We start from the raw sequence: 144,179 nt of genomic DNA, 5'->3' as shown, positions 1-144,179 counted from the left end.
CTATCATTTATAAATTGAGCATCCTTGTTTGCAAATAACCATATCCCCTGCCACATCTTTCTAAATACAATATTAAGTATATATAATCATACAAATGATGTATCATGAATTCCAGAGTCATTTATAATTTGAGCATCCTAGTTTGAAAATAACCAAGTCCCCTGCCACATCCTGCTTAGTACAAGATTATGCATATACAATCATACAAATCATATATCATCCATAAATAATAATTAACCATATGTTCCACATAACCATGATCATCCATGGATCTATGTGTCTCAATCATGGATCACCATCCATGTCATACACCTATGTCATGGATCTTGTAGTTCTTTTTCTGTCTGTAATCGTTGCCCTTTCACTTTGGCCTCGAGTTGTGCTTCAAGATCCTTTACCTGCATGACTAGTAATATTAGGCAAAATCTTACTTTAATACACTAAACCAAACAAATGAAATCTTTAGCACTTAAAAAGAAAGTTAAATAAAAAATGAAAATAAGCATTACCATCTCTTGAAGATTATATCCAGGGCTACTTACATTCTAAGAATATGCAAGTTAAAAGAAATAAAAGGGACAAGCCTGTGTCAGACCTTTTCTAAGAACATTTCAACCTTCATAACCTTTACTTGAAGTATTTCAGCCTCTTTGATCAGTTCTTGAGCATTATAATTTCAGCCCTTCAGTTTCACATCCAAGTTCTACATGTTCTCGTCCATCTTCTGCATCATGTCATCCTTTACCTTTCCTTCTTGTTTGGCCTTCTCAAACTACACAAAGGCATTCACACTTTCAGGAATAGCCTAACCAGCCTAACGTACAAGGAATGTTCTGAATTCAATAACAATACTAATTGAAAATATGTATGCAAAAACATTCTAATTGTATGCTAACTAGCAATGTAAAATCAATTTATTTGAAAGTACTATTATACTTCAAAAGCTCATCAGAATCAAATTGATTCCATGCTAGACCTAGCTCTATGCCCCTCACTATGGTGGAAAAGTTTAATGAACTTAAAGGAAAAATCACATGAAGAGAAAAGGTATTGGAATGGCACCTAATGAATCTTGGAGAAAATTTGTAAGCTTAGAATTCCTAAAATCACCAATAAAAATAGTCATGTCATTATTAAATCTGATTAAAAAAGAGATAGCATATGCAAAAGGAAGTGACAAATGAATAATAGTGAAACTCTTTTGAACCCTTCAGATAGTTGCAATGAAACAAACCTATAGGGTATGTGGTTGTTTTTGGTTTCTAACGCAGATATAACATCACCAAGAATAGAAAGAGATTTTTTGATAGATTGAGCTTCCATAAGGCATTCCCATTGAACATCTATTTTTGCTATTCTCTCACTTTTTTCCAGATCAATGAGCCAAAACTTGCTCCTGGTACATTCCCTCCTGATTAAGTTTTCTCCCTTTACCATCACAAAAAGTACATTGTGCATGGTAACATTGCAATCACAAACTTTCAATAACTCGTTACCAGAGAAAACAACACAAACAAATCAGAACTGCCTCACTGGTTGATATTGTCATATAAATCAAGTAATTCTCACATGCAAAAATAAAATACTATAATTTTCTTCGAGTGGGTCTTAAACTATTCAAATAAGTACTTTCTCTCACATAAACTATAAGATAAATTTTGATAATTGCTTCAAGCAAGTTATCAACTATTTTACAAATTGGTACTGTTCAACTCAATTTAGTCAATATTTTTTATTCAACAAAACTGCCCAATAAGATGTAGCATAGGGGCAAGTTTATTATATGTTCTTCACTGAATTTATCCTGATTTATCCATTTTATGTAGTAGTATGAAGTGAGCCATGATGAAATAATGCGCACCAGTGAGAACGACTACTATTTTCATTAGAATTGGTAGAGCCAATGGCCCTTGCACTGCTTCTAGTTTGGAAAACATCCCAAACCTCATTCATAGTGTGTACTAGTACTTCAACAAGGCCTGGAACATGATGGACACCTTTTGCTACCTTGCTTTACTTCAAGCCTAATGACAGACCACAGAGTCATTCTCAATTCAATATACTAAAACTGTTTCATAGAATAGAACAGTATATGTATCAAATCTATCTCATCTTTGTTCAGGAAACTAGAAATGAACTTAAACACCAAGAAAAACAAAAGTTAATTTTTAACATTATGCCATGGCTGAGTTGGGGATGCAAGTATATGATGAATCTGCTCCTCATTGTAAACTTCCAATACGCTTACTAAGATATCACATTTAAATAATTGATTTCTCTCATTAGCTACATGAAAGAGATCCTCCAATATTCGATAGTTTACTCCCCTATCATCACGTGTTCCCTCCATGGTAAATATCTTCCCAGTTCCAGTTTGCCCATATGCAAAGTTACATTATACCCATCCAAAATTGACATGAAACTGGTGCAGTATCGACAAAAACAACCACTGCCCATGGAAATAGCTCTAATCAATGAATTTGTGTACTTATTAATAATAAATTTCAGATCCAAAAGATATTATTCTGTACATCTTACCTTGATTTTCTTGATTAATAAATACTAAAAACATGATTAAATTTGAACACTTTCTTTGAAGAACCATTAATAGGATGCTCAGTTCATTGTTTCTATTTGTATCAAATTTTTCCACTACAGAAGTTGTCATTGATATTTCTCCATCACTCAATGAACAACATCTATAGAATGCTCTGATGTTTCCTTAAAAAGACCAGAAAATCATGTTATCTAACCTGTTAATCCTTGTGTAATGCATAAAAAGAATGCAATCAGCAAGTTGCCTGTAAGATTCAACACTTTATTTTAAAGGTTTTTCCTTTACATTTTCTCTTTGTTCAAATTATTCTTGAGGTCTTCAAATTATAGAACTTAACAACTTCATAAAAATTAATAAAACATTAGCAATGATTTTCTCAGAAACATAATATTTATCACTTACCTAGAGATTGCACAGCAGATGTCATCCCAGCAATGTCAGGGATAGCACTGGCACATTTATGTGCCTCTTCCAAAAGGTTATCATAATCTCACTTTAGTATTTTCTACCAAGTATTTGACAAGATTATTCATAGAATATCTGACGAGGTGCAGTACAGGAAGAAGACTCAACTTAAATTTGTATGCTAGTATTATTCAATACCAAAGTTATCTGAATTTTAGCCTTCAAGTCTTGAACTGATGAAGCCCAAAAAAAATTATGCCTTTGGTATGTGTCTTGAAGCTCCCTTGATTGAGAAGTTTGGCCTTCTATATCTTGATCTGTAACAAGGAAATTATTGCATCAGATAATTCCAATTTGTTGGCTTATCAGTAATAAGAAAAAAAAGATCAATTTGTTCCACCTAGACATTCAACATGAAATGACATGTTATCAAGTTCAGTCCTCAGGTTTTCATTTTGATGATTAGGGTCATTAAGGGACATGCAGGCCTCGTGGCATTCATTTTTCTTCAATTCATACTCCCTAGTAAGCTCTTCAATCTTCCTTTCATACTCTGCTATACATTTGGGAGTTTTCCTTCTAATCTACAAACTAATCAACAGAACTAATGTTAGTACATCTCAAGAGTATTTAAAAGAAGTACAAGGATGGCTCTGCCAACATATCTCAATACGACGTGTTCCCATTTTTTGTCAGTGATGCAAGAGCATTCAGCCCAAGAAAATCAATGTAATTTAGTAGACATAGGGGTCTTGTGTTTTAAGGGAGTTGGTTTGTTAAGTATTGAATTGATGTGAATATTTAGGCATTTTAGTGATTTTAATGAGAATAGGAGTTAATTAGATATTGTGAGACATATTTGTAAATGTTCTCAAATGTAGGAGAACATGAGAGGGTTAGGATTAGTTAGGAACTAGTTTGAAGAAATTGTTGAAAAGTAATTGAAGAACAGTTCCTCAACTGTAAAGAAACTGCTCATAATGTATTGAAAAGGAAAAAAGAGGGAAGTTGGATAGGTTAGACAGAAAAATAGATAGAGGAGTGCCATAGAAGCGTATAGGGAGAGTCTCCAAGAGGAGCATGAGGGCCAACTAAATGTAAATCAGGTCGAAGTCAATTGTATATGTACATTATTAAAATGAGTAGTTGAACTACTGTGACTGTGTATTTCCTTTTATGTGCTGAGTGATCCATAGAAGGACATTGTTGATGTTCTGCGCGAATCTAATAGATGTATGTGTAGGTTAAATAAGAGCGTAGAGAAAGCCAAAGAATATAGACGAGGAGACAACGTGAACGGAATAGAAGACACTGAGAGAGAATGCAGAAGACAATTGGTTCGTTATACCAGTGGAGAAATTCAGGATTGTTCTAGAGGAACAACGAGGTGAGTTGGGACAAGGAAGAGTCTAAGTGGGATACGCAGTGGAGATCTAAGGAGAAGGTGATGTAAGAATTTGCAGAAAATAAGCTCAGGAGAGAGTGTGCAATAGAAGAGCAGAAGAATGGAGCCTTGAAGAAAAAAAAAACCGCAGAAACATGGAGAAATGGTGTAAGATTGAAGTAAATAGGCGAACAGAGAAGTGAAGTGTTAGCGCTCAACAGCCGTGGGATCTTAATGATCAATGACCTAGATTAAATCGTGTTGGCAGAGTCCTTTTAAAAGTAATCAAAACCGAGCCTTAAGGAATAGTGATGAGCGAAGGCTGATTGATCATGGACGATTGGATCGAGACTAGATCAACGGTCCATATCTAATCACAAGTTGCAAGTCGGAGGCACCAAAGGATAGCGATGGTGATTTAGTGATGTTGCAATATCGCTGATAACAATAAATCGGCGATCGGAGCTCAAGCTTATCGGTGTACAGAAGAATGCAGCAGGCGATGAGTGGAATTGATATTACTATAGGCGGAACTGTATATGGTTTGAAATATGATATTGCGTTAATCGCATATCGGATGCGATAGAGGCCTTGGTTTACGAAACCGTGGAGGAGCGATTAGCGATAGCGACAAAGATAACCTTGATAACTGTGCAGAGGACATGTAGAGGCAGAAAAGGTATGTTTATTGGTTAATTCCTTTGTAATTGTGTTATCAGCAGAAATAACGCTGAGGGAAGGTTTCATGTGTTAAATTCCAAGGGTAACCAATGCTAGAAAATGGAAAGATTTTATATATATTCGGCTAAGGATTAATAAAGAGTTATGAAGGCTTAATGAAGATGTAGATGGGCAAATGGGTCTCGATAAGATGAAATATAATGAAGGACTTTAATAAAGTCGTATGTGAAGGTTTAGAAGGGTGATTAGAGTCCCGAAAGAGGGTTTAAGCGGGGTGATTGAGTTTCGTAATATAGGAAATGATAAATAGGGCGTTAAACAGTTTACGGTTGAAGATTTTGACTCTTGGTTAGTTAAAATACCTGGGACGAATGTGTTTATGCAACCATGTGCATACTATGGGTGTTAGCAGGGGTAACCCTACATTAATTCGTATCAGAGCAAGTTAAAAGCTCTTGCAGAAAACTTAGAACAGAGTTGTGTTTATGTTGGTTATGAAAGCAAGAAGAGATCACTTTTTAAACTGATAAATAGCAGGCACACAGGGATAAAAAGTGGGGTGGAACTTGCAGATTCGAGAAGACCAAGGACAATCAGGAGAATGGTGGAACAAGATCATGCAAAGATCTTGATGGTGAGATGACATGTTTTATGTCAAATTGAAATTGAAAATTCTAGTTGGAAATGAAGTATCTCAACAAAGGACAACGAGAGAAGCTGTGAGAGGAGAACCATATGTGTTCTTGAAGGAAAAGAAAGGAAAACACTCTGAAGGAGAAGTGGCAGTGAACTTGAAGAATCCAATTGAAGGTTGGACAGAGAGGATAAGAGTATTCTCAAAAGGGAACTGAGAAGCAAGCTTTTGAAATCTTGGGAATGGTCTTTATTTTAAATATCATTGATATGCAGGTAACAACAATTAGTGAAGCATCTCAGCAAGAAGGTCATAGCCTTAAGTGCAGTGGTGAAGGAAACCAGTAAGGGTTTGCGAGAGAGTGTGGTCAGAACCTAGTATTGTGATTGAAATACAAAAGGACAGTTGTGTTCTTGAGAAGGTGCAGGTGAGTTGAAGCCTAGAAGGAGCAGAGAAGTGCTCAAAGGAGGTTGCAGAGGTAGAGAACCATGTACTTGCCAAAAAACCAAGTATAGAGGAAAGCTTGGTGAGGTAAGTTGCAACAAGGAGGACTTGTTGTTGCAGAGGCTTTAGCACAACTCATAGTGAGTGTGAGGAACTCATACAATATAGAGAAGAATATGGCTACTGATAGTCATAGCAGAGGTTCTGAGGAAGACCACAGTAGAAGAAAGATGAAGAAAGAGGTTGCCAAGGAAAATGGCAAGAAGATGGGTCAAAAAGAGTTTGACAGAGAGAAAGCTGAGATAGGTTTCCAGATGGAAGTATTGATGGAGATGCTGCAGAGAAATGATGAAGGCCAGAATCATGGTTGGACCATGAGAAGAAGAGTGAAGTGGCAGAAGCTACAAGAGAAAAGAGATCAGCAGGTGAATTTAGAGCTGACAGAAGAGTTGAGAAATATTGAGTAGACAATTGTTTAATTGGAATTAGAAAACTCAGAGAGGCTGAGTTGGTAATGGAAGTGTCCATCTGTGAACCAGAAGAGGGTGAAATTCTGGGAGAAGGTGAATTCTGCACTAAAGAGATAGATGAAGAGTGGAGATCAAGTGAAGATCTCATGGAAATTTGTGATAGTTCCAAATAGCCTGAGGATTGTGACAGAAGATGATGTTGAACCTGAGAAACTGAATCATGTAGAAGATTCAGAGCAGTAAAGAAGTTTGGTAACTAGAGAAGCAAGAGAGACCACCAGGTCTTGTGAATTTTAAATTAATGATTTGTGGATGATTGCAGGTACATTATAGGAGGATGAACAAACTTTAGAGTTTGTCAGAGAGAAGGAGCAGAATCAGAAATCTATTCAGATCAAGACTGAGACGGCAAGATCTCAGAGTCTGAAGGAGATAAAAGAGTCACCTGAGAGTAGGCAGCAAAATGTTAAAGTTGTCATAGAGGAGGAAGAACATCTACTGAAGGATGTTAGAAGAGGCGGAACACATGAAGATGGACAATTTCCTGATATTGTCAAAAAGAAGGAAGAAGATAGGAAGAATCTAAATACTGTTCTAAAAGAAGAAGATGAGGAGGATTTGATGATTGAATCATCAAATGAGATCATGAAATCTCATGCATTTAGAATTAACAAATTGTGTGTGAATGCAGGTATTGCAGAAGACAAACCATCCTATGGAATTGTCTTGAATGAATCTGAAAGTTGTCAAGCCAAGCATGATGATGACTATCTTTCGAATGAAGAAATAGTGTCACCAGTAAGTTATGCTTGTGACAAAGAAGAAGATAGTGAGGATTGTACAGTACTTTTGGGAGAGCTTCCAAGTGAAATGATAATGTTGTGATGAGAGTTAAGTATTTTGGAGGAAAGGCTACAAAACTACGAAACAAGCATTCAGGTTGTAAAATCAGAACTAAATGAGGGTGGAGAAGTTTGCCATGATGGCCAAAGACAGAGATTTTTTGAAGATGAGAAAAAGGTTCCTAAAGAACAAGAGGGTCAGGATGAAAGGGAGGAAGTAAGAATCAAGCAATCTCAAATAAGAGTTAGTCAGAAACAAGCTAAGGATGAAGAATTTCACTACAGTGAACAAAGATAGGAAAACATCATTGGAGCAGATGATGTGGAAGAGAGACTAGGTCACAGTCTTATGAATTCTACTGATAATTCAAAATAGCATACTGATGTGCTGATAGACGGGGAGAGAACAGAGCAGCAAGCTGAATTGTTGCCAAGGAGAGAAGAGGCACCAAGGCCTTATGTTTTTTACTTTAATAATTCGTTTGTGAATGTAGATTTTGTTGCAGATGTTGAGGAAGATTTGATGCAAGAAGTAGAAACCACAGAAGAGAAAATCATGAAGACGTAGAAGTTGGAAGAAATCAACAATAATCTGAAGACTAGAGAAAGAGAAGATGTGTAACAGACCAAAGATGTGCTGGAATTAGAGATAGAAGAATTGTGGTAGTTAATGATGAAGTAGCTCAGATGGAGGAAGTTGATGAAAGAAGGAGTGCTAAATCAAAAGGTGAAGTTGATTGAGAAGGGAAGAAAGGAAAGGAGAATGAAACAGAAGATAGCAGACATGTGGCAACAACAAAGGATCAAAGCATTTGAACTTCTACAAACTAAAGTTTGGGACCGTCGAGGTTTCACATTACCATATGGGAACACATGATCAAGAGATCATGTTTTCGAGCTTGGGAGTCTGATGCAGTAGCATTCATCCCAAGAAAATCAATATAATTTAGTAGACCTAGGGGTCTTGTGTTTTAAGGGAGTTGGTTTCTTAAGCATTGAATTGATGTAAATATTTAGGCCTTTAAGTGATTTTAATGAGAACAGGAGTTAATTAGATATTGTGAGACATATTTGTAAATGTTCTCGAATGTAGGAGAACATGAGAGGGTTAGGATTAGTTAGGAACTAGTCTGAAGAAACTATTGAAAAGTAACTGAAGAACAGTTCCTCAACTGTAAAGAAACTGTTGATAATGTATTGAAAAGGAAGAAAGAGGAATGTTGGAGAGGTTAGAAAGATAGGGAGATAGAGGAGAGTTGCAGAGGCCTATAGGGAGAGTCTCCAAGAGGAGCATGAGGGCTAACTAAATGTAAATCAGGTCGAAGTCAATTGTAGTTGTACATTATTAAAATGAGTAGTTGAACTACTATTACTATGTATTTCCCTTTTTGTGCTGAGCGATCCATAGAAGGACATTGATGATGTTCTACGTGAATGTAACAGATGTATGTGCAGGTTAAATAAGAGCACAGACAAAGCTGAGGAATATAGAGGAGGAGATGGCATGAACATAGTAGAAGACTCTGAGAGAAAGAACGTAGAGGAGAACTGGTTCGTTATACCAGTGGAGAAATTGAGGATTGTTCTGGAGGAACAATGAGGTGAGTTGGGCCGAGGTAGAGTCTAAGCGGGATATGCAGTGGAGATATGAAGAGAAAGAGATGTAAGAATTCGCAAAAAACAAGCTTAGGAGAGAGCGCACAATAGAAGAGCAAGAGAATGGAACCCTAAATAAAAAAACTGGAAACATCAGAAACTTGGAGAAATAGCGTAAGACTGAAGTAAATAGAAGGATGAAGAAGTGAAGTGTTAGTGCTCAACAGCTATTGGATCTTAATGATCAATAGCATCGATTAAATCATGTCAGTGGAGTCCTTTTAAAAGTAATTAGAACTTAGCCTTAAGGAATAGCGGTGAGCGAACACCGATTGATAATGGACCGTTGGATCAAGGCCAGATCAACGGTCCAGGTCTAATCGCAAGTCACAAGTCAGAGGCACCAAGGGATAACGAGAGTGATTCAGTGACATTGTGATATCACTAATAGCGATAAATTGGCGATCGAAGCTCAAGCTTATCGGCATACATAGGAATGCGACAGGCGATGAGTGGAACTGATAATATTACTATAGGCAGAATTGTATATGGTTTGAAATCTGATATCGTGTTAATCGCATATCGGATGTGATAGAGGCCTTGGTTTATGAAACTGTGGAGGAACGATTAGCGATAGCGATAAAGATAACCTCGATAACTGTGCAAAGTTCATGTAGAGGCGGAAAAGGTATGTTTATTGGTTAATTCCTTTGTAATTGTGTTATGACAAGAAATAGCACTGAGGGAAGGTTTCATGTGTTAAATTCAAAGGGTAACCAATGTTAGAAAATGGAAAGATTATATATATATATATATATATATATATATATATATATATATATATATATATATATAGATATAGATATATGCAGCTAAGGATTAATAAAGTGTTATGAAGGCTTAATGAACATGTAGATGGGCAAATGAGTCCCGATAAGATGGAATATAATGAAGGACTTTAATAAAGTCTTATGTGAAGGTTTAGAAGGGTGATTAGGGTCCTAAAAGAGGGTTTAAGCGGTGTGATTGAGTTCCATAATATAGGAACTGATAAAGAGGTCCTCGAACGGTTTATAGTTGAAGATTTTGACACTTGGTTAGTTAAAATACTTGGGACGAATGTGTTTATGCAACCATGTGCATACTATGGGTGTTAGCAGGAGTAACCCTACATTAGTCAGTCCTAGCTATCTAGAATTGAGCATTCAAAAATCCTCCATTTGCATTTCCTGTAGCCACATGAAAGAGTACTTTTGAGATAGTCAGAACTTCCTACCATCTGTGATTTGATTTCTGGACCGCATCATCAAATTACAATAACTGAGCATATCAGATCAATTTACCCAAATGATAAAATCTATAATGGTAGTAAGGTTCAGTTGGATCTCCCCAAGAAAAGGAAATCATTGCACTGTTGTTTGAGCTTTTCAAGAACTGAGAAATAAAGTTATTTTAAAAAGTTCAAGCCAATTGGAGATATCTTATAAACAGATTTTGATTTCAATAGTGAAAATCTAGAATATAATGTGAACAGTTGCAATAAGGATGTTTTGGTTCCTATACCCCATCTTCTTCAGTTCCTAAAATAGACAAGATGTCAGTGAACTGGATACACAAGCTGCCTGCAATCCTTTTCTCTCTAAAAATATGCATCTACATGACCAGAACGTGAATCCTCCCAAGCAAGTGAATACAAAGCTAGAGGAAGATGCTCATTCCAACTAGGAGGAAGATGCTCATTCCACTTTTTCCTCAACTACAAGTTAAAACTCAATCAAAGATTCTAAGGGCAAGTCTGGCAGTGCTCCTTCTGGAGCCCTTTTCAGTTTTAGATGTAATGAGAGAGTTGAGAAGTGTAAAGTGTTTTTCACAAAATTAGAGGAAAAATTGAATGCAAAGGAAGCGAAGAAAAACCAATTGCAAGTTAAACCAAAGGAGTTGCAAGAAGTTGAGATAAAGATGCTTAGGAAAAGTTTGACATTTAAATCATCTCCCATGCCATCATTCTATCATGAAGCAGCTCCACCAAAGGTTGAGCTGAAGAAGATACCTCTTACCCACCCAAAATACCCCAAGTTAGGGCGGAGAAAGAGCTATGCTGGTGTAGAATCTGAAAGTGATCCAAATCAAGTTTGTAGAACATCTCACTTTAATTTGGACCAGAAAAAGAGAAATGGGTACGTGTAGACATGAAGGCAACTACAGATAAGGACATGGCTGGAAAGAGAACTGTCTGGATATCATTGAAAAAGGCATCTTCCGAAAAATATTTACCGTAAAAGTCTAGTGAAAGACCTTTTAGCCTCAAACAAGAAATTTCAAACAATCCAAAAGACTGACCTGTTGATGAATCTACCAAGGATGGTAATTAAATCACAAGCACTGATTCAAAAAATTCTTCTGGCAGAAGTGATATGAATGGATTAACTCTGCAGAAATTTGAAGTTGTTGAAGATCAAAAGGAAACCAAACCTTTAGATGGAAAGATTGGAATTGGAAACACCACCAATGATAGAGACAATGAAACTTTGTTGAATTCTGAAGTTGTTGAAGAACCAAATGGGGTTGAACCTGTAAGTAGGAAGAATGAGATTGAAAAGACTATTGAAGTGAGCCTAACTGTGCAAAAGTATGAAGTTGTTGAAGAACTGATTGAAGCTAAAATATTACAAGGGAAGGATGAGATGCCAGAAACAAAGGTTCAGGGTGACATATTGGAGGATTCAGGTTCTCTGATTGAAACTTCTAAAGGTGGCAACATCACATCAGGCTTTGTTGCAGGGGTGTTAGCTAAAAATGATCAAGTTACAGATGGCTTGCATCTGGAATGTGAATCACACTCCCATGTTAACCGACATAAGAGGCAGATGCAAGGTAACAAAACTGATATGGAACAAATGTGTTATGCTCTTAACCTGCAAGACGATTACGAGAATACCAAATATGTGAAGAAATGTACCCAGAACATAGAATAGTGAGAAGCAAGAGCAAGTATTTTATTATTAAGAAAGCAATGTTCACGTGCCTCTTCGAGGGGGCAACCTCCAATAGAGCAGAGCTCGATTAAAAAGTAAGTCATGATGCTCCTCGCAGGGAGTCTCTATCCTTTATATGTGACTCATACATGCAATACCATGGATCAATACCATAGTTCTTATTAATACCATCTATCTAATACCATGGCCCATTTGCAACTAACTGTGGTCCCATCATTAATTGTGGGTTAACCACTTACAATTATTAATATGGGCTTTATTGACTCCTTAGTTAACTATAACTATGACTTGATCCTACTACACAAATTAGGGGGTTAGGGTGGGACCCTAACAAAATGGACCTAAACTCTGTTCAATCATCTCAACATGGTTCAACTGAAGAAATGAATGGGAAGGGAATTCAGAATCCTAAAAAAAACAACTTAAAGCTATGATGCCCTACTTTAAGAATTCAAAGAGAGAGAATGGCAGAACTACCCCCTCAAAGAAAATAAACAAAGGAAATGATAATATGATTTGAACTATGTACAGTCATGATTTGAGTTCTCTCTTTCTCTTAAAAAATACCCTTCCTCTATTTTGGAGTGAGTGGAGGTTGTTCCCTAAATTTTGTTCTTACACTCCTTGTCAAGGAAATCTATGTTAAAATTGGCAACTAGGGCTGAATCCCACTTTGGATAGCTCCTTTGAGGAAGATAATTGTGTCATTTAATTCCTCTTTTCGGGAGGACCAAAATCGACCTAAATATCATCAAATTTGGTTCAGGAGAACTATGATTTTGAATTTATGTAAAATTAACAAGGTTGGCCTCCTATATGTCGGCTCAATAAACCACAAGAGTCGCATCTGTTCAACCACATCGAATTGTATATATAAAGGAGCCTTCTCCCTCATTTTGGACACAACAACATGCTAGAAAATATGTTTGTGGCAGCCGCAGGTCTGAAGAAGGATTATTTGTGGGTTATCTTCTGCTCTAGGGTTGAGTCTCTCCAGGTAGGATAACCGCAAGTCTGAGGAAGGTTTGTTTATGAGTTATTCTCTACATAAGGGCTGAGTTCCCTCAGATAATCAATCGCATGGTTTTGAGGACTATTTGTATGGGTATCTTTGTGTCTCCATCAAGGTCACTTTAGAGGAGCTTTGTTTAACATTTTGGGCTCATTATGTTTGGGTATCTCTATCCTTAAACAGGTCGCAGCCCTTGTTGTGTGCTCGAGGAGAGCCACAGGCCTTGTCAATCATAGACAGGGCTTTGGAAGGCCGATAGGAGGCTGCAGGACGTAACTTCTTCGACAGGGGAAAATATCATTGCCCATTCCAATGGCTACTAAGAGGAGAGGTGTCAGAAGGAAGGTCGATGTGTGAAGGAGGAACCCTCATCAGTTATCATTCCTACACCAGCCATTGAAGTTTATACATGTGTAGATCCGCCTGAGAAAGAAAGACCGCAGCTGAGGAAAGGATCCATGAGAAATGGAAGAAGGATGTGACCATTTTCCATCAAACCCTCTCCAGGACTCCAGAACATAGAAATTTCATCATCAATATTTGTCTTTCCAAAATTGCACCTTTCAGCACAGCTATGCATCTAAGTGTAGTATCATGAGATCTTCTCATTGGCAAGTCATTTTGACCTTAAAAGTATTATACTCTCCCTCTGCTGAACATTTGATATTAAGGGATTTTCCCATCTTGGGGTTTTTCCCTTGCTTGAGCCATATCTGTGTGTACTCTTGTCTTGTCTTGTCCTCTGCATCTATATTTTATATTTTTTCTTCAGTTACTGTCAATGTGATATTATGATATTATGATAAGAAATGAATTGATAATTGGGCTAATGTGGAAAATTGAAGTAATTGTCCCATGCAAAGAACATGTTAACCAAACTTAACATGGTATCAGAGCACAGGTAAGGACAAGCCCAAGCAAGGAAAAATCACTAAAAGAAGGTTTTTGACAAGTCTCCATGCATTCATTCCCTACAAATCTGAAGGTAAGGATTCAAGAAGATCTCTCAAATTAATTAGAAACAGAGTGAAGGATGAAATTTATGTACCTGTGGGAGAAATTGACGAAAATCCAATTAAATCTCTGTTAAGGCAACACTCGGGTTCCTTTAACTTTATTTTGTGTGAGGGATTTTCACTGGGCATTAATTCTTGTTGTGGGAGAAATTGATGAAAAGCCAATTAAATCTCTGTTAAGGCAATGGTCGGGTTTCTTTAACATTATTTTGTGTGAGGGATTTTTGCTGGGAATTAATTCTTGCTGGATGGTGTCTACATTCCTTTCTAAACAAGAAGTTGTTGCTAAACTTGGCTATTTTTGGAAGGACATTTCCAAGTTCCCAAGGAGGAATCTTAGTTCTCTGTTAAGGCAAAATTCTTCAACTTGGAAAGTTCCCTGCGATCATGAAGTAATTTACTATGGCAGCATGTGCTATTCTACTCTAGGTATTTTGGGCCTCCAAAGGATAGACCTCGGACCTACTCTTAGTTTCCTAAGTTTGGATTTGTCAGGAGTAGGTTTAAGAACAAAGATGGTGGTCGAAGATATCTATTCATCCCTCTAAGAAACCCTGTGCAAGACCAAGTTATATCCAGGGCTACTTACATTCTAAGAATATGCAAGTTAAAAGAAATAAAAGGGACAAGCCTATGTCAGACCTTTCTTGAAGTATTTCAGCCTCTTTGATTAGTTCTCGAGCATTATAATTTCAGCCCTTAAAGAAGAAAAATAGAGGCTCATTTATCATTTGTGGCATCTCTTAACATCTGCTGTCACATCAAGGCACTCTTGTATTTTATTTACAACACAATAATTATTTGAAGACTTTTTTTGAGGAAGCACCCAGATCAATTAGACCCTCATAATCCTCTAAGTTATTCAGTAGCAACGTTAGACCGTTGATATCTTGTGAAGATATAAATTTGTTCAATTGCCGAAATTAATCCTGTGACATTTTTTTCATTCAGACTCAAAGGGTCCCTTTCATGCTTAGAATCATTATTAAATGAAGATATAATAAGAGACTTAAACCTAAGAACTTAATGCCCAGCATTCTGTTAGATCATCAACCTTTGAAGAATTGAATGCATATAGTTCAGTATTGATTCTAAGAGACTAGTATGCGCAGAACTATGTGAAATGCATTTGGCAGAGATAGTATTTGCTTAATATTAACAAATACCTACAATATACAGGACCCATTTGTTAACAAATCTCATCATGGCCTTTGTTTGTGTTTTCCATGTGACTATCTTTTAATATAATAATGTGATAGAACACTTCAGGCTTCTAACTCCATTGTCTATCAACTGAAAGATCAGCTCCTTATATAGATAGTCTAGAAAGGCCTATCAATATACATATACCATTGTGAGGGAGCTTAAAGACTAGAAATTAGAAGTTGGACAAAAGGATGTCAATTGGAGACATATGAAGTTGGCGGCCATCCCATCAATATACATATACCATTGCGAGAGAGCTTAAAGACTATAAATTAGAAGCTAGATAGAAGGACGTCAATTGGGGCCCTATGAAGTTGGTGGCTAGCCTTCATCAGAAAATTTCTTCCACATTAAGGATCAACACCATGAAAGGTGGAATAAAACAAAAATAACTCGAGACATATGAGGATCATTATTTGAAGGAACTATTATCTACTAACATTGTGGGATCATTAGTTAAGGATCTAGTGATAAGTAAAAAATATATCTTCTAACCAATTATACAACTCTCCTTCACTTTCTTGTTATTTTCCATAATTTTTTGCACGGTGACACCAAGGAAATTCTTCATATTAATCACTAGCTATAGGTCTGGGAGGAAAATTTATCAAAATTTGAAAAAAGAATGGGCAGTGAAATTACCCACTATCCTTTGCAGAAAGGAATCTTTAATTTAGCAACTACTCAACTCAAATATAGTAAAGGCCATCAATTATACTCATAAAAGGATTATATTTCAGGGATGCTTATGGACAGTAATATAGAATGCCTACATACCCTTATGTGTGTTCTATTGTGAAGCAAAGATCTTACTAACAATGGATCCTATGATCAAGTGAAATAGTGCCAATTTGAATGATGAAGTGAGTGACCAAGTAAAGTATGAACTCTGATTGATCTTAGGTTATATGGCTGTGATCTTACTGACATCAACTTAGTACACCTAAAGCATGGTTGTCATAACATCTATGTAAAAATTTCAATAGAAAGAGAGCATAACAATTCAAGGTCAAAATTTAACATGAATCTCCTAAGGAGGAATAATCTTCTAGAAAGTATGAAGACCTAGCACTGTTAGTCCAAGATAGAACTGTGTAAAGATTATTGGTTACCTTCACTATGTGTGGATCTATCATGTATATGATATCAACATCATTTATTCTCTCCTTTCAGTTCAGTATTTTAAACAATTTCGTTACAATCTTGTAGCTATAGTTTTGTTCACAATCGAAGTTGTGAACAAGACCGCTTATCTTTTTGAAAGTTTCCTATTAAGAAGAAGCTTCAATGATTTTCCAGAAACAAATATTGTAGAAACTTAAATAAGAGGTATAGCTCCCCTGAAATCATAACCTCATGATAAGTCTCATCTCTCATTTGTGAAGATCATTAGAAGATCACCTTAAGAGTGAGTCGTAAAGTCCCTGAATTAATATCAGTTGGTGATATTCTCAATATTCAAAGGATCTATACAGCTATTGATGCTTCCCTCATTTATGAATTATATGCCTTGATTGAAAGACATTTGATGGACAACTACTCATTAAAATAAGATGATCCATAATTCATCATAGGAATTTGTTGGACTAATAATATGGGCACATCTAAGTGGTGTATCTCTTGAGGTCCTCCTTTATATTTACAAAGTAGATGGATCTCATGATGAGAAGGTTGTCAGATGGACACTTTGCACTTTGGAAAGAAAAGCTTAGGCTTGTGATCCCCCTGAGCAAGAAGGAGTAATCAATATGTTTATTAAAAGATATATGTTGTTGGGTAAAGCTATGAGGCTTCCATTGATGATCATGTCATCAATATCATCACCTAGATCTAGTCTTAATTTTTAGAAAGCAGCCTGGCTCTATCCCCTATATGAAGGGATCTTTAGATAAGATGGAACATTGAGCTTTGGGGGCTCCTGAAGACTTGGGGTACTTATTGAACTATGTGCGACCATAAGGTGAGTGGTTCACCTTCCCCTATAGGTGCACAGTGAACAGGATGAGTGGTTCACCTTCCCTTGTGACAAATGACATGTGTGTAGGGTGAGTGGTTCATCTTCCCCTACTATTGATGGCATATGCATAGGATGAGTGGTTCACCTTCTCCTATGGCATATGAGTAGGATGAGTAGTTCACCTTCCCCTATGGCATATGAGTAGGATGAGTGGTTCACCTTCTCCTACGGATACGCCAGTGAGAGATGCATATAGGCATCTATTCACGTGTCGGTGGGACATGGTTCATCCTTTCCCCACATGTAGGATGCTCATTCCCTATGATTGTTGGTTGACATGTCAGTGGGATGTGGTTCACCCTTTCCCCATGTGTAGGATCCTTCCTACCATTTTTGGTTTGCATGCATGTAGGACATGGTTCATCCTTTCCCTACTCTTGGTGTTTGGCATGAATGTAGGTTGTGGTTCGTCCTTTCCCTATGTATGATTGTGATGTTTGATTGTAGGATGTGGTTCATCCTTTTCCTACGTGTGGTTGTGAGCAATATGTGATATATTATTTCCTTGCTATTGATTCAGTATCATCCTAGCCATGTAGTCTGAGACACATGGAAAGTAGCTCTCATCTGGCATATGAGTTGGGAAAAGTGGTTAGGAACCATAGCACTACCGATGGATGCATCGGGTATTTTTGTACTCCCTATGACTAGGATTCTTGGTGTTCTTCAACTTCATTTGGAATCAAGTCTAATCGAGGCTTTACCTTTGGATTGACTTTTTCTTAGTGGAGAGTGGTAAGGTCATGTGACTCACTCTCGATCAATTCTTCTTTATTATTCATATCGGCGTTCAGCAGAGCAGTTCATAGTAAAGTCAATATACTCAGATGATTCATGATGGCATGATGATCAGTGACATAGTTACTAGTTTGACATGTGTGAATCTCCCTAGTTGAGAGGAGTACTAAAATTAGAAACTAGGGCAAAATCCCACTTTGGACAACTCCTTTGAGGAAGATAATTGTGGGATTGAATTCCTCTTTTTGAGAGGACCAAAATCGACCTAAAGATCATCAAATTTGGTTAAGGAGTACTGTGATTTTGAATTTATGTAAAATTAACAAGGTCAGCCTCCTATATGTCAGCTCAATAGACCCAAGAGTCACATCTCTTCAACCACATTGAATTGTATATATAAACGAGCATTCTCCCTCACTTAGGAAACAACAACTCGCTATAAAATATGTCTGAGAAAACTGTAGGTTTGAGGAAGGATTATGTGTGGGTTATCTTCTGCTCTAGGGCCGAGTCTCTCGAGGTAGGACAACCACAGGAATGAGGAAGGTTTGTTTCTAAGTTATTCTCTGCATAATGGTCAAGTTCCCTCAGATAATCAGCCACAGAGTTTTTAGGACTATTTGTATGGGTATCTTTGTGTCTCCATCAAGGTCAAATCACAACAGGGAGGAAGCTGCACTTTAGAGGAGCTTTGTTTAACGTTTTGGGCTCATTATGTTTTGGTATGTCTATCCTTCAACATGTTGCAGCCCTAGCTATGTGCTCCAGGAGAGCTACAGGCCTTTTCAATCTTAGACAGGGGTTTGGAAGGTTGATAAAAGGCCGCATGACTTAATTTCTTGGATAGGGGACAATATCATTGCCCATTCTAGTAGCTAGTCAGAGGAAAGGTGTTAGAAGGAAGGTCGTTGTGTGAAGGAGGAACCCTCATCAATTATCATTCCTACACCAGCCATTGAAGTTTATACATGTGCAAATATGCCTAAGAAAGGAAGGTTGCAGTTGAAGAAAGGATCCATGAGAAATGGAAGAAGGATGTGACCATTTTCCATCAAACCCTCTCCAAGACTCTAGAATGCAGAAATTTCATCATCAATAGTTGTCTTTCGAAAAATTTTGCACCCTTTGGCATATCTATGCATCTAAGTGCAGTATAATGAGATCTTCTCATTGGCAAGTCATTTTGGCCTTAAAATTAATGTAGTCTCCCTTTGTTGAACATTTTATATTAATAATGGAAGAATTGATTAAGGGTTTTCAACATCTTGGGGTTTTGCCCTGGCTTGAGCCATATCCATGTGTACCCTTGTCTTGGCTTGTCTTTTGCATCTCTCTCTTATGTTATTTCTTGAGTTACTGTCAATGTGATATTATGATATTAGGAAAAGAAATGAATTGATTATCGGGCTAATGTGGAAAATTGAAGTAACTGTCCCATGCAAAGAGCATGTTAACCAAACTTAACAGTCTACTAATGGTTTCAATGTTGATAAAAGACTTTTTACTGCATTTCTACTACAATATTTATATTTGTATTGATAAAGTTTGTAGCTGTGCAGGTTGAAAGAAAAAAAAAATAATATGTAATGTGAGAGTGTGTTTACTTCCTATTTCAAATTCGTTATGGGGAGCAGCATAGTCAAAAAATTACAAACAAACAAAAAAAAAAACATTGAAGCACTGAGTTTGTTCTCTCTCTCTCTCTCTCTCTCTCTCTCTCTCTCTCTCTCTCTCTCTCTCGCTCTCTCGCTCTCTCGCTCGCTCTCTCGCTCTCTCTCTCGCTCTCTCTCTCTCTCTCTCTCTCTCTCTCTCTCTCTCTCTCTCTCTCTCTCTCGCTCTCTCTCTCATAGGTTCAATTAATTGGTAATTTTGATCTACTATACTTGTTATATTGTATAAAATGTTGATTCTACTTCCATTAGTAGCTAAAAAAGGATGTTTTGGTTCCTGACATGGTACATGCACTACAACAAAACCAACGATTAGCCCTTTTTACTTCTTTTTTTGCATCTAGAACCCATTTTTGGTGCTATTTGCATCCATTTATCAAATATGGTGCAAAACTTGACACACAATTTGCATCAAGTTTCGCACCAAATCTTACACCAAGTTTAGCACCAGGTATTGTGATAGGTTTTGCACCACGTTTTGCACCAAATTTTATGCCAAGTTTTGTGTCATCCTTTGCACCAGGTTTTGTTCCAGGTTTTGCATCAATTTTGGCATCTATTTTTGTTTGACATACTTTTGCATCCTCATTTGCATCCACTTTTTGCACCTACACTTGCATCAACTTTTGCATCGACTTTTGCATCCTTTTTTGCATCCTTTTTTAAATCATTTTTTGCATCCATTTTTTCATCCATTTGTGCATCACTTTTGCGCCAAGTTTTACATCGAGTTTTGTGTCTAGTTTTGCATATAATTTTGCATCTACTTTTGTTGCATCCACTTTTCCATCTTGTTTGGCATCCATATTTACATCCTCTTTTGCATCTATTATTGTACCCACTATTGCATCTAATATTTTTGTGCCACAATTGGCGCCTAGTTTGGCACCTCCTTTTGCACCCACTTTTGATTATAATTTTGCATCCACGTTTGCATCCTCATTTTCATCTAGGTTTTCATCAACTACTACATCTATTTTTGCATCCCTTTTTGTATCCAATTTTGGACTAGGATTTGCATCGGGTTTTGTGTCTCGTTTTGCATCTACTTTTGCATCGACTTCTATTGCATCCACTTTTGCATACAATTTTTCATCCACTGTTGCACCCATTTTAAATTTCACTTTTTGCATCCCTTTTTACATCTTCATTTGCATCATACTTTGATTCTTTTTTTTCATCTATCATTACATCCACTTTTGTTATGCCATAATTTGCACCATGTTTTGCACTCACTATTGTATCCACGTTTGCTTCCAATTTTGCATCCATGTTCACATCCTCTTTTGCATCAAATATTGCATCTATTTTTGCATCCACTTTTGTGTCAGGTTTATGCATTGGGTTTTGCATCTCATTTTGTATCTACTTTTGCATCTACTTCCATTGTATCCTTTTTTTTCATCCAATTTTGTTTTTCCTGTTGCATCAATGTTTGCTTCCACTTTTACATCCATTTTTGCATCTTATTTTGCATATTTTTTGTCTATTGTTACATCCACTTTTGTTGCACCATATCTTGCGCCTACCATTGCAACCACATTTGCTTCCACGTTTGCATCCACATTTGCATCCTCTTTTGTGTTCAAGTTTGCATCAGATATTGTGTATGTTTTTGCATCCCCTATTGTATCCACTTTTGTTTCATCCATTTTTGCATCTACTTTTGTGTTCGTTGTTGCATCCACATTTGTTTCACCACAGTTTGTGCCAAGTTTTACACCTACCATTGGACCCATGTTTGCTTCCACTTTTGCCTTCATGTTTGCATCCAAGTTTGCATTGACAGCTGCATCTACTTTTGCATCCACTTTTGTGTTAGGTTTTTCATGTTGTTGTGCATCTACTTATGTTGTATCCACTTTTCATCCAATTTTACTTCTATTGTTGCCCCCATTTCTATGTTAGCTTTTGCATCCCTTTTCCAACACTCATCATATTTTCTGCATTGATGATATTCCTTATGGCATTGACAATTATGAACAATTGATGACAATGTCAATAATATTGACAATGATGAAAATGAAGATGATGGCGATGACATGAATTGTGATTATGATGATAAAGACGATAGTGGTTACAATGACATTAATGACGATGATGGCAATGATTATGATGATGACGATGCTAATGACATTGGCGAATCTTCCCAATTTTAGATGTTGTCATTTTCATAATCATAAGAATTATATTTGGTGTCATCATCATCATTTTCATCTAGGTCATCATCAAAAACAATAATGACATGAATGATGATGATGATTACAACAATGTTGATAGAAATTACATTAATGATGATGATGGGGATGATAAAAATGACAATGACGATGATAATGGTGGTGATGATGATGATCATCGATCATCTCTCAAAAATAGAGTTTTTATTTCTCTTACATATATCAATGTGTCCTAAACAACCCTTTTCTAGCACTGATCACATTTTTTGGGTTGATGATATTTCTTACAACATCTATAATTATAAACAATTGCAAACAAGGTCCATAATGATGATGATGATGGAGCTGATGATGATGGCATGAATGGTGATTATGATGATAATGTAATGATGGCAATAACGATGACAAGGATGATGGTGATGATGATGACAGTGATTATGATAATGAGAATGAACAATTACTAGTTTCACTACCATCTTCTGGATACATATTACTATCATACTTTTTAAATTTTCTGTCTCTCTTGAGGTATCTTACTATAATGGTGTTGTCAACACTAGAAAGATATCTTGTTGTAATGGTGGTTCTAATGTTAGCACTAGCAAAGTTTTTGTTAAATTTTGGTTAAAAAAAATCGATTTATGCAATTATTTTGACAATCTATGTAAAAAAGTAAATAACATCCAATTATTTTCACTGTAGTCCCATTGATTATCATGAATTCACCAGTCTGAAGACCATCTTCTACATACATATTATTATTAAACATTTTGCATTATATCCCTCTTATATCTTGTTGTAATGGCAGTATTAGCACTAAAAAAATATCTTGTTGTAATGGTGATGTTAGTATTAGCACTAAAAAAATCACTAAATTTTGGTAAAAAAAAGTTTATCATTTATTTATTTTTAATTTGGGAAATTTTTGTTTTTATTTTTTTTGTTTTTAATTCTATTTTTATGTAGTAATATTTTTTTTGGTTGAATTTTGGTAGTAACTACTTTTTGGTCGAATCAAATGTATTAACCATGTTCTTTATGCTACAAGTCTAATTGTTGGGACAAAATTGCTCTTTCAAATAAGTTGCAAAAGCTAATTTACATCCATTGTTGCACCCATGTTTACACCCACTTTTACATCCCTTTTTGCATCCTATTTTTCATCTTCATTTGCTTCTTTTTTTGCATCTATCATTACATCTACTTTTGTTGTGACAAAATTTGTTCCATGTTTTGCACATACTGTTGTACCCACGTTTGCTTCCAATTTTGCATCCATCTTCACATCCTCTTTTGCATAAAATATTTCATCTATTTTTGCATCCACTTTTGTGTTGGGTTTTGCATCTCATTTTGTATCTTCTTTTGCATGTACTTCCATTTCATCCATATTTTGCATCCAATTTTGTTTCTCATGTTGCACCCGTGTTTGCATCCACTTTTACATCCCTTATAGCATCTTGTCTTGCATCTAAGTTTGCATATTTTTTTGTGTCTATTATTACATCCACCTTTTTTGTGCTATTATTTGTGCCATATATTATGCCTATCATTGCAACCCACATTTTCTTTCACTATTGCATCCATATTTGCATCCTCTTTTGTGTCCAAGTTTGCATCAAATATTGTTTATGTTTTTTGCATCCCATTTCGAATTTACTTTTACATCCACTTTTGATTTGTCTAGTTTTGCAACTAATTTTGTGTTCACTATTGCACCCATGTTTGGCCCATGTTTACATCCCTTTTTTCATCCAAGTTTTCCTCCTTTTTGCATTCAAGTTTGTGTCCCTTTTTTTTTACATTCATTGGAGTATCCACATTTGTTTCACCACAATTCATGCTAAGTTTTATGCCTACTATTGTGCCCATGTTTTCTTCCACTTTTTCATCCATGTTTGAGTCCTATTTTGTGTTCAAGTTTGTATGAACTATTGCATCTAATTTTTCATCCACTTTTGTTCAATTTTTCTGTCTTGTTCTGCATCTACTTATGTTGTGTCCACTCTTCATCCAAATTTACGTCTATTTTTACCCCCATTTTTTTGTTTACTTTTGCATCCATTTTCCAACACACATCATATCTTTTGCATTGATTATATTTCTTATGACATTGAAAATTATGAACAACTGATGACAATGTCAATAATTATAACGATGATGATAATGAAGATGATGACGATGACATGAATTGTGATTGTTATGATAATGACAATGATGATAAAGACGATGGGAGTTACAATGACAATGATGATGATGCTAATGACCTTGGCCATTCCTCCCAATTTTTAAATGTTATCATGGTAAAAATCATAATAATTATCTTTGGCGTCATCTTCCAAGTCATCATCATCTGATCATCATTATCATTATTTTCATCTTGGTCATAATCAAGAACAATAATGGCATGAATGATGATTATGATGTTCATGATGAAGATGACAAAAATAATGATAAAACTTATATTAGTTATGATGATGGGGATGATGACAATTATAATGACGATGATAATGGTAGTGATGTTGATGATCATCAATCATTTCTAAAAAATAAAGTGGTTATTTTTCTATCATATATCATGTGTCCTAAGGTTGGTGATATTTCTTATGATACCTATAATTATGAACAATTGACGACAATATACAAAATCATGATGATGATCATGATCATGAAGAAGACATGAATGGTGATTATGATGATAATGAAATGATGACAATAATGATCACATTGATGGTGGTGATGATGGCAATAATGAAGATGATGACCCTCCCTCTAAACTAGCGAGGTACTCATAATGAGACAAAAAAGTACTCTCAAGTTGAAATATTCATATAAGAAGGGATCTAGATTGATAAGCATCAATGATGATTTACATCATCATAGCCAAAATTTTCAAAATAGTAAGGCCTTGACTAACAAGTTTATCTCTCCATTAGATCAGAGCACAATGTTGGGAGGCATAAATTTGGACACCACTGCCTTTCAAGGCACTTACCCCACCAACATGTTTACCAGGTATGTCCTCACATGATCATTTCCTAATCCACTATCATAATATTTGACACCAGAAAATGTCAATCCTCATGACTATTCTTATCTTGGATTAATGTACTTGACTTATGGTGATTAGTCCTAGTCAATGTCCAAATTCTCAAAGAATATTGGTCCCAGATGTTTATCCAATCCACCATTATCCCTACTAGTGCCTTTACTAGGCTTACGATTGTTAATCCTAGCCATAGTACATGACACATGGATAACATGGTGTCTACACTCACTCCCTCTCAACCAGGGAGGAAACATCCACAAGCATAAGATTTTCTCAAGAATACCCATCATTTTCGTAGAGAATAACATCATTAATTTGTTTTCATCACATGACGACTTTATGATTAAGCATTCATAGATTTGTGGCAAAATATTTCCCCTTTTGTATTTGTGATGGAATACAATAAAAAAGTGAAAGCCAAAATCATTAAACATACACTATATTGATTTATCTAAGTCTAAACTCTAAGGTTGAAGTGAAAATTCATGTAAATCTTATATCTATGAGTTGTGCCAAACTTATGAAAACCTTATTCCCTAAGTCCTATATATAAGAAAATGAAAAAGAAAGAAAAATAAGGGCCAATAGATGGTAACTCATGTATTCACTCCCTCTTTGGAAAATATATGAATATATACACTCCTAGTCACACTTGATCACATGTATGTGATGGTTAAATCATGAATTCTTCTTTTCTCCTTGCATTTTCACTTCATCATTTAAGCACCTAATTGAGGATCTAAGGAATGTTTGTTTCCTAAGGCTTTCATGTCTACTCTTGGTTTACTTATGTCACACTACTTTCAATTTATGTGACAGAGTGAAATACATAAGTTTGTGGAGTTATTATAGAGGTGTATTCAGTTCGTAACCATACACACATGTATTACATCTCATTGATCCACATGTGTGGGTTGGAGACTCATTTCTTGACAACTTTAATGGAGACTACTTTGTGGCTTTAATGGTATAGCTTACAAAATATCTTGTTAAACATTTCGATTCATTCTTTCTTTTCCTCGAGACACTTATAATATTGAAGTCACTCCCAACAATCCATGGAGATGGGGAGTATAAATTACTTGTGCTAGAAATAGAATTGAGAAATAGAGGTTTTCCATTTGTGATATTGGAGTCATAGACATTGGATACATGGTAGTAGTCCTCAATGTCAATTAACTAAAATTGTATTGTCATAATGCGAAAAGAGGTAAACATATTGGTAACCTTGATGTCTTAATCATTTCAAATAATAACCATTCCACCCAAGTATCTCTAAGCATCAATCACTACTACTTGGAAATTCCTCCCCCATTTTCTAATTATATGAGGTTGAACCTCACTTAATATTTTTGCTTCTTATATCAACATTATTTATGGGTGCTTTGCATACCATTTTTCTTTTAGGAGTTTGTTTTCGCTTACTATTGACGCCCCTCATGTTCCAAGACTATTTTCATCAAATATTTACATAGAAAGAAAGTATAAAGTGACTAAAAAGAAACATGTCTCAAGATTTAAGTGCTTGGACAATTCCACTTCATGACTCCTATATTTCCTTAACCTAGGACCAAATGGTGAACTTGATGGCCTTAAGGGAAATTGATCAATGAAAATCTAAAAAAGAGGTGATTTTTGACATTATCACATACAATTTAATATACTAAAAAAAATATCCATAACAATTTCATCAATCAATGAATCATTAAAAAAAAGTATCCAAAACAATTTCATCAATCAAAGAATAATTGCATTATAAAATACAATCTATAAACATTTTGGGAAAGTTTTGCTAAAACATGCTTAAAAATCAGCATATTTAATATTAATATTTAACAATAATATGGACAATAACACATTTTGATAAATTAAATAACATATTATCAAGCCTAAAAAATGTCACTAACTGAAAACTACAAAGCATGCAACTAATGGAAGTGACCACTCAAGGCCACCACAAGACAATTAATCTATTAAGACCAAGATTAATGGGGACAAAGATCTATAAAGGACAAAGGAAAACCTATTTTAACTTTATTGTTTTATTAGCCTGGTTCAAGATGAACATTTCAAGATATCATGAAGAACATAATTAGTTTTATTGCATTAAGAAAACCCAAGCACATTCTATAACTTAGCAAGAAAGAGATGTATAACACCCATCTCAGCAACACGACACATGACATTAAGTTACTTTACTATATATAATTTAAACTCCTATCATAAAATCACAAATTTAGCATGAATGGAATGTTTAAAATCCATTTTTATAAAAACAAAATATAATTTTTCTTATAGAAAAATATACCAAAAACTAAATATATTTTTCTAGAAAAAAAAAAATACTAAAACTAAATATATATTTAAAAAAAAACTAAAACATAAGCAAACTAGAATTTGAATTTGACATTCTTGGTCACTTTCGGAAACATATGGTGGAATGTAATCTCTTTATCCTCATCTTTAGATTTTTCCTAAAAAATAAAAGCATACAAAAGTGGGAAAGAGCCATAAAGCATGGGGAAGCTTTTTCCTAAGCACAAAAGCATCTAAAAAGTGGAAAATTCCTTTTTTATATGAGGAAACATTATTCACCCAAAAGATTTTTCCCAAATTGAACTAATGAGGAATTTTGGAAATCTTCATAGCCTCCACTTTCCTATATATTAGAGGCTTGGCCATTGAAAAAATGATGGGAATCTTGTATTGTCACGCTCTTGAGATCTGTCTTGAGAGGGAGAGTTTTGGAGCTATGAGTTGGGGGAGGTGATGTTGCAACTATATCTGATTGTTGTAACTTTCCTCCAACTCCTTTATTCATATAGATCAGTTGTTCTTCCTTCCATATGTTTCTATTCATTCTTTACTTCTTCTATTTAACTAATGTATGCATGGGTTTTGGTTTATATTTATTTATTCAATAATATTTATATGTTTTTTTATAGTTTTGATTATTAAGATATTATGTTGTGAAGGTTGCTTTATTCTCTCTCTTATGTGTAAGACCAAGCTTTGGAGCTAGCTAGGAGCACTTCTTAGCTATACGAAAAACTCCAAGAAGACCTGCATGCGAGGACTCACAAGAATTCATTCTCTTTTTCTTAATCTATACTCTACATCTTGATCTACTAAGAATCCTAAGCCTTAGAACAACCTTTCTCTTAATTGGTTTGTCCTAGGTTTCTGAGATAAACTGAGAGGGTTTTGTTTTCATCTAACCATGCATTAAATCTTACAACAAAATGATATTTAGAAAATTTAATATATTTCACTGTGTAAATGAACTTAGTAATATGAACCCATAGAGGTGGTCATAAATGGAAATAAAAGTAAAACTCTAAACAAGAAGCCAAAAGTGGATTTAACCATGGATGGAAAATTGGGAGTAGAATTGGATGTTAAACTAGCCATCAAAACAATATGCAAACAATGACACAAAAATGTTTTTAAAGTAAAATTAAAAAAGGGTGCAACACTAGACACAAAGAAGGGAACAAAATAGGGCATATGAAAGGATACCGAATTGGGTGCAAACAAGGATGCAAAAATGGACACCAAAATGAGGATGCAAAGAATGGTGTAAAATTAGGATGCAAAAAGGATGTAAGAAAAGACACAAAACAAGATGCAAAATGGGACTAAAAAATGGTGAAACCAAGGATGTCAAAGATGATGCATAACTAGATGAAAATTCCAACTAAAATCTAGGTGCAAAATGAGATGCAAATGTGGACACAAAATGTGGCAGAAAAAAGGATGCAAATTTGGAAGCCAAAAAGGATGAAAAACTAGATACCAAAAAGGATGCAAATTTGGACATAAAAAATGGTGCAAAATTGGACACAAAAGAAGAAAAAATGGTGCAAAAATGGGCATAAAAATGGCTCAATTTTGGATGCAAATTGAGATGCAACATTGGATGTAAAATGATGCAACAAATCATTCAAAACTTGGTGCAAAAACAAATGCAAAAGTAGACGAAAAAATGGCTCAAAAGTGAATGTAACAATAGACACAAAATGGGATGCAAAGGTGGATGCAATATATGGTTCAACATAGGATGCAAATTTAGATGCTCAAAAGGATGAAAAATTGGATGCAAGAAATGGTGTTAAAAATGATGCTAAATTGGATGCAACAAATGATGCAAAATTAAATGCAAAATATGGTGCAAAATAGGATGCAAAAAAGGGAGATAAATAAAATGCAAAAGTGGATGCAAAAAATGGTGCAAAAATGCATGCGAAATTTGGCACTAAATCAGATTCAACATATGGTGCAAAATTGGATGGAAAAGATGGTGTAAAAAAAGGTAGAAAAATTGGCACAAAAATAGATGTAAAAATAAGTACAAAATTAGAAGCAAAAGATGGCATAAGACCAGATGCAAAAATTGGCACAAATTGGATGTAAAAAAAGGCGCTAAATAAGATGTCAAATATGGTGTAAAAATCGATGCAAATTATGACACAAAAATAGAAGCAAAGAATTCCACAAAAGAGGAAGCAAAAAATGATGCAAAAATAGATGCAAAAAAAGGCACAAAACTAGAAGCAAAACCTGTTGTAAAACCAAATGAAAATCTTGGTGCAAAATATGATGCAGAAAACGATGGAAAATTTGGCGTAAAAAAGATGCAAAATTTGGTGCAAAAAAGGACGCTTTAAAAATTGTACAATAGAGCCAGATTTAGCGCCAGGTTGCTCATCCCAATTGAGAAAAAAATGCACTAGAATCTGGTGCTAAATCTGGCGCAAATTGCCTGTTTTGTTGTAGTGATGCTGGCTAAAAAAGTCCTATCAATGAGATTTTGTTAGTTCTAGAGACATGGAACATTCTCCTCCCAACAAAAATGACTTGGAAAGTGGTTTTTGTTGGAAGGTTTCCAACAATGTGAAAGAGCAAGGCCCGGAAATTGATTCACAGTTACTAGGATATCTAAACCAAAGTGAGGCTGGAAGAGAGTTGTTGGATGATTGCAACATTAGCTCCTTAGTGCAATTCACATGCCCCTAAATGCCTCAAAATCCCCATGGTTCTGAAAGAAAATTCACAGACCACCTTCTTCCAGTTTTCAACTTCATTAAACCTTAAAAACCCTAAACAAATGAACAAATATTAAACAATAAAAATAACGAAAGGCTTTCATTTCAATTACCAATTGAGAATTCTTCCTTAATTCTATGGAAATATTGACCTCTCCTTTGTCAATCTCGGCCTGGACATCCTTAGGATCAATTCCATCCACCATGAAACTAACGGAGAGGCATGTGCCTAGAATCTCTTTCATCATCCTGTACTATTCCTTCGCCATGGGCCTCAGCCTCATAACACTGGCGATTCCAGTGAGCTTCGCCATTGAAATATTGTCTTTCCACCTTGAACCTCTCTTGATAAGGGACATAACATAGATGATAGGAATGTCTCCTCCTTATCTATGCTTCTAATGACTTTGGCTGACGACCCCTACTCGCTAATATGTAGCCTTATGTGCTAGATTTATTTGTTCCACCCCATGATTTATTACTAATGAAAGTCATGTTGTAGGCACTGCCTGACCTATCCTATGAATATGGGACAGGGCAACACAACAATAGGCAAATAACAACAAGAAATGCCAATACGTCAACAGGAAAGGATAAGATCCTCAATCGATTAGATGTGTTAGTAAGACCAAAAGGATAAGAGACCAAAGAGACTTGTTATCATTATGCTTCCACTACCACCTAGCCCATGAATTCACTAGTTAGACCAAAGGAAAATCACCTTGTGATTCTTCCACTACCAGTTGGCCCATTAATTCACTAGTTAAACCAAAGGAAAACCACCTTGTGATTCATATAGGGGGGGAATATTCCTTGTAGAACCATATTTTTAAAGCTCAAACTCAAACTTTGAATATGCCACCTATCAACTTGAGTTTCGACTCAGTTTTTTGAAGAAATACATAAAATAATAAAGTTTTAATGAAAAAATTATTTTGAGATTCCAAACCATTAGAGACAAAATATGAAAAGTTTCCTCATATATATACTATGTGAGGCTGAATATATCAAAACGGAACCAAGTACATATCAAAATACATTCAGCGAGTTCAAGGAAAATTCACTCAACCACTGCAAAGCATTTGCTTCACTATTTGAAGGGAAGATTTCATTATCGGTTAAGGTATTTTTAGGATGGAAAATTGATGTTCCATAGCTTTGTGGATTCAAAATAGAAAGGTGATGCTAGGCAGAGCACTTCAAGGTCCTGTTTCAACTTTGGGTCCCAAGTATGATATCCTAGATCAGCTGGAAGCAAGCAACAATGGCATTCATGTGATGGAGCCAATGGTTTTAAGTATCATGAAAATAAAGGTTTCTAAATTCTCTACAAATAGACTAATTCACGATCACTTTAAGCATATCAACATTTGGTACCATTTCCTGGAAGATAAGTTCAAGAAGGGAGTAGTGGTTCTCAAGTATGTTCCCTTGAATTTGCAAGTTGTACACATTTTTACTAAGCCCCTACCAAAGGGGAAGATCGAGATGTTGAGGGAGAGACTATGCTCAGTGGAGAACAACTTCTCACAAATAGGTAGTATATATGAACAATGAATTCCTTGTTCACTCTGTTGCACCATGTTGCACCCATCATCACTATGTTGCACCTCATCATCATGTTGCACCTAACACTGTGATGAACCCAATCACTGAGGTGCTCTCATCATTATGTTGCTCCCATCACTGAGCAGTACCTCATCATCATGTTGTACCCATCATCAACAAGTTGTTGCAATGCATCGTGTTGCTACTATACATCCATGCCCATCATCACTATATTGTACCATTGTCATGCACCATACTGCACCATGATGGACCCATCTTCACTGTCACATATGTTGCAAACTAAAATACATCATGTTGTTGTAATACTTATGCTCTTGTTGCAAACGCATACCAGCCTTAGCTTCTTTCTATCACTTTCAGCCTCGCAGAGAAGATAGGCTATAGTTAGCTTCTTAGCCCTCTAATCTAATGAAAGCTTCTCCCAACTAAACCTCATCCAAGCTTAGAACAACAATCTAGATGTGACAGCTGATGAGGGCATCTTCACGTCTGAGATTAGGGCCTCTTTAGGCCTCCTTACTGCGGCTTCCAAACCTTCCTTTTGACGTTGTCCCTATCATGTCAAATTAGGCATCATATAGTTGTGGTATGACTATGGCTAGGGCACTCTTGGATACACTTCCTTTTGACTGTGTCTAGAGCTATTTAAGACCTCCTCTTTCCAGCATACATGAATCCATCTCTTACTACTTATAACCCTTAATGAATGTGGATTATATCTCATAGGAGGCCTACGATTAGGACAACATGGATCCCTTCTTTTACAGTAGAATAAGGCCAACATTTAGAGTGCTACATATAACTGCATCTAGGTCTCTTTTAGACCAGCGTGTAGACCTCTCCTTACTCTGTGTTAAGGTTGTCCTCCTTCATGACTGCGTTAGGCCTTTTGATGACTGTGATAAGGTCATCTCCATAGGGATGTTAGGCCTTTATTGATCCAAAACCATGATTCTTCTAGGACAAAGCTTAGGTCTCTCTGCATTTAGGTTGTGACAACATTAGCACCCTTGTTGCATGACTGCGTTTACGAGGCTTCAGCATTAGGGATTTATTTCCATGCCAGTATAGTTGTTTCTTCATCATTACAGTAAGGCTTCTTCCATGGCTGCATTATCCTTCTCCATTAGGGTAGTGTAGAGCTTTCTTCATCACAGCTTCTAGGGCATCTCCTATTAGGGTAGTATATCACCTAGGGAACTCCCTCTAGATCTCATCTTCATCAAACCCAAAATAGAATGAAGAGAGATCACAAGAGTATCTGTGTGACAAATTACTTAAAGCCCTCTTCTATTTATACTAAAATTTGGAGGATAAGTGGGCGAAATTTGGTTGATGACCGACCTTGAAGAATTGTCCCATAACACAAATAATTTGATATCTCCATGAATACATTTCGGGATCAGATGATATTTAGATCAATGCTACACCTCTCGATGAGAGGGATCCAAGAAAAATATCATCTTCCATAAATAAGAAGATCCGCATGGAGTTTGGCCATAGTTGCCAATTTTAACAAAAATCCTACCAGGCATGAGGCTAAACTGTAACCAAGGGTAGTAACTAGTGTCATGTATGGGGATAAGGCTATATGCTACTTGAAAGATCATGATCCCATTCTTGTAGCCTCAATAATGATAGTAGAATATAGTAGCTTTCTTGCAAATATTGACTTGGTTGAAACCACCTTTTGGTCTTGGAGTATGAACTAAAAATTTCTCTGATTGCTTAGGAGCTTATTTGTTTTCAAATGTAAGGAAACAAATTAACAAAACAAAACTCAAAGACATTTGGAAAATGTGGTAATCTGTCCCCTTATGGACCACTAGTGGATTATTTCATGTGACCAGCTTATCTGCACAAGATGATGTTGTTGCATGAAAATATCTTCATAGTGTAACATACATAAAATGTTTTTATTTTATATAATTTTGTAACTATGATATCACATTAAAACTAGCAAATCAATCCATGTGTTCATCACATCATAACATTTTTCATATACCAACAACCTTACCTCAGTACATTGTGTAATGTGTCCCTTGGAGAGTGGGAAGAGATTTGAGAGCCAAGGGAATGTTTTCAATCATTCCAAGGCATTCCATTCATGCACTAATGAGCATACAATGTTTTCATTTTATATAATTTTATAACCATGATATCAAATTAAAACTAGCAAATCAAATCATGAGTTCATCACATCATCACATTTTTCATATAACAACAACCTCATTACCTCACTCAATTGGGTAATGTGTCCCTTGGCTAGTGGGAAGAGATCCAAGGCATGTTTCCAATCATTCCAACACATTCCATCCATGCACTAATGAGCAAGGCATTGTGGCAATGGCAACCATTCTAGTAATGTCAACATTCAATAGAAAGAACCTGTAAGGATACATATCAACTATTGCATAGGTAAATATATATGAATCACCATATGAAACAATTCTTAGATCCAAAGTTGAAATTAATTAATAAATGACATTTCCATTGAACAACAAATTAACTGGCCAAACCTTATCGTGTTGGTGTGGGTACTAATTAAACACGTCGATTTTCAAACTTGATCCTTGAAATATAGCAAACATGGTGACTTAAGCTACAAATGGACCCCATGTACCATGAGTAAGGAGCAACCTACATCGTCTCCAACAGGTCCACACTACTCTCAACAATCTCAGGGTTTGGGAGGCTAACCTCGTCTCTAGGCTAGAAAATATAAAAAGAAAAGGGGCGGGAAACCACTGGCTCCCTAACAAGCAACCATTTGGCTCCAACATTGATGGCTAGGAGTCAATCATTATTAACCCAAAGCTTGATGTTACTAGCTAGGGCCAACTTATATAAACCATGATGATCCACCATACAATGTTTTCCTCTACTCATCACTACCAAATTATTCCCACCATATGTTTATTCTTAGGCCACTGCATTTATGGTGCACTATTTTTTGTATTAAATACATGCACACGAGGGATTAGATCAACCAATTGCTGCCAATGTTATTGAGTATTTGGCTATGCAAGAAAGTCCCTAATTCGACTCCCCCTAGGTAAGTTGCACTAGTCTGTCAACAAGTTTACTATGGATGTCATGCATAAGTGTTGTGAAGCATCCTGTGGGTTTCCTTATGAAATTTTCCTTGAAAAAAGGAAAAAATAATATATATATGGAATCAACACTCAGAAATTTCACTTTATAGCTACTCCATGATGATATACAACACTAAATGACAACCTTCCCACACACTTCTTTGTCGCACATATACAGGGACAGGAATAAGGTAGTGGATGGCCTTTCAAAGAGGCATTGGGATTGGAGTGAGGTGTTTGGACCATTTCAGTCTCTCAACATGGGCATACAAATGATTTCATTAATGAAGCTTAGCTATAAAATTTCTACAGACAGATACTATGACTTCTACAATAATGTATTTTTGTTTTTTAAAGCCATGAAAAGTTTATTTTCTATTCTTGATATAGCTCACAAGTTCTGTGATAGTCGACAACTTTTAGAGCCTGCTTTTGGAAGGTCTAATATATTTCCTTTTAATTCAAGGAACAACATTTTTTTTTTAATTATCTCACTGATATTTAAGCCATGTATGCAAAGTTGTCATGAGCCAAATGTGAGACCTCTCACCAAAAGTTAGGGAGGTTACATATTCAACTATCTTGATCCCCTAGCAGTTAAGTACCCTAATTAAGGCCATTTCTTTACCGAATTTACCATCCATGGATCGTGGAAAAGTACTTGAATGGTTTTCCATAAGGTGTTCTCCTAAGAAAAAAATAATCATGAGGTTTCTTTGGAAAAAATGGTTGAGCCTAGGTGGTTGTAGAAAATGAAGCATGTCCCTAACAAGAGCAGATTGAAATACAATGCCAAATTCATTCACTGAAGATTCTCAGAAAGAGAGGTTACCTGCAGTATTTTGTGAATAAAAAAACTCATATTTTCTTTTTTCTTTGTATAAATACATTGAGCCAGTTCAAGGCAAATTCACTCAACTACCGCAAAGCATTTGCTTCACTATTTGAAGGACACATTTCATTATCAGTTAAGGTATGTTCAGGATGGAAAATTGATGTTACATAGCTTTGTGGATTCAAAATAGCAAGGTGATGCTAGTGCTAGGAAGAGCACTTCAAGGTTTTGTTTCAACTTGGGGTCCCAAGTATGATATCCTAGATCAGTTGGAAGCAAGCAACAGTGGCATTCATGTGTTGGAGCCGATGGTTTTAAGTATTGTGACAATCAAATTTGCTCAACTCTCTACAAATCCAATACTTCACAACCACTCCAAGCATATCAACGTTTGGTACCATTTCCTGGAAGATAAGTTCAAGAAGGGAGTATGTTCCCTTGAATTTGCAGGTTTTACACATTTTGACTAAGCCCCTATTAGAGGGGAAGATTGAGATGTTGAGGGAGAGACTAGGCTTAGTGGAGAACACCTTCTCACAAAGAGGTAGTGTTACACATTTTTAGCTTGTTTGCTTATTAGTTAATTCTCCTTCCTCATAACATAAGAATGATAGTATGTACATACCTGGGAGAAACAAATCCTTACCATTAGATGTGAGTGGAGCATTGATGGCTGATGGAGTTAGGCACAACACTAGTTTACTTTGGGACAAGTATTTTTGTCTAAGTTACATGGAATAGCGAAACAGGAATGCATGCATCTGAAAGCAGAACACGTTGGAAACATGACCCCTAAAAAATCAAGAACAGGGGAATATATATATATATATATATATATATATATAACTTTGAAAGTATTTAGAATAGAGATACAGATTTTCATAAATAATTTAGCAAGTGTTAAGTCCCAATACCCAACAAAAACATGCTACAACAAATACCTAGATATCATTGAAATCACCAATATCACACTCTAAGAATATTTCAATTACCTATATGGCAGTTTATTTTAATTACTAATACTGTTTAATTATATTCGTATACTACAGTTAGTAGTCTACCTTTGAGAGAAACTCATCCCCAACCAACTTAGACTTCTTTGACTGCCAAAAATATCAGAGCTTGCCACCAGGTAACCTTAACAAAAAAAATCTTGGAGAAGTATCTGATGAAATCCCTTCAATAACAACACTTGAGTTCTCATAACCAGGACTCAAAATAGCAAACCACTCCACAACACCATCATCCCCAATAAATGAAAGGCTTAGATCAGAAGAGGTTAACAAATTCAGGCTTAAATAACCTCTACCGCAGAGTAAAATATGAAGGAAATCCTTAGTACATGCTATTGAAGATATTAGTTATTATACATCACAATTCAAATGCTCAAAAACGAAATTTTTGTGCATTGAGCTTCTTACAAGCTACGAACTGGACTGACAACCTAATAAATATTATCCTCTCTTTAACCATCAAGATTTTCATATAAGGCTAGATTTCAAACCTGGCAGTCGTAGATTCAAACCTGGCAGCTGTAGATTTTGGGCTCTCGTAAGATTCAAACCCGGTAGCCGTAGATGTTGGCCTCTGAACATATGAGCAGGTGTAGGGTTTAAACCATCCCATTGAAGACGAATCTTGAAATCAACCCTTCTGTAAATGTAGTACATGTCATCGATGGATTTCAGAGTGAACATACCCCATCCAACACCTACCATAACACCGATGAACTTATTCATGGTATATATGAATTCCTTATTCACCTTCAGGCTGAAAGACCCAAACCCAATCCTTATCTCCCTCCCAAAATTTAAATAATAATTACATGGGGGAAGTGCAAGGCTAAAGTTTTCAACTCTTGAGGAACCCTCTATTCAATTGTGTGAATCCATGTCATTCCTCAAGCCGCGTGTCCATGAGATGAGCATGACATAGTTGTAGAGTCCAAATCGTGCGCCCTAATTTTAAGCGAAGTCTAGAGACATGACAGAGAGCCTAAAACGTCCATGACCTACAAACAGTGATGATGCTTGGCCTATCCCTGTAATTCAAGAGTGAAAGACATACAACCACACTTTGGTCGGAGCTCAACTAATCTACCTCTCACTCCTCTTTCTTCTGAACTATCTCAACATTTACCTTGGATTGCAGGGTTTTCTCTTGACACTCAATTCATTGTGTTTGTTTCCCTTGCTATGCGGAGTTTCGGAGAAGTTGACACCCCATTGGAATCATTTAGTAAATTAAATATAAAACACATTTCTCTTAATAATTTTACACAATTTGTAAATGTGAGCATGAGTTTAATTTTTTTACTAAAGGAGAAAATAAATATAAAATATTTTGATAAAATTTTAGTAGTCATTATCTATATATATATAATATGAAAATAACATTAATATAAATATGTTCCTAAAAGCAAGATTGTTACTCAAAGTATTTCTCACTCTCAATTCATTATAAAATTTTAATAACTATCTTCTTTATAAATATTATTAAAGTAAACAATTTACATTAAACAAAGGAAAAACAAAACTATTTTTTAATGATGTCAAATCAATTGGTATACATTAGTCTTAATATTTCATAATAGCAAAAGTGTATCACATTGTAGGGATGATTTTTGTCCCAACCCATGTAAACAATAAGAAACCAATAATGTTATTTGTGAAGGGCTCCAACTCAATGAGAATATTGAGTGGCTCACTCACCTAAGCCTCAACTCAACAAGAAACACCTTTTTCACAAGTAATTATAACAATTGTTAATATGACATTGATACCAATAATTGTGTAGTGAGGGGCCTCTAGTTGCAACTCCATATTTTAGGCCTCTAATTGCAACACCTCTCCAACTTGATACAAAAACCCACAAGAATTCTTCTTCTTATAGAATCTTCAATTGACGAATTCCAAGACCTAGATCCTTGACCAATATCCCCTCCAAGACAAAGTCAAAGCCTTCTCCTTGATGTGCTTCCCTTTCACAAAGTCAACTTTAGTCAAACTCACTTTATAATGGAAGTAGTTGCTCCTTCAACCTCTTTCTTGGCCCTGCAACTTCTTAACTACACCTCAACCTTATTACAGAAATCCTAGGCCACAAGTGTGAGTGAGAATATGGAGAAATTGTCCTCTTTTATTCTTCATTTGGTGGGATACTTCCTATTCAATAATTCAGCCTACAATATGAACTCTTTGTCACCCAAATTTAGTCCTCTTAGAGTGTGTGATTTTTTGGTCTTCTTATTGTAGAGAGATGCCCTAATATTCGCACGTGTGAAGGAATTTTTTCCCTAAAACTGATTAAAAAACTCTTCTCTCTTCCTTATTCCTCCTTTGTTGGGTATTAGGATCCTCTTTGTCTCTAGATCGCGCTTTTGTGATGCTTGAATGTCCTTTTCAAGAGGTTGAGTCCTCCTTTGAATAGTTGTTGTTTCGCTCCAAAATAGGTTGAATTCACTGGAAGGATGACTTAATAATGCATATAGGCCAACTTGACTTGTCGCTTGTATATTTGGTCTTGGAAGGGTTTCCTTGACAATCTTTAGGCTCAAATAAATTTCTTACAATATGTAGCATGCCCAAATGGGTCATTTATACATGAAAATGACTCATAAACCCTAGAATCTCTCAATTCGAGGTTGACCTATAAAATAAATTCCTCTTCAGCATGAAACCCATGCCTCAAGAAAATAATAACAAATTTATTTTTCTTTTTACATCGAATACATAAAAACATTATTACATATGTCATTATGAAGACCGAACCTAGTTACATATTTCAACACTCCCTCTTAACTAGGGAGGTATTCATAATCCATACGAGGTACTTGGACATTCTTAATCTGAAGAATTCTCATAAGAAGAGTCTTATTGGTAACCCATATGTTTAGCATCATATCCTCCAACATTGTCACATAGAAAGGCCTTGACTAACAACTCTATCTTTCCACAAAATCATAGCACAATAATGGAGAGATCAATGATTAATAGACACCATCATCATTGTCTCTCTCAGAACATACCCCATTTTGGTTCTCATAGAGTATGTTCCACCACGACTATTCTTGTTCTAGATTCCTAGTTCTGAAAGAATATCGGTCATTTACGACTACTCTTGTCTTGGATTCCCTACCACATCGTCAAAGAGTATTAGATGCCAGATGCTTACCCAAACCTCTTTTCTTTCTTCCCAAGTGAAGACAAGAATGATGTGTCTATCTCTCCCTCTCAGCCATGGAGGGCATACCCATTCCAATGAAGGAATGTACCCATTCCTATAAAGGAATGTACCCAAGCTCCCTCCTAACTAGGGACTTGTCCAAGCTCCCTCTTAACTAGGGACTTGCTTACAACAACTCTTTAGGTGGAGATCATGGAACAATCAACTACTTATAGGGCTCCCTCTTTCGATGTCATTAATTTCATCTTGCTTGATATGGAGCCTTCATCACTAGTACTTATTCGTAGGGCATAGACCATTCATCACTTTCATTCATGAACCATGTGAGTCATGCCATCCTTTCTTTCATCGGAAAGTGAACCACTAGTTCATATACGACCTTCCTTCATACCTTGCTAGATTCTTCACATCATGTTTCCTTCAAGATATTTCATCCATCACATGAGTACTAGTTGTAGGTAACATCCAAACCTTGTCCTTTGGTAGCCCTGTATTAACCTATCTAGATATTTTTCAAAAATGAAAATGAAATTAACATTACCTCTATGATGGTCTTTTCATCATGACATCTACTTGTTTGCATCAACATCCTGCATACATATTGACATGTCTCCAAAAATATATTAAATGTCAAGGGTCTCCTTATTTTGCATACTTCATAAGACTCTTCATATATTATCCATGGAGATGTCATAATCAATTCTTCTAGTCATCGAATGTTGATTTCCTTTTCCATGTGGCCATAGTTGCATTTTCCATGATCTCTTCCTCCTTTCTTCACATATTAACCCCCAGGAACTTTCATCCTTAGTTCCTCCTTTATTATCAACCACCTCATATTCCATATGAGGATCAATATGTGAACCATACATTCATGCATCCTTGCAAATGCGGATATACCTTTCTCTTGATCATGCTTATGAGGTAGAGAATTTATCCCTGCAATCATATGACATGACTCAATTTTATCAAACACATGCATACATACCTCATTTCTTCCTTTTGATCACCTACACTTCCTTCGGTAGCTTTCTAGATTGAAATTTCTTCAATCATCTTGACCTTCTTTACTCTCTTGTCATCATACCATCATCCCATGAATCCCTCACAAGGTGGAATTCCTAATGAGACATTTTCCTTTTCCAATGGGTGAATCTTCCAATGAAGATTCCAATAGAGGATCTTGATTATCCTTATCTTGCAAATGCTTCTTTTGAATGATGTATGACAAGCTATGTACTAGATGAATTTCTTCTATCCATAAGTACTACTTATGCTTTCAATTAGGTTACAAAGAGCTCGTTTCTAGTATAGGTGAGTACCATAAACTTCTACTTCAGCTCTTTTCCAAGCTTCTTATGATGTCCCGAGCTCTTAATTTATATTGTATGCTTCTTATGATGCCATCTCCTAACATGTTGCATCCTATCATGCCTCTAAGGTTTCCTACCATGATAGCTATAAAAGAACTAAAGAACAAAGACTTGAAAAGAACTAGGTGAAGAAGATCATCTCAATCATAGTAGAGATCCTTTACTTCTTCCTTATTGGACATCTTCTTTTCAGCTTCTTCCACTTCTTCAATGATAGTGACTTCTTCCCTTCCTCTTGTTGTTATCCTTCTTGAGTTTTGTACAATCTCTCTTGTGGTTCCCATATTCATGAAATCCATAGCATTGAAGCATCGACATGTTCTTCTTCTTTTTCTAAGGACCAAGCTTCCCCTTTCTTCTATCCATGGCAGCAAATGCGTTGAGAGATTTAATAGGTGTATTAATTCTTCTGCATCTATATGTTAATCCAGGCTCGTAAACACGAGTTGTACTATGCTTTCTACACTTAGTTATTGGTCAGAGCTTTAATGTTTCGTTTATAACGATAAGCTAAGTAATGGAACACACAAAATGGTTGTAAATACACAACTCAAAAAGGAAATCAATCCATCTTGCTAACACAAGCAGAATCAATAATCAAATTCAACTTAAAGTCTTTGAAATCTCTATAAACTTAACCTATTCTATTCTTGGACTGAAATATGGACTCAATTGAAGGCCTAATTCTTTACCCCAGATTCTACTTTGACAGACTATGGAAGTGAATTCCTAATTAAACAGACTCCACACATAAACTCAACAATTTAAAGTTACATTCGAAATCCAAATCCTAATTTCTATCTTTTACAATTTACACCTGAAAGAATTAAAAGATATAATATACTTGCGATGGTAATTCAATTTTAAACTAAGCAATCAATCTTGCACTCAATAAATGTTCTTGATTCAAACCCTAGAATGAGGAAGGCTTCACATTAATTCCACTGTCTTGACAACAAGTAAAAGATCTTTATGTTAGGAACTAATTTGAATACTTTGTCTCATATACTTAACCAAGCAAATTGATCTCTCACACTCAACTAATCTGCATAAATATGACCTAATCTGTAATAACCTTAGGAACAAGCTCAAATACCAAACCCTAATTTTATTTTCAAGAATGAAAAGAAAATAAGATAACTATGAATTGCTATAAGACACACAAAACTGTACTTAAGAGGCTATCCTACAGTTGCATTTAACATGAATCAAATCTCAAACTAAGCTCAAGCAAACCTACTTAGGACTTCAGCAAACCAACACTTTGTCTTCTTAATGAAAAAGGTAAATCACACAGTTGATTGCAACCTTAACTACTTCGAAATCTAACAAGCACATGTTATACTAAGGCAATGCTAATGGAAATTACCTCAAGCTAGAAACTACGATTTCAACCAAGAGTATCTATATTTATCAAATTCTAGGCTACAGTACTACACTCAAGCACTCAAAACAAAGAAAAAGGAATCACACTGAAAGTTGAATCACTCAATTGAATTTAAAAAAAAATCTGTGAACCTTATTAAGAAACTAAGAATATATCGAGAAACAAGACTAGATTAAACTATGATAAGTTAAGCTATTCCAATCAATAATTTGGAAAGAAATACTCCTATGACACACACATTCATGGAAATAACTTAAAGGAAAACCAATCGATTTGATAATGGGAAGAAACAAGCAATGTGATTTCTATTCAGAATTAATAGAAATCTATAGAATGCATATTACCTATCCAGCTTCCTATTCTACACAACTAAACCCACACCATATCAATCCTTGTTACTTTAGTGAATTACATTGACTTCAGCATATGAGGGATGCGTTGTAATTTTCGACAAGGGACCTGCTCACCACAGTTATTCGATTCAAAATGTGATTGAAACAAGTTTTCGTATGACTACAACAACATAGTTAGGACAATACAACTCGTTGCTTTGGAAAATAGAGTATGAATCTGTCTTAAAGGTAGGTGCGCCAATCTCTATGATGTACATAAGAACTACACATTCAGATTGCTAAATTCAAAGGTTCGAACATGCATACAATGGTTAGCACACTGAAATCGTTCCAAATCAATGAAATCCTCCACGCAGTATATAAATGATTAATATACAAACCAGAAACAAATGAGAAGCAACTATAATTGACACATGACTATGTTTCCTAAGAAATGATACAGAGTTATTCCCAAATGATGGTGGGCCCAGCCACACCTGGAGAAGCTTAACTACTTACAGAAAAATAGAAATCTTAACACATCTAACTCATGAACTCACAGAAAACCATCAGGTGAATCGTTTTGAGATCAATGCATGGCTATAATAACAGTCTTCAAATTAAAAATAATATGTCTGGAAATATTACTTCGATGATACAATGACAATATTCTCTTCTTCTCACTAACTTCCTAGTTATTACAGATCATGCCTTTATAGGCATCGAATTTAGTTAAAATGAACACTGGACCATACATAGCAAGTTCAACGACTTATTCAAATAAATCTTCTAGATTAGATTGTTGAATTGACCTGTTCTATTTAGCATAAAAAATCCTCAACTAACCCCAATATTGGAATAGGCTAAGTTTAGCGAGGATGGTAAAGATCTTCATCATGGCAGATATTGAACTCGTTCTATCATAGTTGTGGGTGGTTCAATCATCTAGAAGCACACGACCTATTCATACTTTATATCATTGAGTACCAATCCTGTAATGGTTGTTAAGTATAGAAATGGTGGAACATGGCTCATGGACAAGCACTTTCCTGATCTTAACCTACTCATGTTGCTGCAATACTCACACTCAATCACATTGGTTATTTAGCTCGTTAGGAACAACCTAAATTCGCTTAAACTTAACCAATAAACAATAAAATGACGCAAATGAAATGCTTTACCTCATGGTAGGATTTGACAGTTTTAAGGCAATTAAAGTGATAAGAGATTAGCTATAGGAGTACAAAAATGACAAAAATGGAGGTGGGGAGTAGTGGAATTGCGGACAAAACAGTGCACCAACAAAATACTTCAACTTGCTCGCTTGATCCTACATCATTTTTTTCCTTCAACCTTGATTCTTTGATTTTTCATAATGACTATAGCTCATTGAATGGAGTAGCTTCCTTCTTCCCACAGATGCTTGATTTGAAGTTGCTCCATTCCTATGGTAGTGCATTGAGCACTATGATAGTAATTTCCTTGTGAGACATTATTTCTCCCAACTCATGGAATTGGTCTCTTATTTCCGAAACCCTCATAAAGTAGAGGTTATTCCTTATTCTTTTGATATCTTGATCTTGTAGAGTTATTTCCTTAACGAGATCACTTCTCCTGTAGTGCTTACAGAGAGCAATTTTACAAGTTTGTCATATATTTATTTTAATGTTTCTAGTTTTGACACATAGGGAATGAGGGGATCCTTGATGGATTATGTTAGAATCCTTTGACCCCTTACTTCCCCTTTCATGTAATTTTTAAGAGCTTGAGATTCTTCCTTTGGATGTTTTGTGATTGAGCCCTTAACATGTTCCAAAACTTCATTTCATATGAGGATTAAATTTGTCATCTTCTTCCATGCAAGAAAGTTTGATGACCCAACCAACTCATTGCTCTCCTTTCAAAAATACATCTTGATAGATTCAGATGTGAGCATAAAGATACTTACTTGTGAAGATACTCCTTGACGACAATATCTTAAATCTACTTCCTTCTTTCTTTTTATGATGATATGATAATAGAATATTTCTTCTTGAAGAAGATGTATTCCTTCAAATAGTGATCCTTGTCTTCGAGGGAGATCACATTGACTTCTTGATGATGTTAACAACTCCTTTCTTGCTTATTTTAGATGAGTATACTTCAAGATGTTTTGATCTTCTATTTGAGTAGAGATAAGGGTCTTTTGAGATCTTCTTCCTTGAGATGATGATTTGAGTGAGGTTCCCAAGAATGCTTCTAGTGTGGGCTTATTCTTTGATCGATGTAGGTTTTTGACACTTCCTTCAAGATGATGATGAAATCCTTGTCTTCGAAATGCCTTGGAGATGAGAGGATCTTCTTGATGCTTTGAATCCCTTGATATTCTTCTAGAAATTTGGTTCTTGAGTGTCCTTTATTGAACTTCCCTTCCTTAAATTATCATCTTAGCTCTGATACCATGTTGAGAAATCTAGGGGAAACGAGGGGTCATTTATCTTCTTGATAACTGCCTGTGATGTGTTTTTAATTTCACTTTTTTTAGCTTTTTCTTGTACTTATTATTATTGTTGTTTTTCTATCATCAAATAGTTACCAAAAAATATAGAAAAATGAGACAATAAGACATAGTATGTAGGTTATCAGCCAGGGCCAAAACGTCTTCAACTTGACAGGAGAACCTATAATAATTTGTCTTCTTTTAGAACCTCGAATTGACAAATTCCAAGGCTTAGACCCTTGAACAATATCCCCTCTAAGACCAATTCAACGCCCTCTCCTTGATGTGCTTCCATTTCACAAAGTCAAATTTAGTCAAACTCAAATTCTAATGGAAGTAGTTTCTCCTTTGACCTCTTTATCCACCCTACAACTTCTTGACTGCAACTCATCCTTACTACAAAAACCCTAGGCCACACATGTGAGTGAGAATATAATGAAATTGTCCTCTTTTCTTCTTCGCTTGGTAAGATACTTCCTCTTCAACAATTCGTCCTATAATATGAACTCTTTTTCACCCAAATTTGGTCCTCTTAGAGTGACTATAATTGTTTTGGTCTTCTTACTGTAGAGAGATGCCCTAATCTTCACACGTGTCAAGGAATTTTGTCCTAAAACTAATCATTAAATTCCGCGCTTTTCCTTCTTCCTCCTTTTCTAGGTATTAGGCTCCTTCTTATCTCTAGATCAAACTTCTATGATGATTGAGTGAGTCCTTTTGAGAGAGTTCGAGTCCTCCTTTATATAGTTTCTACTGAGATCGAAAATAGGTTGACTTCACTGGCAAGCCAACTTGATAATGGATATAGGCCAACATGACTTATAGCTTGCATATTTGGTTTTGGAGGGGATTCCTTGACAATATTTAGACTCGAAAAAATTTCTTACAATATGTAACATCCCCAAATGGGTCATTTTTACATGGCAATAACTCATAAATCCTAGAAGGTCTCAATGTGAGCTTGAGCTATAAGATAAATCCCTATTGACCATGAAATCCATATGTCAAGAAAACAATAACAAATTTATTTTTCTTTTTACATCAAATACATGAAAACATGATTACATATGTCATTATGATGACGGAATCTAGTTACATATTTCAACACAAAGACAGTTGAAGAACCATATTTTCCAAAGATAGATACAGATGTACCACTAGAAAATGCAGGTGTATCTACAAGTTGACTTTTGATTCCTACACTCGAGGTGAAGGTAAATAAGGTAGGGTGAGTGTTATGGAAAAGAGGAGTTGTGTCCAATAGAAGTGTTTACTAAGGGTGAGTTGGAAAGTCTATTGATATTAGTCTCTTTCGATTGGTTAAGGGACATTCTAATGGAGAGGGATATACCTACAATTTATAGTTTGAGAGGTGATGATGATGCTGGTAGATAGGAGGACAAGCCATTAAAAGATACAATTGAGAGCACAAGAGAGGTCACAGAGACACTACCTCTTTTTCCACCAACCTTGGAGAAACCAGGTAGAGAGGTAATGCCATCTTGGTTAGTGGCTAGATATAGAGAGTATATGGAGCTTAGGGAGAAAATTGATTAGGATCACACTATGATAGATGAGACAAAATATAGGCTAGGAGAGGGCCATCCAAGTACAAACTATCTATGCATCTCATATGTAGTTAGTATAGGTAATGTCATATTGGAATCTTAGTAGACACACATTTGTGTTCCTGCTAGGAAATATGACACCTACACTAGAGGATGTAGACTAGATCATGGGTATTCATGTAGATGGTGCCATCATAGAGGCTAAGGTGTTTGACTAAGAAGAATATATTTCATGTGAATTAGAGGTAATCTATTGACTCTCTCCACCCATAGAAAATGATAGCTCTTCTCATTTTATAGCTTGCCTTGAAATCCTATGGTGACTAGGTCAAGACTTACACAATCCTCCGTTGGAAGACTATCTCCATGCAATTTGTGAAGTCCGAGCTTATGATAAAGTCCAAGTCTGATTTGTGATGAAGTTTGAGCCCATTCTGAGGGTGAATTTCAAGCCTTGTCTATGATAATGTATGAGCCCATTGAGAGTTGAAATCAAATTCTATTATGTGGTGAAGACCAAGATTTTTGGGATAGTAAAGAAAGCACAAATTTAACCCTATTACAATTCTAAGTCAAGACTTTGATCGAGTTCATTATGGGAAGTTGAAAGACAATTTGTGGAAAACTTTTGGACGGTTGACTTGGTATTTATTGGACACTTGTCTATCTGACATTATGAGAGAGAAGGAAGTTATGTGTGTCTTGCATGCTATAGATTTTCATGCAACATCCTATTAAATGTTTCAATATGTTGTTTTGACAATGATAAAATGTAGATTGCTTACCATTCTCTTAAGTAGTGTCTGATGTCTTACATCCTTATGAGTGTAGAGCTATTCATTGGAATATGGCTAGGGAAATTGAACAAACTTCTGATTTGTAGAAGTCCTTTTGTTCAATCTTCTACTTTGTAGAAGTTCTCTTTCCCAAGCCAGTTGGACTCATTAGCTTTGTAGAAGTTCCAAACTTTAGTGATACCATATTTCACTAGTATTCTCTAAAAGTGACCAATGCTAGGATTATCACTTATTGATCCCCGAACATCTTCACCTAGTATTCTAGAAACGTATTCATTTATCGACCTCACCATTATTGAAAGTGAAATTTGTCATCATTATTTTTCATATTTTTCATGCAAATTTCAATAGATTCTAAGAGAGGTGTATGTAAAAGGATGAAAAGGACCAGATATGAATTTCTTCATGTTTGAAACACCCAATTATGTTCATAACATTAGTTTTTCAATGAAATTTTATTCCATATTGCTTCACATGGGTTAATATGACAACCCAACATATTCAAAAGGCTCATTCCAGTTAAGGGAATTGTATGGACTTGATCCATAAATTGTTTTTGAAATGTTATTGTCCCATTTGAGAAGAAGCCTTGACCACTCTAAGGCTCATTCCAGTTAAGGTAATTGTATGGAATTGAGCCATAATTTATTTTTTGAAATGTAATTGTCCCATTTTAAATGAAGCCTTGACCACTCTACCTTAGAATTGCTTCTCATATAGGTTTCATTCCTGCTAAGGGAATTCCTAGCTTGTTGAAACCTGCATTGCTTCTTAGCTTGTTGAAACTTGCATTGCTTCCACTAGACATTATCAGTCTTTGTGCAATGTAACTTAGATATTTTTTACTTAATCATCCTCCTTATCAAATTAATTCAACTATCCAATTGCATAATGGCTAATGAACAATGTAACACGTGCAAATTCCAGATTTTACATGTGTCCCATTTCCAAAGCTTATGAAGTTGATCTGAGCTAATGAGGAAAATCACATGGAATTTTTGAGAAGTTGGAATATGACCAATGATATATTGTGTATGCATGAAAAACATGACCTTGGTATTATCATTGATAAATAATTGGATCCAACATGGATGGCAACTCTCTTGAAATTTGACACAGAAACATTGTTTTGAATGATCACTTCAAATTCAGAAGATTTGTAGAAGCGTTTATGTGGACTCATATTGTATCAATCTTTGCATCCACATATTTCTATAGATCACAGTCATTTCCCTATATTTCTTACTTATTTTGGTTCTCTAATAGACTGGAAAAAGTTTATGGGATTGTCAATTTTGGTCAATTGCAATAACATTCTAATAAACAAGGTAAAAACTTGAATCTATGATCTTCTCATCTTTGAGATACTTCACAATGGTATATTTTATTATAGATTTAATTTAATGGCCTTGGCCATCATCTTTAGTCCATTGAAATTATGGATATTGGATTACATAGTAAGGTTTTGTCCTACTTTGTGGACCTCTTATGATACTATGAAATTGTATCATAAGAATATCCCAAAACCTAAAATTAGAGAGTGTAGGATACTAGGCATAGTTGGATAAAACAATGATAGTCCAAATGAAAAATTAGAAGTGCCTTTAAATCTTATATTCTAGGATAAATGACTCTTAACCATAGCTCATTGGTCAAATCTTATCTTCATTCTTCTTAATTAACTGATGTCTTGTCTAGTTGCAAGAAAGAGGACAATGAAGTAAATGGATTCAAGGTGGCTTAATACTTCAAAGAATATATTTCAAGAGAATTTTCATTACTTTTTTTTGGTTAGCTTTGATGGAATGGGGAATTTCTAAGATACATTTAGATGATTGGAAAAAATGAAAATGACTTTATAGTATCATTTGGCTTATACCTATTTCTTCCTATAGAGAAGAAAGTATAAATCTACATTCAAATGAGGACTCCACCAAGCTACAATTTGGAGAGAGAATGCCATATTAGCTACACATGAGACCATGGATGAAATCATGTTGAATATTTAATGTAGTACCAGATGCATTATAATAAAAACAAATGGATTATCGAACACCATGGTTAAAAGTGCTTTCTCCACATGGAACATACTGTAACATAATTTGCTTCTTTATGTCACTTTCCTTTATACCAAATTCTACTTCCAGGGTCTTCCATGCTTCCTAGGAAGATGTAGCTTTTTCTATCTTGCACAATTAATTATCATCCAATGCATGTTTTATTAGATCCAATACTAAGGAATCACATACTTCATCATATGGGTTATCAAACCGATACTTAATCAACTCTTTACATCGAAGGAAAGTTTTCATTTTGACAGTTCCCAAAAATTAAAATTTTTACTTGTAAATTTTGGAAGTGTTAGCAGATATATCTTCATCCATTCATCCTTGAATTTTTCTACTTCAACTACTTGTATTTTAGATGCCCTAATTATTTTCATAACCTCTATGATCTCTTTGAAAAACTTTGGCTGTTCCTTTCGATTTATTTTCTCAGTTTGCTCTAGTCTTTCTTTGCGACCCATGATTGTCGTCTTTATTTGGTATTTTGTCTTCTTTCCTTATTGTGTCAGCCTTCTAGAAATGAAGGTCACATACACTTGATTATATTTAAAACTAAGCATTTCAACCTTCACTTTAATGGTGGCTCCCAACAACTACTAGCAGCTTTGCTAAGCTCTTCTATGTAGATTATTATGGAGGTTCATGGCTACAACTTATAGTGGAGACTCCTTCTTTGGTTATTGGTGGTGGCTCTTTCCTCTTGACATGGTTGTGGCTTTGTAGGCTATTCACCCTAATCTTTTAGTACTTTGGTTTACAAACTCTCAATGAGCTCTAGTTTATACTTACAGACCAATGGATGAAAACTTCGATTTGCAGGCTACTAACAATAGACAGGGCTCTTAGTGGAAGTAGCTCATGACCTTCTTAACTCCTTTGGTTCTTTGAAACCTTGATCTGATACCACTTGTTATTTAGAGGCATAGATAAACATGAAAAAACAAGATAAATAAGTACACAAGCTTATGCTTGAATAAATAAGTTCTATTCATTAATTATTCTCTAATATACATCTATCGAGTTAATGTAATTATCTCTTCTTACTTCACATTACAATGACCCAACCATGAGTATATAAGCACTAAAATTTCTAAATATGGAATCATGCAAACTATTACTTGACACTTTAACTAAACCTTTCTAACTTCACTTTAACATAAATTGACATTTTTCTTTTCCTTAACTTAAATTTTCTTGAAAAGGCATTAACTTTTTATCCCTGACTCACTTGACTTCTAATATTAGACTTAACTTGCTTTTCTTCACTTAACTTAACCCTGCATACATTGCATGCATATGAGAGTACTTACTATTTCTATCAAGTGAAACATTTTTTTATCTATGACAAAGTTGTGATCGATGATAGTAAATCAAATAGGAAATTTGGGGATAGGTTTGTATGAATTGTGTGCTCTTATAATTTTTGAATTTCTATATGAGACTAGATTTCACTTGGTTGTAACACATTTGAATATTTGGAAACTGTTAGGCCAGTTGGGTTGTTGATTCTCTAAGACTACTTTCATTCATATCATTTGCATATTGGTTATGTTAAGGCATAATTGTATGGAATGATTATCTACATACTTCAATAAGTGCTAAACTTATGAGTTTTAATAATCGTTAAATATAAAAATTGAGGTGTAGTATGGAATCATGTAGTTTTAGATTGAGAAAATAGATGAGTGAAATGAGTCATTATGCACCACAAACCTATAGTGATGGGTCATCTGGTTTCACTAAGTCAACCTCTGACGTGGGTGACTATAGGGGCACGACAATGGCTTTTTAGTTTAAATTAAAGTTTATGATAGAGGTACTCTTTCAACCCCCTTAATAATTTATTTATATACATCTCGATTAAGTGAGGAAGATAAATCACATCATTGTTATTTCCTAGTTTGAAATTATAGCAATTACTAACATTACTTGGTTTCTTAATACTGCATTCATGGTTTTCTAATTAATAGATGAAAATCTTTACCAAAATCTTAATTCCTAAAAATAAATTAATATAAAAGAAATACTAAACTATATATATACATATATATATATATATATATATATATATATATATATATATGAAGGTTTAAAATGCATATGTAGATGAATTTGTATTTTTTTTTATTTCTATATATATATATATATATTAATTATAGTTATAGTGTATATAATTTTTTACCAATTTATATCAAAGTTTTAGTTGAAGTAGTTTAAAGATTTTCATATACTTAAAAATAAAATAAAATTAGCTCATAGAGTGTTTGAGAATCACCTTGTTATGATGTATTATGTAAAAACATGAGATTGAAAGTTCAAATCCTTGTAAATTAGGCCAACCAAAAAATAATAATTTTAATCTATTTATTTATTATATTTTTAGAATGTGGTATGTATATTGTAATTGTTTTGAAATTAAATTATCTTTAATTTATTACTTTATGTAATTTTTAATATAATTTTCATATATATATATACTTAAAAATGAAAAATTAGTTAAAATTATTCTAAATTTCAAAATATTATAATTTAGTTAAAAAATAATATGATTAGCATATTCTAATTTTATATTTAATTAAAATGATTAATGAGAAAAAAATAATATAAAAGAAAGAAATTGATATGATTAAATTTCATGTTGTTTGAATATCTATTTTCAAAAATAAAAAATATAATTATCCCTTATCCACTCATGGAATCTTTGTGCAAACTTTCTGAATGTAGTGATAGACAAGTTGTCTCTGATCGTATCAGCAGAGATCGAAGGGACAAAAGAGGAATTGATGTCCAGGAAATCTTGCCACGAAAAGTTGTTGCCTTCTTCAGAGTTGGCTACCCCCACAAAATGAAGAGCCCAACAAATTGCTTTCTTTATATAAGATAACGTGAATGGTAAGTGAAAAAGAAACCTCGATATAGGCATGGGACAGTACTAGAGGACTTAGGGCACATGGTCATCATCAATTTTGCAGGTGTTAGATAATATTGTCTTAAATTATATGGTTTTTCTTAATTGTTAATTTTTTTAAATGGGTTTCGTCTTAATTTCCATTGTCTTAAGTGGCCATTGCCTTAAATATAAATTTGTCTTAAAATATTTCTGTCTTGAACTATTTTTGTCTTAAAATAATTTTGTCTTAAATATAAAGTTTTGTCTTAAAATATTTTTGTCTCAAACTATTTTTGTCTTAAAATATTTTTGTCTTAAATTGTTTTTGTCTTAAATATAATTTTTGTCTTAAAATATTTTTGTCTCAAACTGTATTTTATCTTAAATATAAAGTTATCTCTTAAAATATTTTTGTCTCAAACTCTTTTTGTCTTAAATATAAAGTTTTGTCTTAAAATATTTTTGTCTCAAACTCTTTTCGTCTTAAATTTTATATTCAAGACAATTCAATTGATATTAAATTTTAATGTAAATTAACTAAAATAAAAAGTGACTTTTTAAGACAAAAGATTTCTTTTCTTAAAAAAATGTCTTAAAAGTGTCCTTTGTGTAGTACTGATGGCACTACTATGTTTTAGGGTAGCACGTAGGTTATCATAGTTCAACATGGACTTACTGCTCCTTGATGCATGCAATATTGTATAATTGTATTTAACTATTATTTCTTTAGTTCATATATCTCTTAAAGGAAATAAACAACAATTAACATAAATTTTGAAGTCATGAACTGCATTTTAGAAAGCTTCTCAACATATTGTTTTCCTTTTTATTTCACGACTAAAGCTCATTTATCTAACAATGCAAAGTTAATAAATAAAATCTGACAATATTAATTACTCAATACATACCAATTCACACCACAATTATAAGGATAACATAGGTAACTTCCAACAACAATTTAGTCTAGAGAATATGTGATACAAGACATTGATCCACCCAACCTTGAATCACCTCTAATTCCCCTGAGCTATGAAAATCTTGCCTAGCTTCAGTAACCTCTACTAAGTCTTGATAATGTCTATTTAATTTTATCTTCCTCACATATTTTTTATTGGCAGTGTCGTGCCTTCTAGGAATTTCTATCCCCTTAACCTAGGCTTTTAGTTTTTATCTTTTTCCTAAAGAAAATGTGCTTTATTCCTTGTAGTGATTTTCTCGATCTTTACCTCAGATTCATGTGTCTCTCCACAACCTTCCTTCCTTCCTTTTTTTCTTTCTTTATTTCTTTCTTATTACATCATAATTGATCCAGATTTAAATAGGAATGCAACAAATTACATATATAACCATACATATAGAGATGCAATAGAAATAATACTTCATTTCATTATTGTAAAATGTTGAAATATGCTTACAAATAGAAATAGAAATAAACTAGCTAGGGCGATGGTCTCTTATCTCTGAGAAGAGATGTGGCGACTACATGCCTTTGAACGGTGTTACAATGAGGTTCGAAGGCCTATTTATTGTTGAGAAACAATGAAAAACCCTAAACATCCTAAAACCTTACCCTACAAGATGAAACACCAAAATGTGGGCCCCGTTTGTGTAAAATGGTACATCAAATTCCCAAGGTCGTAACTTTGGCATACGATCTCTATTTGACGTGCACAATATCTCGTTAGAAAGATATATCCGAGAAATACAACTTTGGGACTCGAAAAATTGCTAAAAATAGTAAACTGTGCTATAATTAAGGAAACTGAAAAGCTGAAAGAGGCAATGGTGGGGTTCCAAGTGGAACTGGCAGGTGGAAACCAATGTCCACCTACATCATTCCTCCCCCCTTAGGAAGAAATGGTCCCCATTGTGTTGATTTCCTCCATGAGATGAGGAAACTTTTTCTGAAATTGGTCCCTCGTGAGCCACTAGCCTTGTTGAAGGAGTTGCCCTGCTTTGACAACTCGATACAATTGGATATTCTACTGGCGAGTGTGCTTGATCTGTGTGTCCATGATCCGATCAGTTGCAGCTTGTTCCACGCAATCTGGATTTAAGTATGTGGGTGAGAGCTATTCTGCAATGTTGGATGTGACTAGTAATGGTGGAAATTATCGCTGAAGGTGGTCCACAATGAACATTGTGTGCATGCCGAGGAATGCGGGAATGCTGAGTCAAATGCATTGTCTCCCAAAACCTTGGTAATGGTGTAAGGACCATATCAGAGTGGTTTGAGTTTCTGAAAGGCTCCGATAATGCGTTCCTTCTGCAAATGCAACCAGAATTTGTCACCCACATGAAACTTGTGTGGAACCCGATGTTGATCATGTCACTTCTTGTACTTGGCATTTGATTTCTCTATAATGTCATGGACCTACTGGCGAATATGTTGGATGTGCTAAATGAAGTTGTTTTCCTTATCTATTTCAGATTGGACATGAGCTGAATCTGCGTGAGTAGCTACAAATGGCATGGCCACATCAATGGGACATAGTGGCTGGAATCCCAAGCCCACCTAAAAAGGGTTGTGGCCAGTTGAGTTGTGGAGAGCCCGGTTATAGTTGTGTTGAACATAGGCGAGGCTCTCATCCTATGTGCGTGGATGCTTTGAGTTGTACATGCATAGAATGTGTACAATAATCTTGTTGAAAAGCTCTGTCTGGCCATAAGTTTGGGGATGGAAGGCTGTGGACTTAGTGAGTTTGGTGTCCAACATCAACCAGGGAATCGACCAAAATGTACTGAGGAACTTGTTGTCCCAATCTGAGATGATAGATTGTGGGATCCAAAAGTGTGAACACACTCATTCAAAGAAGAGTTTAGCAATGGCTTATGCTGTCATATTATTCTTGCAGGCTTCCATAATGGCCATCTTCAAGAACCTGTCGACAACCATAAAAAAATAGTCGTTTCCATGCTTATTAGAAGGAAGGCCCAACATGTAATCCATGGAGATGGATTCCCATGGTCGAGTAGGGGTAGGCAGTGGGGTATAGAGGTCTTGCTTCTTGATGGTTGATTTGGCAATGGTGCAAACAATGCATGATCCAAATATAGGTTTTAACCCCATTAATAAATTACCTACATACGAATTCTAAGAACAGAAAATAAACAATGCGAGAGCATAACACATAAAACACATTTACATAGATATCTTCCCCTAGATCCCAAAACCGAGACTAACAACGTGACCTTTCATCATGTTCCTTTCAATGTTACAATACATATTTATACATGTCAAAACATCCAATACCATGGACCGAAAACCATCGCGTCCAAAACCATGTGCAAAAACCATGCACAAGACCATAGGTAGGTCTGCCCAACCTAATATAGGGTCCAAAAAAAAAATTCCCGAGGCGCTTCCCCGGACCCCGTAGAGGGGGACTACTTGCCCGCCTCAAATCCCTTGTGACCACCTCAGTGCACAATCGGTGCAGCGAAGGGTGGCTCCGTTGCCCCTCTAACCCCTCGGTTAACTACGTAGGTTAGTTGTAGAAAGAATATAACATAACCCAACATTCTGCCACTTATTGTTTTCTTTCCACAGGGGGCCACAAGGGAGCTTAGACATTTATCCAGCCCTGCAATGCCCATTGTTTCTCTACACCAAGATAACTTCTCAGAGCTCACAGATTTTGTCAATGCATTTGCAATATTCTTTAAAGTGTCCACCTTTACCAGAAACACCTTTTTGTCTTCTATCATATCCCTCAAAAAGTGATACTGAACATCAATGTGCTTTGTATTTCAATGATAAGCAGGGTCCTTTGCCAAGAAAATTGAACTTTGGCTGTCACAGTCTATCCTTATAGCTCCTGTACTAACCCCATACTTGAACAAAATATTTGCAACCAAACTGCTTCCTTAATTGCACGAGTGGCTACCATGTATTCTACTTCTGTAGTTGATAGTGCCACTACAAATTGTTTCTTACTCATCCAACTGACTACACCTCCAAATAGGTTAACCACATACCTGGTTGTAGATATTCATTGATCCAAATATCCAGCCCAGTGTGCATCAACGAAGACATGAATATCCAACACTCTGTCCAATCGTGATCTTCCTTGGTAACACAAGCCATAATCACTAGTGCCACGCAAATACCTGAAAACCTAATTCACTGTTGTCCAGTGCTCCTTCCCTGGTTTTGACATAAACCTACTCAATACTCCCACTACATGTGTAATGTCTGGTATAATACAGACCATTTCATACATCAAGCTACCGAATGCACTTGCACATGGAACACAACACATGTCATCTTCCTCTTCTTGTGTCTTGGGACACTCTTCAGTAGATAACTTCACACCTACAGGAATAGGAACCTTCACCGGTTTACTATCCTACATATTATAGCTTTGTAGTATAGTCTCGACATATTTCCTCTGGTTTAACCAGAGCTTCCCTTTCCTTGATCTCTTTTAATTTCCATGCCCAAAATATAGTCTGTAGCACCAAGATCTTTCATATCGAATTTGGAAGACAATTGGGTCTTCAAATTCTAGATAATTTCTTTGTCATTTCCAACCACCAACGTATCATCCACATACAAGCCTAGATAAATAACATGGTCACCAATTAATTTAAAATACACACAGTGATCTGCTTTTCTTATGGTGAATCCTAGTCCCCATATAAATGTATCAAATTTCTCATACCGCATCCTTGGTGACTATTTTAACCCATACAGAGACTTCTTCAACTTGCATAATAGTTCTTTGTTACCCTTCACCACAAAACATTCAAGTTGTCTTATGTAGATCTCCTCTTCCAGATCCTCATGAAGAAATGTTGTCTTCACATCCTATTGAAGAAATGTTGTCTTCACACCCATCAAAAGTAGCAGCAACAGATAAAATAATATTATAGAAGCTACCTTGGCAACAGGAGAAAAAATATCACCAAAATCAATTCTTGACACTTGGGAATAACCTTTTGCTACCAATCGAGCTTTTTATTTCTCCACCTTTCCTTCATCATTTTTCTTCTTCTTGAAAACACATTTGCTGCCAATGGGTTTCCTTCCAGCCAACAACTCCACCAAATCCCAAGCTTCATTTTTGTGCAAAGATGCCATTTCATCAACCATGGCCTCTTTCCAGATTTTGCCATCCTTTGAATCTACTGCTCCCTTCATAGTTCTAGTATCATCATCAATAAAAAATAAAGCAAAATTTGAACAGAAAGCAGATGGACTATACCTTTCTGGCTGCCTTCTTTCTCAAATTGATCTTTTCACACCCAGAGTTTGTGGCTCTTCGTCTTCTAATTCCTCCTTTGCTGTAGAGTTTGGTTCTTCTTCCTTAAGCTCAAACTCTATATTCTCAGGTTCCTTTTATGGGATTTCATGTTTAATAACATCTTCCAACTCTTTGAACACCACATTTCGGTTGTACAAAACCTTCCTTGTTACTGGGTTCCAAAGCTTATAACCCTTTAAACCATCGTTATACCCAATAAATATGCACTTTTCAAATTTACTATCCAACATTGTTCTTTCCTCGTTTGAAACATGTACATATACATCACATCCAAATACCCTCAGATGTGAAAGAGAGGGTTTCTTACCATCCATACCTCTTGTGGAGTCCTATCCTCCAACACTGATGAAGGTGATCTGTTGACCAGGTAACATGTTGTCTCCACTGCCTCTGTCGAGAATTCTTCTCCAAACCTGGCACCACTTAGCATGCTTCTTGCCCTTTCCATCAACGTCTTGTTCATTATTTTTGCAACTCCATTTTGCTCAGGTGTGTATGGAATAGTCTTGTGCCGTGCTATACCACACTTCTTATAGAATTCTTCAAATTCCTTGATGCAAAACTCTCCACTATTATCTGACCTCAACACCTTTATCTTCTTCTCTATCTGGTTTTCCACCAAAGCCTTAAATTCTTTAAACATGTCAAAGACTTTAGATTTCTTCTTAAGGAAATATATCCATGTATTGCTTGAGAAGTCATCTACAAATGATACATAGTACACAGACTTACCTAGTGATGGAACCTTCACAGGTCCAAACACATCACTATGCAAAATCTCTAATAACTATTTTGCCCTCTTACTACCAGAGGGGAAACTCACCTAATTCTGCTTCCCATATATACAATTTTCACAGAAATCAAAATCCAGAGAGCTATTACTCATACCTTCTACCATACCTTTACCATGAAGTATTTGAAGGCCCTTCTCTCCAATATGTCCAAGCCTTTGATGCCACAACATGGTCTTCTCTCCAAAGACCACCTAATTTTCTTCTCCACTTTCAAGAACTAGAAAATTGTTGCACCCATCAACAACATTTCTACCTTGCAGCTTGTACAGAGTTCCAATTCAAACTCCCCGCATCAATACCAGTGCTCCTCAAATGATCTTGGATGTATCCTTCTCGAACACTGTTTTTACACCTGCATCATTCAGCTTGCTTACAGAAATCAGATTTCTGGCTAATGCAGGAATATGCAGAACACCTGGAAGTGTTCAAACCCTTCCACCTTGCAACTTCAACTTCACCTTTCCACGAATAATGATTATAGCCTTCCTATCGTCCCCCAAGAATGCATCACCACCATCATATATTTCTCATACTCGTAGAACCACTCTCTATGGGGAGTGAAGTGAAAGGATGCACCTGAGTCAATCAACCATGCCTCATGATCTACATGTGTACTTGAAGAAGCCAAGTATACATCCCCACCTTCATCTGAGGTAGCTTTTAACTCTACAGAAGGAGAATCATCAGATCCCTTTCCTTTATCAGGAGCTTTAGATTTAAAGTCCCTTTTGTAGTGCCCTTCCTTTCCGCATTTCTAGCACACCACCTTTACAGGTTTTCCTAGAGATTGAGATCTCCCTCTAGATTTAGATCTCCCACTTAATGACTTATTTTTGATTTTGTTCTGTGACCGTCCTCGTATAGACAAGGCACCAAAATTCTGGCTTTCCATATTTTTCCATCTCATTTCCTCCGTCAACAAGGATGAGACTATTTCATCAAACTGTAAGGCAGTTACATTGCTAATTATTGCACTAACTAAACTATCCCACGAGTCTGGTAGAGAACAAAAAAAATGATGCACTTATCTTCATCTGAAATTTTAATATCAACAGATAATAACCGACTTACCACAATATTAAAAGCATTCAGATGTTCTGTCAAGGAGTCTCCATCTTTCATCCTCATGTTATACAACCTTTTCCATAGGAATATTTTATTCACCAAAGACTTAGATTGGTACAAAGTCCCCAACTTTTCCCACAAAGCCTTAGCCGTAGCTTCCCCTGATACATTTAGCAATATTGAATCTGAGACACACAATCATATTGTGCTCTTTGCCTTCTGATCCAACTTCTTCCATTCTTCATCAGACACTCCCGTTGGTTTAGTACTTGGATGTAACGCAATCCACTGATCTTTATCTACCAACAGATCCTCCATATTGAGTTTCCATAACTCAAAACTCTGACCATTAAATTTCTGGACCTCTATCTTTCCACTCCTCACCATCTTCTTTCAGCACCAGAATCGATCCCACAGATCTCCCACTAAACAGGGGCTACCACAGGCCCGAGAGAATCCCCTTAGCAACAAAGGCATCCCCTTGAAGCCATAACAGCTCTGATACCAAATGTAGGTTTTAACCCCATGCATAAATTACCTACATATGAATTATAAGAATAGAAAATAAACAACGCGAGAGCATAACACATAAAACACATATACATAGAGATTTTACCCGGGATCCCAAAATCGAGATTACCAGCTTGATTTTTCATTATGTTCCTTTCAATGTTACAATACATATTTATACATGTCGAAGCATCCAATACCATGGAATGAAAACCATCGCGTCCAAAACCATGTGTGAAAACCATGCACAAAACCATAGGTAGGTCCACCCAACGTAATATAGGGTCCAAAAAAAAAATTCCGGGGGCGCTGCCTCATAACCCATACAAGGGGGCTACCAGTCCCCCTCAAAACCCCTCTGACCCCTCTCACTGTGAAATCGGCCCAACGAAGTGGAGTGCTCTACCCCCCATCTAACCCCCTCATTAACTACATAGGCTACTCGAGGAAAGAATATTACACAACCCAACAAAATCTGTGTGGGTAGCTGCAAATGGCATGGCCACATCAATGGGACATAGTAGCTAGAATCCCAAGCCCACCTGAAAAGGGTTATGGCCAGCCGAGCTATGGAGAGCCCGTTATAGCTATGCTGAACATAGGTGAGGTTCTCATCCCATGTGTGTGGATGTTTTGAGTTATACATGCGAAGAATGTGTACGATCATCCTGTTGACAACCTCTATTTGGGCATCAGTTTGGGGATGGAAGGTTGTGGACTTAGTGAGTTTGGTGTCTAGCATCGACCAAAGACTAGACCAAAATGTACTAATGAACCTGCTATCCCGATATAAGATGATAAACTGTGGGATCCCAAAGTGTACACACACTCGTTCAAAGAAGAGTTTATCAGTGACTTCTGCTATCATATTCTTCTTGCAGACTGCCATAATGGCCATCATCGAGAACCTATCGATGACCAAAAAAAAGGTTGTTTCCATGCTTAGTAGAAGGAAATCCCAACATGTAATCGATGGACATGGATTCCCAAGGTCGACTAGGGGTAGGAAGTGGGGTATAAAGGCCTTGCTTCTTGATGGTCGGTTTGGCAATGGCACAGACAATGCATGATCTGATGTTCTTCCCAACATCCTGTCAAAGATTCGGCCAATAGAAATAATTCTGCAGTACTACCACCATTTTCTTGACCTTGCAATGCCGAGCAAGCTGACTATAGTGTGCTTCCCAAATCATCTTGCAACGCTCGCTTGAAGGAACACAAAGGTGACCCAGGTGGCATAGTAGGGCATCTTAGAGGTGAAAATTCAGAACATTTTGACCATCCAAGAGTGTCTGGTATGTGTGGCCTAATTTTGGGTCGCTTTTGTAGAGAAGTGGCCAATAAGAATTCTCATGCCAACAAGAGTTGAGCATAGTAGTTAACACCATGATTGGTGGTCCACTGAGGCAATGTGCAACATTATTATACTTGATATTCAAATGGAACTGTTGCAGGTATGTCGACCAATTCTGATGGCAATCATTCTACAATTTCCCTTGGGTCTGTATGAACTGCAGGGGCCGGTGATTTGTGTGGATGACCGTTTCTTTCCCTAAAATGTAATGTTTCCATTGTCGGTAGGCCTGCACAATGGAATACATCTATTTATCATAAGTGGGATACTTCTGGACTGTGTTTGAAAATGTCTCACTGTTATATGCCACTAGATGCCCATGTTGAGTAAGCACTGCCCCAATAGCATAGTCAGAGGCATTTGTCTCAACCTCAAATGGTGGTTGCAAGTCTGGGAATGCGAGCACTAGTACTAAGTAGAGGCGATATTTTAACTCTGTGAATGCCTTCTATTGAGATTCATACCAAAAGAATTTTTCTTTCGCTCCTCCCATGGTGACTTGACTCAAGGGCCAAGTGATATGAGAAAATCCCAACACGAACCTATAGTAGAATTTGGAAACACACAGAAAGCTGCGGAGCTCTATCAAACTGGTTGGAGATGGCCAATCCCGAATGACTTAGATCTTGGCTAGATCCACATGCATCCCCCGTTCATCAATAATGTATCTCAGATACTGTAGTTGGGTCATGCCAAAAGTGTATTTCTCCAAATTGGCACATAACTTGTGTTGCCGTAGTGTTTGGAGAACCTGTTGGATGTGGTGGAGGTGCTCTTCCCAACTCTGGCTTAATATTAAGATGTCATCCAAGTATACCACTACAAATGATTTGGTGAATGTATGTAATATGTCATCCGTTAGCCTCATGAAGGTTGTAGGAGTGTTCATCAATCTAAAAGGCATAACCAACCATTTGAAAAGGGCCTCCTTGGCTTTGAAGGAAATCTTCCACACATCAGAGGGTTCTATTGGTACCTAGTGATATCTTGACTTCAAATTGATCTTGTTGAAATATTTTTCCCCCTTCAGTTAGTCCAGGAGGTCATTAATCTGTGGGATGGGGTACCTATTACGAACATTGATCTTGTTCAGCGCCTGATAGTCAATACAGAGTCTCCAAGTCCCATCCTTCTTCTGTACCATAACGATTAGGCTCCCACAGGGCAATGAACTCAGATGGATGTGACCTTTCTGCAGCATCTCCTGAATTTTCCTCTTGATTTCATCGTTCTCAATAACAAAGTGCCAATAGATTGGTCCATTGGGTAGCAGCAAACCTGGGGTCAGATCAATGGAGTGCTTGACCTGACAGTGCAGAGTAACCCCTGTGGGGGAGGTGAAGATGTCCTCGTATGGCTCCACAACCTTGTCCATCTGTAGTTGTCGTGTGGAGGGGCCCTGTCTTGAGGTCATGGCCACCATCCTCTTCTTTCCTTGAGGGCATATCATTAGGAAAATAACTTTCCCGGTTTTGGAAATGAGCTTACTACATTGTTTTGCAATAACCAAAGAGATGGCGGTAGGCGGTGCTACCTCCAGTATCTTGTACAACTTATTTCCAAAGGTAACGATAACAGCACGGGGCCTTGATTCATACATGGCATGGCGCTTCCACAAGTATGGTTGTCCTAATAATACATCACAAACATCAAGGGGAGAAACATCACACAATACATCATCCGTGAAGGGCTTGATGTTGTATGGAAGATGATACTATTGGCTCACGTTAAGATCATGTTCTTCGTGAAGCCACCTGATGGTGTACAGTTGTGGATGTGTTGTGGTTGGTAAGTCCAACTGCTTCACGACCTCTGCCGCAATGAGGTTCTTTTGGCTCCCACTGTTGACAATGAACTTTAGCGAGGAGCCCTTTACCCACATATGGGAGTGGAAGAGGAACTCCTCCTCCTCTCGATCTTCGGGTTCCTCCTTCTGGATCTTTGTGGTGGCAATAATGGCATTGGGCTCCGCATCGATAATCTGCTTCCCTTTGTCATTCCCCTTGTCAGGTTCTAACTCAAAGTCGGAACATGCATCTAATTTTGAAACCTTTAGCTTGGCCACCGGTGACTTCTTGGCCTGACAGTCAGTTGTGTTCTGAGTGGAGCTCTTAAGGAACTCACACCACTTTCCCATGTCCTTTTTCGGCTTCACGACACTGTTCTTTGCTTGCATCTTTGGTGGGTTGTCTTGGGCCACCCCACCTTAGCTTTGTCCTTTGTTCTACAGTTTGGGGGCATCTTTCCCTTGCTTTGCATTTGTAGATCCAAAGTCTCGCTTCTTCTGTTTAAACTTTTGCTCGATCTTGACGGCATATCGGTATGCCGTGCTGAGTGAGGAGATGTTCAGGAATTCTATTTCTTCCTGAATGTACCTGTGTAGGCAGCCATGGTATCTAAGTACCAAATGTGGCTCTGTAGCCTTGATACCCAACTTTTTGCGAAGGGTAGGGAAACTATTGGTGAAGTCTGGGATATCTTGGTCCCTTCCCTACTGTAGCGTGGTTGACTTTATGTATTGATCCTCATAGCTTCTGAGAAGGTAGTACTGGTCCTTGATGGTCGCCCAGAATGAATTCCAAGTGGGTGCAGCTAAAAACAATGATGTTGTACTTTCATCCTTCTGCTCACAATAAGTTTCCCACTAGTCCTTGATGTGGGGGTTGGCTTTGAGAAGAGCGAAAGTAATCCTTTCCCGGCCGGAAAAATCATGAATAGTAAAATGCCCTTATAACATATTTAGCCATTTATCTACAGCATCTACATCTATCTGACCCTCAAATATGGGAATGTCAAAGTTAACATGTACCTTAAAGGGTGTGGCCCTTCTAGAGTAGTAGTTGGAAGTAGATGTGTCGCCCCTGGGTAGTCGTTGAATGATTTGGGCAAAGTTGTCCATAATCACGTTCCTTTGTCACTCAAGGGCCTCTTCGAGCAAGATTTTGAGAGGATCTCCTGTCCCCTCATCTTTATTTTTATCCGCCATGAAAGGTCATCAGGATTTGTGAGGATGGTCTTGCAAAGGTTCGACCAGTTCAATCCCTAACTTCTTATATCTCGACCTTGTTGGGGACATGCAAAGAAAGACAAAGAATGATCAGACCCCTCTGAGACCACTGATCCAAATTTAAACATGAACACAACAAATTACATATATAACCATACATATAGAGAGGCAGTAGAAATAATACTTCATTTCATTACTATAAAATACTGAAATATGCTTACAAACAGAAATGGAAATAAACTAGCTAAGGCGATGGTAGCTTATCTGTGAGAAGACATGTGGTGGTTACATGCCTCTAGACTATGTTACAATGTGGCTCGAAGGCCTATTTATTGTTGAGAAACAATGGAAAACTCGACATCCAAAAACCTAACCCTAGAAGATGAAATGCCAAACTGTGGGCCCCGTTTGGCTAATTGGCACATCAACTTCTCGAGGTTGTAACTTTGGCATACAATCTTTGTTTGAAGTGAACAACATCTTTTTAGAAATATCTATCCAAGAACTACAACTTTTGGAAGAGAAACATCTAGTGATTGACCCATGTTGCTCCCATTTTTCCCAAAAAACATCGTTTAGGTTCTCAAAACAGCTCCGGAAGTTCAGGACCCAAAAAACTGCTAAAAATAGTAAACTATGCTACAATTAAGGAAATAGAAAAGATGAAAGAAACAATGGTTGGGGTCCAATTGGAATTTGTGGGTGGCCAACAATATTTGCCTAGATCAATAATCCACTGTCAAACATACTAATAGTAGTAGTAATAAAAACACAACTACTTTTACCATAACAGGGTATTACATCCATTATACATCATATTTATAATTCCATATCCATCGGATAAATATATGAGAAGTATGGTTCACCCCATGTATATCGTTGTATCTTTTACACCACTACCATTGGATACATCCCTGTTAACCATTGGATTTTCTTTCTTTCTTAGTACATCATAATCCACCATCAAACATACTAATAGTAGTAGTAGTAAAAACATAACTACTTTTACCATAATGGGGTATTACATCCATTATACATCATATTTCTAATTCCATATCCATCAAATACATAGACGAGAAGTCTAATTCACCCCATGTATATCGTTTTATTTTTTACAACCATCGGATACGCCCTTATTAACCATTGGATTTCAGACACAATAAGGCCTAATTAGGTCATAGAATGTATACTTTGGTCATCATGTTAGGGTCCTATAAGAATAGGGTTATAATTTTGAATTGACTCTATTAAATCCATGAAATATTGTACATACTTTTTGTTTCTACAAAAAATTTTCCCATATTAAAAAATTTAGGGAGGGTAAGTCCTAAAAGAAAAATCAAAGGACTAAAAGAAAAGGAAAAAAAAAAGATAAAATATGAACCCCACCAAAAATAGATAAAAATATATCATGAAAGTGTGCACATTCAAATGCCACTACTCTTGGTTTACTTTTTGCAAATAAGATTATGTGCAGCTTGCCAAAATGCCACAATCCATGATGGTAAAATAGTTTAATCTTGATTCATTCATGCTTTAATTTTCATGCTGATAGATAGAGAATAAAGATATATCCAAACTGTTTAATATTGGCAGATCAGTAGTTAGGTAGAGAATAATAATGAGCTCAATAGTTTAATTTGAGCCATTGGAAAGTCATAAAGTTAGAATTGGATAGTTTGCTTACAAAAGAAAAAGAAATAAAAGGTCAACAAACTCAAATGCACCTAGTAAATGAAGAAAATATGTTAGGGAAAAATAATGGGTAGTAAGAAGTAGTTTTTACAAGGCATGGAGAGCATCCATTGGCTCATTTAATATTACTAACTTTGTTCCAAACTCATTTTCCCTTGTAAAATATCCCTTCCCATTCATTTTGTCCTTTCCCATTACTTCACTCATTTTCCATTACTAAAAACATTTTTCTCTAGTTAAAAATCCATTTTCCTTTGAAAATAAATCTCCCCTTTACTAATTCCCCTATTTAATTAAAAAAGTATCAAAAACCCCCTTATCCTGATTCTAAATAGCTAAAATGATATGTCGAGCCCCACTGTAATAAACCCTTCACGATATCAGTTTTAACACTAGTTCTTAGTATATTTTAAATATCCTGCATCATATTTTATTAACCTCCCATTATATTAACCCCTATTTAATATATATTAAACCCGTTTCATATAAACCAACCCACATCTATTTGTAACCCTTCGCATACAAATCATACCGCATCACATAATTGATCTCGGGTCCCACTTTAGTTAACTCCCCCATTTTATTTACGCGACTACACTTCTTTTAAACCTACTACCTGTCAAAGAGCCTGAAATCCATCCACTGTCTGATCTCTCGGCTCAAATCTGATGATCAACAATCCATATCACAGTCTCCACTACCTGATGTTTAACACTTAAAAAGCACGCGATATGCGTGGTTTTGTTAGCCCCTTTTCACCACGCAGCACTGCCACATTCAGCAAAAAATCATTTAACACTTTTAATCCATGCGATAATCCACCATACTGCTCTTCCTTCAACTTCCCTTCTCGTCCGAAACCACCTCCCATTCCACGGCAGCCCCTCACAAGACCAGCCTCCAACTGTCTCCACCTACCCGAAAGACTCCTCCGACTGCTACATTGTGTATCCCCAGAAGCCCTATCATCCATTGTTGTGCGGTAAACCATCTAACCGCACCTGCACAATGTGAAAAATCATAGAGTTTTTATAATATGAAATTCCACCATTTCCTTACCTCTGTTTAAAATGAATAAATGAAAAGCCTTTTCCAAATAGAATTGAACCATCCTCCAGACTCTGTCCACAAACATATGAGTTCAATAAAGCCATTGATTTCCTTCCTCATAGAAACTGTGTTTTCATTTAACAAATTGTTTTATTTTTGCAGGTTATTAACATAAAAAGGAGCTTGATGAAACAATTTTTATACTAGTTAAAAATTTGTTTCTTCCAGATTATCGAGATGAAAATTCGAATTGTTTTCCTAAAAAAAAGATTCCATACAACAGCAGAGCAGAAGGAAACAATTTACACAGTAAATGTTAAAACAGAGATGAAGTCATTTTCACCAGCACAACAAAATATTCTTACAAACTATTTTCCAAGAAACATTTTGTATGATACATGTGTCTTTTAGTAAAAATCATTTTTACTAAAAACATAGAAGCATGAAAGAGTAAGTAAGATTTACTGTAAAAAGTAAAAAAACAAGCAGGTAAAAGAGTAGTTAGGTGAAACATTTACTACAGATGAAAGATAGGGGAAGAGAACAGCGTGAGAGACAAGCCAGCATAAGGAGAAACTATCAGATAACAACAATCAGAAAATCAGTGCCAGATGTCAATTAATTAGAAAGGTGTCACTACCTTTTAGCATCCAGATATTTTATTACCTAGAATAAATCCTAGTCATTTGATAGGATATTATGTATTGGTCTTTTTATAAATACTTCATCCATTCAAAGTATTGGGTTTGGATTGTTGAACATTTCTATAGTTGTACTGATCTGAAACCTAAGGGTTCATTGTAACATTTTCAAGTTAGCAGACGAGAATGAGTAATAAAGGCATTGCATTAGATGATTTATTTGTTGGGCCACTTTAGTAAAGTATCTTTCATTGGTTAAAATGTTATTTTCTTAATGTATTTCACATACTCACATGTTTTCCAATTTGGATGAAATAACTGGAAAATTACTACAGAATTTTTTTAAGTACACTCTGCCTTGAACAATTATTCATTTTGATGTTTTCTTCTGATATCCAGAGTAGGGAATTCTTTATTTCTCCCTAGTTTTGATTGACCTCTATTGTTTCCCTCATTATCTGGTTTGAGGAATCCTTAATTGCTTCTTAATCCTAATTGAAACCACTTCACCATCCAACCTAAAAGATCAGAATTTACTCAGCTACCTTCTCTTGTGAACACTATCTTTAGAACTTGATTCAGTCATTTTTTCTTGACACTTTCACTCCATAGCCCAATGGTAAAAATAAATTCATCTATCCATCTAAATCAGTAATTAGAACACCAAATCAAATCAAAACCCAATCAAGCTTAAATAACTAGCCTAAAATAAATTAACTCAACAAAGTTAAATTATTAAGAGAGAGCCCTTTCTGAGCATTAGGAAGGCTACATCGTGATCTCAAAAGTAGTTTTGTGGTTACCTCGGTGATTTCTTTCTTTAGCCTTGAGAAATTACGGAGTGATAACATACTGACGACCATACTAGGGAAGAAAACATTTTGTTCAGAAATATTATACAAAGATCAAATTTGATCTATGATGGTGGAAAATGATCAGACACACAAAGGTTAAAACCATCCACCTGGCGACTCCAAATCCTTTTCAAAATCAAGACTCCACTAGAGGAATGAGCCTAAAAGAATGGTATGGGAAAACCAGGTTTTTAACTTGGATTACAATCCAAGACATCATGTTCCTTCTCACCAAGAAGGTTTTTCAATGTATATTGTATTTTAGAAAAGGTCTTAGACTAATTTTTTATTATTTTCCTTCGAAGATTGTAAATATATATTCTCCTTATCCATTTGAGCTGCTTTCTTATGAATCTTATGATGATCATTTTCTGATTGATAAGCCTCAAGTAATCCATATTGGCCTTACAATTCCTGTACATATTCACGTACCGTGCAAAGCTCGAGATAGGTATAATCCACTCATCTTACCTCCTATACTCCATGATTTCCCTGAAAATTATTACAAATATCTCCCTAAGTTTGATGGAGAGAATGGTAACATCACTGCCCAAAAACATATTCAATGTTTTGAGTAGTATATGGACTTATTTGAGATTGATGAAGATGATGTTAGAATCAGGCTTTTTTCTCCTTCTTTGAAAAATAATGTAAAAAGTTGGTTCAAAAATCTACCTATTGCAAGCATCTCAAATTTCCAACAGTTTGTCAAAATTTTCCTTGATAGATGGATAATCAAAGTCAATCTTTTTGTGATCATAGAAGAATATAATCAATTAAAAAGACAGCCAAATGAAACAATACAATAATTTTTTAACATATTTAATTAAGTTTATTATTCAATGCCAGCAAATATAACACCTCCTCCTAATTCAACGCTCTTGCATTATCCAAAAGAATTTGGTCCAGAAATAGAATTCACCTAAGAAACTTAGCAACTCTAGAAAAGATGCAGAACATTGCAGTAGATGTAGAAGTTCATCTACTGATTAAAAATGAAAATTTGAAAGAAGAAGCAGAGAAGAACAACATTGCAAAGGTAAAACTCGACATTTTGGTAAGAAAAATAGAGGAAATGATACAGAAGATCACCATGAACAATAAATTTTTTGTTCAATATCTCTATGACACACTTATTTCAAAAAAAGAAGAGGTTGATAACCATGAAGCAATTCCTGCTAATTCCAAGTACCAAAGATCAGAAAATGGATTTCCAGATCAATATGTGGAAGAGGAATCTATTGATCTAATGTGTATGTTTGATGACATTCTTTCTTTTAATGATTTTCCTAAGTATGATCAGTATGATGATAATTATGTTCTTCAAACTCAAGTGAAGTTTACAGTGCAGTTAATAGCTAGTTTGGGAAATGAGGAAATTCATTTTCAGTAGCTTGAATACAATGATCAACCAATGCATATCAGATATATGAATGAAGAAGAAAATGCATAAAATTTGGAAATGAATGAAAGATCTTTGTCTCTTTGTTTTTCTTCATTTCAGTTTATCAGAGACAATTTTAAAGCAATAAAAAATCAACAGTCTTTTGGTATTGTTATTGATAACAAAGAAGACAACGAAACTCTTGATCAAGATTCTTCAGTTGCACATCTACAGTTCTCAAATTTCATTGAAACACCTGATCAAATGACACAAGAAAGTTCTATACCACTATGTTTATCAGTAGAAATATCATCACAGAGCTTATATGAGAATCTGTAGGGAAATAACAGTTTAGTTTCATGGCATGGAGGTCATCTAGAACATATGTACATTTTCTTAAATCAATTGAACATTAGTGTATATACCTTTGAAGATCCTTTTGTACAGTTTCTAGAGTCAACAAAGGAAATCAAGTATTTGATTATCTTCTCATTTGTTGACAAGTTTATATTAGGTTTTAGAATCTCAGTTTTGATCACAAACAAGAGAATGCAACAAAATACTTCAAAAGTATATAATTCTTGAATGGTTGTATTGGCTATTTCATTTTACCCAACCAGTAGTTGGACAAATGATTAGAATAAGTTGGTAGGATTTAAGTTTGATTAAATTCCGTTTTCAGCCACTAGTTTATTTCAGTTTTCAATTTTCAACAAGTGTTGAAATAGTTCATTAAGATTTAAGACCGAGAAGGAGGCCCTTAAGGTTTGATGATCTAGTAGTTTGGTTTGAGGGTTGCAGTAACTTTTTCTAGTTTCAGATCAGATTTTAGCCTGTAGAAAAGCTTGGGATTTTAGTTCACAATTTTCATCACAGAGTATTGGTGAGCACCAGTATTGCAGCAAGAATGCTGCAACTCCTGGGATTCTAACTTTACTTTTACCAACCCGGTAGTTCGTAACAAACTTCAAAGTGTCAGTGTTGTATGCACAAGTACTAGTTCTCACTGTAGGTTGTCATTTGGTCAGCTGGCACAAGATCACTAGGAGCTCACGCCAACCTCTATAAATTTCAAAAGAAGCTCTATGTGTGATGAAAGGAAAGAAATATTACTCTACAAATTCTATTCTCACTACATAAAGGAGAAAGACTGGAATGTAAAGCAAAACCTAGTAAAGCCTAATTAACAATCCAATCCCACTTTTGCCAAAAACACTATGAAAACCATGAAAGAAATGCCATTACCTACTCAAGGAAGTAAACAACATCTAACGATGCTATTTCTGGAAGTAAATAAGCATAAAAACATATTTTTGGATTTTTATGTGAATTTAATCATGTACCTAATTTATTGTGTGTGAGTGTGGCAGCGAACAAGTGGCATTAGAGGGCGGTTTTGGAGCTTGGGAGGATGTAGGATAGTGTGGATGGGTCCCAGGAGGTCTCAGGTGGCCTTCTAAATGCTTTTCCCACATTCAACCTTCAAAATAAATCCTATAGGAAAAAATACATGAGGACACAAGGAAACTACAGGTGGAAAACAGGAAAACTACAGGAGACCTACAGGAGGAGGCCAAGAGAAACTTTCGTTGTTTTGAGGGTGTGAGAGTGGGTGGAAAAGGTGGATGAAGGTTGGGAGGAGGTGTTAGGGTGCCTAAGGTCTACCATTAACCACCGAGAGAGAGAAAGATGATTCGGTTTGCTCAAGGAGAGAGGAATAAGTTCTATGGAAAATAAAGGAAACTAGGGCAGAATTGAGGTGAGGTTTGGGAGACCTGTAGGGCATGGGTCAGATGGAAGATGTGATTGCTGGTAAGCTAGCCTACTGCTGGAAGAGATTTTCTGCATAGAAACTGATAGTCAACCAAGAAAATCAAACAACAAATGAAATGAGTGCATCCTAGGAAAACAGAGTTTTGCATAAAAATGGTCTAAACTATTATGTATGAAAGGAAATGTTGAGAAATGTTACAAGAAAGTAAATCATGAAAGAGAACTATTGAAAATCAGGAATTGAACATGAGAAAGGAGATCTAAATCAAAGCAAAAGTGGACTATCAATCTACTAGATAGCTACAAACACTAGAAGTCCTATGAATGAGGAAAATCTGTGTTTTGGGGGCAGCGAGTCTTTGCCACAAATCATGGTCCTAGAGGGAGAAAGAGAGGCCAAGGCACTATTGCTAGACTTTTGAATCTTTTCTGATCACTGCTTAACCTACTACAGAAAGCACCAATGGAGGCAAAGTACTAAATCATCAAAAGAAACCTATTCTTAACCATAAGGAAAATACATCTAACAACAAATTGATCTACAAACTGAAGTAAAGCATACAAATGCAATTAAAGAGGAGCTTGGTTGCTTGGATTGCACTGTCACCCAAGATTTTTTTCCCTCTGAGGTAATGCAGTGCTAGCTCAAAAAGGATTCCATCTTTATTATCAAAAAATATCAAGATTACATGAAACTGTCACAAAATAATAAGCTCGAAATTTGAGCAGAGTTTACACAAGCAAACAAAATCCAACCCTAGTGAGGCCCTAGGCCTCTCTACTTATACATCTGAGGCTATCAACAGATTCCTTAAAATCAACGAGGTTTGGCTCACAAAACTTGAGATAACTCTCAATCATCTTCCACTTGCTCGGTTGCCTTCTAGTGTATGATTCGGCTGCTTGTACTTCGAGCTGAGTGAAGGGGAATTCAAAGTGAAAAGCAATAAATGAGGGGTATTCTCACCTATAAGTCCTCTCCTATGTGTACTTCGAGTTATTGCTGCAATTTGGCTACTATATCCTTGACTTTGATCTTTAAATCTATCAATAGTCTGCATTAAATACATGTTAGACCACATGGCATAATAACTAACTAACTCACCCTATAAGCATAATATAATCAAAAAATCATACAATAAGCTAAGAGAATGGTTGATTTGACTAGGTTATGAGGTAAAATGAGCCCATATAATTACCCATTTATGGGGCTCATTTTCACCCCCTACTGAATGTGTTGTTCATCCTCTCAGCAACCTAGTCAATCTCTTCATCTTTTATGGCCCTGGTGGCCTCCCTAGCATTTTAGGCTTCTAATGTGATATTCTCATGTTCTCCATAAAATCTTGTTATTCTTTCTATGTCCTTCCACTGCTCCTTCTCTTCTTCTTCTCTTCTGCCTTCCAGCATGCCTAGTAGGAGTGGAGGACTCAGTTTGAGGCCAATCCAGTTTACCTTCAGCCTTTGCATGGAGTGCTTCTACGTTAGCAACCTTTTCAATGCCTCGCTTAGCATCATTGGGGCATGGTATTCTCTGATCTGCTAGCTGTGAGGTACGGTGTTCCATCTTCTCATGCATGCATGCACACAGTCATCCCCAAGTAGGCTTTGCATATCTTCAAATTATGTAATGGCTTGTACCTGATTGGCTAGATATTTAGGGGCAATCTGAGGGTCATTGGAAAGCAAGTTGTGTGTGCTGATGAGTGCCATAGGACCTGATGGCTCAGCTCTTATCATTAATGGTTCATTTTGCTCTTTTATCAACAATCTTTTCATTTCTGCTGCCCTCAATTCTTCATGGTTCATCCATGAGGCCATGGCCATTAATTGAAAATCCCCTAGCTTGGCATTTGGGTCCCACACATTCATGTCTGTGAGGGCGATGTTGTGTAGGTAGAGCTCTACCATCTTTGCTTTATCCTCTGAGATGCTTTGGTAACACAAATTCATGAACTGCCTGTAGTCTTGGAAAGGCATGGTGCCTCTTTGTGCCAAAGTTTTTATTTGGAATTGGAGCCATTGATCCTTCAGTTAGAGGCCATAAAACTTGGATAGTGTTCTACATTGTAATGCTTCCATGGATAAGCTACCCATGTATGCCAATTGAGTCTCTTTCTCCTGCAGCTGCCTCCTTAGTATTTCATTCGCATTCTCAAGGTGGCTTCTTGTGATGGCTTCTCTATCTCTGTGAGCACTCAATTCTCTTCCCATTTCCTTGATTTTCTTTTCCATGTGGCCAATATCCTAGACTCCTTTGGACTTGGCTATCTCCATCCACGTATGTGTTCTTACTCTCTCTTTCTCCAATTCGAAAAATAGTGGAATTACAAATTTATGTGGGATTATCTTGCCAACCTCAAGTATATTGTAATAGGAGGCAAGACTAGGCTGGGGGTCAGGTTCTTATAGCTCTTGTGCTTCCTCTTTCATCTCTGGCTATACCCCTATCTTTTTCTCAAGCTTTTGGGTCTACTGTGGTTGGGACAGTGTCTCGTGTAGGACTGTTTCAGCTTCCTGTAGGTCTGGTTTTGGGTCCTGTAGTGTTGCCTTTCCCTTCCATGTAGAAGATATTCGAGTCTCCCTTTCATAGGTAATGGGTGCCTTGGAAGGAGATTCTTTCACCTTGGAAAATCGTGAATCTTCAATGGTAATGGGAACTTTTGAGGAGGGCTGAGGTTTGCCTCTTTTATTTCTTGTGCTCTTCCTTGCCCTGAAATACATGGAAGTTTTTCTTTTCCACTTCTACCTTGGCTTGACTGGTGTACTGAGGGCAGTGAGGGTAGATGCTACTTCTCTTTCCAAATTTTTAGGGGACTCTTCTCCTTTCTCTCTCTCTGCCTCCTTTTCTCCCTCTTCTATCTCTTTTTCTGTCTCTTCAAATTTTCCCTCATCTATTTCTTTTCTTTTCTCCTTCTTTTCTTTCTCTGCTATGTCACCACTAGCTTCATCTTCTCCTCCTTGTTGTTCTTCCTCCTCACTGATAGTAGGATTGAAATCATAGGTTAATGCCTTTTTGTCATCCTCAACTGCCATATTTCAGAAAACTTCCCATGCTATAGGGAGTGTAAGTGTATGGAGGGCTTCTTCTACTAGGATTTGGATTAGGCCATGGTGAGCTAGCTGTTGTATATTTCCTGCTTGTACCTTGGTGCTAGAGTCAATGAGGGACTGAAGGGGAAGGTAAGGGATACTCAGCCTTTGAGGTCCTAGGGTATCCATTCCATATTTCAAGTCATGGAGGATTCTGAAATGATGTCCATAAACAATGTTGTGCCTCCCCTCACAAGAAATGTATTTGATTATTTGGTAGCTAACTTCATCCCAGTGATATGGTATACTAGCCCTCCTAATGCCATTTTTTTCTTCAACAGGTGTTTCATTATCTCGGAAAAATTTCTTCTTAGCAGCCTGGCCAATTGGTTTCTCATCTTTACTCCAAGGCAACCCAATAGGAAGGGTAGTGACCCTACTGATGAATTCAAGGGTTACTTCAATGGAGATGCCTCTAATGGTTACACTAGCATGAGTTCTTTTGTGAGGGACTAGAGATAGAGTACATTCTTGGGAAATTTCATCATCAAACCCTCTAAACTTCTCAAAGAAATTCATCAAGTTTGCCCTTGTAAATATTTCCACCACTTGAGGATGTGCATGGAGCCTAGTGGAGTTAGTAGACTCTTTTCTCATAAACCCCATTGTCATACTGCTTTTACTTCTTTTGAAAAACAAAATATGGAGGTGGAGACAAAGAATTTTGAGAAAAACAAAGAAACAGAGGAGACTGTGTTTTAACAAAGAAAAAATAGAAATTCCTTTTATGTATTTTTACCCTCCTAAAGATTTATTTCACCCTCAAATTGAGACCATTTCCTTCATATACTGATATTCAATAGGGGGCATTCATGAACCCTACCTCTTCAGACTGAAATTCATGCCAAAAATCGTGGTTTCTCTCTTCAAAATGACTCACTGCCCCTTCTGTAGAAGCCCGTTGTCCCACCTATAGATTTCCTGTAGGTGCTCCTGTAGATTTACTGTAGGTGTTCCTGTAGAAAATGCTGAGAGCAAGAATATGGAGGAAATTGATGGAGGATGGTGGTTACGAGGTTGTGGGGGCACAAGAAGACTGTTGTGTGGCTGAGTTACGAGAAGAAAATGAAGAAAAGGCGGTGAGAATGCACGGGGAGGAGTGATCATTACCTTTTATGGATATTTTCAGTTATTAGTCCTGAGCTAGCAAGGTGTACATTGCTCGAATTAGGACCATTGGTCCCCACCTGCTTGGTCATCATGGCCCCTCCTTGTAATCATCCGACATTATTGCATCAGATTTAACTCTTCCTCCCACTACCTGTCCTTGGCATCTTATGCTTGAGTTGACTGTGCGCACGTGTGGGTGACATCTCAGTGAAGTGGAGTTAACTACATGAAGGTAGCCAAGTTAACTGGATACCTTTTGATTTCAACCATCTCATTGCCTTCATATGATTTCTAATTACACAAATTCAGATAGAGGAGTGATTTAGTTACTTACCTATGATCCACGTGTATTTGTTGTGAGATGATGTGGCTTTCTCTGCTGCATGCCTTCATTTTCCGTCATGCATGTTGTCTCTGCTTATTGATGTGTGGATTGTGCTTTTGCATGTTCCTCCCTCGCCGAAGCTGAGTTGCATGTGCCCTTTCAACCTTCAGATGTGCATTGTTTTGCTACTAGTGCTGGACTTTTATGGGATCAGCTATTGCATGAATTCTTATAAGAGCTCCTGTAGCTTCTTCTCCCCTTGAAACTTCGGTTTTTCCTGTGCTTGGTGCACGAGAATGATGCCAAAGGTGTATATAAATATGGAGGGATAATAGGTAAGCTTCAAGTAAGGTTATTGGTGCCTTTTCCTCTTTTTTGTTTTTTTTTTAAAACTGAAAAACTGATTTTCTGTGTTTTTTTCTTGGACAGGGAAAAAAATAATGATGCTTGGAGTGTGATGCATGCTTGGAAATGATGGAAAGGAGGCTTGAAGATGGTAAGAGAGATTATAGGTTCCTCATGAGGCTGTTATTTTCCCTCCAACTACCTCCTGTAGACACTTTTGGCTCTCTGTAATTCCTACGGGAGCCTCCTGTAGAAAACATAGTTTTGAAAGAAAAGGTACAGTGGGGTGAAAGAGATGCCAAAAATGATGGAGGAATGTGTGGAGGAGATGAAATGGATGTTGGTGTGAATGTCAGGGTCCCCTTGGCACCTTCTTCTGCCCCATGTAGTCCTCCTGCAAACCTGCAATGTAATAAAAATTGATTTTTTCTACTCTTTTTTTTTTGGAAATAAACTAGGGCACCTCAGAGAGGTTTTCAGCCTAATTACCTACCCTAGGCACCGCAAGGGAGGTTTTCACCCAAGGATCTTATTCCTTGTTTTTTTCTCTTTTTCTCACTCTCTCTTTTCTTTTTCTTTTACATCAGTGGACTGCCTCAGGAGAGGTTTTCAACCCAATGACGGGACCCAAGCACCTCATGGAGGTTTTCAATTGAGTGCTTATTTGGTCTTTTTCTTCAGTGAGTGGGTGAAGTGGGAGCTAGGACATGCTCCACTACCATAACTTTTTTATTCAAATATTCACTAAAATCTCGCTTGGAGAGGGGTTTATTGTAGACTTTCAACCGATGTCCATTGACAAGCATGGGGATGGTTTCATCATCAATTGTTCTGATCAGAATTGAACCATTGTCATTGCATTTCTCCACAGTGTAGGTTCCCAACCATCTTGTCCTCATCTTGCCTTTGAAATCCTTGTATCTTGAATCATAGAGTAGTGCACAATCTCCCTCTTGGAATTGCTTCTCCCTAATATTTTTGTCATGCCATATCTTTCTCTAAAGCTGAACTACCTCTGTATGGACAAAGGCTTTCAATCTGTATTCATCCAATCCATTGAGCTAAAGAAATCTCTCCTTCTTTGCATGGCTAAGGTCTAGGTCCAGCTGAGCTACCATCCTTAGGGTATTGAATTCAAACTCTATTGATAGCAAAGCCTTCTTCCCATAGACCAGTTCATAGGGTGTGAACCCGGTGGTGGTCTTCCATGTTGTGTTGTAGGCCCAAGGGGCCTCAACTAATCTATCCGCCCAATCTTTTCTGCTGCTACTCACTACCTTAGTTAGGATCCCTTCCAATTCTCTGTTAGTGACCTCCACTTGCCCATTGTCTTGTGGATGGTAAGGGGTGGAAGTCCTGTGCTTGATCTTATGATGTGTGAGCAAGTCTTCAATGAGGCTGGAAGTGAACTAACTGCCTTGGTCTGTGACCAAAACTCTCGGATACCTGAACTTGTAGAATATGTTTTCCCTAAAAAACTCAGATAATTTTTCCTCTATCCCTGCTTTGATTGCTTTTGGCTCCACCCACTTTGTCAAGTAGTCGGTGCACACAATGATGTACTGCTTCTGCTTTGAAGGGGAGTTGATAGGCCCCACAAAGTCCATGGCCCACTTCTCAAATGGCTCTAAGGTCACCTAAGGTTGCATGGGAATTTCATCCGTTGGAGTGGGTTTCCCCATCCTCTGACACCGATCACACTAGCTCATGTATCTCCTCACATCCCAATGAAGAGTGGGCCAGTAGTAGCCTGCTTGCAATATATTGAAGGCGATTCTTTTTGCTCCAAAATGACCTCCACAAGGCCGGTCATGACAGGTCAGGAGGATGTCAAATACATCCTCCTCCCTGACACATCTTCTCAAGATCTAATCTAGACCAAGTTTGAAGACATTCCCTCCAATCCAGGTGAAAGGGACACTTTTCCTTACTATCTTTCTCTTCTCTTTTGAGGAGAGGTGTGGGGGGAACTATGATAAAACCAAGTATTTTGCTATATCAGCAAACCATGGAGAGAGTATTGATATAGCAAATAGGTGTTCATTTGGAATTTGGTTATCCACCATTCCTTCTTCACCTGCAGGCAAATTTACTCTAGACAACAATTTAGCAACAACATTTTCTTTACCAAGCTTATCAATAATGGTCAGATCAAATTGTTGTAACAAAAGCAACCATCTAATAATGCGAGCATTTATGTCTGGTTTGTTCATTAAATATCTAATTGTAACATGATCAATGTGCAAAAAGGTTTGATAGCCTGTGATATAATGTCTAAATTTGTTTAAGGAATGAACGACAACTAGGAGTTCATTCTTGGTCACTGTATAGTTTAACTCTACCTTTGACAAGTTTTGGCTTATAAAGTATATGGCATAAGGTAACTTTCCATCAGTTTGTCCTAAGGCTGCTCCTATCGCTTTGTTCGAGAAATCTATGTGAATGTGAAAGTGTTGGGCCCAGTTTGGGCCTCTGAGAATTGGGACAATCACTAGCTTGCTCTTCAAGGTATCTAGGGCTTCTTGACAGTTTTCCGACCATATGAACTCAACATATTTACCTAGGAGGCCAAAAAAAGGAGAGGCTATCTTGGTGAAGTACTTAATGAATCTCTTGTAATATCCAACTAAGCCTAGGAAACTTCTGACATCTCTCACCTTTTGAGGAGGTGGTACCCTTTGGATGATGGAAATTTTGTTGGGGTCCACCTGCAGTCCTTCTTGAGATATTGCATGACCTAGCACGCTCCCTTCAGTCATCAAAAATTCACATTTTTCTGGATTGAGGGACAAGTTCATCTCAATACACTTATCTAGAACTTTTCCTAGGTTAGATAAAGCTTCCTAAAAGTCAAAGACATAAGGAGTAAAATCATCCATGTATATTTCTACTGCATCGTGAATCAGTTTAGAAAATATACTCAATACCGCTCTTTGGAAAGTGGTTGGAGTGTTGCACAAACCAAAGGGAAGGACTTGGTATGCAAAGGTACCCCAAGGACAAGTGAAAGTGGTCTTATCTTGGTCTTCCGGATTGATTTGAATCTGATTGTACCCGCTAAACCCATCTAGGAAAGAGAGAAACTTTTTCCCTGCCCTGGCACTTGATTTATGAAAGGTAAGGAAAATGGTCCTCTTAAGTGGATTTTTTCAATTCTCGATAGTCGACACATATTCTCCACTTACCATTTTTCATTGACACTAGCATCAAAGTAGAGACCCATTCACTGTCAGAGATGGGATAGATGAATCCCGCATCAAGAAATTTCTGCAGTTCTTCTTTAACAATATCTTTAAGTGCTGGATTCATCCTCCTTTGAGGCTGCCTGACTGGTTTGAAATCTTCTGTGATGTATATATGATGAATACATACTGAAGGGTGCACTCCCTTCATCTCCTTATAACTCCAGGCGAAGGCATCTAGATGTTTTCTCAGTAGGCTGCATAACTCCTTCTCCTACAAAGTAGATAGGGATGGATTGATTTTCAATGTTCTTTCTGGGCTAAATTCTATATTTTTGACACAGAGAGAAGTAGGTTCGGCCACACAAATATTAGTTGAGGGGTTGTTTTGTGTTTCTCTTACTATGTTTTCTAATGGTGATACACTGGAAGGTGGATTCTGAATCAAATTTTTAATCATATCATGCTCATCTTGAAGTTCCCCCCCCATGGCGATTTCTAATGCACAAAGTGGTGCCGAATAAACTTCATCCTCCTCCTCCTCCTCCAACCAAAGAGGTAGATCATGTTCTAGCAAGGGTTGGGTAGGAGGATGTAGGGTTAATTGCTTGGACATGTGCTCGTTATTTATGTTCATGTTCCCAGCTCGACAGAGGATGTAGGCATCGACTGTAGCAAACCAGAGTCTTCCCAGGATGAGAGGATACCCAATGAGCTTTCCTTTTGTTGGAGAACTAAGAAATCAGCATGGTACTCCCAAGAATCAATGGGGACCATCACATCTTCCACAATCCCCTCAGGGGTCACTGTGGAGCAGTCTGCTAGCTGTAGGACTGTTGTGATCTTCCTTAAGGAGCCTTGGAGGTTAAGTTTGAGCATTGTGTCCTTTGTCATCACATTAATGGTAGCTCCCAGATCGATCAAGGTATGTGCGACCATTGTGCCATTGATGTGGACATCAACTACTGGGCTTCCAGGATCCAGATATTTTGGACAGATTATCTGCCCCAACATTAGGTCGAACAGTTGTCCTATGACATTGATGCTTGGGGAATCTCTCTTGCGCCTTCCTAGATGCCTAAAGCACTTCTCTTTAATCAACCTATTGTAGATGGGCACATCTTTTATGGCTTGGAGAAGTGGTATATTCACACATAAATGTTTCAATTCTCCCAGGAGTTCAGTCTCTTCTGGGTAGGCTAGATTGTCATGGATAGTCTCTCAGGAAAGGGCGGATTTTCTTAAGGTTCGATTTCCTTTTTATCTTATTCAACCTCCCTGGGTAGAGGCTGACTATCTAGGAGAACTTTCTCGGATCGCAAGTTAATTTCTTGAATATCCATAGCATAAGTTGGGCATGATGGTTCCCCACTATACACTTTCTGAGCCTGTCTATTGTTCGGGTTCAGATTTGGTTGGGTAGGAATTTGTGGTTGCCTTGGTGGAGCAAAAGTTAACGGTTGTGCTTGGGTAGGTGGTGGAGGTAGAAGAGTGAGAAGAGAGTTGTATTGGGGCCTCCACCCCTGACGAGATACATTCCATTGAGGTTGTGGTTGAGCATAGGATTGAAATGAATGGGTGGCTAGTTGGGCATGATATTGAGATGTGACGGACCAAGGATGATGCGTGGACTAGGAAGGAGGAGTAGGGGGGCCACAAGAAAGTACAGAGGAGACTTGGTTGGGGTTGTAGTATGCTTGAGATGTCCATGGCATCCTCTGCTGGTATGGTCTAGGTCCATGTGGCCTCCTTTGGTTTATGTAATAGATCTGTTCAGTGGCTCCTTTAACGCCTTGGTATACAGCTTTAAGTCAAGGCAAGGAAGGGCATTTATCTGTAGAATGATTTTCTTCATAGACTGAACAAACCTTTATAGAATTCAATGGGCATTCATTCCTAGGATGCCTCCTGGTGCATCTAAGACAAAAGATGGCCAAAGACCTCTCTGCTTCCTCCTATTTTCTTTTGATATGTAAGACATCCATTTACATGGCAAGAGTCTGCAGCCTGTCACTCTTGAAGTATTCCAGCATGTTTCCAATTTCACCGTTAATGGACGAATTGGAGGAAGAGGTACTGGCTATGGGTTGACTCCCCCTACCTTTCTTACTGGCTACTCTAGAATGGTTTCTAAAAACAATCTTTATGTCCTCATAGGATAGTTGGTAGATGTCTCCCTCGACTAGTAGATGGAGGATGTCTAAGATTTCTTCCCGAATTCCCCTGAGCAAGACCAACTTCAGAGACTCAAGGTCAAGGGTACACCCGACCCTTTTGTAATTGAGCTGGAAACTCTCTTCATAGTCTTCCAGGGACTCATCACTTCCCATGGTCATAAGATTTCTTCTTTAGTATCTTTTGACCTATAATAGTCTCGGTACTTGTTAAAGACCTGCTACATCTGAGCCCAAGTTGTGATGTTGTTACCAGGTAATCCCATGAACCAGCGTAGTGTTACGTCCTTGAGAGTAGAAGGGAACAGTTCCAAGTATTGCTCGTCTCCTGCATAGTCATAAGTTCGAAATATGATAGCAAACTCAAACAAGAAGGTGTTAGGATCTTCTGTAGTCAGACCATGGAAGTGAGGTGGGGTTGAAGGGCTTATATTGTTCATTTTGGTATCCCCATTGGTTTCTTGAATGGGGAGAGTACCCTCTCTTCTCTCTCTCTCTCTCCATTTCCCCTAACATTTCTATTTTCAGCCATTAGCTCCAGAGCAATGTTTTCTTCTTCTTCTTCCCCTATAAGTTCTTAAAATATCTCTCGTTGTTCAGCTAAGGGTTCTTCTTGATTCCAACCACCGAAGAAGAGACAAGGTTGGCTGTGTGAGGTAGTGGGGGTGTTGGAAATTTTTTTTCCTGAGTTATCTCTATTCCTAAGAGGCATGAAAGGAAATATTTTTGGTTGGTTTTTGTTTCTTTTTCCCCACACTGATATTACCTATAGGAGCTGAAATTGTGATTGAACAAAACAAATTGCAACTAGCTGAAATGAACTTGTCGAATGGAAATTTGTAGAATTGAAAAGGAAAGCAAGAAAATGCCGAACTAAAAGGAAAGAAATGACTAGTCTACTTTTGTTGAAAGAAACTATTAGCAAAATGTTGTAATAGAAAATAAAAGAAAGCAGTAATCACAGAATACTCGGATGCTTCCCCGACAATGACGCAAAAAAGTGGTGAGCGCTAGTATTGCAGTAAGAATGCTGCAACTCCTGGGCTTCCAACTTTACTTTTATCAACCCAGTAGTTCGTAAGAAACTTGAAAGCACCAACGCTGTATGCACAAGTACTAGTTCTCACTGTAGGTTGTCACTTAGTCAGCCGGTGAAGATCACTAGGAGCTCAAGCCAACTTCTATAAATTTTAGAAGAAGCTCTATGTGTCATGAAAGGAAAGAAATATTACTCTATAGATGTTATTCTAACTGCAGAAATGAGAAAGACTGGAATGTAAAGCAAAACCTAGTAAAGCTTAATTAATAAGCCAATTCTACTTCTGCCAAAAACAATATGAAAACCATGAAAGAAATTTCATTAGCTACTCAAGGAAGTAAACAACATCTAACCATGCTATTTCTGGAAGTAAATAAGCATAAAAACATATTTTTGGATTTTTATGTGTTTTTATGTGAATTTAATCATGTATCTAATTTATTGTGTGTGAGTATGGTAGTGAACAGGTGTCATTAGAGGGTTATTTTAGAGCTTGGGAGGATATATAATGGTGTGGATGGGTCCTAGGAGGTCTTATGTGGCCTTCTGAAGGCTTTTCCTACACTCGGCCTTCAAAAGAAAGCCTAGAGGAAAAACTACGAGAGGACACAAATAAACTACATGAAGCCTACAGGAGGAGGCTGAGAGCAATTTTCACTATTTTGAGGGTGTGAGAGTGGGTGAAAAAGGCAGATGAAGGTTGGGAGGAGGTGTTAGGGCACCTAAGGTCTACCATGAACCACTAGGAGAGAGAAAGATGATTGAGTTTTCTCAAGGAGAGAGGAAGAAGTTCTATGGAAAATAAAGGAAACTAGGGCAAAATTGAGGTGATGTTTGGGAGACATGTAGGGCATGGATCAAATGGAGAGTGTGATTGATGGTAAGGTAGCCTACTACTGGAATAGATCTGCTGCATAGAAATTGATAATCAACCAAGAAAATCAAACAAAAAATGAAATGAGTGCATCCTAGCAAAATAGAGTTTTGCATAACAATGGTTTAAATTATGATGTATGAAAGGAAATGCTTAGAAACACTGCAAGAAAGGAAAGCATGAAAGAGAACTATTGCAAATTAGGAATTGAACATGATAAAAGAGATCTAAAGCAAAGCAAAACTAAACTATCAATATACCAGAGAGTTGCAAACACTAGAAGTCCTTTGAATGAGGAAAGTCTGTGTTTTTGAGGTAATAAGAGAGTCTTTGCCTCAAATGATGGTCCTAGAGGAAGGAAGAGAGGCCAAGGCACAATTTTTGGCCTTTTGAATCTTTTTTGATGACTACTTAACCTACTACATAAAGCACTAATGGAAGCAAACTACTAAATCATCAAAAGCAACCTATTCTTAACCATAAGGAAAATACAACTAACAACAAATTGATCTACAAACTAAGTAAAGCATACAAATACAAGTAAAGAGAAGCTTGGCTGCTTCGATTGGGCCCTTACCCAAGAGCTTCCACCCCTCTGAGGTAACTCAATGCAAGCTCAAAAGGCATTCCATCTTCATTATAAAAAAATAGCAAGATTACATGAAACTATCACAAAATAATAAGCTCGAAATTTGAGCAAAGTTTACACAAGCAAAAAAAATCTGACCCTAGTGAGGACCTAAACCTCTCTACTTATACATCTGAAGCTACTAACAGCTTCCTTAAAATCAGGGAGGCTTGGCTCCCAAAACTCAAGATAACTCTCAATCATCTTCCACTTGCTCGACTGCCTTCTAGTGCATGATTCAGTTGCTTGTACTCTGAGCTGAATGAAGGGGAATTCGAAATTAGGAGCAATAAATAAGGGGTTTCCCTCTTATAAGTCCTCTCCTTTATCTACTTCTTGTTATTTCTACAGTTTGGTTACTAGATCTTTGACTTAGACCTCGAAATCCATCAATAATCTGCATTAAATATATGTTAGACCACATGACACAATAACTAACTCAACTCACCCTATAACCATAAATATAATAAGAAAATCATACAATAAGCTAAGAGAATGGTTGATTTAACTAGGTTAGGAGGTAAAGTGAGCCCATATAATTACCCATTTATGAGGCTCATCAAGTATATAACAAAGCATGTGCACGCTTGGGATCATCCTAATGGATCGGGCCACTAGTCGACGCTATTCTTGACATCTCACAAAGAGATTCCATCCCCAAGTGGAGCCACTGTTAGGTTCCTATAATAATAGGGTTCATAATTTTGAATTGACACTATTATATCCATTAAATACTGTACATACTTTTGCTTTCTACAAAATGTTTTCCCATATTAAAAAATGTAAAGAGGGTAAGTTCTAAAAGAAAAATCAATGGACTAAAAGAAAATGATAAAAAAGGAAGATAAAATATGAACCCCGCCAAAAAGAGATAAAAATAGATCATGAAAGTGCTCACATACAAATGCCACTAGTCTTAGTTTACTTTTTCCAAAGAAGATTGTGTACAACTTGTCAAAATGCCACAATCCATGATGGTCAAATAGTTTAATCTTGATTCTTTCATACTTTAAATTTCATGCTCATAGATAGAGAATAAAAATCTAGTGAGACTGATCTTGACAAATTAGTAGTTAGGTAGAGAATAATAATGAGCTCAACAGTTTAATCTAACCCATTGGAAAGTCATAAGGTTAGAATTAGATAGTTTGCTTACAAAGGAAAAAGAAATAAAGGGTGAGTAAGCTCAAATGCACCAAGTAAATGAAGAAAAAATATTAGGATAAATGATGAGTAGGCAAAAGCAGTTTTCACAAGGCATGGAGAACATCAATTGACTCGTTTCATACTACTAACTTCCTTCCAAACTCATTTCCCCTTGTAAAAATATCCCTTCCTATTCATTTTAACCTTTTCCCATTACTTCACTCAATTTCCCTTACTAAAAACCTTTTTCTCTAGTTAAAATTAAATTTTCTTTTGAAAATCAGTCTCCCCTTTACTAATCTCCCTATTTAATTAAAAAAGTATCAAAATCCTCCTTATCCTGAGTCTAAATAGTTGCAATGATATGTCGGACCCGACTGTAACAAACCCTTCACGATATCGATTTTAACAATACTTCTTAGTATATTTTAAATATCCCGCATCATATTTTATTAACCTCCCATATATTAACCCCCGTTTAATATATATTAATCCCATTTCATATAACCCAACCCACATCTATTTTTAACCCTTCGCGTGCACATCATAACGCATGTCATGATTTATCCTAGGTCCGACTTTAATTAACTCCGCCATTTTATTTACCCGACTCGGCTTCTTTTAAACCTACTACCTATCAAAGAGCCCGAAATCCATCCACCCTTCGATCTCCGCACTCAAATCTGATGATCAACAATCCATATCATAGTCTCCATTGCCCGATGTTTAACACTTAAAAAGAACACAATATGTGTGGTTTTGTTAGCTCCTTTTTCGCCACACGACACTCCCACATCATATCACATCCCTCGACATAAAACAGTTTACCACTTTTGATCCATGTGAGAATCCATCATACCGCTATTCCTTCAATTTCTCTTCCCGTTTGAAACCACCTCCCGTTCCACGGAAGCCCCCTGAGAAGACCGGCCTGCAACTATCTCCTCCTGCCCGAAAGCCTCATATTGCTACAAAGTGTATCCCCGGAAGCCCTATCATCCATTGTTTTGTGGTAAATTATCTAAAAGCACTGCAGAATGTGAAAAGTCACAGAGTTTTTACAATATGAAATTCTTCCCCTTACCTGAATAAATAAAAATTATTTTCCAAACAAAATTGAGCCATCCTCCGGACTATGTCCACATACATCTCATTTCAATAAAGCCATTGACTGCCTTCCCGCAGAAACTATGTTTTCATTTAACAAATTGTTTTATTTTTGCAAGTTATTAGTAAAAAAAGAAGCTTGATGAAACAATTTTTATACTAGTTAAAAACGTGTTTCTTCTAAATTCTCGAGATGAAAATTCGAATGATTTTCCTCAAGATAAGATCCCATACATTTGTAGAGCAAAATGAAACAATTTACACATTAAATGTGAAAAAAGAGATTATCTCATTTCCACCGGTGCAATAAAATATTCTTACAAACCATTCTCCAAGAAACATTTTGTATGCTAGATGTGTCTTTTAGTAAAAATCATTTTTACTAAAAACACAGAAGCATGAAAGAATACTCAACAAAATAATCGTCCTCTAGATGGTTCATCCAACTAGAGGCTGGGATGAGCTATTCGATGACAGTTTTTCCCATCTATTCCTTGACTGACTTGCACTTACGGGCGTAGAATATAAGGTCTCTCAAAGTGACGATGCAATTTTTTCGAATAGACGACCTAAGGCCGTCAAATTTTATTGCACTATGCAACAGTGGGATTTTTAAGGCAAATGGGATATATTGTTTAGTTGTTGACGCTAGTTGGAGGAATTTCTACAGAAAGCCAAATAAACACGAATAGAACCATGACACCTCCTGTAGGTGGAAAAGAGAAACAATAAACCCATTAAGTTTTTGGATCTTTCTGCTAGTATTACTAATGGTGGTGTTTTTTCTCACATGCATGCAAAAATGTGGCCGGGATATCCAAGACCTGTTGAAATCCTATCCACGACTAAACCTGACGATTAAATTGAGCTCGTTATCACCTCTTTCATTCATTATTGGATCTATAAGAACAACCTGTTTAGGCAACTTTAATTTCTTGATTTCAAGTGTGGCTGGTTGTGTTGTATTTTTCGAGTAGTAGTAAATTTTTTGATCATTTTTTAGACTCCTTAATTTTTGGAAATATCATGTACAAATGCATTTGTATATTCAGATGGAATCAAGATCAAGATGAGAGAGAGTGGATTACTCAACTAAATATATGGGTGATTGTGATGGCATGAAACCAAAGTTGAGATAATATGTAAGCAGAAAGGTTCTGAAGAATAACGGATCTGAATTAATAATGAATCTGGAATTTAGATTTTGTTCTTGACATGTAATAATAATGTTAATTTATCTTTATTCACTTGCATTTGTTTCTTTTCGTAACGTTCTGAGAAATTTCCATATACCTATACAAATATTGATATATATAATTTAATCGGTGTATCCATTACATTTAACTAGATATTATCTTATTTGAACATAAGCTTTATTTTCATATTAATATTTGTTTTATATATTATCACTAACATGACAGTTTTATAACCTCCATTTTGTTATTTTTTTTAATGAAAAAGGTTATTGCTTACATTTTGTTATTGTTTGTGAAATATGTTATTGATAGTGCCAGCAATAATGTTAACATATTTTGATAATTAAACTGAAAATAATAATTTTATTATAATAATAATCATAGATAATATATCAATTCATCAATCTCTTTACACTTCCAATTTAGAAGTATCAACCTGAAAAAAGAAGTTAGAGAAGGTATAGTTCTGCCCCATTCCTCTATGTTCGATGACCTCTTCAGTGTGCCCATTTATGTTCAATGAAGACAATACCTTTATGTAGAATAAATATGTTAGTACCACCCCTGAAAATATTTACTCTCAATGACGTTTTGCTACTGATTTTAAAAGTAGAGATGGATAATTGATTGAATATTTACTCTATTACATAGGAGCCACTTCTTAGAAATGGGAAACTTGTTCCAATGATTCCCACATTTCAGGTAGCTTTGGAACTATATCTGAACGTTTTTTTTTCAATGGGAGCTGCAATGGATGCTTGGGAAAGTTTCGGGAGCTTTGAAGACTGTTTTTTTTTTAGTTCCCGCATTCCCTGGGGTGAGGAATACAAAGCATTTAGACAAATATGTTGAACTGCGCACAAAACATGAGCCTTGGTTGAAAACTTCGCGGGAAGAAAGACCAAAGACATCCTTAACATTGATATCCTTAATTGAGAAACTGGAGCAATCCCTTCATGGGTTAAGGAAGCTTGTGACAACTCAATGTAAGGGCGATATCTCTGATGTCATGTTTTTGAGTAGTTATTTTGTTGTTTATGCATATGTATCATAGAGTATTGTGTGCATATTGTATGTAGTAGGCAATGCTTAACCATTAGAGTTCCTTTACATTTTCTCATAAGAATAACTAGAAAAACATAGGTAAAATTGGTCCTTTGTATATTTAAGGCAGATTGTTTCAAATGAGATATTTTATATATATAAAAAGGAGAGGCTCAGGGAAAGAGACACCAAAAAAATATATTTATATATAAGAGAGATATATTTAAATTGATATTAATATTTGAAAATTAATATTTAATATAAAGCTTTATTATTATATAATTATATATTTTTTATTTTTTTATTTTTATTTTTTTCTATTATATAATATTATCATTCCCGATTAACCGTTTCCTATAAATTTTAGGGAAATCTCTAACGATTCCCACACCCGCGGTCCAAAAACTCATACAACATAAAATATTTATTTATTTATCTTTAAGATAGATTTTATTTTTATTAATATTATGTGCTTATTAATATGAAAACTAAATCCAAATTTATTCACATTTAATACTAGATCTATTTTATTCATTTTCCATAGTATTTTGATTTATTAAAAGATTGAATTATAATTCACATGTTTCGCTCCTTTTTAAAATTAAACAAAGAACTAATTGTATGTAGATTTTCCTTCTTGGTATACTTATGCGGAATTTCATGTTAGATTAGCAAAAAACAAGATGGGGATTTAGTGGACATAATAAACATTTATTTAAATTACTCATGTTTAATTATGGTTATCTATTAATATTAATATTAATATTAATAATTAGCTTTAATATTAGTATTTATATTCATGTTAATATTAATAGTATTATCTATATTAATACGAATACAAATGTTTAATATTAATTATTTTATTAAAAACATAATAATATTATTTAAACATTAATAAATATATAATAATATCATAATCACTGTGCATTAATATATTATTTTATAATTTTTTATACTAATAGTATATTAATGTAGATATTAACGCATCAAAATAATGATTGATTTTGTTTAACATGATGATATAGTCAAACAATGGACACTTATAGTCAATCTTTAAAAATGTTTAAAAATATTAATGTTAATATGGTTTATAGCACATTGTTTTACTAATGCCATTAATTATGTTCGATCATGTTTAGCTATGTTTGATTGTCAACACTCTTCAACATCGATTAAAAATAATCACCTATTATTATTATTGATTATTATCAATAGTTAAACATATTCAATCACATCAGTCAACATAGCTAAACAAAGTTAACCGTTACAATCATTGTTGAAATCATTGAGCATGATCAAACTTGGTAAACCCTACATTTTCTATATTTAACAATAGTCAACCTTGTTCAATCATAATTATCTTCATCCAACATAACTCAACCTTATTCAATTATATCCAACCATCGTTCACCGAAGTCAAATATTGTTGACCTTAGTCATCTAAGGTCATCCTTGGTAGGTGACAATCAAGATTTAAAAATGTTTAATAATAAGAATACTAATATTAATAATGTTGACTAATAATAATAATAATAATAATAATAATATTGTTTGACAATCAACACTCCTCAACTCCGACGAAACATAATCATCGATCAATATTATTAATTAATATTAATAGTCAAACACAATAAACCACATTAGACAATATAGACAAACAAAATCAATGTTGATAGTCATTGATTAAATAGTAGACCATGATCAAACTTGGTCAACCCTATGTTTACCATATTTAGTACTGGGTTTTAATATTAGGTTTTAAAATTAAGATTTTACTATTTGGGCTTTCATATCGGCTTTTAATATTAGGGTTTTAATAATGAAACATGTTTTGATGTGAGAATGGTATAGGAATCTATCGAACATCACATTATGGCAAAGATTTTAGCAATGTGACAAACATTGCAACAATCATTGTTGCAATGTTACATTACATTGCACTTTAGTCAACGTCACATTCTGACATTACAAAATTAGGCAGCCACATTTACTAATGTTGTTGAGTATGTTTAAGTATTCTTGGTTGTCAATTTTCTTGATCTTCAATCAAACATAATCTCTTGACATTATTATTTATTAATATTAATAATCAAACATGGTTAACAACATTAGAGAACATACTAAACAAATCAACCTTGATATTCCTTGTTTAAATAGTTTACCATTATGATTCTATAATATTAGGGTTTGCAATATTGGATTTAATATTAGGTTTTAAATACTAGGTTTTATAATATTGAGTTTAATATTAGTGTTTATAATATTAGGTTGAATATTAGGGTTTATAATATTGCGCTTTTAATATTAGACTTTATAACATTGGGTTTAATATTATGATGATGGAATGGTACATAAATCTATCCAACAATACATTACGACAAACATTGTCACAATGTGACAATCATTGTAACAGTGTTACTTTACATGCAATTTATTCGACGTCGCATTGCAACATTACAAAATTAGGATTTAATATTAGTGTTTATAATATTAGGTATAAGACTAGGGTTTAATATTAAGGTTTGCAGTATGAGGTTTAATATTAGGGTTTTAATATTGGGTTTATAATATTTCCTTTAATAATATGGTGTATAATATTAGGTTTTATCATATGGATTTAATATTAAGGTTTAATATTGTGACATGGGAATGGTACAAAAATCTATGCAATGTTTCATTCTCACAAGCATTGTGGCAATGTGACAATCAATTTGATAATCGTTGTCACAAATTTATACTACACTACAATTTACTCAATGTTGCATTGTGACATTACAAAATTAGGGTTTAATAATATGGTTTATAATATTGGGTGTATAATGTTGGGTTTTCAGTATTGGGTTTATAATAAAGGGTTTTTGTAGTATTAGGGTTTAATAATTGTTTTATTATTACGGTTTACAATATTGGATTTCAAATATTAGGTTTTAAAATATAAGGGTTTATAATATTGGGTTTAATATTTTGACGTTGGAATGATACATAAATATATCCAACATATCATTGTGACAAGTATTCTTGGAATGTGTTAATCAATGTGACAATCATTGTTGCAATGTTACATTACATTACAATGTATTTAATGTTGCATTGTAACATTATTAAATTGGGGTTTAATATTAGGGTTTATAGTGTTGGTTTTAATATTAGGGCTTGATATTTAGTTTATAATATTGGGTTTAATATTAGGGTTTACAATATTGAGTTTATAATATTAGGGTCTATAAGATTCAGTTGAATATTATGGATTTTACAATTGGCTTTAATACTAGGGTTTAATATTGTGACGTTGGAATGGTACAAAAACCAATCCAATGTTGCATTGTGACAAACATTATAGTAATTTGTCAATCAATATGAATATCATTGTCGCAATGTTACATTAACATGCAATTTATTCAATGTCACATTTCAACAAAGAAAAAATAGGGTTTAATATTAGGTTTATGATATTTGTTTTAACAATAGTGATTAATTCGTCAATCAAATTTGCTAATGTTGTTAAGTATGTTTGACTATGTTTGATTATGTTTGACATTCCACATTCGTCATCTTTTTGTCAAACATAATCCCTTATCATTATTATTGATTAATATTAATAGTCAAACATAGTCAACCACATAAGTGGACATAGTTAAAGAAAGTCAACCTTAATAGACATTGTTTAAATAATTGACCAACGATAAGCTATGGAATATCATCGAGCTATGGATCATTGTTCTTTACAAGAATACTTAAGGTTACAAGAACAAAACCTAAGTTTATACAAACAAAAGATTAGGGTTAAAAACTAGAGTGTCAATGTTAATAAAAAATTACTCACTTAGTTGAATACTTAGCTTATACTTATTTATATTAAAACCCTAATATTAAAACCGCCAATATCAAAACCATATACTAAAACCCTGATAATAAAACCCTATATTAGAAACCAATATTTTAGACCTAACATTATAAAACCTAATTATTACTTATATAATTATTATGATTATATAATAATGAATATCAATATTAATGTTAAATCCTTACAATACACCTACTAATTATTAAGATAGTTGATATATGTATGTCAATATATCTCAACCGCATTTATTAATATGGTTGTACATGTGTCATATGTATACCTATCAACACCTATCAACCATATTTATTAATGTGATAATGATAGTTATATATATATAATTTAATTATACTTATAATTTAAAGTTTATTTCCATTCCATAAAATGTTCCAAGAAAAAAAGTAACTTAACCACACCAAATTATTATTTTTAAATTAAAATTTAAAAACATATTTTCAAAAAATAATTAAATGAGTTCTAAAACCTTTTTGAGGAAATTGTACACAAGATTCATTGTACACAGGATTCAGGCCGATGGATATATTAAATATATCACAATAAGTGGTAATCTTAAGTATCCTATTTTATCAACACTAAACATCACAATAACAAAACATACATACAAACATTGTGCATCGCGTTGATGTAATCCAAATACCTCCTCACATGAAAATATGCTGTTATTTTTTTTATGCTAATGTTCTTGATCAAATGATGATATCGCATTTCACTATAATCAAGAGAAATTGTAATTTGAATAATATCAAATTAAGCAACATTTCCAATGGAAATAAAGTGGATATATACAAATGAATTTTAATGAACGAGACATATATATAACTAAATCCTACCCAGGTTTCCACAACAACTTAGCAAAAAAGGGGAAGATATTAAAACGATCAAAAAAGCGTTCCTAAGAACTCTTAAATAGCTTATTACGAAGATACATTTATCAACCAGGGTGAGATATGAGCTAAATTATCTACGATCATTAACTGGCATAGGCGGGCAATAACCAAATTTTTAACACTAAACGTGATCAAAGATATTTCTGGTCATGACAAGGAGATCCTTCATCTGCGACTGCTTCTGCATTTGGCTACTCTGTGATCTTCATCAAAGACTTAGGAATAGTTGGCATCTGAACATCTATGTTACCGTCAATAACATTGTTGAGTGGTTATTTTGACGTCTTTTGCATTAGAAATTGTTCTTCCATTCACCATTGTCTCAAATCCTTGCACTTGATTGCACTTGATTGTTGTGCCTCTTATCATACCTATGAAGCGAATGTGCCTATAAAACTTGAAGAGATCAAATGTTGTTAATATTATGATTTCCCTTTTTTATAACAAATTAAAAGGGTTTAGACTAATATTGCCAAGGAAGGTTTTTAACATTTCCGTGCCTACATCAAAACCTCAATTTAAGTATTCGACCTTCATGTTTAACATACATGGGCACCTTTAAGGCCAAAATGAAGACATGGGTTTTGATGAAAATAAGCCCATTATGGTTTTGTGATCGGTTCATGGCCAAGTCACACTTGTGGACCTCCATCGTAAGAACAATAGTTCAGCCCGAAATTAGCAAGAGTTCTAGATAAATAGTCAACTTCTGCTTTGATTTGACTAAAAATGGTTTTTTTTTTTGGGGCAGAATACATCGTTTAGTTAAATAATGAGTGATTTTTTAAAATATTCAACAATCTAGAATATATAGGTGTCTTTTTACTATGGGTTTGACCATATTTATAGTTGTGACCCTTTTTTCCAATGTTTCAGGTAAATGGATGTTTGATGCATAGCATCTAATTAGGGAGGCGACAACTGGACAAGTTGTTAAAATTAAATTCACTTTTAGTTTAATTTTATTTTATGTTTAAAGAAGGCTGTCATAGCCAATGTTTTCCTTTAATTTGAATAGTAGTTAGATTAGAAATTAGTTTTAATTAAGTTAAGAAACAAACTGCCAAAAACTCGAATTTAACTACGTTGTAACATTGTAACTATAGGTAGTTCCTCAACACAATGAGACTACCAACAACTTAAATAGGCAACGTAAGGACAAAGGTGGGGTTGCTGTCAACCAAAAGAAAAGAGACCAGAGAGCGTAGCTCTAAAATATATTTTTAAAAAGTAAATTGAAGCTCACAGGTATCCATTATTGTTTTCCATAAATGACAAGAATTATTTACTCTGCATAGAAATTAATGACAGAATTGAATGACTATTAATCAAATTGCGAATCAAACAGGAGGAACCAAACACAGCAGAAGAAACCATCTAGATATTTCACAAAAGCATGCTATTGATTTAGCAATGAAAATTTACAATATATATGTGTGTGTGTGTGTGTGTGTGTAAACATTTGTCAAAGTCCACGGTAGCATAAAAATATAGCATTCTGTAACCCCATGCAGGTTTGAGGCACAAAGCATTCAAAAACATCCATGATAGTCCTCATACAATCGACACAGGCCAAGGAGGGTTCCACACAACCCAGAACAAACGAAACTGAGCAAATAGCGAAGCATTACCAATAGCCAGAGACGGGATACATAAACTTTTTCCCAAATTCATAAACAAAAGTTACAGTAGAGGACATGGTGCACAGGAGGCCACCTATCGACAGACCAACTAAGATCGAGAACAGACAGAGGCATAGCCTAACTGCTACCAACAAAATATATATGACCCCATAGCGTTAATAAGAAGGACCCTACCCGGTTTGCATAAAGCCAGACCAGAAGGATGAAGACCCGAACATTTTCCCCAAAGACAAAACCCTTGCAACCACTGTGACAAGGGCCAAGTACCTGCACAGACAAACAAGCAACTAGTGAGGCAGCATAATCATAAACCCATGGTAAAGAATAGAGAGAGGGTAGGATGAATACCCACAACAGATACCTGAAGAGGAGACCGGGATCCATATCGGAGCCACAAAACTTAGACCAACAGAGCATAGCCAACAACACTAGAGCCAAGGAAAGCCGAGACATAATAGAGCGCAACCAATAACCACAGGGCTAGCAAATACTGAGACCCAACAAAGCATAAACCACAACCACAAAGCCACAAGACCACCATCTACTCAGAGAATTGAAACGGAGCTGAGGAATTACCTCGAGTAGAAGCCGTCAAGCCATCGCCAGGACAGTCGGGCAGAGGGCCTGGTAAAACAATGCAACGACTGAAACAATTAAAATAGTGCCATGAACCTGGTAAAATCAAATATCAATGAACAAATACAGAGAAGCCAAGGTATACCTAGGGCGACCACAGAGCCCAAAACCTCCACGAAAAGCCATGCAAGAAGCAACCACCAGGTCCAACGAAACACCATCACATAGTTGACAAACGATAGGGGACCAGAGTCGAACAAGGACCCAAAAGAGAGCGAGAGGCAGAGTGCCGTCCTTTCCTTGCAGAACGAACCAGGTAAGAACACAGGGGAGTAGAACCAAAACCAATGGAAATATAATAGACTCAACCACAACAGACCGTGCCATAGAGCCGTGTCACACAAACCAAGACCACCTCGAGAAAGAGGAGAATTAATTGCCCATTAAAACCTTACCTAGAACCCCAAGCAAATACGAGCGCGGAAAAAGTTGAACGCAGGCCAACCGCCACGTAGGCTTGCCACCTCAGCATCTTGGGCATTGTCACCAAAATTTTGGTATCAGAGGAAGTTCTTTCCTTAAGGAAGAAAAAATATGGAAGTAGGAAGAAGAGGTCGAGGTAAAGCTATTTGGAGAGTAGCTGACAAAGGATTGCGTGAAGGAATTAGGATCCTAAGTGCCATATTGGCAGCAGTAGAAGCAGAGAGGCATAGGGATCTAGAAGGTGGTGACGACAGTGAAGAACAAGTTGCAACTATGACAGATGGATCCGATGAGGAAGGGCCATAGATAAAATTATTGAGGTCTTTTTTGTAAGCAAGCAGCAAACCGAAGCCAGAGCTTTCAAACTATGTTGGTAGCTTATCTATAGAAGTATTGTTGGATTGGATTAGCGAATTGGATAAATAATTTGAATGTGAAGAAATTAGTGAGGATAAGAAGGTCAGGTTTGTAGCCACTAAACTGAAGGGAGATGCAGCACTGTGGTGGGACAGTGTGCAGTCAGAAAGGAGAAGGTCAAATAAGCCACCAATTAAAAAATGGAATAGGATGATCACCAAATAAGCCACCAATTAAAAAATGGAATAGTATGATCGCGAAGATGAAAAGTAAGTTTTTACCCAAAGACTATCACATTGCTCTATATAGACAGGTACAGAACCTGAAACAAAGGGCAATGACTGTCAAGGAATATACAGAAGAATTATATAGAGTGAATCTGCGAGCGAGTTATGTCGAAGATACCCGAGAAGAGACAGCAAGGTTTGTGAACAGGTTACGAATGGAGATACTGGATGAGATTAGTATTCTCTCCCCCAAGTCCATAAAGGAAGCCTATCAAAGTGCTTTAAAAGCAAAAGAGAAGATCACCAGGAAGCAGAATTCCAGAAGAGGACGTAGATATGGCTAAGGAAGAGGACAGTCTTTTCGCAGAGGAAGAACTGCCAACAGGAATGAAGAAGGCAGCAGTTCAAAAACTACAGCACCAACTCATAAAGAAGGTAACACTAAAGGAGGAAGGCCTTACCAGCGAGGAAGAGGTAATGGCAAAGGCAGAGGAAATGCCTATCAGTGTTACAAGTGTCACAAGTCAGGACACGGGTCTTTTGAATGTCATAAAAGTGATCAAGCAGGACAAAGAGGAGCATATGTTGCTCAACCGGAGGAAGCTGAGGCACCACCTCAAGGAGGGGAGAACATGCCTGAGAGAGGAGAGGCCTTGGTGTTGAACAAGGTATTCTTGAAACCAGCTAAAGAATTAGGTGACCAAACACAGTGGAAAGCACTGTTCCAAACTGTGTGTAAATCACATGGGAAATGTTGTAAATTGATTATTGATAGCGGAAGCACTGACAACTTGATAGCCATTGAAATGGTAGAGAAATTGGGTTTAAAAAGGTTGAATCACCCAACCCCATACTGAGTGTCTTGGTTACAAAAAGGATATCAATTGCTGGTTAATGAGTAGTGTGAAGTGGAGTTTCATATTGGTAGGTATAAGGATAAGGTAACTTGTGATATTATGCCAATGGATGTGTGCCATATACTGCTAGGTAGACCATGGAAGTATGACAAGAAAGTAGTCCACAATCGAAAGACAAACTGTTATAAATTTTCGAATGATGGGATCAAGCATACGCTGGCACCCATGAAAGAGGAGGATACAATAGAAAAAAAAAGAACAAAATCATTATTGTTAGGAGGAAAAGTGTTCCTACAATAGATCGGAGGTGATGAAATAAATTTTGCAATTGTGCGAAGCCCAAGAGCAATGTTAATCCACACTTAGATTACTGATTTGCCTGAGGAGATACAAGATATGCTACATGAGTTTACCGACATTGTAGTGGATGATTTACCAGATAAATTACCACCAAGAAGGAGTATCAGTAACCATATTGATTTCATTGCAGGAGCTAGTTTACCAAACAAAGCTGCTTATGGAATGAGTCCAAAGGACAATGAGGAGATTAGGCAGTAGGTACAAGAATTGTTGGACAAAGGGTTGATTTGAGAGAGTTTAAGTCCTTGTGCATTTCCAACAGTCTTATCTCCCAAGAAAGGAGGAGAGTGGTGGATGTGTATTGATCCTCGAGCAATAAATAAGATTACCATCAGGTACAAGTTTCCCTTACCATGGATGGATGATATGATGGTGTTTGAGTGGAGCGACGTATTTTTAAAATATTGATTTAAAAAGCAGATATCATCAGATTCAGATTCGAGAAGGAGATGAGTGGAAGACCACTTTTAAGACCAATGAAGGCTTGTATGAATGGCTGGTCATGCCATTTTGATTGAGCAATGCACCCAACACAATCATGCGCTTGATGAATGAGATGATAAAGGAATATATTGGAAATTTCATGATTGTGTATTTAGATGATATCCTTATTTTCAATAAGACAAGGGAATAACATTTCTAACACGTCAGGTGTGTCTTGGAAAAATTTCAGCAGAATATGTTACTGTTAAATTTGAAAAATTGTACATTTTTTAAGGAGGACTTAATTTATTTGGGGTTCATGATTCCAAAAAATGAACTAAAGATGGATCTGGAAAAGGTTAAAGCCATTTTTAGCTGGCCATCCCTCAAGAGTTTGTTTGAAGTACAGAGTTTTCATGGGTTGGGGAATTTTTATCGGAAATTTATAAAAGATTTCAGTGGGATTTGTGCACCCATGGTGGATACCATTAAAAAAGAAAATCAACCTTTTCATTGGACGGAGTCGGTTGAAAAGAGTTTTCAACTACTGAAAAAGAAGATCACCAAAAGACCCATTTTGAGGTTACTAGATTTCAACAAACTTTTTCAAGTTCATTGCGATGCCAGTGGGATAGCCATTGGAGTAGTACTCAGCCAAGAGGACAAACCAATGGCCTATTTCAGCGAGAAGTTGAATGAGAGTAGATAGAAATATACGTGCTATGACAAAGAGTTTTATGCAGTGGTACAAGATTTGAAACATTGGATACATTACTTAATGGGAAATGAAGTTGTTCTATTTTCGGACAATTCCGCTTTGCAATATGTCATTCAACAGAATAAGCTGAACCATAAACATGCGAAGTCGGTGGAATACCTCCATAGTTTTACGTTTGTGGTGAAACACATCAGTGGACAACCCAACAGAGTGGCAGATGCATTAAGCTGGAGGAGTTTGATTTTACAGGAAGGTAGAGTGCAGGGGTTAGGCTTTGAACATCTCAAGTATCTGTATGAAACAGATGCAGAATTTAAGGAAGCATACGAAGCTTGCCAGAATCCGTTGTTCACGAACAACAATTCATGGCTAGACTATACTATACAGGAAGGATTGTTGTTCAGGGGAGGAAAGTTGTGTATCCTAGAATGTTCAATGAGGGAAAACTTAATCCAGGAGAAACATAGTGGGGGTCTAGCTGGACATTTTGGCATAGACAAGACTTTGGAAAAAGTAAGCCACTTCTATTATTGGCTGAAGATGTGGTGAGACGTATAGAGATATGTGGCTAGATGTAAGATGTGTCAACTAAAAGGGACACAGTCAAAATACAGGATTGTATACAGCCCTACCCATTCTCGACAGACCATGGGACTTAGTCAGTTTAGACTTTGTCTTAGGCTTTCCAAGGACATCAAAGGGGTATGATTCAATAATGGTAGTAGTGGATCGCTTTAATAAGATGGCGCATTTTATTCCTTGTAAAAAGGCCAATGATGCCACACATGTAGCCCACCTGTTCTTCACAAAAATTGTCTGACTACATGACTTGTCAAAGTCTATTATTTCAGATAGGGATGTGAAGTTCACGAGTCATTTTTGGCAAACTTTGTGGAAGAAGTTATATACTAAATTAAATTTCAGCTCAACTTATCATCCACAGACCGTTGGGTAGACTGAGGTAGTGAACCGAACTCTGGGGAATATATTACATAGTCTGGTTGGTGAAAATTCACGACAGTGGGATTGCATACTCGTACAAGCAGAGTTCTCTTATAACAATTCACCCAACAACAGTACAGGCAAAATTCCTTTCCAGATCTAATACGGAATGCACCCCCGTGGTGTGCACGAGTTGTGGGAGATGGGTCGATTGGAACGAAGGATTGCTGATGGTGAAGATTTTGCAAAGGTGATCAACGAACTTCATGAACAGGTGAAAACCAATTTGCAGGACAACAACCAAAGATATAAATAGAATGCAAACTTAAACGATGGGAAGTGCAATTCAATGTAGGAGAACTGGTATTGGCACATCTATAGAAAGATAGGTTTCCTAAAGGGGAATATAACAAGCTCAAACTAAAAAAAATAGGGCCTTGTTGGATACCGTGAAAGTTATCTGCCAACGCATATGAACTACAACTACCCTTGGGTATCAGGATCTCGCCCATTTTAAATGTGGTAGACCTATACCCTTACATTATTGCTAATGTGGAGGACAGCTCAACAGAATACACACGGGACACCTAGGGTGATGGAGAGACAAAGACCTGGGTCAGAAAGATGCCCCCAACCAAGCCTCTAGAGATCGAACAAATATTGGATACTCAGGTAGCTAGGCGGATACGACAGAAGGAGTACTTACAGTACCTGGTTAAATGGAAGAACCGTCCAATTGAGGACACTTCCTTGTTGGATGCCGGACAGATTCAAAGCATTGGGTATTTGATTGAAGAGCTCATGGACAGGAGCCATGAGCTTCATTCACCCCAGGAGCCTGACGCATGAGCATGTAATTAGGGAGGTGATAGCTGGACAAGCTGTTAAAATTAAATTCACTTTTAGTTTAATTTTATTTTATGTTTAAAAGAAGGCTATCATAGCCAATTTTTTCCTTTAATTTGAACAATAGTTAGATTAGAAATTAGTTTTAAATAAGTTAGGAAACAAACTTCCAAAAAATGGAATGTAACTACATTGTAATTGTATGTAGTTCCTCAACAGAATGAGGCTACCAACCACTTAAATAGGAAACCCAAAGAGAAATGTGGAGTTGCTTCCATCTAGAAGAAAAGATACCAGAGAGCATAGCTTTGAAATATATTTTTAAAAAGTAAATTGAAGCTTACAGGTATCCATTATTATTCTCCATAATTGATAAGAATTATGTACTCTACATAGAAATTAATCACATAATTGAATGACGGTTAAATTGCGCATCAAACTGAAGGAGCCAAACACAGCAGAAGAAACCATCCAAGTATTTCATAAAAGCATGCTATTGATTTAACAGTGAAAATTTACAATATATATATGTGTGTATAAACATTTGTCAAAGTCCACGGTAGCACAAAAAGATAGCATTCTGTAACTGCACACAGGTCCAAGGCACAGAGCCTTCAAAAACCATCCATAATAGTCCTCATACAATTGACATAGGCCAAGGAGGGTTCCACATAGCCCAGAACAAAGCAAACTAAGCAGAGACCGAAGTATTACCAACAGCCAAAGATGAGATACATAAAAATTTTCCCAAATTCATAAACAAAAGTTACAACAGAGGACACGGTGCATAGGGGGCCACCTATCGACATACCAACTAAGACCGAGAATAGATAGAGGCATATCCTAACTGCTACCAACAAAATATATATGACCGCATAGCATAAATAGGAAGGACCCTACCGAGTTTGCGTAAAGACAGACCAGAAGGACGAAGACCCCGGCATTTTCCCCAAAACCCAAACCCTTGCAACCACCGTGAGAAGGGTTGAGTACCTGCAAAGACAAATAGAGAATTATTGAGGCAGCATAACCATAAACCCATGATAAAGAACAGAGAGAGGGTAGAATGAATACCTACAATGGATACCTGAAGAGGAGGTGGGGCTCCATAGCCGAGCCACAAAATTGAGACCAAAAGAGCATAGCCAACAACACCAGAGCCAAAGAAAGCCGAGACATAATAGAGCGCAACCAATGGTTAGAGGGCCAACAAATACTGAAACCCAAAAGAGCATAAAACATGGCCACAGAGCCACTAGACCACCCTCTCCTCACCAGAAGCAAAGCTGTCAGTGAAAGTAAAAGGAAACTGAGAATTGAAACCGAAGCACAAGAATTACCTCGACTAGAAGCCATGAGGGCATCACTAGGAGAGTTGGCAGAGGGCCTCGTAAAACAATGTAACCACTGAAACAGTTAAAAGAAATGTCGTCAACTTGGTAAAATCAAATATTCACGAACAAATACAGAGAAGCTAAGGCATACGCAGGGCGACCACAGAACCCCAAATCTCCTTGAAAGACCATGCAAGAAGCAACCACCAAGTCCAAAAAAACACCATCACACAATTAACAAACGACAGAAGACCAAAGCCAAAGAAGGAACCGGAAGACAGTGAGAGGCAGAGTGCCATCCTTTCCTTGCATAATGAACCAGGTAAGAACATAGGGTAGCAGAACCAAAACCAGTGGAAACATAACCAACACAACCACAATAGACCGTGCCATAGAGCCGTGTCACACAGACTGAGACCACCTCGAGACGGAGGAGAATTAATTTCCCATTAAAACCTTACTTAAATCCCCAAGCAGATACGAGCGTGGGAAAAGGTGAACGCAGGCTAACTGCCACGAAAGCTTGCCACCTCGGTGTCTCGGGGATTGTCACCACAGTTTGTCAGCAAAGAGGATGAATCAATCTTTTTGCCATATGTTTGAGTTCGAATACATTTTACCTTCAACGTGGATCAATCTCATTGTGATATTGTATCCCCTAAAATCTCTATTTGGGCATGTTTGAATTAAATTTTTAAACATGCATGCTAATTATTTCACATCAAATAAGATTATATATAAATACATTTAGTGTTGTCTCAAGATAGGTAAACTAACATGGACACACAATCAATTGGTTGAGAGAATATCTCAACCACACATAATGTAGGACACATCTAGATATAACAACCCTAAGGAATAGGAACAGACTCATGTAGATAGAATGAATCATAACTCAGACAAGTAGGAATTAAAATTTCCAAGTCACCTCCTTAATGACTATGCGTCTCGATCTCAATCTACAAAGTCTAGTTGTGGTCAAACATAACAAAATAATATATTGACATCCATATAAAGGAGCAACCATCCAACAAAATGCATGGGTGCCAAATGCTGCAACTGCAATTCTACTAGGATTCCCTTCGTATACATGGTTATGTCAACCATTATAACTACATACATGTACCTGTACCTGAAAATCCCCCTCCATCATCATCATCATGGGTTTTAACGTATTACCCATAACCTCTAGGTTTTATCGGATTACCCTCAACCATGCCAACAAGGGTTCTGAGCCACCAAGGCTCAGCTCAACCATCAAGGCTCAACACAACCACGAAAGCTCGACTCTGCCACCAAGGCACTCAATTCAACCACGAAGGCTCAACATAGCCATGAATTCTCAACTCTGCCACCAAGGCTCAAGAAAACGACGAAGGCTCAACACTGCCACCAATGCACTCAATTTAGCCACCACGGCTCACCAAAGACCCAACTTAACCATGCCTAGGGTTTTCTAGGCTCACCCTCAACCATGCCAAGGATTTTGTCCGCTGACCAAACCATGCCTACAATTATCCCTATCCACTTCACTCTCACATGTGGTTTCTGGCTTACCACAAACCAACACTGCAGAGTGGTTTCCTGCTGACCGCAAACCTGCAATTACAAAGTCGTTTTAAAATTACCACTAACTTTATGGGGGTACATGTGCCTCATCATGCTTACATTACACACTCCAACTCTTGAACTTACCACGTACATACTTTACAAAGACCACTACAAAACATCCTATACTTTATTAATAATAAAATGTAAGACTCATAATACAACATGCTAGTTAGTCTATTCCACAAACTCACACAAAATTTTACTTTGTTGTCCATCATCATGTTGCAGAAAATCAATATTTGTTGCACTTCATCATTCACCACTGAGTTTCTTTGGTCTCTTGCTTCTTTTTCTAGTTTAATTGTATTAAATTCACCTAAGTTATTTGTTAGAGTACCTAAATTTGGCAACACCACTCAATCGAGTTACCTAAGCTCAATGCTTCTCGTTCCAAAACATTTATAAATATTAAAGGCCACTATTAATTTGTTTTTAATTTGGATTTTATAATGCAATTATAATCATTTCTACAATGAGTTGATGAAGCTGAATGTATTTATCTTAACAAAGTCCAAGTGAATTTAGAAAAATTACTCTTCATTTTACCGTTGCGAAAAATTACCGAATCGACTAGAAACCAACTACAATCCACATATCTTCTGCTAGAGTTAAACCCATGGCTCTGTTACGTATTGTGTCTGCCTCAAATGCTTCTTCTCCACTTCCAAATGATAGCAAACCAGCTCCAACTTCATCAGAAATCCCTCCCAAATGTTCAAATGGGCCAAAAGATTGTTTGGAGGCTTCATTTATCTCTCCTAAAATATTTCTAAATGCTGCCCAACCATCTTTTCTTATGTTTCCTACAGGTAAAATGATTGTGCTGTGACTGTAGGTTGTAGATGCTTCTGAAATCTTAAAATACTGACCCCTTTTATTCGAAATAAAATACATTGGCATCCAGTTGCAAGTCCTTGCTCAAAACTTCCTCGTCGTCCCCATCGACATAATAATTAAAGAGATCGAGGAGCCATACAACTCCCCCAATGGGCACAATTATTTTAGACCGCGACGAAGATCTTATCAGAGATTTTAAGGTATTGCCAATGGGGGTTTTCCTTGAGATTGAAATAGAACAGCTTTTCATCCACTTGCAGAGAGCTAAGCCCTAGCCGAGGGCATCCAAATTGACGAGATGCCGCTCACGCCACTTATGAAAGAAAAACGTAGATATATCAATAAGCCTTCACCAACAGTCAACGTCCAAACACACCTCCTCAGAACACACAGGTTGCACTTAGAAATTCCAAGGACAACGATCGGATATCTCAGTGACCAGATCGGCATAGATCACATGGAAAGAAAAACAACAGTGGGATATCAGCTTACCGCAGATGGAAGATCCGACAATACAAGCAATCACACCATTCTAATTAGTCTTGTCAAAGCACCATGGTCACTCTAGTGTGCATGAATGGATGATTGATGAGGAGAAATGGGAGGCCCCAATTAAACCTTCTAACGCAGAATTAATTCACCAATTGAATTACAAAGAGGTGTTGATTGTTGGGAATTTCTGATAATTCCAGAATAAGTAAACAAAGAATAATGCTCTATTTCTTATCACAAAAAAAATGTTTCGAGAAGACAAAGTTTCACACACACACGCAAAACTTATATTCATTAACAAAACTAACTGTTACAAAAGTCTTCCTCTAACAAAGGGATTACAACTGCTTCAGAGGCAGTGTAAAAACTTCACTATGTCTCTCACTGTAAAAATTAACACTTCCGTGTATAATTTTTTAGTTCTTACTTTGCACTGTTGTGTATTACATTGCCTCTCTCATTTACAGTGCCCACACAAACAAAGAAAAAAAACTCACAATATAAAATAGCAGTGCCATAAATTCATGCCCAGAAGCGGTTAAATTCATTCACCTTAGTACGCAGTGGGTAATTCCAAATTCAGAAATCGACTATGGGAAGTCGTTGCCGCACTTCAAAGACATTTACAAAGACAACCCGACCTCTGCATCGAGCTCCCACTTTGACAGCAGACTTGACACCTCTGATTCCGCGTCACGTAAATTATGCAGCTCAAGAATTCGAACAGTTGACTTCACACAGATACTTTCGTTGTTTAATGGCGGATTCCGGCAAAGGACTGGCGCTGCAGTTGAAAGTAATATTTCAACATTGATGCAACCCAAGTCGTTTCCTCTCAAACGAGATAAAAATAAACCATGCCAAAGACATTCATATGGCCCTTCACGCGACCTAACTACCACCGCTCAAATCCTCGGCCACAGACTGCACTTCTCCTGTCAAGTAACTCACTCCTCGTCGACGGTCTTTTAGACAATTGCAAGCCTCAACAAGCAAACAAAGAGTTGATCGAAGTCTATAGGTGGGTTCTATTTTCTAACTGGTACACAGATCTTAATAATACACCTCACATCTCAATATAGTTCTGCAAACAATACAGGTGATTATTTCCTCGACAATATTTCTCTTTCCCTGCATGCTCTCTTCAATCGTGTAGTGCAGGTCTCTCGTAATTCTAACTTCCTTCAATGTGTTTGCGCCTCCTCCAAACAGGCAGCACACTACTGCCTCATGAGCTCTCACCGAAGCTCCCCAAATACAAACACAAATAGTGTTTAACACAATCAAAATGCACTGGATAATCCTCGTTGCTCGATTACTCATGGCGCTAGATCACCATACACAGTCTTCGATCAGCCACAAGTTCAACAAATGATGGACAAACAGTACCACAAACTTTATTTTCCTCGGACTAGGAGGGCCCAAGGCCTAGGCCCAAAATTGCTGTGATACCAAGTTAAAATTTAACGGTACAACTTGTATTATTTCACATCAAATAATATTACATATAAATATATTTTGTGTATATTTTGTGTTTGATGAATATATTTTGTGTATATTTTTTGTTGTTTCAAGATAAGTAAATTAATTTGGACACACAATTATTTGGTTAAGAGAATATTTTAATCACACACCAATCTAGTACACATCTAAATATAACCACCCAAAATAATAGGAACAAACTATTGTAAATAGAATAAATCAGAATTGACACAAGTAAAAATTACAATTTCCAATTGTTTATATTATCATTGCCAAAAAAGTAGAACCCGTTTGAAATTTATAGATCTACCTCTACAATTTGCTCCCATTTATATAGCTCAGCTCTAATGTACTTAATTTAGAGAAAAATACAGAGAGGAAGAGGATAGAGGTTAGAAATTTAAGGGAATAGAATTGGATAAAGAAGTTTTGATGAAATGCAGTGTATATTATTGAATATTTCTTTTACAATAACATAATGAAATATTTGTTCTTGCATATGGTGTGAATTATTTCTTAGCATAGTAAGCTATTTATCCATAGCTTATGTTACGATTGGTCAGGTTCTGTAAGGTCTTCGCAAACTCGGGCAGTTGAGCGTCGGGTGCGACGGGTGCACGGGCACGGCGGGCGCACATCAGTGCGACGGGCGGGTGGACTTGCGATGGGTGGGCGCTCCTCATGCGACGAAATGCGATGTTAAGTGCGACGATAAAGGTGAAACACTTAAAATAACTAAGTGTTGAACCCTCACTTATATGCGATGGATAATGGAGTGAGGCCGACTTGTAAATGAGTACATGTGGGCGTGTGGTGATGGCTTATGGGGTCGGCCATGGGGCTGGACACCCTCCCAAAACTCACGCAGAAACATGTATAAGTAAGAGAGCCTTGAGCTCATTTGAACAACAACAAACTTGGCATCTCTTCTACGCATTGGACAAGGGGTAAAAAGGGCGCAGAAATAGTTGGAGTGCGCATAGCTCATGCGCTCCAAGGTGTAAGTGCGCAGTTTTACCGGAGGTCATTCGTAGGTCGATCAGAGTGCGGTTTGAGGTGGAAATCGTGCAGAATCTAAGGGGGAGTCTTAGGTGTCTCGGGTGAGCACCCTCCTACCGTGTAGATTGGCATTGATGTTGTAAAAGGCTGTTCTATGCCTTGATTGTAAAATTATTCTAAGTATAGACTTGGAGTTTTGCCAAGTATACTTGATGATGTATTATTGAAGAAACTGTTATAATATATTGTTGGGCAGAATGTTCGGGAGTTGCCCCTCCCTTTATACTTGTTTGAAATTGTTGATGTTCTTGGTTAATTGCATATGGATAATGAATGAGTATGGGCTTCATTAAGTATAAAGGATAAATGCATTTTACTTGGTTGCGAAAAACAAACTAAGTAAGGACAAGTGAATTAGGCGTAGTCCACGAAGGTGAGTATTGGTGAAAAGAAAGCGTTCGGTGGTGCCGCACCTCGCTATAAGAAGTTGAAAGACTAACGCTGGTGTAGGGGCGTGACAGTTGGTATCAGAGCAGGGTTTGCTCGTGTTCAGGTTGATGATGAAGTGCTGATCCCACTGCACTATCGTGACAGGTGGTATCAGAGCAGCTGATTCAGGGTATTGAAGGTTGTAGCAGCCACACACCTTCACCGAAGTTAAGGTCGTATCAGAGCTTGTGAACAGGTTCAGGTGTTGAAGCATTAAAGCTGATACACACCTTGACAGGTGGTATCAGAGTTTCGGTTAGAGCTGGTGAAGCAAGTGTGGGTACACTTGGAAATTTGACAGGTGCTTGCAGGTGAAGGAAATCGTTTCACATAAAGTGGAGCAAGAGTTGGTTCAGGTTGCAGGTGACTTGGTGAACATGGAGAAGGCTGAAAAGGTGGTAATGGTGGATGAAGGTGAATCCAGCCATAATGCGATTGATGCTCTCCAGTACGAAGTATTGGAACACATGAGTCAATGGAGTTCTAACTGGGTTGCGATGAGAGCTGACAACATGAAGATTCGAGAGAGCTGTTCGGAACTAAGAAGGGAACTTGAAGAACTTAGAAGCCAATGCGGAAGTACGACAGATGTTGAACTCAATGAACTTGATGAGGAGATCCAACGAAGTGGTCTTGGTCTTCAAGAGCTCTTTGATGAAAGGGCCCGGTTGAGGAAGGAAAGTGCCAAGGTGGAAGCCGAAATCAAGCAAATTGAGGAAGAAATAAAGAAGAAGCTTCTTGGTAAGAAGGTTGTTGTGATTGAGCAAGAGGAGCTCGACTACATTGACAGGTTGGGAACTCACTACCGAGAACATCCAGAGGACATTCGGAAGTTTAGTTCCATGAACTTGGTCAATGGACACTTGGTTGGTGCACTTGAACAGAACATGGTAGAAGGAAAGCTTGAAGCAAGTCAAGCCAGGCCAGGGCCGAGTTCCCTAGAAGGACCAAGCAAGGAAGTGAAGTACCTTAAGAGGAATGTCAAGAAGGAGCATGAGCCAATTGACACTTCTGAGGCCGAATTCTTGAAGAAGGTTGCTGATATAAGGCGCAAGACAAAGCCAACAAAGGAAGATGGTTCCTTGAAGCTAAGTTTTGTGCAGGTGACCGTGAAGGGCAAGAGATTTGCAGCTTTGGTGGATACGGGGGCTACTCATAGCTTCATAAGTAGGAAGGCAGCAAAGTCTTTTGGAAAGAAAGAAAAAATGGAGAGGGAATGGAGTGCTTTCAAAGCAGTCAACTCTACCATTAGAGCTGTTGATGGTGTGTGTTGGATCAGGTGCACAGCAAAAATTAAATAAACACAGAATTAACACAGCAGAGCATCAAGCACATAAACACATTTTTTAACGTGGTTCACCCAACCAATCTGGGCTACGTCCACCAAACATAGGCATCAGGAATTTATTATTCAAATTAGGAGATTACATCAAGAAATCCTCACACTCTCTTAACAGACATCTGAATGGTTGCCTGTTATATAGCCTAGAGAATATAACAGCCTCATTAATTCCCTCACATCAAATATAGGAGGCATTAACTCCCTTCGAACAACCTGGAGCTAATCTAGGAACTGAATTCCTATTGTTGTCATCAGCTGAGATTTTTCCTATTTCATCCCAAACAGAAAATCTCAACAATCTCCACCTTGACAACAATTCGCCTGATGCCCTGTTATTTTTATTTTATCTTTTCTGCAAGCCAAGAGAATCCAAACACCAGCGTAGCTTCTCCAACAAAACTGGTTTCGTGAACATGTCTGCACAGTTCTCCTTTGTATGCACCTTTTCAAGAGAGACTCCCCTTTCAGTGATACCCTGTCTTACAAAATGATATTTGATTGGAATATGCTTTGATTTACTATGATAGGCCGGATTCTTAGCCAAATGTATTGCACTTTGACTATCACAAAGTAACCTGATGTTGTCCTGTAACCTACCAAACTCACCAAGCAATCCTTTCAACCAAACCGCCTCTTTGCAAGCATGAGAAGCAGCAATGTATTCTGCTTCAGTAGTGGACAAAGCAACAATGTTCTGTAGCTTTGACATCCAGCTTATAGCTCCACCTGCAAGAGTAAAGACGTACCCTAAAGTTGATCTTCTCTTATCCAAATCACCTGCAAAATCGGAATCAAGATATCCGCAAACAAATTCACTACTCTTATTGTAAGAAATACAATAACTACTTGTGCCTCTCAAGTACTGAAGCACCCATTTCACTGCTGACCAGTGTTCTTTACCCGGATTTGCAATGTACCTGCTGACAACCCCAACTGCATGTGAAATATCTGGTCGAGTACAAACCATCGCATACATTAAACACCCTACTACATTGGCATATGGAATTCGAGACATATAATCATTTTCTTCATCTGTATTAGGACATAAACTCAAAGAAAGCTTAAAATGGGAAGCTAAAGGGACTGACACAGGCTTCACATTATTCATACCAAACCTCAAAAGTATTTTCTCAACATACTTCTATTGTGATAGCCACAGCTTACCATTACCCCTGTCTCTGAAAATCTCCATGCCCAAAATCTGCCTTGCCGCTCCTAGATCTTTCATATCAAACGTCCTTGCCATCTGAGTCTTCAACCTGTTGATTTCTTCAATGCTTTTGCTTGCTAAAAGCATATCATCAACATACAACACTAAGATAATGAACATGCCATTATTTAACTGCTTAAAATAAACACAATGATCATATTCACTTCTTACATATTTCTGACTCAACATGAAAGAATCAAACTTCTTATACCACTACCGAGGCGACTGCTTCAGGCCATATAATGACTTCTTGAGCCTGCAGACAAATTTCGCATTGTGATGTTGAACAAACCCTTCCGGTTGTTCCATATATATTTCCTCATCTAAATCACCATGTAGAAATGCAGTCTTAACATCTAACTACTGCAACTCCAAATCAAACAAAGCCACTAATGCTAACACAATTCTAATTGAAACAATTTTAACCACTGGTGAAAATATCTCATGAAAGTCTATGCCAGCTTTCTGAGAAAACCCTTTTGCAACCAGTCTCGCTTTGTACCTGTCTTCCGTATCATTCACACCCCGTTTCAGCTTGAACACCCACTTGCATCCCACAGTTTTCCTGCCTTTGGGAAGTTCAACCAGATCCCACGTGCCATTCTTACCTAAGGCCATCATTTCTTCCTTCATGGCTACTTTCCATTTGTCACTATTTGAACCTTCTACAGCTTCCTGATAACACAAAGGTTCATCATCATTAGCGATCAAAGCAACTGAAGTAACATGATCATCATACCTTCTCGGAGGGCATTTGATCCTTGTAGACCTCCTTAAGAATGTTTCTTGTGCTTCCACAATTGGCTATCTATCAACTGTAGGAACTTCTTCATGATCACCATCTGAGACCTGTTCATGACCTCCATCTGAACCCTGTTCATAATCTGATTCTGAAACCTGTTCATGACTAGAATCTGAACTATGGTCGTTATGACTATCATTAGAAATGCTGTCAAACTTAATATGCTGGAAATCAGATACATCATCCTGTTTCAATCTTCTATCTACATCTAACTGTACAAGAGATGATTCATTAAACTTTACATCTCTGTTGATGATGATTTTGCGGGTAGTAGGATCCCACAATCTAAATCCCTTTGTTCCATCACCATACCCAACAAAGATATACCTTTTCGATTTCGGATCTAATTTAGTTCGTTGATGTTTAGGCACTAGAGCATATGCATCACAACCAAACACTCTGAGTTTAGAATAGTCACAAGGGTGTCCTTTCCATACCTCTTGCGGAACCTTGCAGCCTATTGCCGTTGATGGAGATCGGTTTATCACATAACAAGCTGTTGCCACTGCTTCAGTCCACAACTCCTTTGGCAACCCGGCGTTACTCAGCATACACCTTGCTCTCTCTAGAAGAGTCATGTTCATGCGTTCAGCAACTCCATTCTGCTGAGGAGTATAAATCGTGGTCTTATGTCTCTCGATCCCTGCATCCTTGCAATAGCTGTCAAACTCCTTGGAGGAAAACTCACCACCATTGTCAGTTCTTAAACATTTTATAGTTCTACCAGTGTTGTTTTCTACCAATGCTCTAAACTGCTTGAAAACTGTAAAAACATCAGACTTCTTATTCAACATGTAGACCCATACTTTTCGAGAAAAGTCATCAATAAATGACACAAGATAAGACGAACCACCATGTGACGCTGTAGGGGCTGGACCCCAAACATCTGAATGGATATAATCAAGTATGCCTTTACTAGTATGTTTGCCTGTTTTAAACTTTTGTTTACTTTGTTTACCAAACAGACAATGTTTACAGAAATCCAATTTTCCAGATCTTAGATTAGGAAGTAACTTTCGGTCAGCCAAAATTTTCAATCCTCTTTCACTCATATGCCCCAATCTTTGATGCCATAAGTGAATGGAACTACTGTCATGTTCAGACACAGGCACATGATCTGACCCAGTTCTACCTTCTAACTGAAATAGATTTCCTACTTTCTTAGCTTTCATAACTAGTAAGATGCCTTTTTAGATTTTCATAACTCCACCTTGAATTACAGTTTTATATCCATTTGAATCAAGTGCTCCTAATGACATCAAATTTTTTCTTAAATCTGGTACATGCCTCACATCAGTTAATATTTTTGTTGTCCCATCAAACATTTGTAGTTGTATGCTCCCAATTCCCACAATATTACATGTTACATCATTACCCATGTACACAACACCATCATCAAATGATCTATATGTTTTAAACCAATCTCTATGTATACACATGTGGTTAGATGCCCCGGAATCTAAAAACCAATGTTGATCATGTTTTGAAACATTAACTGACAATACTTCATCACTCATACCTGAACCAGATACTAAACCTGTATCTGTGGTGTTGGCTTCCTTCTTTTCTGTCGAAGAGCCTTCTTTAGCAGCCTGCTTTTGCTTCCAGCAATCCTTTTTCAGATGTCCAGCCTTGCCACAATGCCAGCACTTCACCTTGGGCTTCTTTCCTTTGGACTTCGAACGAGAGTCGCTATGCTTTCCCCCGGAGTGTCTCTCTCGTGAGCGACCTCTGGCCATCATTACCTCTGATGTAGAAGTGTCTGCATTCGACCTCTTCCTCGTCTCCTCAGCCAACAAGGCTCCGACAACATCGTCAAACTCAAGGATTTCTGATGTACTAAAGCTTATGGAAGTAACAAAGTGATCCCAGGATTCATGCAAAGAACATAATAGAGTTATTGCCTTATCCTCTGAATCAAATTTCACATCTAGACTGTTTAATTGCACCAACAAGGTATTAAAAACATTCAGGTGATCAGCAATTGAGGTACCTTCTTTCATCCGCAAACTGTAAAGCTGTCGTTTCAGGAGAATCCGATTTGTCAAAGATTTCGTCATATAGAGCTTCTCAAGCTTCGACCACAAGCCTGCGACGGTTTTCTCTGACACAATGTTGAACAGAACATCGTCCGCCAGACATAACCGAATTGCGCTCAGAGATCTATCGTCCATCTCATCCCAATCATCCTCCGTCATGGAAGGAGACTTTTTGTTTTTCCCCAACAGTGCCTTCGCCACACCTTGTTGAACCAGCAGATCGTGCATCTTCACCTTCCAGATCTCAAAATTATTCTTGCCATTAAATTTTTCTATTTCAAAACGGGCACTCTGTGTTTTGGCCATCTCGTCAAAGAATCTCCAATTTCAATTTGAAATACCAGCAATTAAAAAACAAAATTGCCTATGCCTTTGTTTTTACACAACAAAGAAAAAACTGCCTATGCCTTTATACTTGTGCCTTTTCTTAAAAAAAAACTGCCCGTTGCACTTATATTAGAACTGTCTTTATTCTATTTGCCTTTATTTTTAACTGTTTAAATAGCCAGCAAATATATATAAAAAACCATCGTTATGAACCCAATCAGACTTTAGTTTGCAAACGATTCTTGCCACCATCAGTTTCATATATCCGTAAGAAGAGTTCAGGCTTACAAAGACTGTATTCTGATACCTAATATAAAATTGTTGGATCAGGTGCACAGCAAAAATTAAATAAACACAGAATTAACACAGCAGAGCATCAAGCACATATGACACAGTATTTAACGTGGTTCACCCAACCAATCTGGGCTACGTCCACCAAACATAGGCATCAGGAATTTATTATTCAAATTAGGAGATTACATCAAGAAATCCTCACACTCTCTTAGCAAACATCCGAATGGTTGCCTGTTATATAGCCTAGAGAATCTAACAGCCTCATTAATTCCCTCACATCAAATATAGGAGGCATTAACTCCCTCCCAACAACCTGGAGCTAATCTAGGAACTGAATTCCTATTGTTGTCATCAGCTGAGATTTTTCCTATTTCATCCCAAACAGAAAATCTCAAAAGTGTGTTGAAGAACACTCAGGTGAAAGTAGGATCATGGTTTGGGAAGTTGGACTTGAGAGTTGTGGACATGGATGATCATTCTATGGTGTTGGGGTTGGACTTTATGGAGCTTGCACAAGCCATACCAATGGTGAGCCGGGACATTCTCTTGATCACAGCTGGAGGGAAGACCATGATGGTACTGATGAATAGAAGGAGTTGCTTGGGGTATAGACCAAGGATGGCTTCTATGACTTTGTATCCCAAAGATCCAAATGTGAAGCATGAGGATGTGGAGCAAAGAGGACTTGGGAGTGTGACTCAAACAACGAAGGAAAGGAAGCTTGTTGACTTCGTTGCAAGAGCTGGAAAGAGGAATGAAGAAAGTGGGGAGAGGACCTCACGAACATGGAGACACTTAGTGGAAGCATCTTCTACTGATGATCTTCACAATGGAGCTACAAGTGAAGGGAGCCCGAGTGCTACTTCAAAGGCAGTGGTTGATGAGGATTATGAGGGTAGAGATCCTGCTGGGATAGTGGACTTTTGCAGGTATGCTATGGGCATATATGACTTTCAATTGACAAAGAACAAGCTAGGTGAGCTTGGATGTACATGTGAAGAGATTGAAGCTGTGCATAGGTACTTGAGGACACAACATCAATCTGACACATGGGTGGATGAGAGTCAGGGAGGAAACTTCCTGGCCCTCCTTTCTCTATAGATAACCTTGGAGGAAGGTTGGTGTGGAGGCCTTGGCAGGAAGGAACCACACCAACCCTACAAGGGGCCTTAGAGGAGGCTTCTTTATGACAAGATGAAGACTTGGATGCAGATGACCAAAGGTTGAGATGGAGTCTACATGGATTAGACATCATGGACAACTAGATTCATGAACATCAGGTTGGCTATATGGAGCATGTTGCAGATAAGATGAGGACTACTTCATGGACCTGAGCATGGTTTACTTATGTGGATGGATTCTTGATGAGTCAAGGGTGTGGCAGATGTTTGAGGAACAACAGATGATGGCATAAGAATCTTCACTCTCATGGATTGAGCGTGATAGTTGGACTGATCACCCAACTAGTTCAGACATGGGGTCGCGAAGTGTACAGAGATGTGTTGGCGTTTGTTGGAGTATCATGATAGAGGTTCACATGGTGACACATGATGAGGTTGACACGAGTTGTTGCAGTGGAGATTGTGGCAAAGGAGTCAATGATCATGGATCGAGATGATATCTGATGGAGTACATACCGTAGAGGTGTATACCTTGGTATGGTTGTCTTGGTGACAGTTAGTCACTAAGGTGAAACATGATGGAGATGGGATTCTACATATGTTGCAGGGATGTTTGCCTTATGTGGAGGAGTTGACATCATGGTTGATGATGATCTTGGTGGAGAGCTACCAGGATGGTATGTTGTCGAGGACGACAACGATTTCAGGTGGAGGAGGATGTAAGGTCTTCGCAAACTCGGGCGGTTGAGCGTCGGGTGCGACGGGCGCACGGGCACGGCGGGCGCACATCGGTGCGACGAGCGGGCGGACTTGCGACGGGCGGGCGCTCCTCATGCGACGAAATGCGACAATCCTCACAACGATATGCGACGTTAAGTGCGACGATAAAGGAGAAACACTTAAAATAACTAAGTGTTGAACCCTCACTTATATGCGATGGATAATGGAGTGAGGCCGACTTGTAAATGAGTACATGTGGGCGTGTGGTGATGGCTTATGGGGTCGGCCATGGGGCTGGACACCCTCCCAAAACTCACGCAGAAACATGTATAAGTAAGAGAGCCTTGAGCTCATTTGAACAACAACGAACTTGGCATCTCTTCTACGCATTGGACAAGGGGTAAAAAGGGCGTAGAAATAGTTGGAGTGCGCATAGCTCATGCGCTCCAAGGTGTAAGTGCGCAGTTTTACGGAGGTCATTCGTAGGTCAATCGGAGTGCGGTTTGAGGTGGAAATCGTGCAGAATCTATGGGGGAGTCTTAGGTGTCTCGGGTGAGCACCCTCCTACCGTGTAGATTGGCATTGATGTTGTAAAAGGGTGTTCTATGCCTTGATTGTAAAATTATTCTAAGTATAGACTTGGAGTTTTGCCAAGTATACTTGATGATGTATTATTGAAAAAACTGTTATAATATATTGTTGGGCAGACTGTTCGGGAGTTGCCCCTCCCTTTATACTTGTTTGCAATTGTTGATGTTCTTGGTTAATTGCATATGGATAATGAATGAGTATGGGCTTCATTAAGTATAAAGGATAAATGCATTTTACTTGGTTGCGAAAAACAAACTAAGTAAGGACAAGTGAATTAGGCGTAGTCCACGAAGATGAGTAATGGTGAAAAGAAAGCGTTCGATGGTGCCGCACCTCGCTATAAGTGGTTGAAAGACTACCGCTGGTGTAGAGGCTGAGAGGTTCCCATTTGATGGTGTGTGTTCATTTATTTCTAGTTAGGTAGTTTAGTTATACATTTGATTTCATTGTTTACATTTTAGCTATATGCTTTCTATTTGTAAACTTTTTATTACACGTTGAGTTTTTCCAAGGAGGTGATCCACTACTCATTGAAGGACCAAAGAAGCTTGATCAGGGACTAAGGAACCTAAGACTATGGTGGGTGCCAAGAAAGCATTTGCGTAACCTTCATCCAGTGGTGAAACGTTTCTATTGAGTACTTTTATTATCAAAAAATCTCCTTGATAGGTTGCCATGGGCTGTGATCCTTCATTTTCCGTGTTTGCACCTCAAAGTTTATGAGCCTTGAATTGATGATTTAATATTTGGAGTTTATAGATATAAATTACCGACAAACGTTCGTGTTGTCGTGCTTGCACCTCAACGCTTATGAGCCTTCAATTCATGATTTAATATTTGGAATTTATAACGTGAGCCACCCACCTATCATGGCGACTCTTCTCACCTGTTCCAAAGCGATAGTAGCAAAATCCATGTTTTTTCTCAGCTTATGATCCAGTATATTCCATTACATTTCCCATCTTTATTTGAGTCCCTGGAAACGTCAGAAAGCACGTTGAAGTCCAAATTCCCGCACCTTGCAATCATCTCCAACAAATTGATTCAAACGAATTATACCCTTTCATTACGGTTATGGACGCATTCAATTGAACTTAGGCATGTGAAAGTGAAACATGCATAGTGTAGATCTAAGTACGGTTAATTTGATGAGTGATTGAACGAGTTTGAAATCCATGTAAATTCACATGGAAGGAATACATGAAAATTGGAACAACGGGCGAAGGAGTAGATACATATGGAAATATGCACTCTTTTTGTTGGAGAAACAAATTTCAACCATTGGGGGCTCAATTTAAGTGTCATAATTAGCTTGAGTTGAGTTCAGTTTGACGGCCATTAATTTTAATTTTCTCTTATGTAATCTATTTAAGTTTTATGTTTCTATGTAATATATTTAAGTGTTAGGTGTTGAAAAGATTAAGAAGAGCACTTCGCTCAACATCTTCTAGTTTTTAAGATGGTATCAGAAGGCGGTTTTCATAAGACTTCTTGAAACAACAACAGAAAATGTGAGCAAACATGAAACAGTCATGACAAACCTCCACTGTTTGAAGAAGCTTGCAGCCAAGCCAGTGAATGCCAAGAGACGGATTGTGTCTTTCCGCTGAAAGAGAAGGCCAGAAATTTAAAATATTTTTAAAGTGGCAACCGAGGCGAAAGACATGATGCAAGCCAGCTGACTTCCTTCCTGTGTCAAAAAGTGATCAGAAAAGAACACTGAAACAGCGCACAATCTAGTAAAGAACACTACAGCGCACATTCAATTGGGCAAGCACCACAAAAAGGCAACATACATATTTTTTTATGAAACATGAGGTCAACCCCCTCAGCCTCAGCTTCAAATTCAATTTGAGAAAGGCGCATGACATAATATTCAAGCTCAAAGTTTATCGTTTATCTGAAGCTTGGGTCTTCCAAATCTGGCTCCTCATACCGAAGGTGCCTTCACCTATGGATTTACTTTTAACCTCCAAATTTGAAAATGGATCACGTAAAGAGGAACGTGATGGTCAAACAATGAGGTATCTATGCAAATTTTCTAGAAATCTCTCTTTTCGAGGTGTTTATGAAGCTTTATGCATGTGCTTATAAAGCTTTTTCCCAAATTGATTCAGCGATTTTCTTCAAAACGGAAACTTGTTTTCATTTAAAAAAATCACTCATGGAGTTATGAAAATATGTTATACATTTCGTGATGAAATGGCATGAGTGTTAAAAAAATGAACCATACGTGAAGGTGTTTTTGTTTAAAGGGAAAAGTAAATGTGCATAGAATATTTGAGTGAAAGTGAAAAGTGATTGATTAAAAAGGAGAAATTTTATTTTGGTAATCTATCGAATAAATGAAAATAAACAAGTTGAACTAATAAAAGAGTAAAGAGTGTTGGATTTCCACTCTTTAACTTATATGTGAAGATTGTCTAAAAATGGGAAAAGTTAAAAAGTTGAGAAAGTCAAAGTAATAGCAAAAGTTCTTTGAAGTCTATTTGAAAGATTTGGAAGCCAAGAGGAAAAAGAATTTTTTTGCATTGAAATCTATAAAAAAATGCATAGATGACACCGTTCTTCCCCTCATTACAGATACAAAGACAATCAAAGAGGCTTGGGATATTCTTGAGAGGAGTTTTTGTGTAAGAGATAGTAATCAAGTTGAGGATGAAGACGTTCGGGAATCCCACTGTACTTAGCCACAAGTGGATGATGGCTATGAATAATTTATAGAAGAAGAAGAGAAAGAGCACAGAGATGCTCTTAAATCACACTGTGCACAACCACAAGTGGATAACGATTTGGTGAAGCCAATGACAATGCTTGTTGATGAAAATGAAACCCCCATTGTTATGGTGAATCTAGCAATTCAATTTGCTAATATTAATTTTAATGAAAACCAGTTGGCCAGTAATGAATGGTTGCATATGATGCAACAAAAAACTCTTATTGATAAACTATTATTTGGTGATAGAAGCCCACTTTGGTCTTAAAAACTAAGTGGAAGAAAATCTCTTTGAAGCATTGTAAGTTAGTAAAGAAGTGGAAGGAAAAAAGAAGAGAAGGAAGCACAAGGAGAGAAAACTCTCATTGCAAAGCAAAAGGAACAAAAGTGATAGGGATCTGTAAATATTTTTAATCCTAGCATTGATTTTCGGTGTGTGGGTAAACACGACAATTATGAAGAAGAATTAAAGTTCATTGAAGCATGGCTTGTAACACCATGTTTTGATAAAGTATGCATAGAAGTTGCAGAAATGAATGTTGAAGACACCATGGATGATGAAAAAATTAATGAAATTTTCATGTATAGGAGTTGTAAAGAGATAAAATTTTATTCTCATCTTATGTTGCAAAAAATTGATGAGAAAAATATTGAATATGAAAAGGAAACTACAGAAGATGACATGTGACAACAATCCACATATGCGTTGATTTTTTAGGAAGTCGATCACATGGTTAGACAACTTGGAACAATGGAGCAGTTTCACTAGAAAATGAAGAATTTGAAATTTGAAGACTAGAAGAAAAAAAAAAGGTTGAAACAATTTATAGGATATAGGATTTGGAAGAAAATAAAATCCAACTTATGTCATTTTTTTAAAATTGTAAGTCTATCTTAGACTTAGACCAACAAGCATCTTAGTTTATTTTTTTTGTGGTTGTAACTAACGGAGAGTGTTGGAAGAACTAATTCTAACCACCTATTAAGTGTCAGTGTAGATGCCATAATTAATTTGAGTTTAGTCTAGTTCAATTGAGTTCTAGCGGAGTCTCACTCTAGTCATTAATTAATATTGTTTCCTATATGTCTACTACTATGTAATATAAAAAAAAAATTATAGTATTAAGGAGAGCACTTTTCTCCACATCTTTCGCTTTTTAAAAATTATTAGGAAAACATGGCAGTGGTAGTGGGAATAGAAGGTGAAGATTCATAATGGAATACTAAAGATCACGCATATATGGAAATTCACAATTTTCTCTTTGTGAGGAAAACGTGGCTAGGAGAAGTGGAGGTGATGTTTCATATTGGAAATACTTGTAAAAGAGATCTGGCCCTAAAGGAGAAACTAGCACCTTAGACTTGTAAAACATATCCTACCCTAGAAGAGAAAGAAAACCTTTAGTATTAGTGGTATTTTACCAGGTTTATTGAGCCATTATCATAGGTTAGTAATTTTTAATGTTGTTCTTTAAAAGCGAAATGTTAATCGTTATGTAATTAATATGATTAATATAATTTATTGTTGGAAATGAGACGAGGATAATACCTTCACATCTTAAATTCTGTAACACGAGCAATATGTCTAATTATTAGAAAAATAACATGGAAACTTTGAATTTATTTGTAATTAGTCAAAAGAATTAATATATGAACTTGAAAGACCCCTGCAAAGGTAATAATAAATTTCAGGGAAAAAAAATATTACTTCATTTCCCAAAAGATAAATCCACGTAATAATATTCTCTCACAATTATTCAAATGGTCAAATCTATTAGTCTTGGTTGAATGGTTAAAGTGAGATGCTGGTATTTGTCAGCGATAACTAGACCCATGAATTTAAATTGATAGCCTTTAAATTAACAAACTTATGCTCTACTGAGGAAGTTGTCACAATTCTTAGATACTTTGACAAAGTAGATAGCCCCCGCCATTCTTTAAATTGATAATACTTTGTGGAATGTTATAAGTGTCCTACATTTTGGATCCCGTTAACATTATGTATATATATAATTTGTCAATTGAATATTTGTTATAAATCTTCAAAATGCCTAGAAGGATACACTAATGTTTAGCATAGATTTTTCTATGTATCTCTTTAGGTGTATTTAGTTAGTTATTATTATGATGTTGGGGATAATGTGAAGTACAATCTTTCCATGGCATTCAACGTTACCATGTGGACATGGGAGTCAATCACTATAGAGATGAACTTGAAGGAACGAGATAGTTAGAGAATGTTAGGAATCTCATTAGGTGGGGAATGATTATATTGATGTAAACTTTGAAATGAGAACTGATACCGTTACCCGTTTCGTAGTGATAGCAAAAAAGTGACCTGATTTTGAAAAGGGGTGATGCAGAACACACATGTTTTTTCTAGAGAATAGTTTTTGGCACTTTAATTTTTTTTATGTACATTACATTTTAGAATGGTAGTGATTCTCATGCTGATTTAAAAAAGTGGGTATTCTGCATCAGGCCCTTTTTTAGAAAGACCTATTTTTTGACTTTAAATTTTCTAATGTACGAAATGTAAATAATTATTTTGTAAATTTAATAATTTTTGAAGTGGTCGTTTTTTTCGTATTTTTTTGTTTTTTATTTTAATTTTAATATTTTTGTAGTGAGGTTTTTATTGTTTTGCATTTTAAATTAGAAGGTTGATATTTTGAATTTTCGATATTCTACATATTTATACATCCTTAATTAATTTCTCAATCCACATGAAATAATTGTTTCTAGATAACAATATTTTTTAACAATGGACATAAAAATAACCATTTTTAGCATAAATATAGCTAAAAAACTACACGTTTTGATAATTTTTTGCTAAAATTGACATGTCAAAATCACATTTTTTATACGAAAATTTTAACTAAAAATAGTTAAATAATAGTTTTTTTAATGAATTTCATGTCAAAAAAATAATAATAATCTTTTTTTTTTCAAAAAATAATGATTAACTTAAAAATTAATGCGAAAATCACATATTACAAATATTGAACGCATAACAACCTTAATTGAGTGTTTATTCTTCTCATAAAATGTCAAAGTCAAAACATTGCAAAGCCTGATTTCCAAGCATAACTTAAATTTAATCAACAATGTCACGTAATCCAAACTCTTCATCCTCTATAGTTTCATCATTGTCTTCCTCCACAATATTTTCTGTTTCCTTTTGCTCATTTTCCTCTTCTAATGGATCTTTTATGTCTACGAATCTCCCAATGTATGTCTTTCCAAACATTCCATGTAATGGTGGTTGAGGTTCCTTTGCCTTTTTTTCCACACGTGATTCACTAAATCCCCCTCTTCAACCCAATTTCTTGCATTGTGTCTGGAAGAAATTGAAGAGCATTAATTCTTTGCTAAATGAAATTGCATTGTATTGGATCTTTTTCAATTGCAATGCAATTTCTTCTTTTTTGAAGGAAACATGCTAGTGTTGTACCTAATTATCAAGCACAAAAGAAATAATGAAGTAAATTAGTACAATGAGATATAAATTAATAAATAACATATTGAAATTCAATTCCATATAATAAAACTTGCCTGAGCCAGAAAATAAATCAAAAACCCAATCTCCTTCATTTGACTGCCAAAAAGACATGGCTAAATCGAGCTCCTAAATAACATTGGGTTACATTGTTGAAGTGCTCAAACAACTCAATTCAGCGCTTAAGAAGGGCTCAATTGAGAAATAATTTTTTCCACCCAAAAGTGCCATCTCTTGGAGTGAAATCATATCATATGTAGCTAAAGGCTAGATAAAATATGTTTTAAACAGAGACATAAACAGTCATAATACCTACACATATCCCTTATATAGGGATTTAGAGCACCAATCATTCAAATAATACAATTTAATACGTAATTCCATTTATTGATATTATCTTTTGGGATGTTTTTATCAAAAGAATTTGAAAGGTTGTTAATATTCTCTCCTCTTATTGTTGCATTTATCCATACTTCAGTGATTAATAACTTCATAAATGAAACTAGAAATTGGTGAAGATAAATTGTGAAAAACCAAGACTTACCCATTATGATCACTAGTTAAAAATGGTAGCAAGATCTTTGCATCAAAGAGGACACCACTGGGTAAGATTTTGACAAACCTTATTTAATGTAGCTGTTAGTCTATATAGAGTATGATGCTTTTAGTTTTGACTTGTTAATATATTTGTTTTAAAAGAAAAAATAAAAATAAATTTAGTACCAAAGATAAATAATTAAACTCAATTTTAAATTTTTATTCAAAAATATTTTATTTAATTTTAACTCAAATCTTAATTTTTTATTTAAAAATCTCATCTAATTTAATCTTGTTTTTCATTTTTATTTAAATTAACTAAATATTTCATTATCACAATCTTTTCTATATATATATATATATATATATATATATATATATAAGAAAGGAAAATTGTCATTTATTAATTAACTCTATTTCCTTTTGATGTCAAAATAATAATACACTATACATGGAAAGGGTAATTTCTAGCATTAATTTTCTACTTCAAAATCTCGTATTTTTTCTAACTCAGTCCCAATTCCCTCGAAATAGAATAATACACTATCACACGTGGAGAGAATTTTATGGTATTATTTCTTTGCAGGTGTCGAGCGGAAAAGGCACACCTCCCTGTCCCATGATTACCTGGATTGGAGAGCTCACCCTGCTCCTATAATGAATAGTTACCAAATCCGAATTCGAATTCGATTCAGTATGGAAAAAAATCGATTACCTAAAATTTGATACGGAAAAAATTTGGAAATATACATATTACCACTATTTAGATATATGTTTTACCCAAAAAACAAATTGAGCTAACCATTAAAACTATTATAAATTATATAATATGATATTCAATAAAAATTAAATTTCCATACAAATTTCATATTACAAAACATATCGATTTCATATTATCATAAATTTTATATTTAAATAAAGTCAAATATTTTTTCAAAATTTAAATTGTTAATTAATAATTAACCAAAAAAATCAAATTCCTTTTATTTAACTTAAATAAATACATCTCTTACAAATACTTACAATATAATTTGTAAATTAAAAATCTAATATATATCAATATTATGTTTTACAAACGTCCATTCTCTGGTAGCTTTTCGCTATATCTCATAATTCCTAACCTATTTATACATCATAATCCCTAGCCTATTTATACTAACGAATTTCATCAAAACCTTTGCCATATAAATCATAACCGATACTTTGATATGTATCACTCCGCATTTCATTAAAAACTTGCCATCTAATTTACGCTCCAAAAATTCATTGCAATCGGCACTGTTCTCCCTGTACCGAACTTCGAATCAGCGAATTATTCGACGAACCGAATCGAACCACCGAATTCTTAAATTTTTTCGACCAGTACGACCGAATTTGGTAACTATGCTATAATGTACGCGAACCCTCGTGCCTTATTTTCAGAACAGCAATCGATTCTCTCTTCAAACCAGACTCCAATAGATTTTTGTTTATGCGGGCTACAAAACTGTGTTATTTTCCAACGAGATTGAGCATGCTCAATTTTTGACAAGCAAGCAAAAAACATCATGTCGAAGGAAGCACAAGTCTCGACAAAATCAATCCTCATGCAACAAATAACACGTTGCAAATTTCGATTCCTCTCTTTAGCTAGCAACGGCTTGCTATATTGCACTCCTTCCATTTAGATGTAATTACTCAACTTAAGCATTTCTTGATAATACCACGTACTGTTGAACCTTACATAATTTTTTGCACTTCTGTTGCGTTCAAAACACCCATTTGTGAACATGATTTAAACTTGGGTCTGTAAAATACCAATAAGGATATCCCCCATACTTAATGCCACAGTCGTGCGGAGGCTGATAATAATTCCCCGACAATTCTCTGTACCAATAATAAGGTTTTGGATGTGGCACTAAAATTAGTTGGGGACGTGGTATATTTTGTGGAACCCAATGATAAATGGTACCATTTCCTTTGAATTTCCACAGCAAATCATTCGCTTCAACCAAAAGTTCCTATCAATATTGATAACAAGTGTTGGATCACCGTCTCCTTTGGTCTAGAATGCATTATTCACATGATTCAGATCTCAGTTGTTGTGACCGAAATTACTATGGTTGCATCTGTATCAACCGATGACTTGTCGGAAAAGTTTTGTTAGTGGCACAGGGAGAAAATCCACTCATGAAATCACCAATTCATCACCCACAATAACTTCTGACTTGGCCTTCAGATCTTGGTGCTCCACGTCTGCTGTTGTTCTAGAGTTGAGCAACCTGAGCCTGATATGATCCAGCATTCTAGAAATCACTGTGATTTATTGCGATTTCTAGAAGGCCGACTTACTGACTGGAGATTGGAGACACCCACAACTCAATTCGCAGCCAATTCACGCCGTTCGAACTCTTCCCTGTAGATTTCAGAACATGCCTCCACATGGACTTGAATGGTGAAGATCCACACCATCAATAGATCAACAAATCGCTACCTCCCTGCACTGTGCCTGTTTGACAGGCACACAGATCACACTCAACAAAAAAATACACAACACTGATACTTTCACACAATGTTATATAACTTACACCTATGTACAGACAATTAGCATGGCTAGAATTTGCATATAGATCAAAATCTATATTCATAAGCAAACTGGTAATTAAAATTTTGCATGATCATTTTTTGGGGTGATTCTGAGAATTGCCCCACCACTCGGTGGTTCTCAGAATCGCCCCATCTGCTACGAATTGCCCCAAACAATGCTCACTGGGCATCCAATACGATATTAAGCAGAGAAATCCCAGAACATGAGTTCCTCTTCCTCCTTAGAGTCTAATACCTATATATCGAACTGTGCTATACCATATTTTCTCCCACTGCTAAAAATAAGACTACAACAATGACATCGACTCTCATTTTTATGCAGGTGTATCAAAAAAATATTTAACAGCAATCGATTCTCTCTTCAAACCAGACTCCAATAGATTTTCATTTATGAAGGCTACAAAATTACGTTCTTTTCCAACGAGATTGAGCATGCTCAATTTTTGACAAGCAAGCAAAAAACATCATGTCGAATGAAGCACAAGTCTGCACAAAACCAATCCTCATGCAACACATAACACGTCAATATTATTCCATTTAAATAATAAAAGAAAAACAGAATGTTTCAGTTACGAGTAGACAGAGTGACCAAGTCTGCATGGAGAAACCCGAAATTGTTGACAGCTTCGTTGAGATACTTAAATCTAAAACATATTCCTTCTTCCATTAGTTGAGACGAAGCAAGATCCAATCAAGACAGGGTCATATGTGGCAGATGGGATTGGGATTGGGTAGCCAATGACTATGACTGCGTCTTTCTCAATTTTAATTTCGAAACACGCAACCGCGTCCAAGTACAAAGAAAGAGTCCATCAAGCAAGCAAATTTAACTCAAGAACTTGGCGTTGGCGGCGTTGCTGTTATAAAAAGGAAGAATGCTCTTCATATTTCACCAAACTCAATCTATCATCTAAGGATCAGATCAGATCAGAGGGAGCATCTACTCGAATCGAATCGAAGAATAGTAGTCAGTCAGTTGCCTGCAGTCCAGTCATGAAATCCTTTCTAGCGCTAGCGCTTGTAGTACTAGTGGCGCATAATATTGTTAATATTGTGCGTGCAGGTGATGCAGATCCTTTACAAGACGTTTGTGTGGCTGACACGACGAGTGGAGGTATGTAAGACTTTGAGTTTGAGGCCGTGATCATGTGTTTGCTTATCAGGGTTTCGTTTCGTTTCATGCGATGTGAATAATAATATAATCTGATCATATATATGTTTATTAGGTTTTCGATTCGTTTCATGCGATGTGAATAATAATATAATCTGATCATATATATATATATATATATATATATATATATATATATATATATATATATATATATATATCTATATATATATATATATATATATATATATATATATGTTTATTTGACTTTAATTGCAAATCTGGATTCCTCTCTTTAGCTAGCAACGGCTTGCTATATTGCACTCCTTCCATTTAGATGTAATTACTCAACTTAAGCATTTCTTGATAATACCACTTATTGTTGAACCTTACAGAATGTTTTGCACTTCTGTTGCGTTCAAAACACCCATCTGTGAACATGATTTAAACTTGCGTCTATAAAATACCAATAAGGATATCCCCCATACTTAATGCCACAGTCATGCGGAGGCCGATAATAATTCCTCGACAATTCTCCATACCAATAATAAGGTTTTGGACATGGCGCTAAAAATAGTTGGGGATGTGGTATATTTGGTGGAACCCAATGATAAATGGTACCATTTCCTTTGAATTTCCACAGCAAATCATTCACTTCAACCAAAAGTTCCTATCAATGTTGATAACAAGTGTTGGATCACCGTCTCCTTTGGTCTGGAATGCATTGTTCACATGATTCAGATCTCAGTTGTTGTGACCGAAATTACTATGGTTGCATCTGTATCAACCGATTGTAAAAAAAAATTTAGTGGCACAAGGAGAAAATCCACTCATGAAATCACCAATTCATCGCCCACAATTACTTCTGACTTGCCCTTCAGTGCTCCAAGTCTGTTGTTGTTCTAGAGTTGAGCAACCTGAGCCTGATATGATCTAGAATTCCAAAAATCACTGTGATTTATTGCAATTTCCAGAAAGCCAACTTATTGACTGGAGATTGGAGACACCCACAACTCAATTCATAGCCAATTCACACCATTTGAAATCTTCCCTGTAGATTTCAGAACATGCCTCCAAACGGACTTGAATGGTGAAGATCCACACCGTCAATAGATCAACAAATCGCTATCTCCCTGCACTGTGCCTGTTTGATAGGCACATAGATCACACTCAACAAAAGAAATATACAAAACTGATACTTTCACACAATGTTATATAACTTACACCTATGTATAGACAATTATCATGGCTAGAATTTGCATATAGATCAAAATCTATATTCATAAATGAACTGGTAATTAAAATTTTGCACGATCATTGTTTGGGATGATTTTGAGAATCGTCCTGCCACCGCCCCACCACCACTCTGGTGGCAGGGTGGTGGCGGGGCGATTCTCAGAATTGCCCCACCACCCGGCGATTCTCAGAATCACCCCATCTACTACGAATCACCCCAAACAATGCTCACTGGGCATCCAATATGATATTAAGCAGAGAAATCCCAGAACAGGAGTTCCTCTTCCTCCTCAGAGACTAATACCTGTATATCGAACTGTGCTATACCATCTTTTCTCCCACTGCTAAAAATAAGACTACAACAATGACATCGACTCTCATTTTTATGCAGGCTTATCAAAAAAATATTTAACAACAATCGATTCTCTCTTCAAACCAGACTCCAACAGATTTGAACATTTATGCGGGCTACAAAACTGCGTTCTTTTCCAACGAGATTGAGCATGCTCAATTTTTTACAAGCAAGCAAAAAACATCATGTAAAAGGAAGCACAAGTCTGCACAAAACCAATCCTCATGTAACACATAACATGTCAATACTATTCTGTTTAACCAATAAAAGAAAAACAGAATGTTTCTGCTACGAGTAGACAGACTGACCAAGTCTGCATGAAGAAACCCGAAATTGTTGACAGCTTCGTTGAGATACTTAAATCTAAAACATATCCCTTCTTCCCTTGGTTGAGACGCAGCCAGATCCAATAAGGACAGGGTCATATGTGGCGGACGTAGCCAATGACTATGACTGCGTCTTTCTCAATTTTAATTTGGAAACACGCAACCGCGTCCAAGTACAAAGAAGGAGTCCATCAAGCAAGCAAATTTAACTCAAGAACTTGGCGTTGGCGGCGTTGCTGTTATAAAAAGGAAGAATGCTCTTCATATTTCACCAAACTCAATCTATCATCTAAGGATCAGATCAGATCAGAGGGAGCATCTACTCGAATCGAATCGAAGAATAGTAGTCAGTCAGTTGCCTGCAGTCCAGTCATGAAATCCTTTCTAGCGCTAGCGCTTGTAGTACTAGTGGCGCATAATATTGTTAATATTGTGCGTGCAGGTGATGCAGATCCTTTACAAGACGTTTGTGTGGCTGACACGAAGAGTGGAGGTATGTAAGACTTTGAGTTTGAGGCCGTGATCATGTGTTTGCTTATCAGGGTTTCGTTTCGTTTCATGCGATGTGAATAATAATATAATCTGATCATATATATGTTTATTAGGTTTTCGATTCGTTTCATGCGATGCGAATAATAATATAATCTGATCATATATATGTTTATTAGGTTTTTGATTTGTTTCATGTGATGAGAATAATAAAATAATATGATCATATATATATGTTTATTTGATTGTAATTGCAAATCTAGATTCCTCTCTTTAGCTAGCAACAGCTTGCTATATTACACTCCTTCCATTTAGATGTAATTACTCAACTTAAGCATTTCTTGATAATACCACGCACTGTTGAACCTTACAGAATGTTTTGCACTTAAGTTGCATTCAAAACACCCATTTGTGAACATGATTTAAACTTGGGTCTATAAAATACCAATAAGGATATCCCCCATACAATTTCGAAATTTTGTAATCGTAAGTTAGCGTAAGATTTTTCATTCCACTATTTTAGACCACTAATACCGTTCCATTCACACCATTTGATTTCATTATAGGCTAAAATAAGTACATGATGCAATAGTTAGTTAATTTAATGTCATTCCACTCATGCCATTTGGCTTAATTATAGGCTAAAATAAACACATGATGCAATAGTTAGTTAAATAGTTTTTTGTACTTCATACTAAGTATAAATACTTATATGTATTTTCACTAGAAAGTGGCTGCCTTCCTTCATACTAGGAGATAAGCTTTAATTAGTTTTGTTTACTTGGTACTAAGTATAAACATTTAAACGTGGTCGTCTTCCTGGACACTAAGGGAAAAAACACTAGAATTTAGTAGGAAGTTATTATAGTTAAGTAGTTTTTGTATAAAAATTAAGAGAACTAAGTTTAAGGGATTTTATTGTTTTGGTGTTTAATCATTTTTTCCTGAAATTCAGGAAGTAATTGCTTCCAATCTTGCTAGTTAGTGTGTGTATGCTTGTGATTACCAATTCTACTCTAGAGCAATGGCCACTTTAAAGAAGTGGTAATGCTAATTTTAAGTTATTTTTCTGTGTAAATATATAAATATGTTTTTTTTCTATCCATATATATTTCAATGAATTCAAATTGTTATTTTCTAACTTAGGAAATATTTCAATTTTTTTATATTTGTAAATTATTTAATTTTTTTTGTAAAATAGCTATACTCTATTTTATCCACTATATTGTATTTTATATAACATATTCATACTGTATTTTATTAGATGTACCTTATTTTCTTCCCAGTGCTTATACCTTGTTTCTTTCAATAGCCCTTGCAATTATTTCATAAAAAGTAGTTGTAATAAATTTATATAGCAACATTGTAGCCCTAGTAATAGATTTATTTTCTCCAAATAGAATATTTGTTGAATTGAATTTTTCCAGACATAAAAAGCTAGTTTTATCATTGTAAGAATTTTTAATTGTTAAATTGATTTTAAGCTATTGTATATATTAGTATTAACTGTTGACTAGTTTAATTGAGCCAATTATAGTATGTAATTACCTCTATATCACTTGCTAATAATTGGTAAATTCACTTAGAGACCAGTAAACATGAAATGAATAGCCAAATTGAAAGCTCATGAAACAACATTGATATATAAAGTAGATTCTATATAAGAGATTGTAGGAGCTTGTCACGTGCAATAGATTTGGATTATTGATCTGACCATTAATTCAATGGATGGTGTTTGACATGAAGAGATTGGAATATGTTACTCATGAAGAAGATGGTGGGATTGAAACAAAAAAAAACATAGCACCCTTGATGTTGATGTTATGGTTGAGAACATGTTGAATTTATACTTAGGAAAGAAAAATGATATTCTACCAAAAACATTAATGTGTTTTTTTCCTCATAAACAACTTTGTTTGGCAAATAAAAATTTGGTTTTACTAGCATTTTTTTTTAAGTTTGAAAATTGACCCTAAAGAAGAAAATCATCATTCCAGTATCATCATTTTTCGTTTTGAAGCTATATTTTGCACGAAAATTTCGTAGTAAATTTCGTAGTCACTGCCATTTTTAAAACATGTTCAAAATTGACCCCTAAAAAATAAAATCATTGTTCCAGTATACAAACTTTTCTTTTTTACCACTGTTTTTGATGTTTTTTGGGGGTTTTTTGGCCAGAGTTCCCGTTTTGAGTTTATAGTTCCCATTTCAATGTTTACATTATTTTATTTCTTAAAATCAAGCATCACTAAAAATTTGTTGTCGGTTCATCTGAATAAGTAACATCGCATGTTTCCATAGATCTAAGTGCTCAACAAGATAATGACATGACTCCTCAAACAAAACAATGATGCTCCCCACCAAGCATGAGCCTCCCTCCAAGTGGAATCAATGTGTCTTGATTACATCACTCTGCAAATCATGGTCTCGTACTCATATGTGCCTTTCTCACCTATCAAGCCTGGGTGTATAACTCTCTGTGTCATGTTATCTTGATACTTTATTGATTTAATTATCATGCTCAAGGCTTCCTTTTCTTCCTCTGGCTCCTGCTCTACATCGGCTGACCTCTATCACCTTGCCATGAATCCCGACAGAGGTTGTAGTCATCCTCTCGGCAAGGGAAGCGACCATGGACATTCCTCCACCAATTTCAATGAGGACTTCATTACAACTCTATTTGATTATGGGATTATCTTCCATGTTAGGTGTCAGGATCTGGATTTAGAGGAGGAAGAAACAAGCCATGGTTGACCAACCAGGGAAACTTTTAGGGGCTAATATTCACAAGTGGACTAATTTTCCATGGCTTTTCCAAAAAAAATATTTGCTAATTTCCATTTTTTTCTAAAAATAATTCGCCCAAGTTTTATAGTATAAAAATATTTTACCTTAAAGATCGCCAAAATCATATAGATATTTTATATAAAATCATTATAAATTTGAATATTTTTACAAAGATATGACCAAATATTTAATAGTTTTCATATTAGGTGTTGGAAATAATACTGAGGGGGGGGTGAATCAGTATTATCAAATTCTTTTCAATATACCTTCCAGATTTATACTTTAATTTATTCTTCAGATATTGATGCTTAATTTGCATGTCAGTGCCATATAATAATAATGAACAAGAACAAGAAAAATAGATAGGCACACCAAAGAACACCAGATATAAGGTGGAAACCCAATGTGGGTAAAAACCACCTGCTCCAATATGTCTCTATCTTCTTTCAATTAGAAACTTCTTTTACAGGGATTTTGTACTGTTGTAGTCCTTTACTAGTACGCAGGCTGTAACCTGCAGAGAGCTACAACTCTCTCCTGTTTTCCAGTCTCTCCTGGAAGGGAGCTACAACCCCCTTTGCTCTTTTACTTCTTTAAGGACCACGTTTCATTAATTTTCAAACTGGATCCAAATAATCATCAAGTACATGCAAATCACCCAATCTCCTTATACAATCAACTAATGAATCACCCAACTTCTCAGAATGCTGTAAACAAAAAATTACTACCAGAAATCTAAACCCAGAAGTCTACAGCAATAGATAAAAGATAGCCAACAAATGTTTCAAGATAGGTCCGCAACTTCACCAATAGTGGCCTACGAATACCCACAGCTCTTCTGTGTCTAAACTGTGCAGATACGCACCTGGTCAGTCTACTGCTCCGCGTATCTCTGCACCACTTGTTCTGCTGCCCTCGTACCTCTGCTAAGATCCGCAGCTACATTGTTCGTCTGACAGCGTACCTCCACAACTTGTTCTTCTGTTATCCTGCGAACCTCCACACTGTGTCTTCTTCTGCACTGCATACCTTGCACTGTGCCTTCTGCTGCGATGCGTACCCCTGCACTGCGCCTTCTCCTGCGCTGCGTACCCCCACACTCACACCATGGATCACCTGCGAACCTCTGATTAGGGCCAAATTAACAGTCTTCTAATGTGCCACAGACAGTCAAATCCACAGATCTGATCATGTGCCCGAGAGATCATGAATTATCAATAGATTCACCTTAAGTTTTCTCCTTGATTTAGATCTAGCTTTTAAAACCAATCACCCAAAATTTCAGATCTTAAGATATTCAAATTTCACAAGTGTCTAGCCAAGTGATCTCTTTTCCTTTTTATAGGCAAGCCCCTATTCAAACCATGGGACAAAACCATCGAAAACCAATACAAGGGATCCAAACAGGGGTTCAAATAATTTAGATCCTAAACCACGGGCCAAAACCATAGGATCATGAACGTCGGGCTAAATACCAAGGGCCAAACATAAGAAACCCCACGTGAGCGCGCTTCTCTGCATTGGAGTGAGTGAACTAGGGGACTGCACCTTATGAACGGATAACCTGCGGGTATGTCTGCACTTCCTGGACGGCGAACCTGTGGGTCCACACCTTTTGAACGATGCACCAGCGAACCTCTTATTTTCCATCATTTTGAGAGCCTGAGACAGAGTCTTGCCACTTGAGTGAGTTGCCATCAAGTACAACACCTGTACCAGAGAGCCAAACCAGAATCATAATGCCAAGAATCTCCCCCTTTGGACTTGATGGCAACCTCAAGATCCTCAACGTCATTCTCCCCCTTTGACATCAAGGGCAAAGGGTTATGCCCCCCCTGAGAACATGTTTAGGCCTTTGCTTTGCTGATCATTCTCCCCCTGACTAAAGATCAGATCGACAAATGAAAAAATTCTTCAAGAAGAACCATAATCCACCATACACCATACATGACCGTGAAAGAGATAGAGACATATTGCAGCAATATTCAGATCAGCATCCATGTTCTCCTTCTGTACTTCCTCCAATATCTTCTACCATAATGCCAACAATGCATTATTAGAAGAATATATGCTCCCCCTGAACCTGTGCCATTCGATCTTCGACCAATCCGCAACCCAGCAAATGTACGCGTATACTCCATATGAAAATTGCATACAACCAACAATCTCTGAAATAGATGAGATTCAACAATAGGATGATGCATCAACAACCCCCAGATTTTGCCTGAGGTATTCAAAGGTCTCTCCGGGTAATGGTTTGGTGAGTATATCAGCAACTTGCTCCTTAGAAGGAACATACTCCAACTTGACCTTTTGTTCGAGCACTTGTTCCCTAAGAAAGTGATACTTGATCGGTATGTGCTTGGTCTTTGAATGCATGACTGGGTTCTTTGAAATTCTGATTGCACTTGTATTATCACATAAGATGGAGATAGGTGGAGTACAAGTGATCTGAAAATCCTGCAAGGTCTGCATCATCCAAAGGAGTTGAGTGCAACAAGATGCATCAGCCACATATTCCGCTTCAGCTGTAGATAAAGCAATCGAACTCTATTTCTTGCTGAACCAAGGTACTAATCTGGAACCCATAAAGAATGCACCACCACTTGTGCTCTTCCTATCATCCACGCTTCCGGCCCGATCTGCATCTGTATAAGCATGAAGTGTGAGATCTGTATCTCAAGGATACCATAAGCCATAGTTTTGAGTTCCTTGAAGGTACTTGAAAATTCTCTTCACTGCCTGAAGATGAGTCTCCTTTGGATTTGCCTGAAATCTTCCAACTATTCCCACTGCATGCATGATGTCTGGTCGGGTACCTGTCAAATAAAGTAGACTTCCAATCATAGATCTGTAGGTTGGTTGATGCGCTGCTGCTGATTCATCATTTGCACTGAGGCTACATCGTGTGACCATGGGGGTACATACTGGTTTTGCATCTTCCATGCCATATTTCTTCAAAATCTGCTTGAGATACTTGGTTTGAGACAAGAAGATCATGCCTTCATTTTGTTGGATTTGCAATCCAAGAAAATATGTCAGTTCTCCAAGCAAAGACATTTCGAATTCTTTCTGCATCACCAAGGTAAAGCTTTGACTCATAGCTTCTTCATTGCTGCCAAAGATAATATCATCTACATACACAACAAGTATTAGCAATTTGTCATTTTCAATTTTTATATAAAGATTGGTATCTGTTGATCCCTTTGAAAAACCTTGTTGATGAATATATTTGTCCAAACGGTAGTACCAAGCCCTTGGAGCCTGTTTAAGACCATAGAGAGCCTTTTCTAGTTTGCATACAAGATTTGGATCATTCCCAAGGATGAACCCATCTGGTTGCTCAATGTACACTTCTTATTCTAAGTCTCCATTCAGAAAGGCTGATTTTACGTCCATTTGAAATACTTTGAACTTCTGAAATCTTGAGAGAGCAAGGAACATTCAGATGGCCTCAAGTCTAGCAACGGGAGCAAAAGTTTCTTCAAAGACTATTCCTTCTTGTTGAGCATACCCTTTACAAACAAGTCTGGCCTTGTTTCTAATTACTTCCCCATTTTCATTCAACTTATTTTTGAAGTTCCATTTTGTCCCTATGACATTCTTATCTTTTGGTCTAGGAACCAACTCGCAAGTGTTGTTCTTTTCAATCTGCTCAAGTTCTTCATTCATCGTCTTGACCCAGCATTCATCTTTGCATGCCTCTCTTACATTTTGTGGTTCAGTGGAGGAGAGTAATGCCAAATAGCTTGAGGCTTCTGCAATTGTTCTTCTTGTTTGTACACCTGCCTCTTTCTGCCCCAAAATCTGAGATTCTGGATGATTCTTCTGAATATACCTAGATGGAGTCTTCTCTTCTATCCTTATTTATTCCTCTGGTGCCTCTTGAGGTTCTCCTTCATCATCAATCTGATTTGGAGAGTAGTCTTCATCGTCTTCGATATCTTCATAATTCACTTGTCTAGGAATGTATCCTTTTTCATCAACCACTACATCTATGCTGTCAACAATTCTTCCAAGTCTTTTATTGTAACACTTATATGCTTTGCTGTGGGGAGAATAACCAAGGAGAATGCCTTCATCTGCTCTAGGTTCAAGTTTGCCAAACTGTTCATCATTATTCTTAATATAGCATTTGCTTCCAAAAATTTTGAAATGCTTTACCGAAGGAGTCTCACCATACCAGAGCTCATGAGGAGTTTGAGTGCTGTTCACTCGGACATTTGTTTTGTTGAGAATAACAACCGCAGCAAAAGCAGCTTCACCCTATAAGGTTGTGGGAGTCCCAGACTCATCAAGCATAGCATGAGCCATTTGTTGGACCATTCTGTTAATCCTTTCCACCACTCCATTTTGCTAAGGATTCCTAGCTGTAGAGAATTCCCTTCTTATTCCATGTTCTTCACAGAAATCGAAAAATTCCTTTGAGGTAAACTCCCCACCTCTGTCAAACTTGAGGCACTTAATTTTGTGATCTGATTCGTTTTCAGCCAAGGCTTTGAAAGATTTGAATTTTTTGAATGCTTCATCCTTGTGTTTCATAAGTCCCAACCAAACCATCCTGGAGAAGTCGTCAATGAATAATATAAAGTATTCTTCTCCTCGAGGTGACCTTGTCCTAAATGGACCACATACATCTGTATGGACTAGTTCAAGAGGCCTGCTGGCTGATCCTTCCTTCTCAGGGAAGTTAGTTCTGGTTTTCTTACCAAACTGACATGATTTAAATATGGTTTTGTCTGGAATTTTGATATCTAGAAGACCACGAACTTCCTGGTATTTGCATGCTTTCCTTATTTGTGAAAAGCTTAGATGCCCCAACCTCCGTTGCCATAACCAATGTTCATCATCTTTGCTCAAATAGCATTGTTGTTTTCCTTCTTCAAATATGTATAGATTATTTGGAGTTCTCCTGCCTTTGATCACTGTTTTTCCTATATCAAGATCATGAACACTACATCCATTTGATCGAAATATTACCTCTCTTCCTTGATCGCACATCTGACTGACACTTAGTAGATTATGCTTCAAGCCATCAACATACAAAACATTTCCAGCTTTGACCTTTTCTTTCAACTGAGCAGTGCCTTTTTCTTTTATGGCTGCAGGGGTATCATTTCCAAAAGAAACATTCTTTCCCTTTTCTAAAGCAGTATATGATTCAAGTTTTTCTTTGTCACCTGGCATATGCTTTGAACATCCGCTGTCGATGTACCATAGATTTTCTTGTCCTTCTACATAAAATGCTATCCCACATCTTTCTGTTTGTGGTTCCTTTATTCTCCATGTTCCGGTGCTTGAGGCTTGTTCCTTTGTTTGCTAAAACCTACTCCTGCATTCAGAATCTTCATGACCGAAGTTATTACAAATAGAACATTCAATTTCATTTTCAAGGGCAGAAAAGTTGTTATAGGTCCTTTTCGTAATACCAGTCATACTTCTTTGTTTTTGAGCTTCTCTAGTCATGATTGTCTTATAAGCAACACATTGAGCTACTTTGTGACCAAAGTTATGGCAAGAGAAACATTTGCCATTGAAGAAACTTCTGCGATTATCAAATCTACCAGCCAAATGATTGTAATTTCTATTGTCATCCATTCTTGAAGAAAATTGAGAAGATTTTACCTATGGCTGGTTGTAGCTTTTGTTCACCCTTAAGATAGATTGCCCCTGGCTTACCTGGTAGTCTTTGTTTGTTCTTGATGTAATTCGTCCCTGCCTTACCTGGTGATCTCCATTGGGCTTTTGCTCATTCCTCCTTGCTGCATCAAGATAACTCTTTGAGGTGGATGCTTGAGACATTTCTACACTATAATCCAGACCTATCTTCATTAGTGGAGAACGCTGTACATTGATAATATCATCCAGAGTTTTAGATCCTTTAACAAATTGAAGATTAAGAGATTTTGTTTTCTCAATTTCTTTTCTAAGGCCAACAATTTCACATTCTAACTTCTCAAGAGATTTTTCTTTTTCATCAAGTTGGAATTGCAGAGTATCAATGATCATATCCTTTTCTTCTAAACATATTTTGAGTCGAGAAATCTCTTCATAAAAACCATCTACATCTATAGCGTCCATGTAATCATCATCTTCAAAGGCCATTAAAAGTTTATAATCATTACCTCGTTCATCTTCGTCACTATTTGATAGGCCATCACTGTCTTCATGAGTGTAGTAACTTTTCTTAGTTGCATTCTGTTTCTTGTGCCATCTAACAGGTTCCTTCCCTTTGTCAATCTTATCCTTGTGAGGACATTTGGCAGCATAGTGACCAACTCTTCCACAAGCAAAGCATTTGAAAGGTAACTTACCTTGAAAATGACCAGTAGCTCGTTGAATATTTCTGACAAAATTTGATTCTTCTTCTTCTTCTGACACGTGTCCTGACTGATAGTACTCTCCTTTGCCTGAAGGCTTGAAGGCAGCTTCTCTCCTGTCTGATGGACCTCCTTTCCTCATTCCATAAGCAGTGAGAATTCCATGCAGCTATGACATTTTAAGGCTTTGTAGATTCTCTTTTTCTTCTATCGCAGAAACTTTAGATTCAAACCTAGGGGACAAAGATCTTAGAGCTTTTTCAACCACAACAGCCTCTTTTATTTCTTCACCCAAATTTTTCATACAATTAACAATCTCATCTACACGAAGAAAATAGTTAGCCACACTTTCATCATTATACATCCTGATATTTTCATACTGAATCCTGAGGGCTTGAAGTTTTGCTCATTTTACCTGATCATCTCCTTCATAGCTCAGAATAATCGTGTCCCATATCTCTTTTGCGGATTTAACTGCATTACATTGACAAATTTTGATTGAGATAGGCATCCTAATAGAGTATTGACCGCCTTTGCATTTGTTTTATATTTCTTCTTCTCAGCCGGATCTGTAGGAGTTGCTGATGGAAAAGTATACCCTGAATCTATGATATCCCAGACTTCTGTACCAAGAGATTGAAGATAGGCAGTAACTCTTACCTTCCAATAAACGAAGTTTGTCCCATCAAAAATCGGTGGCCTGATTGATGCTTCCCTCTCGTATTTGCTCATGATGACAGATCTTTCTTCAAGCGATCAAGCTTCTTCTGAAGAACCTGCTCTGATACCAATTGTTGGAAATAATACTGAGAGGGGGGGGTGAATCAGTATTATCAAATTCTTTTCAATATACCTTCCAGATTTATACTTTAATTTATTCTCCAGATATTGATCCTTAATTTGTATGCCAGTGCCATATAATAATAATGAACAAGAACAAGAAAAATAGATAGGCACAACAAAGAACACCAGATATAAGGTGGAAACCCAATGTGGGTAAAAACCACCTGCTGCAATATGTCTCTATCTTCTTTCAGTTAGAACTTCTTTTACAAGGATTTTGTACTGGTGCAGTCCTTTACCAATACGCAGGCTACAACCTACAGAGAGCTACAACTCTCTCTCGTTTTCAGTCTCTCCTGGAAGGGAGCTACAACCCCCTTTTCTCTTTTACTTCTTTAATGACCACGTTTCATTAATTTTCAAACTGGATCCAAATAATCATCAAGTACATCCAACTCACCCAATCTCCTTATAGAATCAACCAATGAATCACCCAACTTCTCAGAATGTTGTAAACAGAAAAGTACTACCAGAAATCTAAACACAGAACTCTGCAGCAATAGATAAAAGACAGCCAACAAATGTTTCAAGATAGGTCCGCAACTTCACCAATAGTGGCCTGCGAATACCCGCAGCTCTTCTGTGTCTAAACTGCATAGATCCGCACCTGGTCGGTCTACTGCTCTGCATATCTCCGCACCACTCGTTTTGCTACCCTGCGTACCTCTGCTCAGATCCGCACCTGCACTGTTCGTCTGACAGCATACCTCCACAACTTGTTCTTCTGTTACCCTGTGAACCTTTGCACTATGTCTTCTTCTGCACTGCGTACCTCGCACTGCGCCTTCTGCTGCACTGCATACCCTCGCACTGCGCCTTCTCCTGCACTGCGTACCCCCGCACTCACGCCGTGGATCGCCTGCGAACCTCTGATTAGGGCCAAATTAGCAGTCTTACAATGTGCCACAGACAGTCAGATCCACAGATTTGATCATGCGCCCGAGAGATCACGACTTATCAATAGATTCGCCTTAAGTTTTCTCCTTGATTTAGATCTAGCTTTTAAAACCAATCACCGAAAATTTCAGATCTTAAGATATTCAAATTTCACAAGTTTCTAGCCAATTGATCTCTTTTCCTTTTTATAGGCAAGCCCTTATTCAAACCATGGGACAAAACCATCGAAAACCAATACAAGTGATCCAAACAGGGGATCAAATAATTTAGATCCTATCCACAGGCCAAAACCATAGGATCATGAACGACGGGCTAAATACCAAGGGCCAAACATAAGAAACCCCACGTGAGCGCACTTCTCTGCATTGGAGTGAGTGAACTGGGGGACCGCACCTTATGAACAGATAACCTCCGGGTATGTCCACACTTCCTAGACGGTGAACCTGCGGGTCCGCACCTTTTGAATGATGCACCAACGAACCTCTTATTTCCAATCATTTAGAGAGCCTGAAACAGAGTTTTTCCACTTGAGTGAGTTGCCATCAAGTACAACACCTGTACCAGAGAGCCAAACTAGAATCATAATGGCAACATTAGGGACAAGTAAGATTCACCAAGCTTTCTAATCTTTAAGATCATTTTCCATGCTTAAACGTTTCCCTGTGGCCAACACTATGGTCTCCCAGCAACACTCATGCTCGTTAGCTCAACAAGATGAAGTAGAAGAAATTGTGAGATACAGGGTGAATTTTTGAGCTCAGTGCCTTCCATAGCCCCTCCACCTCTTCCCTCAAACATCTTTCCAAAGATTTGAAAATATATTTTCCTCCAAACATTCCATCTCCCTCCTCTCCTACTTTATCACCCTCACACTCCCCTCATGTGGGCTCGTTTTCGCCTCCTGCCACCCGAGCTTTAGCGACTCACACCCTTCATGAGTCACCCCATGCGTCATCACACCCTATTGATGATGCTCCCCCTTCCCCATCTCCTCATCCCAACCCCAATGGGTTTTATATACTCGAAGAAGTTTCAGGTGACTCAGGTAGCATGTAGGATCAAGGTAGTGATCATGTGAATGGTGGCTCTAGTAGGGCCTGAATGTAACTCTATCATTGTTGCTACACAAGAAAGTGTTATCTTCTTGAATTCCATGGAGCACTTCAGGTCAGTTTCTCTTCGCATTTTGGTTCATTTTGAAATCTATTGGCATATAGCTGCTAGGCTCACTATTTAAAATTTTTACTTTTCTCAACTTGCTTCCAATCGTAAATTGTTTCAAAGATTTTGGCTCTAGTTTCCCCATCTACAACCAAACAATTTTTGGGCTTTCTCTCTATTTTCCTCACTCAAAGGTAGAGATTTATGTTGGGTGAGAGGCTTAGCCCCCCCATGCTCTCATGATTATAAATTATGTATTTTTTCCATGTTAATATATTGATATATGCTTTCTAAAAAAAAAAGTAACATCATATGTGATGTCAGAAAACTTTATGTGGCATTGCGATGAAACTATTAACATTGTAATATAGTAAAGAAAAAATCAACATCATTATATGAAAAAAAAAAAATCAATATCAACATGAGTATTAATGTAAATCATAGTGAACATGGGTACCATAGTTAACATGAGACTCAAAGTCAATCATACTTAACATGGGTGTGATGGTGAACCATAGCTACCTTGTGCATTACCTCTTAACATTGTTCCCAATGTGACAAAAAACAAACAATGTCGAAATGCTACAAACAACAAATGATGTCGCAATATGACAAATAGTGAATGATGTCGCAATGTGACAAATTGCAAACAACTTCAAAACTAGACAAAGTAATGACTTTACAATGTGATAAACATGAAACACCATTGCAATTTGATGAAAAACAAAATTTCAATATGAGGAACAACAAACAATGCCTTAATGTGACATTATTGAGCTACGCTTACAACGTTGACCTAGATTTACTATGTTGACTATGTTGACATAAGTTTACTAGTTTGACCTAGGATTATTATGTTTACTAGGTTGATGTACTGTTACTAGGTTAACCCATGGTTTTCGATGTCAATGTAGGTTTACTAGGTCATTATTTAAAAGAAAAGAAATAACATCATAATGTGATGAAAAAAAAATGTCATAATGTATCATTATTGACCTATGTTTTCTAGGTTTATCAAATTGACCTAAGTTTGCTAGGTGGACCTAGTACTAATAGCGTTACCTAGCTTTAATAGGTTTATTAGAATAACCTAGGTTTATTAAATTGACCTAGCTTTATTCGGTTAACTAAGTTAACCTAGGTTTACTAGGTCAAAATTCAACAAACAAGAAATACCATCATAATTCAATGAACAAACAATGTCATAATGTGATATTATTGACCTACATTTTCTAGGTTGATGTGGTTTCAATAGGTTGACTATGATGTCGTAGGTTTACTAGTTTGACCTACATTGACTAGAGTTACATATGATTTATGAGTTTGAACATTGTTTATTAGGTTGACCTGTGGTTTACTAGCTTGACATAGATTCACCTATGTTTACTAGGTTGACCTAGGTTTCTTAGGTTTCATAGGTTGACCTATGATTAATAGGATTACATAAGTGTACTAGGTTTATTAGATTATCCCATGTTTTTTATGTTTACCTAGGTTTACTAGCTTGACCTAGGGTTAATAGGCATACTAGGTTTATAGGTTTATTGTGGTTATTAGGTTTACTAGGTTGAACATATTCTATTAGGTTGACCAAGTGTTATCATGTCTACATGGTTGAAATAGGCTTACTAATTTAAGAACAAAGTCTTTTGTGATGAAAATTAATTTTAGTTTCATCTTCTGAATCCATCACATTAAGAACATTAGTGTGATGGATATGAAAGATGAAACTCAAATATGATTACTAGTTTGATCTAGGTTCACTATACTTGCTTGGTTCAAGAAGCTTTATTATGTTGACCTAGTTATACTATGTTTACTAGATTTACTAGGTTGACTTAGGTTTACTATGTTGACCAAGGTTTACTAGACTTACTTTGTGCACCTAAGTCTATTGGCTTGAGAGCCACATTACGAAAGTGGTCAACAACCACATTATTAAAGTGGATTTCTAGGCATACTACGTAGACAACGACATTAATATCATCTCATGTTTTATACACTAACAACCATGGTCAACCATATTCACCCATAGCCTACCATGGTTGTCCATTGTTAATCATGGTAAAGCTTTCTCACCCTAGAGAACTATGGTACAACATGGTCAACAAGTTCATCCATGGTCAAACCAACTCAAATATTGTTCACCCATGTTATTCATGGTCAACCTAAAAACCGTAATCAACATGGTCAATAGTGATCAAATTTGAAAGGATGATCTTAATTTCAATTAGAAGATTATATATTTTTGCAACCCTTCCATAATGAAAAGCTTA

Source organism: Pinus tabuliformis, chromosome 5_1 (genome assembly GCF_031772625.1).
Source record: "Pinus tabuliformis cultivar Carrire ecotype Pingquan chromosome 5_1, CPIR1, whole genome shotgun sequence".
Taxonomy (NCBI): domain Eukaryota; kingdom Viridiplantae; phylum Streptophyta; class Pinopsida; order Pinales; family Pinaceae; genus Pinus; species Pinus tabuliformis.
The sequence above is the reverse complement of the archived record's forward strand: the minus strand, read 5'-3'. Positions refer to the sequence as shown.